General features: G+C 36.2%; 3 protein-coding genes and 1 long non-coding RNA gene across 6 annotated transcripts in view; 3 read left to right on the top strand and 1 right to left on the bottom strand.

Annotated features, from left to right (window-relative positions):
• The window catches only part of LOC120311843, a 7,141-nt gene extending 2,609 nt beyond the window's left edge, over positions 1-4,532 (top strand). Inside the window, exons 1-2 of the long non-coding RNA XR_005557739.1 lie at positions 1-386; positions 4,295-4,532. The exon at positions 1-386 is cut by the window's left edge and continues 2,609 nt beyond it. This is a non-coding gene — a long non-coding RNA (uncharacterized LOC120311843). The remainder of the gene's footprint in view (positions 387-4,294) is intronic.
• A 4,066-nt stretch (positions 4,533-8,598) lies between these two features.
• On the top strand, positions 8,599-34,055 carry COCH (cochlin). The gene is made up of 12 exons (XM_039351913.1): positions 8,599-9,580; positions 9,694-9,726; positions 9,924-9,968; positions 15,756-15,912; positions 21,291-21,424; positions 22,545-22,607; positions 23,171-23,215; positions 23,301-23,448; positions 28,307-28,410; positions 29,549-29,775; positions 30,522-31,038; positions 32,263-34,055. The coding sequence occupies exons 2-12, from the start codon at positions 9,702-9,704 to the stop codon at positions 32,436-32,438; spliced, it is 1,641 nt and encodes a 546-aa protein (XP_039207847.1). The 5' UTR covers positions 8,599-9,580; positions 9,694-9,701; the 3' UTR covers positions 32,439-34,055.
• A 10,966-nt stretch (positions 34,056-45,021) lies between these two features.
• On the bottom strand, positions 45,022-92,000 carry STRN3 (striatin 3). 2 transcript variants are annotated; one of them, XM_039351909.1, is made up of 18 exons: positions 91,388-92,000; positions 77,885-77,988; positions 76,674-76,747; positions 72,738-72,819; positions 72,199-72,378; positions 67,117-67,249; positions 66,556-66,697; positions 63,280-63,390; positions 56,599-56,739; positions 53,808-53,941; positions 51,412-51,587; positions 51,265-51,312; positions 50,869-50,990; positions 50,386-50,553; positions 49,800-49,940; positions 48,978-49,085; positions 46,784-46,870; positions 45,022-46,694 (listed from the first exon to the last, which is right to left on the bottom strand). In XM_039351909.1, exons 1-18 carry the CDS (start codon positions 91,718-91,720, stop codon positions 46,525-46,527), a joined length of 2,454 nt encoding a protein of 817 aa, XP_039207843.1. In that variant the 5' UTR covers positions 91,721-92,000; the 3' UTR covers positions 45,022-46,524. The 2 variants fall into 2 exon arrangements, with proteins under 2 accessions (XP_039207843.1, XP_039207844.1); XM_039351910.1 differs by lacking the exon at positions 63,280-63,390.
• AP4S1 (adaptor related protein complex 4 subunit sigma 1) lies at positions 89,244-121,244 on the top strand. 2 transcript variants are annotated; one of them, XM_039351911.1, is made up of 7 exons: positions 89,244-91,253; positions 99,994-100,088; positions 107,399-107,576; positions 110,300-110,386; positions 111,835-111,903; positions 113,665-113,676; positions 120,897-121,244. In XM_039351911.1, exons 3-7 carry the CDS (start codon positions 107,439-107,441, stop codon positions 121,023-121,025), a joined length of 435 nt encoding a protein of 144 aa, XP_039207845.1. In that variant the 5' UTR covers positions 89,244-91,253; positions 99,994-100,088; positions 107,399-107,438; the 3' UTR covers positions 121,026-121,244. The 2 variants fall into 2 exon arrangements, with proteins under 2 accessions (XP_039207845.1, XP_039207846.1); XM_039351912.1 differs by lacking the exon at positions 99,994-100,088 and having other exon boundaries at positions 89,245-91,253.
• Positions 121,245-122,224: the final 980 nt, after the last annotated feature.

Genomic DNA, 122,224 nt, shown 5'->3' with positions numbered 1-122,224 from the left:
TTTGTTTCCTTTTTGGCTTTTTTATTGTCATTTTTAAATTATATGTAGATTTTGCTTATCTCTATGTGCCTGTTGATGACTAATTTATCTGCATGCCATGCTTCCAGGAATTCTCTAGCATATTTGGACTTGGCGTGGTCTAGGATGCTGATAGTGTCTGCCTATGTCTTGTGAAATTAAAGCATTTCCATCATGTCTTCTAACTGCTGGTTGGTATTCATGGATGTGCTCTGCTAGTCTTCTGCCTGCTTGCCCTATATAGTGACTGTTAGTCCTTACACTGTTATTTCTTCCAGGGATGCTGGGACTTTTGGTTTACGTAGGATGTTTTGAAGACTTTAGTCCACTTTAAATAATATTCAGACAATCTGGAGAAGAAAAAAAAGGTATGATTATAGAACTAAAAATGAAATCTTAGAGTGATTGGAAGAACTAAGCATGTTGACTTTGAAAAGGAAGGCAAGAAAAAGGCAGAAAATGATAACACTGTTCAAATAGCTTAAAGGAAGTCAGCATCAAAACCTGTTCACTATCGTTTCAAAGGGCAAAGCACAGAATAATAGATTTACATTTCGGAACAGTGCATTTTTTTAAAAAAATGCTAGAAAAACCTTTCTTATAAGAGTAATTCAACAATGGAGCTAATTAGCTAGCAGGTTGTGTTCTTCCTACATTTCAACAGCAGGAAAAGGAAAAAGAAAATTGTCAAATAGACAAGATCAATTGTTATTCAAGCCTATGAGTCTAAAACTAAAAATATATTGTACAAACAGAAGATCAAGGAAGAAAAGCAGTGGTGATTAATAAGGTTAATTAAACACCTAAGGTCAATATATTGAATGAAACAGTTCCTAGATATAGGAATTGGATCCGGGGTTCAAGGCAGGCTGAAATGAACATAGTGTCTAGCAACCATGTTGGTTGTTGGTACTGCTTTGTAAAGTTCCCAGCACTACCTCTCCCAAATTCAGGCCATATTCATTGTGAAGCCATCTGTCACAGGGTTATTTTTTAAATACCCAATTAAGTGGGCTCCCCAAACTCTAGAGGGCCCACTACAACACCCCTTGGCCTTGTTTACCCAGCTTACCCAGACACCAGCAGACCCTTGAGTAGTAGTCCCAGTTTGATTCCACACCCTTCCTACGTCTATTGCTGCTTTGTTTTAGTATCAAGAGTAAGCTCCTCCAATTCTCCTCTTCCCTTAGGTTACTTCCAGTTACTTCCAGAGACAAACATTATTGCAAAATTTCCAATTCTAATGCTATAAAAATATTATGTCTTGTTTCAAATATTTAAAAAAAAGCCTTCTAAAGAATTATTTAAAACAGAATCAGATTGGCTATGAATAATGTATATAAATTGTTGAGAAGCTCTGATTACATTCCTGGAAAAAAAATCATTGGGTTGGGTCCAGCTTCTTTTCTACCCATGAAATCGTTATCTCTGTAGAGTTTGATCAGAACATCCTGGGTTGAGAAAGGAGAAGAGTAACTTTATTGTTATCCCATACTCTATAACCTGCTGTGGCATTTCCTCCACTGTTTCAGGTTGGCTCCATAAAATTTTACAAATTTAGGTCTACCTCCTGTGACCCAAGAAATAACAAGAAAATAATTCTCGGGTAACTGTTTATAGGAGGAACTGTTCAGAAAGGCTTTTTTAAAAAAGCGATATCAGTCTTCCTAAATAAAGTTTTTATTGTTTGGGTTCATTGTTTATTATAGCCAATGATTAATCAATGGCAGAAATAGGAATGTAAAGACACGAGACAAACACAAAACAACCCAAATAAAACATACAAGATATAATTGAATTAGAACTGTGAGGGCCACATAGGCTTCTTAAAAATATCATTTGACCACAATTAAATCAAATCAATAAAATCAAATTATTATCAGCTATTGTAAACCATGTAAAATAAGATATTGTTCCTAAACATTAAGAGTAGGTTACAAGTTGCATACATGATTTAAAAATGAATAAATTTAACTTTCATTGTAACTAAGAGAGCAAAATGGGACAACTGATGTTCTGGAAGGTGTTGAAGATTAGGTATGCCAAATATCAATTGCAAGCAAATTTTCATAAGTACGATTTTGAACTGATTGGCTAATATTGGTTCAGAAATCTGTCAAAAGAAATGAGAATGGATTCACACTGGTAGAGCCTTAAGGAGAGTAGAAATTAGGTGGTATGCAGATTCCTATAATAAGACGCAGTCTACATCAGGAGTCTTCAAACTTGGCCCTTTTATGACTTGTGGACCAACTCCCAGAATTGCTCAGCCAGTGTGTCTGGCTGAGGAATTCTGGGAGTTGAAGTCCACAAGTCATAAAAGGGCCAAGTTTGAAGACCCCTGGTCTACATCCTCAATTTCCTGAGAACCACAGGGGAAAAATATCCCAATTTCGGGATCTTGATATCTGCCTTCAGTAACAACTGAGGAAAGAACATCTAGCCCCATAGATGCTGTGATGTTTAGAACTCATCAGAAATTGGCAATAATTGAGTGAAGCTATTGGGAACCTTCCATAGTTTAAACCATCATAGGCCAAAACTGATATTATCTGAGTCAAGAATCTGTTTTGTGGTCTTACTAGCTCAATCAAAGACCAGTATTTTCAGGGCTTCCCACAAAAAGTCTTATAGTCATAAAGTTAGTCTCCAATGTTTGATTATTTCTCATTATTAAAGAAATCAGCACAGTAGTGTTTTTTCCCTCTTGTCTAAATTGTGTTGTTTTAAAATACATTCTTTGCTATTCAAACTATTCTAATTGTTGTTCAAAATCTAGTGTGATGTCCAACAAGCTGCAAAATACTTCAGTCTAATAATATTCAGATTATATTATGCCATTAGAAGGCAATGGTGTTGAACTTAATTCATATATAGTTTTAGCACTGTCAGACCACCAAAAATACTTTTTCTGGCTCACGCAGAAAATCCTTTTTTAATTTGTCATTTTGTTCTGACAATTCATCATCAGTTGGGAGTAACTCATAGTCACCCCACTGCAATTTTGTTTTCTTTAAGGCTCTACACAGTAAAATAATGGATTTCCTTTGTGCTGCAAATTTTTATTATTTAATTTGTAATAGCACTGCCATTTCTAACAGAGACAAATATACCAAATAAGGATAAAATGTTGTGTATTTGACAAGTGAGCCTTGACCTAAAATAAAGTTTGACACAATAATTTCTTCAGCCTTTAAAATGTTACCAGGCTATAGCTCTAACATAGCCATAACATAATCTCTCTGGAATTTTAAATGTATCAATTATTTTATTTTTGCAGGAACGAACTGGCATTGTTAAGTAACACTATGAGGAAATAGCCAAAAGTGTGTTTTGTGTTATTTTGGGCTACATTTTTTATAATACTGAAATCTCATTCCTTTTACTTTGCTGTAAACCAGATTCCCATCCTCATATGAAGTTTTAAATGCTATTTTTACATGTGAGGATGAAGTCAGTGGACATGATCCCATCCTGCATTACAAGGCAAAACATTTTTTAAAGGCATGCATTTCAGTTTTAAGCATAATACATTTGATAAATATACTGTTGCAGATTTTTAATTTGCATTTTATAAACTGACTCTGCATTGTAAAAGTATTATTATTACTATTATAACAGCCTTAAGCACTTCTTTACTTTCTCCAAAAAAATCAGTTCCCAAGTCTAACAAATTAAAAATAAAGAATAAATTTAAAAAGTCAATTATTTATTGGGTATTTTGTAAAGACAAAAAAGGTGTTAGCATTAAGAGAGATTTCACAGCCTTTGTTCAAGTTAGAATAGGACAATGGTGGCGAACCTATGGCACTGGTGCCAGAGGCGGCACTCAGAGCCCTCTCTGTGGGCACGGGTGCCGTCGCCCCAGTCCTAGACCTTCAGCTGGGTTTTATAAAACCTTTTCACTTTAGGCCTCTGCCACCGTGCAAAAAAAAAGTTCAGTCAATCAGTCAATTTCAACTTCTTGTGCGGGAAAAAAAGCTCTCTCAAAGTTGGAATTGATTGAACTTTTTAGTCCCACTCAATCTGCCGTTATTATCACAGCCACGCCCACCCAGTGGGCCACACCCACCCAATGGGCCACATCTAACCAATGGGCAACACCTACCCGGCACCCGACGATGCATAAGTGGGTTTTGGGTTGCAGTTTGGGCACTCCGTCTCTAAAAGGTTCGCCATCACTGGAATAGGATGTACACGTATGATATATCTTCTAAACATGAAGCATTTCTGCACAAATTAAAGTATACTGAATCTTCTCTTCATGTCACTCCAGCTTTGGCCTAAGAAATGAAATCCTGACACATCCTGAAATAAATATTGAGAGAAATTTGACTTTCTTCAAGCTGGGAATGGTTCATCATCTAAATCTAACAGGAACACCCATAATCATATTTAATTATTGTCTTCCTACTTTTCCAGAGAGAAAGAGAAGTCCTTCTTAAACTTATTCAATACTATGTTTACATTCAAAAATGTATCTGTTTCTTTTAAAAATAAATGTTTTTTTTAAAGAAAACGTTTCATCTTAATCCATCTATTTATTCAGGTGTGGAAACTGTGATAATTGAATTCCTTATGCCAAATAAAGAGCCACTCCAGCCACTTATATTCATTTTCGTGCAGATTTGTCTTGCAGCAAAGCCTTAGAATATTTTAAAATTCAGAAATATGCAGAGTTTTTAAATATCCCTTCCGTTTGGCAGTTTTTACTCTTCATACTTCAACCATAATATCACTCTTCTTTCTTCTGCCAATTCAAAAACTGATTTTTTTATTTTAAATAAAATCTGTGTATTAGGTAACAACTTTTTCCATTCATACCTCCTCATCCTTTCCTCTTTTTTCATTAGCTGGAATAAACAAGACCTATCTGTAAAATTAAAGGAAGAGCATACTCAGCTTAGTGGTAGGAGTGAGTAGTGCACTGTCATTTGCATCCTTACTGCAAAGAAATGTTCTTTTATACTGTATTTGTTATTTTTGAATTCATTCCCTTAAGCGATCAAGATTGTTTCTGAGGCTAATTCAGTCTTAAAAGATATTATCTATCTAGACAGATTTTGCACCAACTATAAGTTTGAAAGATACTGTTTCTGCCTCTTCATCTAAATCAAGCATTAAAATATAGAATATTTTAATATAAAATATTAACTATAGAAGCCAGGAATGAATCTTGTGGGACTTCACTCAAAATCCTATTCTGGTTTATACAGAACTGTTGCTGAGCATTATTTTAATACAATGCCCGAACCAGCTACATACCCACATAATTATTACATTTCTTAATTGTCATGCTACTTAATAAGATACTCAAACCAAAAGTGAAATAGATTTGTGCTGCTTTGAAAAAAGCCCAAAAAAGTCTTTTGCTTGAATATATAATGGTAAAGGGTTTTTTTTTTTCAATTCAGTCCAGAATAAGAGACTTGTGTAGTATCTTAAAGATTAATAGCTTTATTGTGAAATAAAAATTTTCTTCACAAGAACTAATGTGTTATCTTCATTTAACAAAGATACATACACCAAAAAATGTGAAAAGGAAATGATTAACAAATTTTATTTGATTTACAGCTCATTCAGTCTTGCCTCAGTTGCTAAATTATTTACAAGTTAATATTATAAAGTCAGATCAGTTCTGGACAACTTTTCATGGATGATTGGAAGACATTCTCTTTTGTTGTGTAGAATGCTCCAGTGTTTTAATGAATGGTTTTTAATCATTATGCATGCACATACAAATATTACATAGATTATATCCTTCAATAAACTAATACACACACTAATGCACTTTACACTGTATATTAAACTATCACCTTAAAACATAGCTCTTCACTATTAAAATGTCCACATTAAATAAATTCTAAAAATATAATGGACAACACTACATTTGATTTCTCCTGAAGTTAAAATTAGAGAAACAAATGGCTATTCAAAAGTTGCACATAAATACTTAAACATAAAGATTAAATTAATTAGCTGAACAATTGTAAAAATAGTGTAAGTGCATTGAATCGAATCATTTTCTAACAAGGAACTATTTGCAAAGTTGTACAAACTACAGACCATTTTCCTAACATTATAGTTGCTTTGTCAGTTGTAAAATAAGTGCTTCCCAGATGCTTGTTGAAATTATAGGTGCAAAATGTCATCCATGCAATTGCAAATATAAGTATTAGTCCAGATGTATTGTTTCCTAAAACAAATCTATGCCATATTTATCTACATAAGGAGTTAATCTAATTAGTAATTCTCATTGTAATGTAAAATCTTTATAACTGCTACTTAAATATCTGATCATTTAGAGTAGAAGGAATGTATGCAAATTCAGCTGGTGCCTAATCAAAAATACATAATGGAAAAATCAAACTGGTGCTCGCTGTAGATTTAGTATGAAAGTTTCAGCTGCTGGAAAATGAACCCAGGAAAGATTAGTTTATGTTACGATGTATCAAATTAATCATGCTTTTGCAAATATTTATGTCTTGCGTGGTGGTTTTTTTTTGAATCACCTTTTTATTCTTGTTAAAATATATTTGGAAATGGGACAAATAATTCACTTGTGATCTCTTCAATAAATTAATAACTGGAATCAATTTATCCCTTTCAATAAGGAGCATTTGATTTCAAATACAGTATTTTCACTAACTTTAGGAGACAAAAACAAAGAATAAATCTCATGGCATTATAATTAATAATAATAATAATAGTAAAGTTGGAAGGGACCTTGGAGGTCATCTAGTCCAACCCCCTGCTCAGGCAGGAAACCCTATACCCCAATTAAACATGATGTGCAAAGAAGAAGGAAATAATCTGATTACAGCTATATAATCTCACATCAGTATGAAAATATATAGTTGTTACTTATTTTGTTTTATTTTATATTGAGATAGAATGCTATAGATTGCCAGGTTCTTTCTAAAAAAAGAAAACCAAACCAGATGTGGACAATAGAAAGAAAGAAAGAAAGAAAGCTTTCAAAAAAAAATTTTTTTTGGAAAAGAAAAATGTGAGTGTATAATTTAATTAACTTGCATGATCCTGCTCATTTACCCTTTTAAAGTAATTTTTGATAAGATGTAACAGATTTTACTTATTAGGTATTGGGTTTGTTATAAAGATCATTGGAAACAGGCATATTGCCTAACTCATTGTGAGCAAAAATTCCACCATTGTACTGGTATGCCTTCTGTTCTATGTCATTATTGATGAATTTTGTTGTAAAGTATTAAAATGGTTTAGGTTTTGTTCCTATACTACAATGATATAGTAAAATTGAAGATTAAAGCATTTATAGTGATTATCACAATAAGATTCAGAATTCATTTTTTCTGCTAACCTTAGCTTTGTTGGCCATTAACAAAAAGCAAAACAATAAGATTATCCAAAGACAAACTAAATTATTTGTGGAGTCTTAATTAAATACCACAAAAAATGTTTGTATTCATTTACCATTTAGATTGAAAAAATAACTTAAGAATTAAACTAAATTATTGAAAGCATGAAGACATTTGATCAACACATATAAGTCAGAATATTTGTCAAGGAAATATTATAAAAAAAACTTGTTTCAAAATATCAGCAGTAATTATTAAAGCAGAGCCAAAATGTTTCCCAGATGGCAAAGCAAAGTAGTAGAAATAACTTCTTCAAATACTACATGTTAAAAATCAGCAAGGTTATATTCTGCAGTATTCTGTAAGCTGTGGTAACAAAACTGGTTATATCCAAAATTTTCCTTCTGTTTAAGACTGTTTAAAAGGGAGTTCTACTCCTCAGTTTTTATTTGCCTGACTTGAGTCTTCAAATCATCACAGTTAAATTGTTTGATTTATAACACTATTCCTCTCAAAAGGACTCAAAATGAGGCCAGTGCAAATAAATACAAGGTTACTGCAATTAAAATGTGTTCAATTGTTGTTGTTTTTTTAAAAAAAACTATATATCAGGTAATATAATAGCAATGCAAATTCCAGGACTAGAATCCACTCTCAAATTTCATATACAAAACATATTTTTAAAGGGAGAAAGTCCAAACTCAGAATGCATCACCAATAAAGTATCTTGAAAATTCACACCACAGACCATAAATAGGATCACAAGCAACCACATCAATCTTAAAATATGAGTCAAAAATATTGTCTCATAATAGAATCTTGACCTGGAGTATTATGAAGGCAAACAAAAAGCCTGAAATTGTACTTCTCAGTGGCAACTGTGTAGAAGAAAAAAATTCCTGTGGCATGTTTTCACTCAATCATGTCCAGTAAGGCATCAGGGCCAGTGACACTTTTCAAGCTTCTCATCTGATAAAAATAATGAAGTTGTGTGTGTGGGGGGGGGAATAGGAGGAGAAAGGACCATTAGGTATGTTCACTGCCTTGACTTATAAAAATAGTAACATTTGGAAAAAATAAAATAATAATAAAATAAAATAAAATAAATAAAATAAAGCAGTTTCTTTATTGCATTTACTATATTTAAAGTATTAGGATAGAGAAATTTTGAGGAGGGAAAGAGGGAAAAAGATGATTAGAGAGAAGGAAACATGAAGGAAGTTAAAATCAAGGGTGGCCATCAGAAGAATGCAAATATGAGAAGACATATGCTATATTCTGAATGACCTCAGAACAAAAATAGTTGAGACTTTGGTACTTAAAGTGTCCTGTTACAAGAACCAATGTAGTCCAGATACTACATTGTCCTGCTCTTTGCAGCTCTGTCCTATGAGCCTAGATAGGTCGATGATGCTAACTTCAGGCTTTGGCTATGATAATCAAAACGACATACAACAAAACTTCTGAAATGTAGCAGAGGTTGGGTCAGCTATAGGGACTACAAGTCTACAATTAAGACGGACCAATTCTCTAGCTCCATTTAGCGCGTCGCCAGTTCACGGAGAATTTACGGAGGGGCGAGATGGAGGGCGACCTTCATCGTTTATGCCTCCATCGCTCTCAAGGGCGCGGCAAATAAACGCGCAGCCCACGAGCAGCTCATCTCTCACCCTGATTTAATGGGACGGAAGGGGGGGGCGGGAAAGAGAAATGCGGGCTTTGTAGGGTAGGCTAGCCCCCCGGGCAACGAGCTAAGGCGATTAAGAGCACGGGAGCTGCGATGCACCTGTTGCAACTGCCCGCGCGGCTGCCTTCTCCCCAGAAACAGCGGCTGCAAGCTGCCAAAAGGCCCGAGTCCGGCGCACCCTGGTGTTTCCTTGGCGCCCTGCCTCCCTTCTGGGACAGCCGCCTTCTCAGCCCTCCCAGGCGGACCAGAGCCTGCCCAGCGTTGCTCATGCGCCCGGGCCGACATTTAAAAGCAAAGCGCGCGTAGTACAGGTTACAGGCGAATAGCCGCGCGGCTTCCACCCAGCTACCACCTGCGACCGCCTCTCTTCTCTCCTCTTCGCCGCGCCTTCGCACCCTCTCTCCCTGGTGCTTGTTTGAACGGGACCATATTTCCCCTCACGGTTCTGCAGCAGGGTGGGCCTCTTCCCAATTCTCTTCTGGGGAGTGTGAGCCCTGCCGACCGGGAGCCAGAAGAAATCCTAGCCCTCAGCTCAAAGGTATTGTGTCCCCCTCCGCGTCTCTTTCCACTCTGGGGAGGGCGGGCGAATGCCTCCCCAAGTTTACCCCCGGAGGTTGACCGTGCCCTGACGGCGCCCTTTCTCTCTTCTAGGTACTTCCATGGCGCCCGTCCTTCTCTTCTTAGGTGAGTACCCCGCTCTCTGTCCCCTACAGCGACGACTGGGGAGCAGCAAACAAACGCGCACCTTCAACGCGCGGTGAAATACCCGAGGGAGGGAGGTCGACGGCAAGCTCCCCTGTTTTCCGAGCAGCGTGCTTGGAGGTGCAGCCTGCCTGTTTCCGAGTGCTTCGTGTAAGCCCTTTCCCCGTCTTTGATTGCAGGCGTTTTCTTGGCGGCCCGGGTGGCGAAGGGAGCTGAACGTTCCGGTGAGTTCAGAAAGATCTTCATCGGTTACAGTTTTCCTTCTCCGTCGTCAGAATGGCAAAGTTCCTTTATGTCCCGTCTTCAGAAAATGTCCTTTGCCATTTGTTAAGAGTCCGAGAATCTCTTTCGACTCCGTGTTCAGTGTTTCTTTCTGCAGCTTAAGGTGGTTTGCTATTTAATCAATCCTCCTAGCGCCAGGATATTGTTTCCTTTTTCTTCAACGTAAAGAAACCATTTTTAAGCGTTAAATTACTGTACAAAAGGAAATGCAGGATTATTTCTCCTCCCCTCGCCAATGCATTATAAAATATCAAATAAGGGATTCTATTATTGCTTTAACCAAGATACAGCAATTAAAGAAAGTCATTTTTGCAATTTTATAGAAATAAAGTTAGATTAACATTATATGAGAACATTGTACAATTGCAGGTTTTTTATTATCAGTTTTTAAAAATCAGCATTAATGGAGAAAAAAATAGCCACATTTCCTATATTCTAAAATTTGAAATCAAAAGATACATAATACTTCAAAGGCAACTTTGGAATTCTGAATATTACCTGCTACCTGCTCCTTTCATAACTAGTTAAAGTAGAACAGAACTTTATGCTAATTTATTTTGAAAAGTTATTTTTCCAGCTAGAATATTTGTGAAATTAAAGCACAAAAGTTGATGGATGTATTATTATAGAAATTAAGTTAAACTTCAAAAAGTGGTACAGAAAAATGAAGCATAATACGTTACACATGTATCAACCTATTATTTCCATTATTAGGATTATATTAGCTTATTAAGCATTTCATTCAGTCTCTTTTTCATAATACAGATAGACATTTGGCATGCTTGTTATGAGTTGCAATTTTGGGGTCCATGTTTGAATCTTATCTCTCTTTGTGTTGTTTTTCAAATTGCTGTTTCTTCCTTTTGTTATTTCTTTTTTCCCAGTGTAGAGCTGATGAGCTTAGTTTTTTTTACTGTTATCCTGATTCAGGCTGAGAAGGTCTTTGCAAAGGGGTTTGTTTTGGTGCTAGAGATGGCTGGGTTTTTAATAATTTAAAAATTTTATTAAATTTATCAAAGAATAAAATACAAATGAAAATGAAAATAGACTTTTCTTTTAGGCTTAATGGACAAGGAACTTGAAAAAAATCTGGAACCTTCCTGTTATATATGTTGACGGCAGCAAGAATGCTTTATGGACAAAAATGGAAAGATATTCTAATTCTCACAGTAGATAAATGGCTGGAAAAACTGATGGAACTATCAGAGATGGTTAAATTAACTACTCTAATAAAAAAAAGAATACATCCAACTTGGTTTCTACGTGGAAACCATTTCTGGATTTTGTGTTTGAGATGGGGAAAAAATGAAAATTTGGCTTTGAGTTTTGCTGATAAGTTAGTTATAGAAATAGCTAGCATGTATTAAGTATGTAAAAGTAAAAAAGTTGAAACTGTAATATTTTATTTTGTGCTTAAAAAATCAGAAGTTTTTTCCCTTTACCCTACAAGATGAAAGTTGTAGGAAAATAAAGTCTGATTTTATAAGTGAAGAAAAGTATTCTGAGTTTTTTCATACAATTCTGAATTGTATGGAAGAATATAGCTTTATGTATTATTAATGAAGCAATTGGTTGTTAACTGTAAAGGAAACCAGCTTTATCAATTATAGTGTCTTGTATTTACAAATAGGTTTTTAAAATGTCATAGAAATACATGCAAATAATTACAATATAATCCTCTTTTATGATTTCATATTCATTCATATCATCCCCTCTATTATTGATTTGTGAATTGATGATTGGATTAAATATATACAATTGGTCCAGAATGTGATGTTGCACATAGTGTTGAGTGCCCCTGATTCACCCATGTTAGGCATCTTTAGGTTTGCCCTCTGTTGTATGAACTGCTGTCAGGCATGAAAGACAGGTCCATATGTGAAGGTTAAATTAAGCTGATTTATTGCTAAAAGTCTAGGCACAGGAATCTTATCAACTAATGGTCAACACCTGGTTAGAGTTAGATAAAGGTCAACAGCACTCAAGGAGCTTTGGAGTTTGTTCACTTTGTGGCTACATATGGATTCTAGTTTGATCTCTCTTTTCATTCACCCCTACGTTCTGTCATTCCTATAACTGTAATGGCTCCCACATTTTTTCCCAGATGGCATTCAAGGTGCTGGTTACAACCTTTAAATCTCTATATGGCATGGGATCAGGTTAATTGTGGGACTGTCTTTTCCTGAGAGTATCTAGACATGCTCCAGATCCCTTTCATTAAATATAGCTATTTGGTAACATATGACATATGCCTTTTCCATTGGTAGCCCATGTCCTGTAGAACACATCCAGTAGGCTTCTATCCTCTTAACCTTCAATATAGCTGGTTCTTCCTCCAAGTGCTGGGTTAGGATAAATTTGAAACCTAAAGATTATGGCTTTGGCTACATCAGAGGATAGGTTTTTACTATTATTGCTTTCTGTTTTTATTCTTTATGACTTCTCTAGGAATAATTTGTAAAACTACTGGCTGTTTACAGAGCTTGTAAATAAAATAGTTGAGATACAGTATCTGATAAGGTACAGAGTTATAAAATAGTTTAGATCGCACTGATTTTGATGTGTAGAAGAAGATCATTATAACAACTTGGAATGGGATAGGACACAGAACCAAACTGAAAGCAAAACTAGAACGTCAAATATATTTAAATATAATTTTCTGCCAGATTTAGATACATCAGCAGGTATCATAGAGTTTGGAATGAAAAATATTGTTCCTGGCTAGTTTGCACTGTATTGATTGATCATTAAAAAAATTCCCAAATCCATTTTCGAATTGAACAGGCATTCCAAAGAGTTAAATATAATGTTATATAATCACAAAAAACATATCTATTATCATTTAGCAGAATTAAACTAATATTTTACAAATGTCTTACAGAAAAAAATATAAACGACTGATCATTGTCTTAATATTGTCATGTAAATTCATTATGGAAGACATATGCATTCCACTTTTTATAATTGGAAATAAAATAGTAATAGATGTCTTTATCAATAAAAATAGTGGTGCATTTATATGGAAAAACATAACTTTAAAAGCATTGTATTTTGCAACTTTTTATTCAATATCCAAAAGAGTGAATTCATATTCCCAGTCATTCACTAATAATTATAGTGATTAATAATTATAATTTATTTCAACATAAATAGATCCTTAAGTCTTTTAAAAACATATAGTATAATTATGATAAAGTATTAAGATTTATGTGCTAAATTTCCTCTTGGTTGTCACAATTTGAATTGTCGTATGCTATTCTCCCCTCCATCATTACTGCATTTCAAAACTTTAATATTTTTTTTAACAACTAGGAGAGGAGCATACTCTTCTAACAAATACCAGATTCCTGAAGTGCATGGAACCGGACTGCAGTTTAAATGTTTCATTACTAACTGTAACCATTACAGTGAAAATCTTTAATTAAAAACAGAAAATCAACAGCTATACTCCAAAATAATAGAGGCATAACCAGTGCATGATACTTTTTAATCAGCCACACAGCATACGTTTAAAATAATTAAAAATATCTCATGCAACTAATGCTGAAATTACAACCAGAGACATCAACATAGATATTTGCCAACATATACAAAGGAACAGGTTTCCTTTGAAGCTGCTGTCTTCCTTAGAGAGGCTGTTTCTCTAGTGCAGGATGTACCAGACAAGGAATTTCGGAGAGTACTTGAGAATTAACTGACCCATTGCATTTTAGAAGACTGCAAACAGATGACAAATTAAAAAAATATCTAGCAAGAAGCCTGTCATAAAGACTGAAAATTCTTGTGAAAAAGAAGTCATTATGCATAGCTAAATGTCTATGGCAGTGTTTCTCAACCTTGACAATTTTAAGGCATGTGGACTTCAACTCCCAGAATTCCACAGCCAGCAATGTTGAAGTCCACATGCCTTAAAATTGTCAAGGTTGAGAAACAGCCAGCAATGTTGAAGTCCACATGCCTTAAAATTGTCAAGGTTGAGAAACACTGCCATAGACATTTAGCTATGCTGGCTGTGGAATTCTGGGAGTTGAAGTCCACATGCCTTAAAATTGTCAAGGTTGAGAAACACTGCCATAGACATTTAGCTATGCTGGCTGTGGAATTCTGGGAGTTGAAGTCCACATGCCTTAAAATTGTCAAGGTTGAGAAACACTGCCATAGACATTTAGCTATGCTGGCTGTGGAATTCTGGGAGTTGAAGTCCACATGCCTTAAAATTGTCAAGGTTGAGAAACACTGGTCTATGGCGATTCTCAGTCATCCAGGTCATGTTTGTCCCAAAAGTGCTTTTTCAAGAGGCAAGTGGACTTTCTTGTTTTTCTATGAAGATGTTTCACTTCTCATCTAAGAAGTGTTTTCAAAGAAAAACAAAGTCCAGTTGCCTCTTGAAAAAGCACCATTGGGACAAGAAGTCATTATGTTTTCTGAAGACTGAATTAATTGATTAATTATTTGAAGTCTGTCTCTCTGTCTCTCTCTGTGTATGTGCTTGCCCACCCCTTCAAGTCAGTGATGACTCTTACAGTTTTCTTGGCAAGACTTTAGAAGTGGCTTGTCATTGCCTACTTCCTAGGGCTGAGAAAATGACTGGCCCAAGGTCATGCAGCTGGTTTTGTGCCTAAGGTAGGACTAAAACTCACAGGTTTCTAGTCTGGTGCCTTTAACCGGTAACCAAACTGGCTGTCTATTTTAATGCAGTTAGGTTAAATACACAAATTAATCTCAAACTCAACTCTTATTTTTCAGAACTGGACAAATCCAAATTCAATTATATGATGATAGGAACCAATTTTGTATTGCCTTTCAAATATTCTACAAATCATGAATTGTAATTTGGTGTAATGATCATTTTTAGGGAGGTAAATTTAACAGTCATGAAAAGATGAAATAAATTATTTCTTTAAAAATGCAGATGAATAAATATTCATGGTCAATCTAAAAAGGTCATAATTTTAATTTCTTATGACAATGAGACCAAAAGTCCACTAGATGAATATTGTAGCTACATCTACTGTAGAAGGTTGAATAGCATTTTTGAATAAGATTTTTTTTTCTTTTCTGTTCAAGCAGTTTAGCATCTTGGAAGCATACAGTAAGGATGTCAAGATAGAAATTATAGTTATAGTGCTTGGGACCATACATGTTAAATATTTCTCCAAAGGAATACAACTGCTAATACCTATAAACAGTCCAATTTATAGAAAAACCCCACTGGTTCTTATAATTTCACCCAGATATTTAAAATTATTTCTACAGAATGATAGGATCATTTTTTTTTATTAAAGCTTGATGTTATTGCTTGAGGTGTAAGATACAGTGCATGTACTGCAAACTGTAAAATAGATAAAAGGGAATAGCATGTAGGATGAAAAAGAAGAAAAAGAGACTGGTCGGGACTAGCATATCACTGTAAGGCAGATACTTTTTAACTTACTGTTGTTAAGATTAAACGGAATTATTGGACAAATAATGTTTAAATTTATATTGGATGTATTAAGGTAATTTTATTCTCTGAGTCTTTATCTGAGCTCTAGATTGGGAAGTAAAAAAAACCAGCACATTGGAGCAGCAAGGTAGATTAGTCTATTACCTTTAGCGAAGAGGCGTTCATCATGCAGTGGATTCATTTGGAGTGATAGTAATGTAAAATATAATTATATGTGGATGTTTTTCATATAGTGTGCTGATATTTTCATGAAACTTTTTTATGTATTTTATCCACTCTGTAGCCCCCACTGTTATTACATGTTTTACAAGAGGATATGATCTTAGAAATGATCCAGCAGTTGTCATCTGTCCAGCAAATTGTCATATATGGCAGTTCTATGTCTATGGAAACGTTGAGTATGCCTCTGACTCTAGTATCTGTGGAGCTGCTATTCACAGGTAAGGTTTATTATTAGCCCTGCAGTAGAAATTATGAACGAATAGTAAGAATGATAGAAAATTAGGAATGAATGAAAGCACAGGAAGAATTAAAATAGGAAAAAATAATTAAATTAAATTAATTAAATTGAAGGAATTAAAACAGATCATGTAAGAAATAAAATGGAAATAATTAATTAAATAAAAATAAATTAGGAAGAATTAAAATAGATCTTGGACTGGTATCTGGATAGGAAATAAATGAGAATCCTTTATGTGTGATTGTAGCTTAACTTTGAATCCAAGACACTATAGCAATAAAGTAGTGAACGGATTTCTAAATTCAACCTATGCTTACATCTAATAAACAGTTTGAATTAAGCAAATGTTGTTAAACACAAAAGCTTCAGAAACTCCGTTTACTCTTTCCATCTACCCTCTAGTTCAGTGGCCCCCAGCCTTTTGGGCACAAGGGATCGATTCTGTGGAGATAGGTTTTTCTGAGGACCAGAAGGGGCGTCATTTCATGTGCTGCCTGCATCCTGCGAATGGGGTTTCACTTGCTTTCATGGCCCGGATTCTAGCATGCTGTGAACCGATAGTGGTCCATGGACAGGGGGTTGGGGAACCCTGCTCTAGTTGAAAGTCACATGGTATGTCTCTCCCAACCTCTCCCAACCACACTACTCTCTCACTCAGTGCCTGCTTTAATAATGCAACCAATAAGGTAATTATGCACTCCCATAACAGTATAAAACCCCACAACCCTCCCCTACAACCTCTGCTCTCACCAGAGTCCAGAAGGAGACAGCCCACTACCACTTTTCACCTCTTAAAGGATGTCTTATGCCACAAACATTTCTACCACTTATCATAATCCAAAACATCACAAGCATTTGAACTGTCCAATTCTTCTCTTATTCTTTCCAACAATCACCTTTATTTCTCCTGATCTCAAACCAAACAGGCTTCTCAATTCTTGTCTCCAATTCAGCAGCTTACATGTTTATGGGCTGTAGCATAAGTCATGTGATCTGCCATCAGTCACTATTCTTTTGAAGCTTTTGATTGTCACATTGATCCCTGTTGCTTGTGGTTTCTTTCTCTCATCCTTGTTGTCACTCCATTCTTCATTCTTCTTTCCCACTTCTTTTCTTTGTCTATATTCTTTAAAATTCATACAGTTTGTCTATTCTGAATACTCCCAATTTTTTAATTCAACACTTTCATTGTCACTTTCTCTATTTCTCTGCCCCCACCATCCATGATAGTATAGAAAAAATTGCCATAATATGGCCTGCAAAACCTTGTTTAATTTCCTCCCATGGCAATATCACTACATCCAGGACCTGTTGCTCAAAGGTGTTGCAAGAAGAGATATATCAGATCCATATTTAGCATTGTAAACTCAGTCCACCTTTGTTTTCTTAATCTCTCAGATCAGTGTGATGCAGATCTTACATTACATCATGTGTTCATTAGGTGAAAGTCATGTAAAACTTCATACCTGAAGGCATGAGATAATTTCTGATCTAAGAGGTTAAGAAAAGGAAGGTGGATACATTTTTCAAAAGATAAATTGGCTTGAAGAAAGAATGTACAAATATAAAAATAATAATTAAATTATTGGATTCTGGGCAGCCAACTTTTACAATCATGAAGCTCAAGCTATTTTTACATTATTTGGATATGATTCTCCATTGGGAAGCTCATTGGATTGATATAAATATCTCTAGATATAAGAGGAATATGAGAAATTATAGATATATAAGATAAGATAATCTTTATTGTCATTTTCTTTTATTGTGGGCACAATGGCATACATCAAAAATGAAATTTAGTTGCCCACTCTCAAAGTGAACACATACATGACACACACCTAAACATCCTATATACCTCATGTACAGACCCACACACCTACATATACATAACAAATAAATATTAAATAGTAATATAAGGGCAATAATGTTAGTCTACCATTAGAAATACTATGTTTTTGTAGGACAGAATAACATGCTATGTACAGAGAGCCATGGAGATGAGGAAAAGAGTCAGAACCCAAATATTATAAAAAGTATTATTAAAAACAAAAAGGGAAGAAGCATTCCTTAAGCTTTTGGAAATGACATAGTATTAGAAAGAGACTCCCTGACTTATGGGATATACAAAGGAGAGAGGAAAAGTAATAACACTTGCAAGATTCTGCTAATATAGTCTATCTCAGTAAAATTTAATTCTAATCTAATAGAGTTTGTTTTCTGGTCTAGACAACCTTGAAGAATTCACACTAAGTATCTTCTGAAAACAATGACTGGTTAGATCTTCTCCCTTCTACTAAGCTATGCTCAGGTTTGACTAGAAACTCATGCAGAGAAGCATCTAACACTCCTTATTCCCTAGGTCAGGGCTTTTCAACCCCTGGCATGTGTACCACTGATGGTATGTCAGGAAGGCTCTGAAGGAGGTAGCTGCAGGGGGGAGGGGAAGGCTCCAAAGGAGGTAGCTGCAGGGGGGAGGGGGAGGCTCTGAAGGAGGTAGCTGCAGGGGGGAGGGGAGGCTCCGAAGGAGGTAGCTTCAGGGGGGAGGGGGAGGCTCCGAAGGAGGTAGCTGCAGGGGGGAGGGGGAGGCTTTGAAGCTGCAGGGGGGAGTGGAGGCTCCGAAGGAGGTAGCTGCAGGGGGGAGGGGGAGGCTCCGAAGGAGGTAGCTGCAGGGGGGAGGGGGAGGCTCCGAAGGAGGTAGCTGCAGGGGGGAGGGGGAGGCTCCGAAGGAGGTAGCTGCAGGGGGGAGAAGGGAGGCTCCAAAGAAGGTAGCTGCAGGGCGGGAGGGGGAGGCTCCGAAGGAGGTAGCTTCAGGGGGCAGGGGGAGGCTCCAAAGGAGGTAGCTACAGGGAGGAGGGGGAAGCAGGATCCAGCCCCGTTTGGATCAGGAAGGCTCCAAAGGAGGTAATTCTAAAATCGATGGGCTGCTGCTGGGGAGGAGAATCAAAATAGGGCAAAACAAGAATAGTCCATCATGGTTTATTGATTGCCAAGTTTTCCTCGGGTTTTCCTGTCCCTTCCTGGGCTATTAAAATCACATTGGCAAGGTCTGTACCGAACATCTGGCTGTAAACTAGTCAACTGGATTTTAAACTAGCTCCTTGTGCTACATTCCTGAGGTAAGAGGACGTAGTAACAGAGAGCTGCAAAATTGATTCGTTATTTATTCTTGCTTTTAGTAGCAATAACTACGTTCTTTGATGACTTTGCTAGCAACCTGCGAGCTGTGAACTTTTCTTTCCCACTTGGAGAAAGAATTCAGAAGTGCTAGACTTATTTTTCCTGCTAATTACAGTATATTTTGTGGGTTTTTTAAGGAGCTGTGAGAAAAAGATGTGTCTGGAAATTAAAGGATGTATGGATTAAGTTGTGGGACAGGAAAGGGAAGTACATGGACTTATGCACTTCCAGTTGTTGACAGGTGTGCCACTAATATTTTGACTGGACACCTGCATGCTCTCAGGGCCCAAAGATTATCTTCATTCTTCATAGGGCAGTATTGTGGATTAACTAAATTTTTCTGGGTTCTGATTTTAAGGTGAGTATCCTGAGCTACAGAGGCCTTTGATCATCTTCTTAAATACATAATAATAAAATAATGAGAACTAAAGGCTCAAAGGGAAGGCAGATTAGAAAGAACAAGACCTTTTGAGGTCTTCAATTTCCTTCGTGCTAAGAGTTCCTTAATAAGGTTTGCTCTTCCTTTCTAACATCAATAAAGGTAGTTTTTCCAGAAAATATGTGAAGAGGTGTAATTATGTTTTCTTTTTGGCTGTGTTTTAATTTATATAATGTATGTTTAATTGAGGAGGGTTTGGAGAGGTAGAAGTGACCAATATGGAGGCTGCACCTTGCCCTCCAGATCTGCCTCCCCTGCAGATCTCTGGAGAGGAGGAGAGGGTGGCAGGGGAGCTGCATGAGGGAAGGCTGCTCCAACAAACCAGCATCCTTACCACGTACAATTGGAAACGGGAATTCCCTTTTGAGAAGAGCCAGCCTGCTGCTCCCCTGCTACCTCCTCTTGCTCTCCAGAGATCTGTCAAGGCAGAAGTTGGACTTGGAGGAAACATCTTCCTGCAAACTTTCTCCTTGGCACTTCCACACGCAGCATCCTCCTCCTCTGTCTCCTGCTTTACCAGGAAGGAGCACTGGACAGGGAAACACCAACGATGTCTGGGATTGGGAGAAAAACGTTTCCTTTGGAATGCTATGCGCACACACATTCAAATAACATTCCAAGCTTGGAGACTTTTATCCACATCTGAGCTAGCAAACTACCAATCGTGCCTGGGCTTGGGGAGAAGGCCCTCTCCTTTCTCTTTGGATAAAATCCCCGAACTTGGAATGTGGTATGCGCGCGTGTGCGCCTGCACTTGGCTGCTAGCAGTTTGGGGAGGCGGGGAGTTTGTGGGGCACTGAGTTGTCCCCACATTGAGTTAGCTGGTGCGACTTGTTCCGTTCCCACCCAACTGTCTCGAGTCAGCTGTGTCCAGTGAGGTGTCAAGCAAGCTATGCCCACCTACTGGGTGACTGGTGGTATTTGAATATTGCCATATGCTAAAAGCGGTACAATCTCTGAAAAGGTTGAAAAGCCCTGCCCTAGGCCAATGTCTCTGCAGAGTTCTACTTCCAGTGTGTATTTTGAATGAAACTTTTAGCTTAAGTGGATCAGATGAAATCAAACTCACAGTGACTTTTGCTCATTTCTCAGATAGTGGAAATTATTCAAGTGAGTCCATTTCTTTGTCCAGTTTTTGTATGTATGACATGTGTACTTTAAACAACTATTCATATTTTTAAAATGGAATTTTAAAATGTTGTGTGAACATAGTCTTTATGGGTGCAAGGACATAGTTTTTAAAATTATTAGGGTCACATAATTGTGAATTGTAACACATTATGATATCACTGGAGTTGGTATGTTGTACGTTTAGACCTTCCACAAGAGTTCAGAGTGTTCTTGTAATCCCTTCAAAATAGAAAGGTTGGCCTTGCCCACTGAAGGGGTAAACACTCAGCAGACTCTAGAGGTTACAAAAAAAGTGCTGGGGGAGCTACATGCAGACTAAGTACTACAACTTGCCCTTCTCTATTTTATGATTAAGCATGCTTAGGAACCTAGGCAACTGTCTCTTATTTCACAGTCTGTGACTAAGCAAGCCAAGGCTACAAGTACTTGCTGTTTTAACAATATCACAACAAACGTATTAGATGTCTTTTATCGTTGTATACCAGTGTAACATGTGACATGTTGATGTGGCAGTTGTTACTTTTAGCATGAACAAATGCAGAGTACTGCAAAGAGTAGTAGTTGTGTGCCCTTTAGCTGTACTTGCATTTGAAAATCTTATTTTGCTGCAGAGGTGTGATCACCAGATCAGGTGGGTCTGTAAGAGTGAAGATGTTACCAGGGCGTGGGAACTATTCTGCAATATATGCCAACGGAATCCAGTCCCAACTCTTCTCTAAATCAAGATCATCATTTTCAGTAGCTAGTAAGTGGATGATTTATTTTGTCAAAGGTTTTAGAAATTAACCCAGCATCTTGAGATAATAAATTTTGTATCTGAATCATTCTTGGTGTTAAAAGAACAAGAAACTCTTCCTTTTGGCTGCTTGGGATGAACCTGTGTTCAGAAGAGAAAAACTTTATTCCAGATATATATAACTGTATAGGTTTTGTCATATTTTTCTTATTGCCCTTTTATCAAAAAAGATTCAAACATAATTTGCTATTCCAGTCCCTTGATTAATTTGAATCTCTTTATATGACATCTTGAGACATGGAAATTACATAAAATACATTCTTAAAGCATCACAGATGTCTTAGTTGCAGAGACCTATCAGCTATAACTCGAATTTGGAGCATATAGTTCAATCGTATGTGTATCTTTTATTTTTTTAGGACTCAACTTTCCTAAAGTTGTGTGCTTGGCTCCCAATAGCTTAGAGCCAATTCATATTTGATCAAAGCAGAAATTGGAAGCTAAAATAAATTGTTTTTTTCTTTCTCACTTTCTAGACCCTTCAACTCTAGTGGAATGTTAGTTAAAGAATGTCCAAAAGAAAGGAAGGATGCCATGCTGGCTCCAATCTTCCTCTCCTTTCCCATGTCAAAAATAAGCTTCTGTGATGGGAAGTCTTTGGCTTTCTGTAGCTTTGTAGTCTCCCTGTGTGATGTAGTACTCTTTTACAAAATATTGTGCAAAAGGCTCTGTTCCTTTATAGAAGTTTAACTGTAATACAAAGGATGATGAGTATTTTGATGATTGTACTATGTTATTTTAAAGAGAAAGAAAGTACTTATGGGAAGTGGTGCTGAGATATGGAAAATATCACAGCATCATAAAGATGTGTAATAATAAATTTTAACTGCAGCTTTTCTACTATTTTGATTCTGGTAACAGCGTTTTTCAGCACGAGACTCTGAAGGATGAAGGAAGGGGATGCGGAGAACGAAGCAAATACTTTTTTGAGATTTAGCACAATTTTAGATTTCAACTTGCTTGTAATTTATTTTCCCAAGTAAAATTGAACTAATTCACAAACTCAACTTCTTTTACATCTTTTGAGAGTAGGGTAATAAATTTGTTTTATTTTTCAATGTGATAACAGGTGTTAAAAGTGAAGCCCTTGAAGCAGCTGGGCATCCTATTTCAACAGCACGGCCATTTGCAGGTAAAAAAAATCAATAAAGAATATGTCCTTTTCCACCAAAAGCTTCCAGGAAACAAGCAAGTTTGCATTTATTCTCTCATTTTTGTAAAGTATATTTAACAGTATGAAGATGATAGAATACATATAAAGTCCCAAAAGTGCTTTTGAAAAGGCAACTGGCCTGTCTTGAATCAGTTCTTAAAACTGAAGAACCTGCTTAGATGAGAAGCAAAACGTTTTCAAAGAAGGAAAATAACCAAGAAAGTCCAGTTGCCTTTTCAAAAGCACCTTTGGGACATCCATGACTTGGATGATTGAGAATCATCATAAACAATACATATACATATTTTCCCGATATGCAATAAATAAGGATGCATAGAATATCTTCAAGTTTACTTGATGACACATTAGTGCCTATATTGAAATATAGGAAATTAAATTATCCTTCTCTCTCTTTCTTTCTTTCTTTCTTTCCTTCTTTCTTTCTTTCTTTCTTTCTTTCTTTCTTTCTTTCTTTCTTTCTTTCTTTCTTTCTTTCTTTCTTTCTTCCTTTCCTTTCCTTTTCTTTTCTTTTCTTTTTTTAGGAAAACGACCTAAAAAACCTGTTCTGAAAAAGTCTGGAAACAAAGGTAAATTATTACCATATACCATGTAAAATAAATCTCTAAAATTATTGTGTCATTTTGTTAATAAACTATTTTGCATGTTTCATAGATTGTCAAGCTGACATTGCTTTCCTGATTGATGGAAGCTACAATATTGGGCAGCGTAGATTTAATTTGCAGAAAAACTTTATTGGGAAAGTGGCAATGACGCTGGGAATCGGAACTGAAGGCCCACATGTGGGAGTAATACAAGCCAGGTATGAGAAATAGGTTCTATTTGGTACATTACTCCTTCTTAATTGCAATGATTTCTAACATTATACTTAAAGTTGTAATTGACCATTTGGGCTAAATCTATGTCCAATGGAGAAATCAAAATCAAAGCATTCATGGTAGAAGCTTTTCTTGACTTTGGACATTCCCTATGTTTCCTATATTTCCCATTTTTCCTTAATCCAGAAGACTTAAATGCTTAAAAACTCAATTTTCCATAACTTCAAATTCCTCAAAATAGACATTGCTATTGTTGTGGCAAAGTCCAGAAAACTCTAATCTGGGTATCTAGCACATAACTGTTGGACATTCAACAAAACATTGTAGTCAAATGTTTCTGTTTAGCATTTCAAGCTTGCTGCTGATTCCTTCAGCTTTGTGAAACCTGCTTTGATCAAATCCTTGTTCCTTGAACGTCATAACAAGGAGTTGAAATGTAGCCACTTCAGTGCCCTGTTGATCCTAAATTTTAGCCTTGGGTGTGTAAGAATATGGTACTGGATGAATTTTAGGTTAAAATAACAAAACATAAGTCTTATTTGATGCAGTGTTTTCAAATGGAATTCAATGCTTTAGAGCAGTTCTCTTTAGCTTAAAAGTGTTTTAGTATATTTCTTACAATAGCATAAGATTTTTATTTGAGTATGAATCTGAGATCATCAGTGTGTATGTGTCTTCTTCGCCATTGACAAACAAGCTGAAAAATACATTTTAGATCAGTGGGAGATTTTAATTCATATTCCTATTTCTGGCCTGTGATGCAAGCTTCTAGGGTTATAATTGTCTTCCAAAATAATAGATTCTACTATACTCACTACCTATTAACAAAACAATGCTGGTTACTTTAGGAACAAATGAAAATAAGCACATTTTAAAATACATATAGAATAAAATGCCCAAAACATTTGGAAGACTTTAGCCTGCCTATTGACGTATTAGCCCATAAAACTTTTAAACACAAAAGTTATATTTGTTGACTACACTAGGACCACTAATGTTTCATCCAAGGGAATTAATAGAATCTAGGATCCAAAATAAGCAATTTTTTTTTAAAAAAAAACTTTTATAGAGAGCCAAGGAAAGTTTCATATTTTAAGGCGGTTAATAGTGGAAAATCACTAACAAGTGATTAAAGCAGAGCAAGAATTAAATTGAAAATAGCACTTCTTAAATTAGATGTGTTTTTGCTTGACACCTATCCAATGATTATGGTCAATTTGCAGTATTGTGGTGGCGAATATAAGAAAAATAGACTCAACAGGTGTTTGGCAAAAATTTATTCAAATAAATGAAATACTTTTCAATACTTAACTTAGCTCTGAGGTAACCACAAAGATTAAAAGGGAAAAATACATTTTTCAATTGACTACATCATGCACTTTTCTTGGCAATGTTAGGAATTGCAGTATGTTTATAACAAATTACGACAGGCAAGGTATCAGGCTTTCTTCTTCCACATTTTTAAATGTTAGCTCTTTTTCTTTCTTATTCCAACTTAATTTCCTATAGTAGAATTGTGTTTTCTAACCTTGAAAATTTCTTTAACAATATTCTCTACTCCTCACTTCATCTCTCTGCTGTTAGTCCTCCCTACGTATAGCTCAGTTAACACTTTCTTGATTCTTTTACTGCTTTACAACACCCATGACTTTTTATTATTTTTAGTACATTTCCTCTCTCTCTCTCTTAGTTTGTTTACAAAGATGGTCTGTTCAAGTCCTTGCACTTAGGAAATGGCCTGCCTTCTTGTAGACCAGGGGTGTCAAACTGCCGGCCTGGCTCTTGGGCTGGATGCATCATGCCAAAACTGCATCTACCCCAGCTCTGGCAATGGGGAAAAAGTCGCGATACGTCGTGTCACATGATGTTGCGAGTTTGACAGCCCTGTTGTAGACCATATGTTAAAATTCATTAGTCATGTTCTTATCATCTGGCATTAGAAAGACAATTTGAGAAATTGCTCCAAATATCACAACAGTATTTAAAGTTCTGTGTCTCTCATCAACAAGACAATTGGACTGTGTTGCTTCTTGTAGAATTTGTCTACAAAAAAAATCAACATATTCTTTCTTCAGTATGTCTCCTTTTCAGATGACTTGCAGCTTCCACCTATGTGTATTGCTCTCCTTGGACTTCCTGCATGTGGAGGCAAGCTGCTCCCTGAATTTTTTTTTTAAATAGCTAGATTTGGCAAAGGCTATACAGGGGTAAGAGAGATTGCTAAAAGTGATATGGTGTAGCTTTCTACAAAGCTTTTTCCTTCCACCCAACTCTTGAAGAAGTTCAGAAATTTATTAGCCTCGTACCAATAGTTAAGCAAATAAATCCAGTGAGTTTTACAATTGCCTGCATCAATAAAGATTCATTCTGTTTTCATTATTGTTTGTGCTGGAAACAGTTTATGAACTAAGATAACATATTTATTTATTTATTTATTTATGAGACTTATCTACCGCTTTAAGTGCAAGCACTCTCTAAGCGGTGTACACCAGTAAGCAATGTATATATATATTTACATTGCCCCCAACAATCTGGGTCCTCATTTTACCTACCTCGGAAGGATGGAAGGCTGAGTCAACCTTGAGCCGGTGAAATTTGAACCGCTGACCTGCTGAACACAGTCAGCTAAAGTGGCCTGCAAGGATTATGAAGCAGAGGCTATTCTGGGCTCTAAATGTAAAGGGAAACAGTCGGAGTACCTGAATCATTAGAAGGGCCATCCAGATTCAGAGCCACTATGGACAAACACAACAGATATACATACTCCACAATTTGTATGCCAATTTCATCTGCAATTTCTAAGGAAATCCTGTCCACACGATCTGCCATCTTTAGAAGGGTCTTGTATATCCCAGGAGGAGCAAATCTGAATTGCTGGCATGGAACTCAAGACAAAATTGATTAGGACACAACATGGGGAGGACAAGATGCATGAGCAACTAGAAACGGATGGAGAAACTCAATCTAGACAGTAGCAGAAAGAAGATGAGGAAGGGTATTTGTTCCTTGTATAGCTGCATTACAGAATTTTGTCTTGTAATCTTTGATACTGCTGCAAAGAAAAAAAAAAGCAGAAAACCTACAGTTTGTTCTATTACTCTGACCTGGAAATTCTTTGTGCACAGAGGAAGGAACAATGTGATTGATAGGAGAGATGGGATAGAAAGTAAGGGAGATAACCCCACCCTGTTACTCAGGCAAAGGAGCTGAAATCTTTTTTTAAAAAAAATTCTGGGAGACAATATAAATTTCAGACAAGTGCCTCCCCCATTTACTAAACTATAAGAAGAAAGAGAGGCAAAGCACAATTGCAAGATGTTATTGCTGGCAAAAAGTATAGTTCTTATTTTCCTATGGAGTTGATTCACTGCTCTGAGCTACCTGGTGGGTCTGATGGTAGTTTCCAACAGAAGAGAATAATTGCAGCTCGGGCTTGAACTGTGGGGTCCTTGATGCTCTCTGAACTTGATTGTTTTCTTGAAAATATTTCATTACCCAACTAGACAATATTAACAGTGCCCTGGTAATAAAACAACCAAGCTCAGAGAGCACTGACAATAGTTTATTTCCCCCTTGTTGAAGATGAAGCTCCATCTGAGGATTCCCTATGGTTGTTGGCAGTTTTAGTGGATCTCTCAAAAAACTGAAGAGCTATCAATAAATTTGGAGGTAGGGTAGGAGTCCTGATGGAAGATGAGGGGACTACAATATTTACAGTTTAACACTTTAAATCTTGATCTCAGAAAGTGGCTTGCAAACAAAAATGATTGCAATTAACCTATTTAGTAAATCTACGTAAATCTATATTAACTTTGTTATAGAATTCATTGGCCACTCTAATTAGCCATGGCTAGGTGGCATACAACTCCCTGGACTACAATCTTAGATTAAAGTTAGATTAAAAAAATCTAACTTTAAAAATAAAAAGGATACCTTGTAAGTCAGGTGGTGCTTGTTTATTGACTGTTTGCACTTAACAATAGTCATGGAAAAGTAACTTCATAACTAGTTCTCACTTTTACAACCTTTACAAGTTTGTAACACAAAGAAAAACAGAAGTAAAATCATAAGCACAGTTGTAATTTCCCATAGTGACTGCTTTACTTAACAACTGTGGCCAGTCCCGATTTGAGTCACTAAATGATGACTACCTGTAACCATATAAATCTAAAACGATAGGGGAGGGGGCAGGAAAGCAGACTTGCATTTGCAGAAAAATCTAGGAAGAAGTAAGTCAACAATTATGAACTATGCAACTATCTGAAGCAGAACAGATACTTTGGGGTAGTTATAATGCACTTGCTGCACCTGTCATGTGCTTCCTAAGCTTGCGTGTTAGCTGCATCACCCCTGGAAAATGTGCATTTGAGTTAAAGAAGTGTCAGCAAGGTAAACTTGATATCTCAGTATCTCAAACAGGTAATTCACATGTTAGCACTTAACATTTGTCTCCCATAAAATTTTACCTAACTTAAAAAAATAGAGTTTATACCCATTTTAGAAAGGAAATTTCCTCACACAACACTGGCATTTGTGACATGAGAGCTTTAGGTGTTTTCTATAAAAAGAGAAATTGATCTGGAAAGTGGAGAAACTATTATAGAAAATAAAGAAATAGAACAATCCATCCAAGGACGAATAGGTTAAGGCTCTATCGGTCAAAAGAACCTATACTTTAGGAAATATCACTACTCAGTCAGTCAGTCATTCCTAGACCGACTGAACAACAACAGCAAATGTTGAATCAAGTTGTTTTTTATATAAAAAGAATTGGGTTCTTAATTGTATTCACATCCTGATTATTGCATGCCACACATCTTTGTTCATGTGCTCTTTTCCTAGTGATTATCCAAAAACTGAATTTTATCTGAACAACTTCACCGCTTCAAAAGATGTTTTATTTGCAATAAAAGAAATAGCTTTCCAAGGAGGCAATTCCAATACAGGTAATTCTTGTCAATGCAGGTCAAATATAACAAATGTTTTATATTATTAGAATTCTTCTGTCGCTAACCTTTAACTGGGTGAAACAATGTATCATAGGGCAAACCTTTTCCAATCAAGGTACCATAAATGGGCTAACTTACAGACTGCATTCAAAGTCATGAACCTGTGATTCCTGTGGAATTGAAATTTGACATATTTCATAAAATGTTTTATGCGATAAAAATTATCATAAATCATGATACTATACAAAACATCATAAAACATTTCCTGTGATCAGCTCTTGATGTTTGATTGTGCTATACAGTTTAACATGGGTTACTTTCAAGGCAGATACATCTATGAATATCTCCGTAATTCTTTAGAATTTTTCCAGTATATTAAGCTAAGGGCGAAAGGCAAATGGATGGATGGATGGAAGGAAGGAAGGAAGAACAAAAGGAGAGAGAGAAGGAAGAATGCTAATGTTTACTGCCAGTTTCCCACAAGAAATTAAATAGGGAAGCTGACAGGAAGTAGGAAGTGGCTCTCACTCCCACTGATTTTTTTGCATTCCTGTGGTTATATTTTTTTCTGTTTAGGTAAGGAATTATCTCTGAAACAATGACCCAATGGGGTAGAGAGGTATGGATTAGTATGGATTACCTAACATTACATGTATTGAGAGTTCCATATAATGAATGGGTCTTTCCCCTTCTCTTTGTTCTTGCATACCCAACCCCAAATCTGTTCCCCAACTCAGCTAAATAGAATTTGAGAGTGAACAATAGTTATGGGGTGGGTGGGATGGTTATTTCTCTCAGTTTTATTGGTAGAAGACTTTCCTTAGTTGGAGGAATTAATTTATCATGTGTGAATGAAGATTTCATCTCATCTGAGTTGTTGACATATGTAATAAATGGCACTGAAATGACTATTAAATCATAGGAATGTTCTAAATAATGAAAATAATTTTATGTAACTTGCACCACCATAAAATAGAAATATCAGGTCTATTCATTATAGAAGGAAATTACCACAATTTATTTTCATGGTAATTGCTTAAATAACATCTTTCTTTTTAGACATTAAACAGATGTTTCCTGCCTTTTATTGTATCGAGAGTATATAGGCATTCTTTTTTTTCTCCCTCCCTATCAGGAAGAGCTTTGAAACATACAGCACAAAGATTTTTTTCTATTGAAAAAGGAGTACGCAAAGGCATTCCTAAAATCATTGTAGTTTTCTTAGATGGCTGGCCATCAGATAATTTGGAAGAAGCTGGTATATTGGCTAGAGAATTTGGTGTTAATGTATTCATTGTGTCAGTTGCAAAGCCTACATCTGAAGAACTGGGGATGATTGAAGAACTAAATTTTGTTGAAAAGGTAAGAAGAAAAATCTTTACATGTTTGCATTACTGTACAGTCAGAATAGCCATTTTTAGTTCTGATTAAATAGTACAATATCTTAATATGTAAATGGGCAACATCAGCAACAAATCACCTTCCTAGCTTTATAGCTTGCTACCGAGGGTAATAATGTATTTGATCTCACTAGAAGGCATAAAGTCAATTTTTTCACTCCTTCAGTATGGAGGTTTAAAAAAAAAAAACTGGGATTAAAATTGGAATTGGGCTTCTTCCATCCCTACCTTTACAAAATCTGAATTCTAAAACAAATGGCCTAAATCTGTACCATCAAAATTTAGTTATTTAGCTGATGAATTTCAACAGTATGTTCTGGAGGTGCTAGTCCAAACTGAACTTCATAGACATACTTATCATGTCTATTAAATTCTTGATGAGCTAAGATTTTTTTTTTACCTCCCCTGCAGACAGATCCTTAATAAATCAACAAGGATAAGCCAACACGATAATGCCAACTACATATTACCAAACTAAAGAACAATGAGTAAATGGGAGGGGGTGGGTGGGAGAAACTAAACAACACATCAATTCCCAAAAGGCTATGGAACAGCTGGCTCTTAAATGCTTCCTAAACGCAGGATGAGTATCATGCATACAAGCAAGTCTTTGTAGTGTTTACCAAAACAGTTTTAGTATTATACAAAAATCTGTTTTGCACATGTGCTAAATAAAACTCATGCCTTTTATTTTGCTTTTAAAAACAGGCAGTCTGTCAAAATAATGGATTCTTTTCTTACAACATACCCACTTGGTTTGGTACCACAAAACATGTGAAACAACTTGTTCAAAAACTCTGTGCGCATGAACAAATGTTATGCAGTAAGACTTGCTATAATTCCGTCAACATAGCTTTCCTCATAGATGGTTCTAGCAGTATTGGCGACAACAATTTCCACCTCATGCTTGGATTTATTAGTAATGTTGTCAAATCATTTGATATCACAGATATCGGTGCCAAAATTGCAGTTGTTCAGTTCACTTATAATCAGCGCACAGAGTTCAGCTTTACAGACTACAAAACAAAGGAAAAGGTTCTTTCAGGTGTTCAAGCAATCCGTTATATGAGTGGTGGTACTGCTACAGGAGAAGCTATTACTTATGTAACCAAAAATGTCTTTGCACCTGTGAGAGATGGAGCCAACAAAAATTTTCTGGTAATTTTGACTGATGGCCAGTCTTACGATGACATCCGAGGGCCTGCAACTGCTGCTCATAAAGCAGGTAAAACATTGCCTCCGTCAAAGAAATATTTATTCAAAACACCATACTTCAGATGTGAGACATACTTTGCTTGATTTTTTTTTAATAAATTGCATTTCTAGGGCCACCTGCCCACCAGTGATTCTGGGTTGTGCATCAGAATTAAAATAGAGAAAACAATACTTTAAAATGACAAATAGGTCATATTGGGGAGATTAAATAATCCATATTTATATATACACACCTACACATATAGAAAAACTGATATTTAATTACATCATGTTGATGAAATTCTTCAGGGATCTTTCATATAGTTTAATTACATGGTAGATATGAGAACAGCGGCTTTATAAATAGCTTGATTTCAGACTTTCTCTACAGTATTCCTGATTTCCCACAGTTCACTTATCCAGAGTAATGCCTCATGATATAAATGCATCTCAAGCACTTTATGATAAAATGTGAGTGTATCCTGTTGCTCCATTGCCAGTCAAACTAGAGGGTACAAATAGACAATGTTACCCTTATTCTTACTCTATTCACTGTGAGAGTGATTTCCAAACATGTTTTCCTGTTTGTGTCTAGAAAGACTGGAACAGAAAGGTGGGAGGACACGCCAGTAGAGGAATTGTCTTAAAGTGGGAGGAGTAGTAATCTGTACTTTGCAGTGAATATCTTGTAAAATGCATAGAATCTTATTCCAAACAGGATTTTCTTAAACTGGCTTAAGAGTCAAACTGGACAGTAGTTTAAAGGTGCAGGTGTGCAAGTTCCAAAGTAACTCCTTCCCAAATGTAAAGCATCTTAGAAATAATGAAGGAAAACAAGAGTCTTGTAGTTAAAGAATCCTTAAAGAGAACTTTAGAAAAATTGAAACAAAAATAGCAATAATTAAGATAAAAGTATTTAGTAAGGATGATGGGGATAGCTCATTTGAATTATAGCAACTGGAAAATCTCATGATTTGTATTGATGGAAACAATAAAGGAAAAGTGTTTTTTCTCCTGCTATTCGGCAAAATTTTGCAATCTTCTTGATAGAATCTACCATTCATTATCCTCTGTAATTCAAGTAGCACAATCCCTTAGCAATAGTCCTAAATCCAGTATTTTATTCATTAGCTCCCTATCTCAGATAATGCCATTTGTTCTGTTTGTATAAATATTAAGCATATGAAATCTTTTTCCACATGAACTTTAAGCAAACTCTCAACAATCTTCCTTTTTTTCTGAACGATTTTTAAAGGTATCAACATATTCTCTGTTGGCATTGCTTGGGCTCCACTGGAGGATTTAAAAGATATGGCATCTGAACCAAAGGAAACACATACTTTCTTCACAAAAGAATTTACTGGACTGGAGCAGGTTGTTCCTAATATCGTAAGAGCCATTTGCAGAGATTTTTTGGGCTTCAAACAGTGAAGACTGAAAAGACTGAAGGGGTTGATTCTAAGTACATCTGCAAAGCTAAAATCTCTAGAGTATAAGATGTTCTGTTATTCTAGCACACAAAGTTACTTGGTGGTGAACTGGCTTACAAAGGGCTTACTATTGCACTGCCTTTAGGCAAAGCTTCAATTAAAATCAGTGTATTTTTTTTTCCTGAGTAGAGAACCTGGCCAAAAGTACTATTTGATACTATTTGTAATATTCTTGTTCACTTTTCAAAGGTGGCCAAACTTATCTAATATTCATTTTATGTACAAAAAAATGCAGCTGCTCCTGGCACTCTTATATACTTTCTAAACCTCTTCCAAATTAAGGTAGAAATATTCAGTGCACTCTGTTAATTTATTTCTCCTTTTTGCTCTGCAATGATGTCCACTACATAAAAATAATATTTTGGTGAGTATGCAGAATAAACATCATAATATCTGTGCTATAGCCAGTATAGCATATACCCAGACAAATATCAGTATAAGTTTGACTAAAAATGAACTCCGTTGCAGTATAGTATTACATGGTTTCAAAGACTGCTTTTAAGTTTTAATTTTTTTTGTATCAAAGATTCCAGTGCTTTATATAAATTTTGATTTAAAAGACACCTTGATTATAACTACCTTGGAAATGTTTTTATGATGAATTATTTGCACATTTTTCAAACCATTTAAACACTGTTTTACTTATAAAATCTGTTTGAGCTTGCAGTTGACTTATCTCAGTTTAATTTAATGGTCTGAATTCAAATCCAAGTATTTTAAACTATGTGACATAACTATTCTGCTAAAACCAGTAACCTATATTTACAAAATTGTATGATTAGTATGACTTGCAAAGGAAAAAATTAAAAACAGTTAAGTACAAAAGGATAATATTTATCTGTCTAATAGTATTTAAAAATTTTAATTGTCAGTATCTTATATAGTGGTACCTCAGTATTCATTGTTAATTGGTTTCAGGAGGTGCCACAAGTATAAAAAACGAGTACCAAACAATTTTTTTCCCATAAGGAAAAATATAAATAAATTTAATGAGTTCCCAAACCAAGGACATGCACATTTTAAGGCAATATGTATAAACACAGGGTTGTATAACCTGAAAGTTAATATTTAAATTAAATAAAATAAAAACTTCACTTTACCTGTCCTGATGAGGAAAAAAACCTCAAAAATACACAAAATGACCACAGAAGCTAAGATAAGACTTCAAGGGCATGTGCAAAGGGCAAGGGTTACCATATGACTGATGTTTGACTTTTTGATGGGCTGGAAAGGGTAGCAAGTCATGAGGCAATCGACATTGATAACCTCTAGCTTGCATGAGTACCAAACAAATGTGTACTGGGACAAAATTTTCTTGTTAAAATACTGTGTCAAGTGCCAAATGAGTTTCAAAGCAGTTGTGTTCTGAAGTACCACTGTACTTAAAAATTCCTATTTTTTTTTGTATTACCCTAATTGATCTTTTGTTTACTAAAATTGTACTCATAGAGCTTTTAAAAATGGCATGTAAAATACACATTATTTATATGTTTTAGCTATTTCTTTTAAATGTATAAAGCAACTATAAGGAATGCAATTATTGATGTAAGGGCTGAATCATAACAATAAAACATAACAATATTACATTCCTTTCCTTTCTTTAAAACATTCAGTGCTACGAGAAGTACAGATAATTCTCCAAATATGAGCGTTTATTTAGTGAGATTTCTCAAAAACAAGGTTATTCAGAAAGGGTACTTACATTAGAAATTCAAAATTGCAATTAAAAAACTGGCCTCTGTAGCCATGTGACTTGGATTCAGTCTCAGCTGCTGCAGTGGCCATTTTAACTCTGTGACTTGCCTAGGCCAGTTCGGGACTGAGAAGTCAAAGGTGGGGGGGGGGGTTTGTGCCTGGTCACATGGCTAAACAAAATCCAGTGATTTTTGCAGCTGGCACAACCGGTTGCTTTTGTTTTCCTTGAGCTGCGTGGAAGATCTGCTTGCTGGGCTTGAGGACTACAGTACCGCAGAGAGCTAGAATTACTTCTGTAAGTATTTTAAAATATTATTTTTTGTTACTCTACAGTACTATATTGTATTGTTTGTAATCACTTTGGGAACTGCTCTGCTTTTTATTGTGTTTGTAAGTACAGTACTTGCAAGATTGTTTGCATTTGCCTGAAATTTATAGCATGCAGCTGCTGCTGCCTCCTCTCCCTAGCACAGACCCATCAGGGATTCTGCTGACCCCTTACTGGAAGAAAATCCCCCCTGCCCCATTTTGATTTTGTCTGGAGAGACTTGTGCTGATCAGGGGCAGTGTTTTTTTTTTAAAGGTTTTAAATTTAAATTTCCTCCAAAAGTTGTGGATGTCCCCTCACTGGAGACTTTTAAGAAGAGACTGGATAGGCATTAATCGGAAATACTGTACTTTCTTGTGAAAGCAGTGGGTTAGACTAGATGACTTCAAGGTCCCTTCCATCTCAGCTACTGTTGCAAGCCGACAATTCTGTAAACTCCACCCCCATCTCCCTCTGCATTCCTGCCTGGAGACGCTTAAGCTAAAACTAATTACTTTAGTGGCAATCAGAGAGTTTCCCATCCCACCCCACCCTACCCCCGAAGAAGCTTGAGCTGCCTACCAAACAAATGTTTGTTTTTTTAAAAAGCTTGCTGCCTGCTTCAGAGGCAATTTACAGTACTGTAATTTCTGAAACCTGAAACAGCTGATTGGCGGCCGGAAACAGCCTGCAGAGCGGCAGAAAAAGTCTCAGTTCAGGCAGCCATCAGAGGAAATAATAAGTCAAATCATTCATTTAACAACCCATTTAATTCAATTAATGAGTTTTGATTTTAAAATGTTGTAATATTAGAATATTACAACAGAGCTGGAAGAGACCTTGGAGGTCTTCTAGTCCAGCCCCCGCTTAAGCAGGAGAACCCATACCATTTTAGCCTCTTCTTTAAAATCTCTAGTGAAGGAGTGCCCACGATTTCACGGCATTAAAAAGGTTGAGAACCACTGCTCTAGGAAGAGTACAGAGAAGAGCAACAAAGATGATTAGGGGACTAGAGGCTAAAACATAAAGAATGGTTGCTGAAATTGGGTATGTCTAGATTAATGAAGAGAAGGATGAGAGGGGACATGATAGCAGTGTTCCAATATCTCAGGGGTTGCCACAAAGAAGAGGGAGTCAAGCTATTCTCCAAAGCACCTGAAGGTAGGACAAGAAGCAATGGATGGAAACTAACCAAGGAGACAAGCAACCTAGAACTAAGGAGAAATTTCCTGACAGAACAATTAATCGGTGGAACAACCTGCCTCCAGAAGCTGTGAATGCTCCAATAATGGAAGTTTTTAAGAGGAGACTGGACAGCCATTTGTCTGAAATGGTATAGGGCAGGTTGCTTTTTTATGACTCGTGGACTTCAACTCCCAGAATTCCTGATCCAGCATGGCTCAGCATGGAAATCTCTCCCTTTCTCCTCAGCATGGCTGGCTCAGGAATTCTGGGAGTTGAAATCCATGAGTCATAAAAGAGCCAAGGTTGCCTATCCCTGGTATAGGGTTTCTTGCCTGAGCAGAGGGTTGGACTAGATGATCTCCAAAGTCCCTTCCAACTTTTCATATTATTGTTATTATGTACCATTCCTGATTATTATGTCCACGTCCATGTAGTTGCCTGGACAATAATAGGGAAGTGGTTTGTGTTCCAGAATATTTTCCTTTTCCTAATGTAACCTATACTTCTGGGATTTTCTGGTAATTTTCTGTCTCGAATGATTGAATGAGACTTATGTACATGGTTCACTTTCTTTTTTAATGAGTTTACGAGCTTTTCCTTCTGAAAGGAAAAAAGGGATTCTCAAATTTTGTCTTATTAGTACCAATGTACTTCTTTCCACAATGTGGGTGATTTTGGTCAAGGAAAAGATGAAGAGACATTCTGTACAGAATGGCACAATACAATTCAACTAATTAAGTTTTGTTTTTATTCAAACAGTAAGAAACAAAAGCATCTCTTTCCCCATTTTAACCAAGTTTAAAGAGCCAAGTATATGTTTGGCAATTATATTAAATAAGTACATTTAATTTAACCATTACAGTCCAACAGGAAAATCTGTCAGAAACAATATTTGGTGTAAGGTAATTATGGAATTACTACCAAAAAATATTTTCCTATTGATTGGAGGGGGAGAGAATACAAATGAAGGGGTTTTTAAATATTTTATTAGTTTTCTAATTTTACAATTAAGTATTTAAAAAGGAACATGGTGGCTGGGTTAATCAATAGTTCAATAACATACATAAATCTTTAGTCCAGTGATTCTCAACCTTCCTAATGCCGCGACCCTTAATACAGTTCCTCATGTTGTGGTGACCCCCAACCATAAAATTATTTTCGTTGCTACTTCATAACTGTAATTTTGCTGTTATGAATCGTAATGTAAATATCTGATATGCAGGATGTATTTTCATTGTTACAAATTGAACATAATTAAATCATAGTGATTAATCACAAAAACAATATGTAATTATATATTGTGAAATATTTATTTCTAATTACAAATAAATGAAATTTTGTCTTGAAGCATGGTATAGCATGGTAACAGTCTTAATATAACAGTAAACTACATTGCTACATTTTGCGACAGTATGCGTAAAAAGCCAACGTCAGTGCGAAGGTTGAGATTGCTTCTTTCTCACCAGATCAGAAATTCTCGGGACAGTCTTTGCAAGAGCACAACGAAGATCATCTTCCACAACAAGTCTACTTCTGTATTTAGACTTGATAACCAACAAGCTGGAAAACCCTATTACACAAAGATATGTTGTTGGAAATGGAAGAAGAAGGCGCAACACAGTCTCAGACAGAACACAATATGACTGCAAACACTTGATCCAGAATTTTGTAACTGGCATTGTAGAGAAATCAGTTCTCGCTGCATCGCTATTAATAAGTTCAATGAACTCCTCTTGTGCTGTCTCAGGAACATTTTCAATGTTGACTGTGAATGGGCTTCTGGCAAGTGCAAATGGGGTGTCAGGTAGATTTGGAAAGTACGATGAAATTTCGTCTGCAAGCATGTACAAGTGTTCTTTCACAGAAATTATCATCGTAATCCTTTTGTCTGGTTCAATGTCATGTTCCTCAAAGAAAGCAGATAAGGTAGGCAACATGTAAATTTTATTTTCATCCAATTTTTTTTGCCACAGCTGAAGTTTCATTTGGAATGATCGGATCTTTTCAGACAAATCAAGGCACGTTGCATTTAGTGACAAATTTAACTCATTCAAGATGGCAAAGATGTCAACCAAGTAAGCTGTTTTCTGCAGTTCACTTTTATCACTGAAAAGTGCTTCAAACTGCGGTCTTGCTTTCTGATTAAAAGCGTTCTGAATTCATCACAAAGATCAAAAAACACGTTTTAAAACTTCCTCTTGACAACCATCTCACTTCAGTGTGAAATAGCATTGTTCAGCGCATCCAACTCGTTGCACAGTTGCGAAAACAGTCGACTGTTTAAACTGCTCGCCTTTACAAAATTGACATAACTTTTCATTACTTCTTGTAACTCTTGTGGCAGCATCTTTGTTGTTAATATTTGCCAATGAATCATACAGTGAGTTCCGATGACTTTTGGTGACTCATTCAGTACCAAACGTTGAAATCCAGATCTACATCCTAGCATAGCTGGAGCACCATCTGTGCAAACACCACAAACCTTTTCCCAAGAGATCTTATGCTCTTTCAGAAATGAACCAACTGTGTCAAATACATCACGTACAGTAGTTGTCGTTTCAAGAGGTTTGCAAAAAAGAAACTCAACTTTAAAGTCGCCATCATTAATATACCTCACGTAAACCAGTAACTGAACAGTTTGCAACGTCTGTAAATTCATCGAGCTGGATACTAAATATTGAAAGTGGAGCAGATTTAATTTCTTGGATTACCTGATCAAGAATATCAGCAGACATGTCATCTATTCTTCTGCGGACAGCGTCGTTAGATAAGGAAATTGCGCTCAATTTCGTAACAAATTCGTCTCCGATCATAACTTGAACAATGTCTTTGGCCACTGGCAACAGTAAATCCTCAGCAATGGTGTGAGGTTTCATAGCTCTGGCAATTCTGAGTGCTACCAAATATAAAGCTTCAACGGTTGCTACGTTTTGTTTGTGGTACTTGCCACCAGTGTCAAGTTGCTTCTAAAATAGTTGGTATCCCTGCCGGCAAAACTCGGATGCTTGCTATCAAAATGGTTTTAGTTTGTTTGGCTTCATAGATTCGGCTGATAGAACTTCACAACAAATAACACATTGCGGTTTCTCAATTCCTGCTGTAATTATTGAGGTAAAACCATACTGTAAAAAATCCTCACTATATTTTCTTAACGTTCTTCTCTACACGATCCATTGTCATGGGATGGTTTGCTAATGAAAATAATATATAACGATAGCTTTAATAATGCAAAAGATGATACATGGCATAGTTCAGTCAGTACAGTTCATTAAAGTTTCCTATGATTTACCATTCTTTGTGTTGTTTTTTTACATACCTGTTACTATCACAAGGGGGCAGTATTCACATCAACCACAGCTGAATATAAAAAGACCGATCAGCATCCAGATTAAGTTCCTATGGTTCAGATATATATATATATTTTGCAGTAGTTGATGATTTTACAGTACATTATCTTACATTTACCCAGTAATTATAATTCATGAAGTGTCATTTTACCTCCAATACTGCTGCTTTCAACACAGTAGCTGCTTTCTACATAGTAGCTGTTCTCTACACGTGTGACTGGTCCACATAAGTACATTATGGCGCCAACCCTGTCACATACACCTGTATTTGTATGGGGTGTATGTGATGGGGTCGGCGTGATGATGTCATCACGCCAGGTACTAGTATGTGGGCGTATCTGCATGTAGGCAGACCCGCCTGGAGACGGATAGAGGAGCGGTGTCTCAGTTCCTAAGACCATCGGTAATATGTGTTTTCCGATGGTCTTAGGTGACCCCTGTGAAAAGGTCGTTCGACCCCCAAAGGTGTCACGACCCACAGGTTGAGAACCGCTGCTTTAGTCCAAATCTCAAGTTACATCAAATATTTCCTCTCTTTTCCCTTTAATATCTACTATCTCATATTAGGCTAATACAGTTATTATTATCAACTAAATAAAAACATCATTATTACATTTATCAATAATTTTAGCTTATACATATCTTGTGCTTACATTCAATCCTTATATACAATCAGTGTCCTGTTATTGCTGTTTTCCCAAGTTTTAATTTCCTATCAATATTCAAATTAACATATTATAATTTCCAAGCTTTAGGTAACCAGTTTCCCTTATCTCAACTTTTTTCCCTTTTCATAACAAAATCTAATATTCTAAATACACATCTTATCTATTTGTATATAGTCTTGTTCTGTTTTCTAAAAGTTATCTATTTTCCACCATATTAATCCATCTAATTTAATAAAATTCTAATTTTTTTCAGTCTTACTCTGGCTTTTTTTCTCTGCCAACTAGCCTTCCATGTCAATGCTTTTAAATCATCAAATAGTTCTCACTCTATTATTATATATATTATTTGAAATTAAAAAAAAAACATTTAGTTGCAGTTTTTTTGGAAGAACTATCCCATTTGTATTCATTAGATCATCTCCCTATTATTCCAATTTCCCACGATTGTCCTGATAGGTTTATCTTCCATTCAATCTGTTGTTCTTCCTTCTCAAATTTCTTCTGATTTATATAGAAAGTCTTTTCCATTTTCAGTGTTGTCACTCCCTTTTCTGAATTTTCCGTTGGCTAGATTTGTTGGTCAATTAAGCCCTCTGTCTTATGTGTTTGGTTGTTCCACTTCTATTGTTTTTTGCCTTGTTAGTTATTTGGTTGTAGTCAAGATCTGGGTTTGTATATCTAAGCTGGCATCTTGTTCCTTTATGTTGTATCTTATCACAGGCTGAGAGAATGGTTTCGTGTATTGATTTCAACACGGGAAGGATTTTTTTTCTGATCTTCATCCATATTCTCTTAATAGTATATTAAGTTGAAGACTTTAGAATCAGACTTTAGAATTCTGACTTGAGAATCAGAATCACATAACTAGGTATGTGACATCTAATTCACATGTTATAGGTGGTCTTTATAGTGGAAGTTGTTTGTCAAGTAAGAATTTATAATCCATGGTATTCCATCATCTCGTGTAATAACAAATGCTTCTTCAAGCAGGTCAAATATATCACCCAGAAGTTCTCTTTGCAACTAAGTTTTTCACAGGTGGTATCTGTCAAGGTCAGAAAAGTTTTTCTGGAGTCTGGTCTTCAAACCAAGTCTCTTTTAGGCAATAACAAGTTGTAATACCATACTTCGCCACAGGATGTCACCAATGCCGTTTAAAGTTTCTTAAATCCAAAATATTTATGATAGTTTTTCAAGTTTTATTTCTTTTTTTAGATAAAAACAAACGTCTCCAGTAAGAATAGGAAAACTTTTAGTCCCCAAGTTTCAAAAGCATATAGATCCAATTAGATTAAAATTGTTCTTATAGTTGCTTTGATTCCCCTGGGTAGTTAGTTGCCACTTTTCTTGGAGGGTAGGGTAGAAATTCCCTTCCCTCTCTCCTCACGGGGGGAAAAATACTTTGGGCAGCTTTTACAGGAAAAAAAATACTTAAAGTCTTAAAGAGAAGATCAAATCTCACCCAGTTTCATCTACGCTTCTTTAAAGGTGCCTGATGGTGATTTTGACTCTGGCTGTCAGCAGCTTAGTGACGAGCCATATTGCTATGGCCGGTCTTCTCCCCTGCTCGTTTGCAAGGCTGGTCTGGATCAAATGGAAGGGCTGCAGCCTTCCCACGATCAAGTGGGAGTCCCTCCTTGCTTGTTGCCCCTACAGGGCGACTTTCGACTCTTTCCAGAGTCCCCCAGCAGGATGAATTCAGATGCAGAAGATGGAGCTCGCCTTCCTGCGTCCGCAGGTGCCGCAATGGCAAACCTGAAGTCCACAAATGAAGTTTTTTAAAAACCTAGCCAGAGCATGGTTTATCTTGAGCACAATAATCAAATATCGCAATGTTTAAATTTACTATATAAATTAAAAGCAACACAGTACAAATAATGCTGATTTTTGAAAACAAATTATACATATGAGATTAGATTACTGTGTTATGAGTAATCACTAAATTTTGCTTTAATTTCTGATCTAAAGGTTACAGTTTCCAAGTCTTGTTATGCATTTAACCATTGTGCCACTATTTCAAGAAACATCAGTATTTAACGTTTGTTTAAAAATATTGCTTTAGCATACAAAGAAAAAGGGAGAACAATCCAAAAAGAGCAAAAATATTTAATGCATATGAGCTTCATTTTTAAACACAGAATTAAAGCTTTATCCCATGGAATACTGATCCATCTTTCCATTATATCATTAACGAAGCAGTTCTGAACTAGAGCATTAAAACATATCAATCCAGGGTGGTACTATTTTTCACTGTAGAAAAATAATAATTTTTGCTATTCTCCAGATAATTAAATTCATTGTTATTCATATAATGATAAATTCCAAATATTCACAATTGGGTAATTATGAATATAATTCAAAATCACATTGTCTCTTTAAACCATGTCTTTCCCAAACCACTAAATATTCAATCAAAATGAGATAATAGGACAAGTAAATGTGCTTTCCATCATTTTACAGTTCCAGCATAACAAAATGTATGACCCATCCTTAAACATTCTGGATGGCCAATTAGCATGAAAAAGGTAAATTTTATCTTAAGATAACATATTTATCACTTTTTCAAATTCATGTTTGATTTTATTTAAATGTGGCATTCCAACTGTTTATTCCAAAGTTCTTGCAAATGCAACTATGCTTTAATTTCACAGCATATGGACCGACTTAACTATAATTTCAATGGGGAACCTGACCATCCTAGACCAAGCTAAGTCCAAAAATGCTAGGGAATTTCTAGAAGCCTAGCACTTGGACAAATTAGCTACCAAGACACATAGACATAAACAATATCTAGATACTATGCAAAAGAGACAATCAACAAGCTAAACAGGGAACAAAAACACCTCCCCACCAGCAATCATTCCTTTCATCCATGCAATGATGCTGACAGACTCTACTTACCAAGGAAAACAGGTGGGAATGGAATGTTGCAAGTACATTCTGGCTGAACAAGGTCAAGCTTTATGAACAAATGCATATCAAGCCAAAATTGAGGAGACAGTAACAAACAGTAAAATGTCATCTCTGCAAAGAAGCAGAGGAAACAATTAACAGTTAAACTCTACTTAGCTGCTGCAAGATCTCAGGCTGACTACAAACAACGGCATGACAAATTAGCAGCAACGGTGCATTGGAATATCTGCAATACCATTAGCTTGCAAGCAAGATACTGGTGAAATAAACAATAGACTAATAGATATTTTTGATATTTTTTAAGGAATGTGGGCTACCTTGGTACCAATAGAAAAGAATATTTGTAGCTCTGAATACAAAAAAACTCCAAAATACTTTTTTTGCTTCAAATGATCCCAGAAAAACAAAATAGATTTGCAATCTTTAGCTCAAAACCTCAACCCAGGGATAAATAAGGGGGGGAAAGTTAATATTTTTATAATTTGGTACCAAATATGTGAGGTGCATGATTGGCTTCCTTCTATTTATATGACAGCCTAACTCGCCAATACAAAGTAGTATTGAAAGAATTAAAGAACAGTATTAACAAAGAATAAAAACCTACAAAAAAGTATTAAGGATAAGCCCCAAAACAATAAGAATCTCTCAATGAGCATCTGATCTCAAGATTTCCAGGTCTTCAATTTTTTATAAAAGGCAGATCTGTTCTTATTAATATATTCCAAAGGGCAAGTGCTGTGGCAGAAAAAATATTTTTCTGAGGATCTGTAAGATAACATTCTGTAATTGAAGGAATTGGAATATATACTTCTCCGGGTTATGGAGAGGCAGTTCCACAAAATAAATCTGACTCCATATCATAGAGTGACCACCAGCATTTTGAATTCCACCTTTATTTATACTGGGAGCTAGTGCAACTCACGGAGCAAAAATGTAACACAGGTGTACTGAGATGCATTCATAATTCCCTGTGCTGCTGTATCTGGATCAGCTGCAGTTTCCAGATGGTCCAAGGGCAGCCCCATGCTGAGCACATTGCAGTAATCTAGTCAGAAGGTATCTGATAAATGAGTGACCTTGAACCAGGCCTCCTGATCCAGGAAAGGATGCAATCAATGCAACTGCCACCTGGTTTTTGAACAGGAGCTGTGAGTCAAGAAAGACCCCCAAACTGTCCACAGATTCTGTTTTGGGGTTGTGCAAACAGGTCTCATCAACGAAATGTTCAACAGGTTCCTAAAGTACAGATCTTAAAAGTTTGGAAAGCCTGGGTTTCTGAACTGAATAGAAACAGAAATCTACACAATATGGAGTTTCAATTTTCAGCTTCTATTCTAGCTTCAAAAAACATTTCAAATATATTTTCCATTAACAGTCCTGTTCTTGTTAAATGTTACAAGAAATGTTTAAAAACTGTAAATTATTTCTATGAAATAGACCTTGTAACAAGTTGCTTTGTTCTGAATATTTTTATTTACTTTCAACATTTTGTCACATCTGTAGCATATCTATCAGAATTTTCAATTTGAATTATTCTATCGCACATTGATTCATTACTAAAGATTTGAACTGTTTTGTCTTCAGAAAGTTGTTTCTATTTACATAGCACATTTTTTTTCTGAATCCTGCTATTTATAAAACTGTAAACCATGGTAAAGGTCTTTTAAAATGGTAATTAACACCACATAACTTTATTTCTGTTACTTTATCTTGCCTGTCAAAAATAAATTTAGCCAAACAACAGCTTTTGACTGATATTTTTGGCTCAAAAAACTTGAGAGGGGCTGCAAATTCAATGGATTGCCATTCCACTTGAAAGTCATTCTTATTACTGCAGTATACAAATCCATTCAAAATGCCATCTTTAATAATCTATGTTAAAATGAAATCTCTGTCAATTCTGTTAACTGTCAGAGTGGAAATTAACAGTTCTTTGGCCCAGGAGAGGCAGGGAATGAGAAAAAAAACTACTCACATATCTCCTGACATTAATTAGCAAGTCTACATATATTATCTATTCCCTATGACATATATTATCTATCCCTAAAGTAAAAAAAGACATTATATTTTCAATATTGTAGGTGATAAAGAACCAGCCCAAGATTCTTTAAGTCCACTTGATCAAAGGCAGCATTGTTGTTATGAATTAAAATACAAAATAAGTTACCTTGCCATTATATTGTCCACTTAAAAATACCAGGAATATATGTCTTGAAAGAATCCTTGTAAGGGAGGAGTGCTGTTCCAAATTATTGATAACATAATACAACTGCTTAAAAAAACCCAAAAGTTATTTCAACTATGTAAACAATACTTGTGCTATTTAAACATTCATTTCATAGTTCAGCTATTCAAAGAACAAAATGGCACACATAAATTTTGTTACACAAAATATAGCCAACAGTAATATACAGGTACACCATTTAGTATTTATTATATGCATTTTATATACATTATCTTTTTAAACAGCGGTACTTTTTGTTATGTTGTACAATCTTAAAAATTTGCTGATTCATAGTTCATAAAACAGAAAACTTACAAAACTCGCAAACTGATCAAAAAGATTTTTGTGGAAGACTAGAAAAAATACTTTATTGTCTTAATCATGCAGTTACATAAACAAAATCTTTAGTTACATTATAAACTGAAGCACATCTGAAAAAAACAAATCAAAAGCAGGAATAACAATTCAAAACACAGCCAATTTCTGACTCTTGATTCAACTACAATTTTGCATTCTATCTGAACTGCAAATAAAAACATTTTCACTCCAGAAGTTCTGAAACAACTTCTTGGAATCAACTTTAATCCAGACACGTAGCTGGAAAAAAAAAAAAGTTTGTCTGTAACTTAAAAACTATTACATGTCCCATTTTTAGTCTATTTTAGACTGTTCAAAGAGTGCCATAATAGATATACAGGGCCCATTAACATACTACATAAAAAGAATATAAAGTTCAACAAAAAGTGAAATAAATAATAGGCCATTAGCCAGATGGGTAAACCTTGATAAATAATCTCGTAAATACAGTAAGATGTACAAAATATCACATAGTGATAGGATGTCAAGATTAATTTTAAAAGTTCATTGGAAGGGCTGGACATGTTTAATTCCTCTGTGTTCCTTTTGCACACTTTTTTTTACAGTTCTTTAGGAAACCGGTAATGCAGTGATGATGAATTAATATCCTATTGAAAGGATGCAGCAGAGCTTTGTTAGGCAACAAAGGGAACCGTGTCATTACAGGGCAGCAGGCCAGCAAGATCTCTGGTTTAGGATACTATAATGCAGAAAAATGTCATCCATACAATCTTGAGCACTGTTATGACAGGCTAAATATATAAAAGACATATAAAAACTAGAATTTTATCGAAATATTTTGTGCAACTAATGCTAAATATTTTAAGTTAGTTCCTTTTTCTTTAAAGCAAAATAAAAGTTTAAAAGGGGATTCTGTGGCATTTGACCGATAAACAGAAAATACTAAGAGATGCAAAGAAAGCTACTCTTGGAGCTCACTCCCCCCCCACCTCACCCCCACAAGAGCACCACATTCCTAACCCTAAGGCAGCACACAGAGTCCAAAATAAACGTCTTTAATAAGATTTGATTCCACGTTCGTTTAAAGACACACCTAAGGAACAAATGCTCAGTTCGTATCCAGTCAAGGCTACAAATACTGGTTTGCTTTCCCCCCACCCCCTCAAAATACAGTAATTACAGTTAAATGAATCAGCCCAGTATTATTCATGTGATTGCAATCTGACCAATTTATACCTGCCCCAAACACAGTCTCTGCTGAGGCGGGTTACATGTAGTGTCATCAGTAACCTTTACAGTGATGGCAGTGATGCATTCCCTCTTTTTGTCCAGGCAAACCTGCTACAAAGGTGCAGGCTTGCTTTACTGTGTCACACAAATACTTTGGCAAGAGCATCGGCACCTGCACTTGCAATGTATGCTTTTGATGGGTGAAAAGCTACATCATAAATGGATTCATCCAGCTTTTTTCTATGGGCTGTTATTTCTTGCACACATGTTTTGCTGTCCAAGTTCCATAATCGAATAGAGCAGTCATGACCTGAATGAAGAGATAAACAGAAGTGTTATAAATGAAACACAATGCATTATTACAAAGTCTCTTGGCAATACAGGAGCTTGTTAACTTACTTCCAGACATCAAGTAGATTCCATTAGGATCCACAGCTAAGCTTGTGACAGCATCCAAATGAGCAACCATCGAATGGATCATTTTACCTAAATATTAACGTACATAATATATATGAAGAATAAAGATTTATACTTTGTTAAAGGGTAAAATAAATATGTGACTGGAAGAAAAAACAAGAGTGTGATACAAAATTTAAACAGAATTGACATGCAACAATGATAGTATCAAAAGAAAGATATTAAATTTGTAGTGAACTTAACAATTAGAAAAAACTGGCACAAGGTCTTTTGCTTCAGTGTTGACTGATAAACAATTCATTCTCTAAAAATGCTGGAAATTGGGAAAAGCAACAGAAATGACTTTGAAAAAACTACATGGCAACAACTTACAAAAGTATGTTTTTGTTTCTGTTGCTGCAGAGTTTCTTCAAGGTCATCTCAATGGCTGTCCAGAAATATAATAACTGGGATGGATAATTTTTTCTCATTTGGTGGCAATGCTGCAAAACCCAACAATTCTGGTAAATAATTACCAATTCAAACAAATTCTGAAAGTTGAATTCTCTTTTCAACAGACTGAAATATTATCAAACTTCATATTGCCACAAAGTATACCAAAGTGGAAGGTGTGGTTATAGTTGCTAGGATACACTGTTCTTTTCACTGGAAATTATGTACAATCCTTTCTGTAGAACAGTATGTTAGACTGCGGACGTACAGGCAGTCCTTGAACAGCTCATTTAATGACTGTTCAAAGTTACAATGGCACTGAAAAAAGTGACTGACCATTTTTCACACTTATAAGCATTGCAGCATCCCTCTGGCCATGTGATCTGGATGCTTGACAACTGACTCATATTTACGATGGGGTTTTGCGACTTTCTGACAAGCAGTGATCCACCTTAACAACCGTGTTACTAACTTAACAACTGCAGTGATTCACTTCACAACTATGGAAAGAAAGGTTGCAAAATGGACAAAACTCACTTAACAAATGTCTCACTTAGCAACAGAAAGTCTGGGCTCAACTGTGGCTGTAAGTTGAAAATTACCTATGTAATATGTTTACCATCTGAGTTGTGTAATGTCACCAAGAACCTTATATTTAAAAATAAAATCTCATATTGAATTCAACAGGGATACCATTTCTATATTATAATTTTACTACTATATAGGTGTAGATTGTACCTGAAGTTTGGGTTTCACCTAACATATGATTTTAAGATTTAAAATTTCTCTGTTAAATAGTGATAGAATATTTAGATGAAACAGAAATTGTAATTTCTCATTAACAATTTATTACGTTCTATTTTGATGCCAACATTAATCTGAAATTTTAAATTAACTTAAGATATTCTAATATAGAGAATCAAACAAGTTACTTTGAAATGCTTACTGAATTTTATAATACTTGTACATCTCTTTCCTATTTATATTTTTTCTTTCTTTTTTATTATGTTTTAAAATATTTAATTTATTATCTGAGAAGGCTAGAGAGCCTGCCAAATATATAAGAAAAAGAAAATAATTGTTTATTAGATTACTCTATGTAATTCAGCTCTTTTTTCAACAGAATCCAGCTAGATGTTTCTCAAGTCCAGAAGCATTAAAAACCATGCTTTATCCATTAGTTTGCCCTTGAATCTGCAGCATTTAAAGGAGAGTGTTAAAGCCCTGTTAATATAACATTTATCTTCTTTTGAAATGTACTAAGTTTTATTCTGATCCCTTATGAGTGCCAGGATGAAATACTTACTGGGTTGGTAAACCTGATTTCAAAATGTAATTATAGTCATTAACAGATTAATAGAAACAGGAAATAGGTCAGTAACTATTAGAAAACATTCTCTGATTCACACAAAAAGGCTTCAAAATTTAGATCCTAATGACTTCTTAATCCCTTTGAAAAATTCATCAAATAATACTTCTAACCTGAAGCTTAAGAAAACAAGCTGAGACCAACCATTACAGTCAGATGAACATGCTCTCTTCCAATCACTGTTATGATGAAAGAACAGATCAAAGAAAGAAAAGACAAAAAAGGTAAATAGAAATGTGGAGACTGGGGATTAGGAAAGAAAAGCAGAAGGAAAAACTGAATAATAAAGACAGGGCGAATATTCAAATAAGCCAAAATGCAAGAAAAAGATGAAATAGAAAACTTGGAAATCTCAAGAAAACTTTATTTCCTTACCCGTTTTATTGTCAAAAAACTTTATATGTCTATCTTCATGAGCTGTTATTGTTACAGGAAGCGTAGGATGACTTACTACTCTGTTAATGTGATTGCTTGATTGCAATCCTAGGAATGAAACACAGGCAATTATTATACTTTAAGTGTAAGGAATTAAGGAAGCATTAATATAGACAGCTTGTTTTAGTCTTATGTTTCAAAATCATTAAAACTATTACTATGTTATTAAATTAGCTAACTCTGCTAGGAAACTTCCAGTAAGGATACATGCAGAAATTTCCACAGAAGTTAAAAACTGCAATCTTTATTATGAGATAGAATAATGGCAAATTTCAAATTTGACCTTCTCCCCTGATTATTTGTTTCCTTTGAATACCAGAGAGTAGAAATTTCCATCCAATCTGTGGCAAAGCATTTAATTAGAAATGGCAAAACTTAGTCTGCAGCAAGCTGAAACCATACAACTTTTAATTTCTCTTCTTGTGTACAAATAAGGAGATATAAAAGCATCAGAGCTCAAGATAAACAATGATTCATTGCAGGGGTGTCAAACTGCTGGCCCGCGGGCCGGATACATCATGCTGAAACCGCACCCACTTCATTGCCAGCAATGGAGAAAAAGTCGCGATATGTTGCGACATGTCACGTGATGTTGCAAGTTTGACACCCCTGATTCATTGTATACATTGCAGTTCATTATCCTAAATGTTTAGAACTTGAACCATTTCAATTTGGTATGCAAAACAATTCTGCCAATTTGATGCAATATGCTTATAAGATTAAGTTCAAGCAAAGAAACTGAAACAAAAGAAACAAACTTACCAGAATCTGTTTGTGAGGACAGCATTACCAGTGACTGGGATGTTTCCAAATCATAGATGACAGTGTTGCCAGTGCTGAATGATGTCACCATATGGGCAGGATCACAGCCTATGAAGTCAACTGATGTGGGTATTCCATATTCTAAAGCATACAGGGGAAAAAACCCACACAGATTCTGTAAAAACTATTTATTTGTTACAGTCAAATTTTTACATTTCTTTATCCAGTGTTTTCTTAGAAGTATTAATTCATAACATAATAAATCTATCTGGAAAATAATTAAATCCTACCTACCTTTCTTTAAAACCAATTCCATTGATTGCTAGTATCTTTGCCATCCTAAAATAAATGGATAGGATACCATCTCTTCCCACACTATCTGGACCACTGTCCCAGATGTACCAAGAAGGCATCAATATATAGCCAAAGTATGTGGTAAAAAAACTTCTGTTAGAATGTTAGAATTATTACAATTATGTATTAAATTTTTGATTTCTATAATTACTATTAATCAACTTTTTAGTATTATTTGATTTACTCTTCTGAACGTTTTTTTAAAAAAAGTAAAGACCATCTTATAACTCACCTCTATTTCCATTGTAAGTGCAAATGCAGGATACTTTTTCAGGTGGATTCCACAACCTAATACTGCCATCTGCTGAACAAGATAGTAAGTGATTCTTTATACCACTATAAGCGAGATCCCAGACAGCATCTGTGTGAGCAATTAATGTGCCTGCTAGAACATTTGGCTCTGTAGAAAAATAAAAAAAGTTAATTTTTTTAAACATCTGAATATTTCTCAACTAGTATTAATTTAGCTCATGCTACAACTATTTTACTAAAACCACAACTGCCAAATTTAACACTGCTAATGACGTTAGTTCACACCTTAATTAACATGCTATATGAATCTCGACTGAGATCAGTCCAAAGATCATAGAAAATATTGTAATTTAAATTCATATGAGCAATCGTTCAGTTTATTATGCAACATATAAAGGTTATCTCAGAGAGGTTAATTATGTGACTGATACTTCACATCACAACATTTATAGATAAAGCTTACCATATGTATCATACGGGTCCACATTAGGGCTAGGCATATTCCACCACTGAATAGTTGCATCAATACCACCACTAAAACATTGTTCTCCGTTAGAACTAATTGCCAAGGATAACACAGGTCCACTATTTAAAAACAAAGGGACTACATTACTATGAATGAAACAACAATTACAATTTTAAATCTAGAAAGTTCAGATTATCAACATTTTTAGAACATAAACATATGACTTTGCTATTGAATCTATAAGTTGTATATAAGCCATATTTAATACTATGATTAAAAGTATTAAGTCCTTCCTCTTTTCCCATTTGTAAATAAGAATATCAAATCAACAATTTCTGATGTAGAACTTGGAGAAGCTTTTGTTAGGAATATTAAAATATTAAAAATACTTACATATGGGCTCTGAATGTGTAAATAGGTTCCACATCTAATGAGGCACTCCTAAAATAAAAATGTCAAAAAGCAATCTGTAAGCATTATCTTTAAGTATTTAAACTTCAGAACTTCCATGTCTTTTAACATATGTAAATATATACTTGCTTTTTGGCAGGTACTGTTTTTTGTAAGTTCCAAAGTTTTAGAGTATGATCCTCAGAGGCTGTAACCAGCACAGGCTCCACAGGATGGAAAGCTAATGCTCGCACTCCATCAAAATGGCTGCGCAATGTATATTTAGGATTCCATGTTTTTCTAAAAGCATCTTTGTTGGCTGGCAGCTAAAATAAAAATGAATAATGTTAACATAAGTAACAAAAGCATACAGCTATATAGGTAGTCCTCAATTGATTATTGTAATGGAGCCTGACTACTAGAGTTGTAAGTTGTGACAGTTCTAAAATGGGTTGATCATGTGACTAATGCAATTTTACAACTTTCTACCAGTTGTTAACTGAACGTTACAGCCATTAAGCAAACTAATGATTTGCCATGGGCACAGTTTTGCCAAAAACCAGAAATAAATGACATTTTTTTGGCAAAACTATCATAAAACATGGTGACATGGCCTTGGGATGCTACAAATACCAATACATTTGGCCATGTTGAGTGCTGAGGTTTGATAACATGTGTATTTGTGTGTGTGTGTGGGGGGGAATCTATAAGTAGCCCCACGATAGGTCTATCATAATTCGAATAGCTGCTAAATGACTGGTTATAAACCAAGGATTACCTGTTATGGCATATTGTTTGTTTCTGCTCAACTCTTATCTAGAAATGTCTGTATTGCATTTAAATACAGAGAAATTACTTGAAAATTTTATAAAAACTAAAACTTCAACACTTGTCATATTTCAAAATTACCAAAAGGTTTCCAGTGGTCAAAATATGGTTTCAACTCTTAACCAAGTTTCATATTTCCCCTCAGAATTGTATTAAAAAATCAATAAAAACTTAAAAAAAAAAGAATAATCCTAAATTGCATGGATTTCTACAAGAGAAGAAATTTTGTATGTTGGAGTAGTTGAGTCAAAACTGTGATCTTAACCTAAATAAAAATGTTATGGCAAAACACTTCCAAACCAATATCCTTGGAATGAGTACATTTAGTTCCTGCTAAATTAGGTACTACCAGTTGTTAAATCTAAATCTTCACATAATTTTCCCAATGAAGATAGTGAATGTTCATTCAATGCATTCCATAAATATGTGGTACAGTATATTTTTTTGTGTTGACTCTCCAACCAGAAATTATCAATTTACAGGATTTAGATGAATGTATATCATAATACTGCAACATTATTGATGGTTCTAAAGCAGTGTTTCTTAATAGTGGTAACTTCCAGGATGTGCATTTCCAACTCCTCGAATTCATGTAAATAGCCATGCTAGCTGTGATGTTCTGGGATTTGAAGTCCATATACCTGGAAATTGTCACAGATGGGAAACAGCATTCTGAACATTCCCAAAGTTCTTGGTTCAGTTAAAAGATATCAGGTGTTTTAAAGATCAAACTCGAGCCCATATAAAGAGAATTTATAATGTTTTAATAGAATTGGATTCTGAAACGGAGTTAGTTAAAGACTGTATGGTAAAATGGGCTCAAAATATTCAAGAGCCGATTCTATTGGATGCATGGGAGACAATTTGGGTTAGAAATGTAAAATTTACTCAAGCTCAAAATTTAAGAGAAAATTTTTATAAAATGTTTTATAGGTGGCATTTGGATCCTCAAAAGCTGTCCTGTATGTATCCTAATTTACAGCCCAAATGTTGGAGATGTGGAAGCTTAGATGCAACTTATTTTCATATTTGGTGGACTTGTAGAAATATAAAAGCTTTTTGGATTAAGATTTGGTGGAACATTCAAAAGATTTTTAAGAGAAAGATAAAGTTAACGCCACAATTATTTTTGTTAGGTGTTATTGTAGATTTTGATGTTGAAGAAATTAATTTGATGTTGAATCTTATAACAGCTGCAAGATTATTGGTGGGGCAATATTGGAAGAAAGATTCTTTGCCTACTATGGAAGAATGGATACTCAAGGTGTCTAATTTAGCAGAAATGGCAAAAATCTCCGCTTACTTGAAGGACTATTCACAAGAAAGATATATTTCAGTTTGGAGAAGATGGATAGATTATATTCAAAATAAATATGAGACTAAAAAGTATTATCTAGCTTATGAATAAATTTTAGATTATTATTAATAGTTTAATATGATTGAATTTATATTAGTTATAGTATTATGGTTTAATTATATTATTATTTTCGTTTTTAATTTGTTAATATTTATCTTGAAAAGGAGTTAAAGTATGTTATGGATTTGATTGTTAGTATAGTTGGATAATGTTAGTTAGATTATGATTGTTTATTTGTAACCCTGTAATCAGCTCTGGGAAGTGGGGGAGGGGTGGGAGGGATTTGGGATATATATTGTATAAAATCTTTAAAACTTTTAATAAAAAAAAAGATATCAGGTGTTAAACATGTTATACTTACATCATAACTGTAATCTGCATCATTTGCCACAGTCAAATCTGCAAGATCCCCAAGGCCTAGTACACTTAACAATACATCATCTGAACCCATAATAAACGACTTGCCCCCTCCAGATGGAAACGTTATAGGCTCAGCTATAAGAAACAAAACACCATTTATTAAGTGATGTAAATTAATATATGCGCTTAAAGACTTAACTAAGTATTATAAAAATATACCCAGCATAAATGCAGAATTTTTCTGCTTATCCGAATAGTTTTGCAATTTATAATTTAATAACTATTAACATAACATGAGATCACAAAGTGTTATGCAGAATTATTTCGATTATTATTACATAATATAAAACTATCAATTATTGCAGAAAGTCAAAGCCAATTTTAATTATTATACCTATTTGATGAAGGACTACACATAAGAAAGAATGCAACTGATTTGCTTCACCTTTTCAAAAGCATATTCTTTTCCTTTCTTGCAATGGACATATCCCCTCAACTCCCCTCTGCATCATCCTGCCCTCTCGCATCTCTTTAAAGAACTTGGAGGAGGAGGAAGGATGCAGAAGAGATTATGGGGATTATTTCCTCTTACACAATTGCTTTACAAAATAGTTTTCCCATTTCATTTTAATGAAGCAAATATTTTGCAACAATGACTCATGCCCTCATCACTATATATGTAGAGTATTACAATGCAGAGAGAGAGAGAAAGAAGAGACGCTTATGTGAAATGGGCAGCCATATAAATTAAGTAAATCAATAAATAAAAATACAGTGTTAACCAAAAAGCTCTTTATGGCTTGGCAGCAAGCTACCTAAAAGACCACATCTCCCTAACAGAAATTGGTCTAACCATTATGATTTTGCTGGAAAAAAATTAGGGAATTGTTCCCTAATTTTGGGAGGTCAAAGAGAAGTGATATTCATTAGTGTTATTGTTTGCTTGATAGAGACAGCCTTTCAGAATGGCTTCCCACTTGAAGTTAGATTTGTTCCTTCTGTTGCAATCTTCTGAAATATGTTGAAAGGTGTTTGAGTAATGGCAGCGCATTATTTTGGTATTCTATGCTTTATGGATTTTACTCCTTTTCTATTTTTTTTGCATTTTTGCTTTTTATTGGGGTTTTATTGTATTTGTAAGCCAATGAGAGTGTGTTAGATTGCAGAAGGTAAAAAATCCAATAAATTTTTAAACACATCATACAATATTGGAATAGTTATATTTTAACTATAAGCAGAATTCTTCTTCTAGGGGGAAGTAAGAAAGGAAATGTTCTTATTTTCTTCTCCTTTCACTACTCCAAAAACAAAGCTTTAAAAACTGTTTTATAGGAAAGTGCTACTCTCAGAAAGTAGCAGGTGGCCTTGGAAGCTGAAAAATCAACAAAAATCCAACTTCCTCCAGTAGGGAACATCCAGTGAATCTGTTAAATAAAGCACATCGCTTCTCCTCCCTAAAAAATAGTTTGAAAAAATGAATCACTTTTTCAAATGTAATTAATAAAGCAAAATGGTTTCAAACCATTGAAACTTTTCATATGGATTTTAAGGATGTTCTATATTTACATTTAGATATCAGGTTATTTATCTTAGAAATCTTTCAGGCACACGCTTCATCTTAAGTTCAATTAGTTTTCATTGCGATTATTGTTAGAGAAAAACATATATAAAGAATGATGTAGTTTTATTTATTTATAATGATGTAAAGACTATATTTCTTGGTATTGGAGAGCTCACTGAAATTACAAAACAAGAAAATGACCAAAAAATTCATGCATATGCAAAGAATATTGGAATTTTTTTTTAAAAAATCCCTTTCATTATTAGGATATACTTTGGTATTGACAAAGGAAGATAAAATTTATTTTTTATTTATTTAAAATAAACTTCAACATGGAATGTCTGAATTTTGCACTGTGATGAAGTCATACATCCATTCCTCTATGCATCATAAGCAGATCTATACAGCTACGTTGCATATCATAAAAGTGACCACATATCTCTTTGAATAGCTTAATAACTCAAACACTGTTAATCAGGAGAAAAGGTGGTTTGACAGCAGTTCTGTGCATATGTAGGGTAGATGTTTGACTGACACATTTGAGGCCACGATTCTGCAAAGTACATCTCTTGCTGACAATAAAGGATCCAGGATGAATAATAGTGACAGTGGACCAACAAACATAAAAAATGTTTACGTGAATGTCCATAGTTTGCTACATAAATCTAATATATCAAAGGTTATACATTGTAATCCATTTGTTCACTTGGAAATATTTGTGTTTTTTTAAGGAAATGTTCTATTTTGCTGGCGGGAATATTTAGAGCACAAATTGCACTAAATATTCAAAGTTGATGAATATGTAATTATGATTAGCACTTATTTACATATTCCAAAATCTATTAGCAACTGCTAAAAATCAATTATATTCTATATTGGTGCCGCCAGTTACTGTGAATGCAACTTTTGGGGGGGAAATCTTACACTAGAATGAATAAAACAGAAAGAAATCTCTCCTCACCAGAAAATTTATTTTATTCATTTCTTATAATTTGTTGCTCGCTATTGTTGTTTTATTAAGTTCATTTATTCTATGTATATATGCTTTTAAACTCAATTTTAAGTATCAATTTTCTATCATTCAAAACAAAAGTGGTAAATGTGAAGCGGTAGACTTTTCAGAACCAAGTTGCAAGCACATCTTAATATAGGCATCTGGTTCATGGGCTATAAATATGTGTTTTTTAAATCAAAATTTCTAAATACAAATAAATAGGTGAATTTGTTGTACCTTCCTCTGCTCTTGCACCTTCATGATCAGTCATTCTAGAAGAGGGTGGCCTAGATTGATTAATGACTCCTGAAGGGATGTGGGATAGCTCATCATCGCCCAGATCAGAGATCATGTCGTGCAGTTTTGTCCTGTTGACCCCTGTAAATTTAATGTCAGAAGCAAAGTTTCATTTTATTGCTCCCTCTTAAATTGATATCCATTTACACGCCCAGTTTGCTAATTAATATTGTTTTAATGTGATGTTGTTAAAATAAAGATGCTTTCATAAAACATATTTTGCATATTTGAAAAAGAATTAAAAATGAAGCTTCAAAAAAAAGAATCCAAACTGTTTTTTATTAAATCGCTGGTGTTCTGCTTACGGTAAAAGAGGAGAAACCTGAATGTCTGAACTCCTTATGAAAGGCCATAAGAATGTATTTACAACTCACCCCGAGCATTTTTATTAATTGTTAATACTAGACAGAAGTTTGATTACCAAAAGGAAAACAAAAATCAGGTGACTGGGAGGCAACAAACTGTCAACTTTCCCCCTTTTCTGGGTTTCTAAATAAAAAAAGTAATTTATAAATATCAAAGCACACTTATTGTTTAGAACATCATTAATAAACAAAAAGATGATCTGAAACTGTTAAAATGAGATGTAGCTTCAATGAAGGAATTAAAAAATACACAAGGTATTCTCTTATATAAAAATAAGATAGGAAATGCACTTAGCACATATTTTCTGGAATTCTTCCTTACTAATAGCTTCACTCTGAGACATATAAACAGGAAGGGAGGGGGGCTAATAAGGGAATCCATAACATTCCAAACTACTGTCCAACTACCTGTTTATAGAAATGCATTGGGGGAATTAATTAATTTTGGATTTTTTTTCTCTACAGCCCTGGGCCAGATCCAGCCCATTTTCAAACCTAATCTTTCTTTTGCTAGCTTTTGCCTTGATGCCAACTTTTGTTCCATTCTGTTTAATTTTTAGTAAATTATTCTGCTGGTAATAGTGCTGATCTACTTTACACAATTTCTTTCCAACATTCTGCTGGATTGGAAAAAAAATTAAAACTGAGATATGACATAGAATTTCAATTTCATCTATTTCCGCTGAGCAGATCGAGGTGGACAGCTATCTTATCTGTATTCAATCCTAAATCTATGTTTTGTAGCCCCAGATATCCCAGACTTACACCACAGAAATCAGAAAATGGCCAAAAATAGAAATGGAGAAAAACAAATGAAATGAGATCCATCTAGGTTTAAGAAATACAGATAGGGAAACAGGAGGAAAGCAATTCTCTGATACTATGAAACTACATTTGTTTTTTCCTGATGTTGAAAATACATTCAAGAAGCTTTACTCATCAAAACCACTAAAATCATTATGAACAAAAACATGCTCTCTTAGCATCTTTAGATTACAGTGAGCAATGAATAATTTATCAAATTACCCAAGATGTCCAAGCAACCTATCTGTATTTCTAACGCTTGCAGTATCCCAGGATCATGTGATCACCTTTTGCGACTTTCTGACAAGTGAAGTCTATGGAAAAGCCAGATTCACTTAGCAACCATGTTACTAACTTAACTGCAGTAATTCACTTAAGAACTGTGCAAGCAAGGCCATAAAATGGGGCAAAATCCTCTTAACAGCTGCCTTGCTTAGCAACAGAAATTTTGGGCTCAATTGTTGTCATAAATCGAGGACTACCTATACCAGGGGTGTCAAACTCAATTTCATTGAGGGCCGCATCAGCATTGCGGTTGCCCTTGGGGGGGCTGGGTGGGGTGTGGCCAGGGTGGGTGTGGATGGAGTGGGTGTGGCCTACTGGGTGGGTGTTATCAGCTCTACATCATTCGCATCAAGGGTGCCTGTGGGGGCCTGGGCAGCTCTGTGGGACAGAGTTGAGGATCTCTGGCAGAAAGGGGTGGGACCAGGGCAGAGCCCATCAAGCCGGATATGTGAAGTAGATGAGGGTCATTTGCTGGCCACTTCCAGGCGATGGTGCATTTCTTCATTCCTCACAAAGGGTGACACCTCCCCCAGCATGCACCCAGCGGATGGGACCGACGCAGCAGGGGCTGGTTCCTCACTGTTTCCAGACGGCCTTATGATGCTAAGACTGAATGCATTTCAGCATAGATGGCCACCACAAAATTGTACATTGGCTCCCCCCCAGGCCTTGTGTTTGACATGTCTGACCTATACAAATGAAACCCAGTTCTTTGCCGCTATCTCATCCTGAATGGGGACATGCTCTCAAAGTCCCAAACTGGTTTCTGGAGTTTGTAAGAATCTACATGTTCAGTCTAAGTCAGGGGTCCCCAACCCCCGGGCCACAGACCGGTACCGGGCCGTGCCATGCCAGAAACCAGGCCGCACAAACAAGCAAAGCCCCACCTGTGGGGTGCAGGAAGTACATGAAACCATACCCTCTCCGGTCTACAGATAAATTTCTCTCCACGGAACTGGTCCCTGGTGCCCAAAAGGTTGGGGACCTCTGGTCTAAGTCCTACCAGGATAGGGTTGCTTGGTAAATTTTGGGGCAATATCGTAACAAATACTTTCAGGGTTATACTCTCCTGAAAGGAATTGGTATATGAATCTGAGGTTCTCCTGGACTCATGGTTCCTACTATAAACAGTGGTAACTATAGGCAGAACTTTTCCCCAGCTTTAGCACATGCACCAGTTACAATCTTCTCTGCCTAAAATGCTCCAGCAATATTATCACCACCCATGTAGTCTACTACAATGCATTCTATGTGGTACACAATTGCTTTTAGAGCAAACCATCAAGTAAGAATAACACCTATTCTGAAATTGCTGCATTGACTGCCAATGCACATTCAGCTTGAATTTGAAGTCCTGATTATAACCCTTAAAAGTGCAATGTCAGGGATTGGCAATATCTGGACAAAATCAAATCTGCATCCAATCATTTATAGAGGCTCTATCTCAGGTCTGTCTTCTTCACAAGCTTTATGGGACATGGCCAGGTAGTAAACGTTCTTACTGTTTACTTCTATTTTATGCAACATTCTGCCCCATAAGTAAGGATGGTCCCTCTTCTAAAATTATTTCAAAAATTGCTTCAGAAAGGTCAGAACAGCATTCTTCCACAGGGCATTTGGCCCTTAGGTTAAGTTAATGGTGCTTTAAAGTACTAGATTTTTTTTACTGTTGATTTATATCAACAATAAAATATATATTTGAAGCTGCCCAGAGTCGTTGGATGTGAGATAGATGAAAATAAATTTGATAAATAAATATTATTTATAGAAATCTGGTCTCTTGAGTACCTGTACGTGACCTTGGGATATGAGGGAAAGAGATGCTGCCTAGGAAACAATCAAACAAGAGAGAAAGAGAGAGAACCTCCAATGGATTAATAGTCAGAGGAAGAAACTTAGGAAAAACCTACCCTAATTGATCAGGTGATTACAAGTAACGGTGGGAGTTTGAACTTTCAGATTTGCACGATTCTGTTAATGTAACCTTACAATAAAGTAGAATTAGCTTCTCTGGTCATGTTTCATGTCTAATTTATTCATGAAGGTGTAGAATGCTACTTGTAGACCATTAGGATTAAAGCAGGCTATAATTACTGTAAAAATATTGTTTTCAGTATTATCCTTCCGGCAATTATATTACTTACTTGGATGTTCCTCACTACCAAAAAATCCTTTTGGCTAAAAAATACATATAGTCTTTGACTTATGACTACAAAAGGAACTGACAAATTGTTAATTTGTTAAGTGGTGCAGTCATTGAGTGAGGCAACATGTGACCATATATGATTTTATTATCTTTTTGCTGCTGTTGTTAAACGACTCACCAGGATCGTTAAGTGAGATATCCCTGCCGGTTTCCCCATTGTGACCTTCTCTGCTGGCTTCCCCATTGAGTTTGCTTGTCAGAAGCCACCACAAATGGTGATCAAGTGATCCTGGAATGCTGCAACCGTCATAAATATGCAATGGCTGCCAAGCACCTGAATCACAATCACATGACCATGGGGATGCTGCAATGGTCGTAAATGTGGGCACCAGTCATAAATCATTTCAGCACTGTTGCAACTTTGAACTGTTGCTAAACAAATGGTTGTAAGTAGTAAGGGCTACCTATGATACATGGCACATACATACATATATATGTAGTTGAGATTATTTCAAGCACTAACATAAGTACTTATGATTTCTCCAGTACTTCCACCAATTGTCAAAATAAAGGAGCTGCTCTGCTTATATAATACTGTAATGAAAAACGCAAATAATGTTCACACTTTCTTCAGCTACATATAAAATAATCCTTTAATTTCTTGCTATTATTAGCAAGATTATGGACTTCAAAAAATAATAATCCTTTAGAATTTGCAATATTAAAACCTGTTATTCATTAGATCAATTCCATACTGCAATCTCAATAATCCTCTAACAGATGTTTGTATATGAGATAAAGGAAAAATAATATAATGGGTTAGAAACATTTCAGAAGAGGCAGAAAAGGCCCATTCAGAATAATGCAATTAGTACTGGGTTAAAAAGTAATGCAAATTATCATGCAAAATTTTAAAAAAATGAAGAACAACTTCCGAAGCACAATTTTTTAAACATTACTAAAAGGATGAAAATATTCTCTTTCATAGTCTTTTTGTGTGCTTCTTTTACATTTACATATCTGGAAGTAAATTCTACTGGTAGAATGTACATCTGAGATAGGTTTAGAATGTAAACTTCAGCCCTGCAAACTGAGTATATATTTACCATTTAAGTTCTTCGTACCTTAAACCTATTCTCTACTTCTTTTAAAGATTCTCTGTTAAGTAGCATTGTTTAACTTTTAAAACTTCGTTTAAACTCATGCTGCTCAGTCCATCCAAAACTATAGTAGCTACTTTCTAGGATGGGATAGAGCAGAAGATAAAATATTAAACTGATTATATGAGCAGAATTCTACTTACAAAACACTAGTGTAATTCAGAATTGGACACTGGGGCACTGTATCACATTGCCATAAGCAGATCACTGCAAACTAAAATCAAGAAGAGAGTAGCTACTAGCATGAAACAGCTTATGATTAACTTTTCTGTAGGTTGCAGCTCAACTATTGCAATGTCCTCTCTGTGAGGTTGCCCGGAGAATCTTAAGCTGGCCTGGAAGCCAATCAGTGATGATAGGCTTGCATTAGCAAGCCTATGTGATATGCTTGCTTCATGAGTGGCAGTGATTGCCAGTATGCTTCCAAGTACAATTGAAGATGTTGGTTATTATCTATAAAGCTCTACATCGCATAGGGCCATTATTTAAGGGGCCACCTATTTTCTGTGATTTTTGCCTGGATGCTACACACCAACAGAGGGGTATGCTCAGGTGCCCTCAATAAAGCAGTGTAATCTATTTTCTTTGCACAGCATCTCCTTAAAATCCCCACGGTTTCCCCCGATAGCATTACAGAAGGTCTCAAAGATGTGGTTGTTCTCCCAACCTGGAGGGAGCATGAATGGAACCTTTTGGTAGATGTGCTTCGTATATGTTGCATACTTTGGGGGCCTGGTTGTTTGGATTTTTCATTATTTCTTTTATTGTATTTTTATTTTCTTTGATTGCATTTTTACCTTGTTTTCCTTATATTGTATACTATTCGGTATATGTATATTATTATATTGCAAGCTTCCAGAGTTGGACAGCGCCAAGATAGAATCAAATATATAAACAAATAATAATGATAAGCCTTTTCATCTGACAAATAAGTGCTCTGCCATTGCTTGCTGTAGTATATTCTCTTCTATGAACTCTTCCTCTCTGGACTATAGTTTAAGAGTTATGTTCAGTGAAAGAGAGTGATGACATTTTATTAAATATGGTATAAATTAAGCTTTAAAATGATTTTCAGTCCAAAATTAAGAACTCATAAATAAATTTGTTAGCTAATAATAGGAATAACTCTTTCACCATTGACTAATATTTCTTTTAGAATTCCATACATTGAAGGGAAATTAAAGAAAACAAAGGATCAGAGTCCTTGTAGCAATACTGCAGATTAAGAGAAGCGATTCCTCTTGCTTTTACCAAATCAATTCAAATCAAATCCATCACTCTCCTCTCCAACAAATCTCTCCTATCACTTGATTTGTTTTCCAAACGAATGTCATCTACAAAATAAACCTGCATTCCATGCAATTTTTGCAGACAGCAATAGCAGTAAGAAATCTACAACTCTGATTTCTTGCACAACGTTAAAAGGTTAGGAAAGGAGGTAATTGATGATGACCACTGTCAGTACTATAAGATAACCTCAAACTTGTGGACTATGAAAAATATTCAATATTAATTTTCTTCTTTTCATAACTCCTAAAAAAACAAATACAATTTTAAATGTCTGGCAACTATAGTCAGAAGCAACATTATTAGCATTTGAAAGAAATTTCCAATCATTGCTGCCATTTTCCTGGACAACTCCAAAGCAAAACAACTTGTTCACCTTCTGACATTCCTCCCTCCAATGTAAGTGAAAATAATTTATCTTCAGAAATTATGATTTCCAGATTTATCAGACAGAAAGTTAAAGTTGGTTGCCCCCCAAATAGCAAAACTATAAAATGGAGGGGAAAGATGACAATATACATTGTTTTCCACAAGATGTCAGAAAATTGTTTCAAGATTCAGAATCTGCACTTACTCTTTACCCCTTTCTTCCCCTTTCGTTCCTTCTTGTACTGTTCCTTCAGTTTACTTATTAGTCCCTGGTCTACATCCCAAACCTCAGCAGTTGGGGACAGGTCATCTTTGTCTACATGCAACATATTATTAAAAGAAAAATAAATCAACAATTGGGAATGCAAACTATTTGTGAGTGTTACAGGTTAATCAATAAAAAAGTGTTATTCAAAAACATTCCAGTATTTTAAAGGTGCAGTTTCTTGTACCATTTGGTATAATGCTTCAAACTCATTTTATAGTAATTGGTCTAGAATAAAGAATTTGAATGTTTTTCATATTCAATTATATGAAATTAATTGATTAAAACTAATGTATGCAATTACTGCAACTTTAGTAAGACATTATTAACAAATTATTCAGGCAGACTTAAATAAGCAAATAAATTTATTTCATGCAATACCTTTTAGGAAGTGCAAACTGAATTCTAAAATCATGCATTTCCCCTCTATTCTTATTCTCCATGCAATGATATCTAGTAGCTCCAAAATAAATCCAGCAATAAAGACAATAGAAAGTTTTCTTCTATTAAGATTATTAAAATATTAATACCACATGGATAGTCTGGAATATTATAGGACGTCTTCAAACTTTATTTACTGAACTCTTCTTTTTATTTGCTACAATCCAACCAGCCATAGCAAATGGAGGATAGCAAGAGAATGATGGCTGAAACAGACTTGTGTAAATCCATAATCAATGCTTGAATGTTTCTCCCTTTAAGCCCAGAAAATTAATGTATTTTACTTGAAAGTCTCATTGGGAAAAGAATAAGAGTTTTGGATTTTCCTTGATTATTTTCAATACTGAAGCTAGCGTCAATAATTTTATTTTAAAATGAAGTACATTTCTACCTGCTAACAAGCATGAGCTAATGGAGAAGAATAAGATGAAAGCTTTAATATTGTCTTAGCTTACCTGGGACTAAGTTTACTGAACTCAGCACTGCTTACTTCTAACCACAATAAAATTAGAATACTACTAATAAAATATTTTGAAAAAGAAATTTCACAGCTAAGACTTTTTGAATGCAATGAATAAATGAGATGATTAAAATATTTCCTAAATGGTCAAGGCTTTATTCATGTTATGTCCTTATTAACAAGATGGTTCACACTTTCAAGTTAATAATTATTCTTGCATCCATTATGTTACTTCTAGAAAACTAAAACTTTCTTTGAGATAGAACTTCAAACAAAAAAGCATTATTGCCTCTTCACTGCTACTGCCTGCCTTCTAAGATAAATTAGAAATACACTCCTAATATTACTTAAGGAAAATATGACCTCAATTTCAAAATTCTTGTCTAATAACACTATGCTATACATGACATTACATGTACTTTTATATTCCCCTTTCCTTGACAGCTTAGTGGATTAAACTACTAACAACAAAAATCTACAAGAAGACAAAATACACAAACTTTTGAAATCAGTTATTTTCAACTTCTTAACCTTTTTTATGTATACTATTAATTATGGAATGAGAAAATTATTTAATCTATAAGTCACAACTTTGCAAATATAACTGAATGAGTCTCTACTCAATAGGTAAGAACTCTTTTCTAGTAAAAAAATATAAATTCACTGAAATCTTTCTTACCTATCTCTCATGAACCAGAAGGCCAATTTCATTAGCTAAGAGGAAGTTATCAACTTGTACAATTGTGAATAATAATAATAATAATATGAATATTAACTATGCTAATGTGTTGATTCATACATGCATAGAAGAAGTGGTGTGAAATAGTAACAAATTCAATGGTCTATATAAGGGAATTTAGTAGATAGAGAACTTCCCAACATCTTTAACTGTTGCAATTTCGAGCCTTTTCTTAATCAGATAGGGTACATCAAGAACATAAGAGTGGGGAAGTCCTCTTCCACTTATCCCTTAGATAAGTACTTTTCTGGATGTAATTCAAAGTATCCAACTTAAGTATAAAATGCTGTATCAGAAGAAAAGGCAGATCATTACTAAAATGGTATACCGTATTTTCTGGTGTATAAGATGACTTGGCATATAAGACAACCCCCGACTTTGGAGAAGATTTGCATGGTTAGAAAGTTGTCTTATATGCCAGAAAATACAGTATTTTCCGGTGTATAAGACGACCCCCGACTTTGGAGAAGATTTGCATGGTTTAGAAAGTCGTCTTATACACCGGAAAATACGGTACTTTAAAACATACATCTACATCTAACATCAATCCTACTTCCTGCTACTTTTCCCTCCATCTTACACTTTTACAGAGGATCCTGTACCCTGAACATCAGAAGTATGTTCTATATAGAACAAAAAGTTTAAATCCAATAAGTCTCTGCAATTTTTGTATTTCAAATTATATATTTCCTATCCTGTTTCAAGACATCCTCTGAATAATATCTAGAACTGGAATCTTAAAAATAAGTGAGTAAAATAATGTTAATATATTTGTTATTTTTGGTTGCGTTCTTGCCTCTTTTGAAAACAACTTGGAGGTTAATAAAAACATATAATATGGATTTGAAAAAAATAAAAATATAGCCATTTCCTGTTGCTTTACAAATACAGGAACCCACAATCCATTGCAGAAAAAGAAATTTACATTAAAAAGCATTTTTGCACACAACTGAGTCCACTGACAACACAGTAAAGCTTTGGAAAGGGCATAAAAACAGAACCTTGTGTTGTTAAAAAGTAATCAAATATTTAATTTTTCAATTGAATGCTAGGCAACTTTCTAAGTATTGCAAAAACAGTAAAGGATATTTTCGTTAGTGGTGATCTACAGAATGAGTACATTTGTTTAATTTAGAAAACACAATACCTTAGCAAGATCCATCAATTTCAGTGGAAATTCAAGGTAAGCATGCATTATTAATTTTTTCCTAAAAATTATTTTCCATGCTGACATGTAACATGTAATGCCCTATATTCTGTGCCAATTTGTATGCCTAAAATAACTGACTGCCAGTGTTATTAAGGAGTGCATCAAAAACACTGTCTTATTTAACTTTGTTTTAAACAGAACAATTCTAAGATATACAAAACAAACTGCTTAAAAATATCAAAATGATTTGATGAATGTATGATTTACTTCTGCAGGAAGAATAAAAAATAAAATGATAACCATCAAGCAAGATTTAAATGCCTAAAGTATCACATAGAAGAGAATACAAATTTAAACTAATATAACTGAAATATATATATATATTTCAAATTCTTTAGTTTTCCTACCGTTTTTTATGTTTCTTACCCCATTCTGTCCCATCCCCTGAACTCCGTGCTTCTCCTGCTCCCTCTCCATCTTCTGCTGTTACTAAGAAATCAAATTCTTTCAAAGCTTCTTCTGTGTCTGGATCATCAGTAAGGTCAGCTGCTAGTCCTTCATTTCCAATCTACAAGTCAGTTTTGACAGAAACACCATTAAAGATACTATCATTCATGGGGCAGTTTGATGTAATCTTCTCCTCCCCTTTCTCAGGATGGCCAAAAGATATGTTATTCTGTTTATTTTTTTTATCCATCATGCAGAAACAGTCCCATTAACATGACTATGGTAGGTGAAAATTATGCTGCACTAAAAAATTGGCAGCCAGACAGATATACTTAGAATTAAGTATTTATCAACACCATTTCTCCATTCATAATGCCTATGCAAAGTATTGATAACAAAAATACCAACAATATCAAGGTGCTCAATGTATCTATTTCATCAATGGCATTTTATTGTAATGGTTCTCTATACAAAAAGACAAAAAGGAATAACAGAATCTTTAAATTAACAGTAGTTAATAAAACTTTGGGGTCTTTTTACTTTGTGCTTTTTATTCATCCGATGTTTTTCTTTTCCTTCTGTAATATCTTCTATAATATCATTCTCTTCCTCTTCATCACTATCATCTGCATTTTCCAAAAAATTAAATGTTTCAAGAACATCACTGGGGTTCCTAACAAAAAGAAAATAGCGTACAATATCAGAAATAACTGTAGTCTAAAAGAAATCTCAATATACATTTTACTCAAATAGGCATAAATCATGGTCTAGAATCGATATGATATGGGTATCTGCTGAACTAAGAATGAACATACAAGAGATTGAGATAGAAACTAATGTATGGGCAGATCACAATCCGATAAAGATGACATGGAGAGAAACAAAGAAAAAATTAAGATGGACATTGAATCAATCTCTATTGAAAGAGAAAGAATGTATACAAAATGCAGCAAAGGAAATGGAATTTTTTTTTAAAGAAAATGAGAAAGAAGATATATCACTCCAAAACGTTTGGGACACAGCCAAAGCATATTTTAGAGGATTAGCCATAAGTTATATGGCGAAAAAAAACAAGAAAAAAAACCAAGAACAAATGAAGCTAAAGAAAGAATTGACGAAATTAGAATTAGAACTACAAAGAGACCCACAAAAGAAGACGCTTAAAAAACAAATAGATATTAAATTTAAATTTAATAGAAGCTGAAGAAATAACTCAACAAATCAAAAAAGCAAAACAAAACTTTTTTGAAAAGGCTAATAAGCTGGGTAGATGGTTATCCTATAAACTGAAAAAAGAGAGAAAAAACAGATAAATAAGCTGCAAGATATAGGAGGCAATTTACAATGTCAAAATGATAGCCCAAATGGGCTACCTGCAGAATTTTATAAAAGCCTACAACATATACTAAGCCCATTAATGCAAGAAGTATGTAATCAAATATTAGTAGAGGCCAAACTACCGAATACCGTAAATGCCGGCGTATAAGACGACTTCCGCGAGTGCTGAAATCGGCGCCACAGAAGGGAGTCGTCTTATACGCCGAGTCGTCTTATACGCCGGAAATACTGGTAGTTTCCGGCGTATAAGACGACGTTCTAGGAATGCGGCCCGGCTATAAAGACGGGGGTCGTCTTATACGCCGGGTCGCCTAATACGGCGGCATATACGGTACATGGACAGAAGGCAATACTACTTTAATACCAAAAGAAAATTCAGATTTGACTAAGATAAAGAATTATAGACCAATATGTTTATTAAATGTGGATTACAAAATTTTTGCTTCAATAATAGCAGAAAGACTAAAGAGATTTTTGATTGAATCCAAAATGGATTCTTACCAAAAAGACAAATAAAGAACAACCTAAGAATGATTTTAGATACTTTGGAATATTACGAAATGCATCCAGGGAAACAAATGGTATTAATTTTCTTAGATGCACAGAAAGTTTTTGATAATGCCAACTGGCAATTTATGGTACAACAATTAAACTATATGGACTTTGGAAAAAACTTTATAAATATAATCAAAACAATTTACCATAGATAAATGGCTAAAGTAATTGTAAATGGAGATTTTATATAGAATTTTAATATTAAAAAAGGTACAAGACAAGGGTGTCCATTATTATTTATTTTAACTCTGGAAGTGCTGCATAGAAATGTTAGACATGACCCAGAAATTAAAGGTATGGAGATAAAAGATAAAAAATATAAATTACAATATAAATTAGAAGACCCCTTGGAGACAAGTCCTAAATTATTGATAAAGATTGAAGAATTTGGAGAAGTAACAGTATTGAAAATAAAGAGATAAGACTAAAGTGATAATAAAAAATCTTACAGATAAACAAAAAAAACCAACTGTCAGAAAAAACAGATCTCCAGATAGTTAAGAAAGCTAAATACCTGGGGATATATTTAACAGCAAGGTGTGAGACATTAAAAGAAGATAATTATCTTAAACTATTAAAACAAATAAAATTAGATTTGGAAAGACAGAAAAAATTTACAATTACAATGTTGGTAAGAATAGCGATGGTGAAAATGAATATCTTACCAAAACTACTTTTCCTATTCCAAACAATACCTATAAAATTAGAGAATTTTTTTTATGAGTTAAATCAGGGGTCTGCAACCTTAAACACTCAAAGAGCCACTTGGACCCGTTTCCCAGAGAAAACACTGGGAGCCGCAAAACTTGTGCGCACACACACACGTGAACACAAGGGTAAGAGTAGCTTGATTGAAGAGTTTCATTAAAAAGAAATAGAGGCTGCTGTGCATGAGTTCTCTTTCTCTCTCTTTCCTCTCCCTCTCTCTCCCTCTCTTTTTCTCTCTCCCTGTCTCCCTCCCTCTCTCTCCCTTTTTTTCTCTCTCCCTCTGTCTCTTTCCTCTCTCTCTCCCTCCCCCGATCTTCTGCTTACCTGGCAAGTTGGCTTCAAACGATTCTCCAACAAGCTGACACAAATTATTTGGCTGGCTCTCTCCTGCCCTTCCTGCTTCCTGCAGAGACACAGCTAAGGGAGGAGCCCCGCCCAATAAGCTTTTCAGCTCATTGGAGAACAGGGTGAGGCCACTCCCTTTTTGAGAGAGAGAGAGAGAGAGAGAGAGAGAGAGAGAGAGAGAGAGAGAGAGAAAGTGCAAGTGCCTCTCTATGTCTCTGTCTCTCTGCAAATTTTAGAGGGGGATGGGAGCCGCAGGAGAAGGCTCAAAGAGCCACATGTGGCTCGGAGCCGCGGGTTGCCGACCCGTGAGTTAAATGCATTGATTTTGAAATTTATCTGGCAAGGGAAAAAGGCCAGAATAAGACTGAAATTGCTAACAGTCTGGGTTCTATACTATCAAGTATCTGCATTAACATGGTTAAAAGAGTGGATAACACTAGACACAAAAGACTACTATACCTAGAAGGACATGACCTACAACTTGGATGGCATGGTATTGGAAGAACAAAATCCATAAATACTTTCAAAATCAAGAAATTCCTTGCTTTTGATATGGGAAAAGATAAAAATGAAAATTTATACGAAAATACTAGGATGAATCTCTACAATGGAAGTATTGTGCACCCAAATTTAATCAACTATGAGAAACCGCTCTATGGCTCATGGACCTCGTCACGGGGCCCGGTCGGTTGATCCTTGCACCACTCATATCAGACGTACTTTCAGGTTCTAAGTTCCTACAGTTGATTACTTCTCTACTACTCCCGACTCCTAGACTGGGGAGGGGACGTTCCATATTGTCTTGCATCGAAGCAATTTGTGTGACGCTAGAACGATCATCTAATGGAGTCCCAAGCCTGGCCGCCTCTTTCCCCCGTGCTTACCGCACTACTCTCCGGGGACCCACAGCTATGTACATGTCTCTACCCACATCCCCCCCCGCAGCCCCCAACACGTCACACATCCGCGTGTGGGGTGAGCGATGACTTGTCTGTGCCGGCTCAGCATCTGAAGATCGTTCGACTCTCCTCTCCTTGGTATGCCCTGAGGAAGTAATCTCGATTGCCCATCCGAAGGAATGAATAATGAGATGGCACCCTACCATCCAGGGTGCCCCCGACTAGTAACAATCTTTGCGTGCACCCATTAGAAAATGAAGAACTCATAGATAATGATAACCTACCCTTAAGAAATCTGGACGGTCCGGACATTCCTCCTCTTCTATATCGTGTCCAATCCTTTGAACGGTGTAGGGCGCCCCCCCACCTTGGATATGAAGCAAGACTGCTCCCTTTGTAATGGCCTTAGTGCTCACGTTTCTGAAGATCTCCCTGCTGTGACCGGTTTGGGTGTCGGAACTCCCGGAGCAGATACTAACTGCAGCCACCCCATTGAGGGTGCGGTTACGCGCTCCCGTATGACAGCACGACAGAGGCAGGAGAGCGCAGGCGTGAAGACCGGACTCGATGCTTCCTCAGGGCATACCAAGGGGGGGAGAGTCGAACGATCTTCAGATGCTGAGCTGGCACAGACAAGTCATCGCTCACCCCACACGCAGATGTGTGACGTGTTGGGGGCTGTGGGGGGGGATGTGGGTAGAGACATGGACATAGCTGTGGGTCCCCGGAGAGTAGTGCAGCAAGCACGGGGGAAAGAGGCGGCCAGGCTTGGGACTCCATTAGATGATCGTTCTAGCGTCACACAAGTTGCTTCGATGCAAGACGATATGGAACGTCCCCTCCCCAGCCTAGGAGTCGGGAGTAGTAGAGAAGTAATCAACTGTAGGAACTTAGAACTTGAAAGTACGTCTGATATGAGTGGTGCAAGGATCAACCGACCGGGCCCCGTGACGAGGTCCATGAGCCAAATGCGGGCGCGGTTGCGCTCATAAGCAGCCTTCCCCACCCTCTGGCTTTTACACCCTGACGATGATGGCAGCAATACAGCCATCGAAAGCTCGGTTTTTAGTTATTAAATACTTGATTGCTTTTATTTCCTGGTGATCATCTTTTATCTTTTAAGTATGTATACACCCAGGAAACGACATTCCTCTGTTTTTAGTTTAATTCTTAATATATATATATACATACATACACACATACATACATACATATATATAAAAGAAATAGGTGTGATCTATTTTTGAACTAAATTACTTTACCTCAAGAGAAAAAAAACTTATTTCTAATTCATAAACTCCAAGGAAACTATATATCTGATTTTTTAAAGTTCTGATTGTAACCTTTTCATATTTAAATGTCATTGAAGATAAATAACTTGTATGAACCTTTTAATACACAAATTGTTAGTTGTCACGTAATGAAGATTTTCAGAAAATAAACAATTTTAACCATGAAGTAGTATGACTATTATGTAGTCATAATTATATGGCTATGATTAGAAGCATAGCAATAAATTATTTAATTTGTTCCTTCCTCAAGTTCATCAAATTTCCCTCAATTATGCAGGTGCAGAATTTATCTCAGATGAGATATAAGACTTTTGTGTTTTGTTTTTACAAAAATAGATATTTTTAATCAAGGACAACCAGTATAACTATTTTAATTTTGTGTACAAATATTTTTTTAAAAAAACCATACCACGCAAACAAATTAGTTATCAGATATATCTTTGAATGCAGTCACTCTTCCTAAACATTTATAGTACTTTGCCTACCTTTTCATATCTTGCCCCTTTTGTTTTGATGTGGGAGATTCTCCTCCATTAAGAATCTGTTCTAATTTTTTTGTCTCTACTGAGCCATTTGGTTCTGAATTGGAAAGTCCAAGTAAAGACCTCACCCTCTGTGATCGTACATCCAATATTGTATCCGTGTAACCTACTTCTTGAAGATATCTAAAAGATAAAAGAAAGTAGAATTATAGTCATGCATACCCACAATCATCAGTGAACCGCTAAGATGTTCTGTATGGCAATTTAAAATACAGCTATTCTTAGCATATTGTTTAAGAACATCCTAAAGCTCATAGCACTCCTTTTTGTTTCTAGGAAGTTTAATTCACATGAATTTTTAGGTAAATCTATTCCAAGAAAAAAATTCCTTACACTTATTTTAGATTAATTGGTAATTATTGAGTTCAAGCAAGTATTTACAATTACATCAGAACTTATGTAATTCAATGTACAATGTACATCACATATACTTATGCTTCAATGTACAATGACCTTCAAACCCAATATAAGATGATACTTACTGTCTTAGCAATTGTCTGCCTTGTTTCCAAGTTAGCTGACTATTATGAGGCACTGTAGGAACCTCTGTGTCTTTGGTTTCTTCTGCAACACAAACAATAATTGACAAATTATGTGCCATCAAGACATTAACTCTGGGTGATCAGAATAATAGAATAACAGAGTTGGAAGGGCCTTGGAGGTCTTCTAGACCAACCCCCTGTTGAAGCAGGAGACCCTATACCATTTCAGACAAATGGCTGTCCTGTCTCTTCTTAAAAGCCTGCAGTGATGGAGCACCTACAACTTCTGAAGGCAAGCCGTTTCACTGGTTAATTGTTCTCACTGTTAGAAAATTTCTGCTTAGTTCTAGGATGCTTCTCTCCTTGTTTAGTTTCCATCCATTGTTTCTTGTCTTGTCTTCTGGTGCATTGGAAAATAGGTTGAGCCTTTCTCCTTTATGGCTGCCCCTCAAATATTGGAACACTGCTTTCAAGTCACCCCAAGTTCTTCTTTTCATTAGACTAGACATATCCAATTCCTGCAACTATTCTTCATATGTTTCAATCTCCGGGCCCCTAATCACCTTTGTTGTTCTTCGCATTCTTTCCAGAGTCTCAACATCTTTTTTTATATTGTGGTGACCAAAACTAGATGTAGTATTCCACGTTTGGCCTTACTAAGGCTATATAAAGCTAAGGAATTTATAAAGTGGTATACAGATAGGTGTTCCATTTTCTTTTTACTGTCTTTTATTAAGGATTCCAGGTTTTGCATTACTCTGATTTACTGAATTTTTAAAATTCTAATTTACAAGCATATCCTAAAGACAGCAAATTAAATTGATTTTTAGCGTATTACTAGATGTTTAAAAGTGACGGAAAAGTTAAAAGGTACATGTAATCTTTATAATTCCAGATTATATATGGTATTCCAATTGAATGGAAAGCTATGTTTGCTGATGTATAAGTTGAACATCTTTTATATTTACATAGGATCAAAGAATGGAATGTTCTCTCAGCAACTGATAGTAACATAGACAAGGAAAAACATAGCCACCTGCCATATTTAATTTCTTAATCTGGGTGTCAACTTATATGATAAATGGCTTATACTGAAAAATACGAAAACTTGAACAAAAAAGAAAGTATGGAAGGAAAGAAACATAGAATATAAAAATTGGAAGCAATCTTGAAGAACATCCAGTTCCCCTGCCAATTGTAGAAATCTATTATAACATTTCTGATGGTTATTTAACCTTGGTTTAAATATTTACAATGGAAACTTCAACCTCCCAATGCAACTCTTGTGCCACTATTTTTTTTTACTTTAAGAAACATATTCTGATTTCCAATTGATTTTTTTTAAAATCCATTGATTCCTATAATGTCTTCTACAACAAGCCAAAATGTCTGTCCTGTATTCTACATGACAACTCTTTAAATACTTGAAGAGAATCATCATCTTTGTCCCATAATATTCTCTTCTTTAGTCTAAATAGGCCTACTGCATCAAATCTTTCTTCAAAAGTTTTCCTTCTAGACATTTACTTTTGTTTGCCCTCAGCTGGACGGGGTTTATTATGTCATTGCATTTCATTAAATGTGGTGATAGAAACAATATTCTAAAAGTGATCTGATCAATGCAAATATCGCAAATTGCCACTGCCAATCATAGAAAGGTATAAGTTTAATGTGTTGGGCTAAGAAAATATACTACCTAGAGCAGGGGTAGGCAACCCAAAACACTTAAAGAGCCACTTGGACCCGCAAAACCCTTTTGACATCTAAAATGAAGATAACACTGCATATATCCTTTTTTTACCTTTATTGTGTGTGTGTATTGTATATGTGTATTTATATGTGTGTGTATATACACACACACATGTATATAATCACACATATATACACACACACACACACACATATGTAGGTCTTTGGTTATTCGGGTTTTCTCCCGCGTCAAATTGGAAGTGTCTTGGCGACGTTTCGACGAAGTCCCATTCGTCATCTTCAGGCTGGTGCTTTCGGCTTCTTGCTTCTAGGAGCAAGAAGCCGAAAACACCAGCCTGAAGATGACGAATGGGACTTCGTCGAAACGTTGCCAAGACACTTCCAATTTGATGCGGGAGAAAACCCGAATAACCAAAGACCTACATACAAATACCGGCGAAAACCTCAGAAAACAAAAAAACACACACACACACACACACACACACACACACACACACACACACAATAAAGGTTAAAAAAGGATATATGCAGTGTTATCTTCATTTTAGATGTCAAAAGGGTCTCTCTCTCTCCATTCTGGGAGCAACTCAACAATTTCCAGAAGTCAATTGTCTGACCTGGATGCATTTTCATGTGTTCTAGATCAGTGGTTCTCAACCTTTCTAATGCCGCAACCCCATAATACAGTTCCCCATGTTGTGGTGACCCCCAACCACTTATACATCACTGGGTGCCAGGGGCGTGGCCAAAGAAAAGGGGGAAAAAATGGCGGACAGCTTTGTTTGGCGACCCCCGTGAAATGGTCGTTCGACCCCAAATGGGGTCCCGACCCACAGGTTGAGAACCACTGTTCTAGATGAAACAAGCTTATTGCAGAATATAAACAGAGTCAGAGTGATATAACACTGAAATGTGATGTTTGTTTCATTTAGCTCATAAACAAAGTAATCTACCATGTGATGTAGCAGTGTGAGAAAAAAGAAAAAAATCCCCTCTTTAGATTAATCTTTAACTGTAATATACAAATTATATTGGTATATAATTATGTGTATATACAGTTATTAATTATTGTACTTGGTGATCATTCTCATACCTCATTATGTAGAAATTCTAGCCCATTTTTGAAATACTCGAATTCAGTAACATCTGATAAATTTCAAATACAAACTGTTCATTTCATTTCTACAACAATATTTCTATGGGATTTAGGTAGATTTGATCTGACCAAATTCAGTTCTGAATTTCTTCTTCGTCCATTTTCTCATACACTTGCTTGTTAAGTTGGGAATATTATGTTGTTGCATAACTCATTTGAGCTTTACATTTAGATGACAAATTACCTGATATTCTGCTGTAGATTTTTTCTGAGCCAAAGCAGAATTCATGCTTCCTGCAATGTTAGCAAATTGTCTACATTCTGAAGTAAAAAAGCATCCCCAAACCATAGCATTACTCTTTTTTTGACAGGCAATATGAGATTCTTATCATGTTTGGTTTCCACCAGATATAATGACACAGATGTAACTCCAAAACTTCTACTTTGGAGTCATTTGTCCTATAAAATTCATTCAGATGTTTTGGAGAAAATTTGAATTGACCATCAATACTTTTCTTACTGACTAACAATTACTGCCTTGCTATTCCCTTATGCCACCATATAACCCAGCAACTATCCTATAATGGAATCATAACTGCCAACTTTAACCAATGCAAGAAAAGCTTACAGAATTGTGGCTGTTATTCTAGGATTTTTGTGGCTCCCTAGACAACATCTCTGGGTGGTGATTTTCAAAGTATACCCACTCCTTTCAAGATTTACTGTTGTCCCAATCTTCTCAATTTCAAGGTTATTTCTTTGGACTGGTAGAGCACTAGAGCTCTAGAAATGTTCTATAATTTTTCCCACACTTATGGGCTTTAACACTACTTTATGGAGATATCAAGAAACAGCACTTCTTTTATAAATATCTTTAAAAACAATGAAAAGTTGAAATTTGGACTGAATAACAAAAATAATGCTTTAAAAGCCAAAATTTCTGTTTTTTTCAGGCTAATAGTTTAATACTAAGAAAACTTGGAAAGATCACATAACTTTTGTAAATAAAATGAAACCCAATTATAATCACAATACAAAACAATAATGCTAACATTGATTGCAAAGATTTTGGTATAAAAGGTGGACAAAAGAATGTGAGGTAAATACAATAGTTATAAATAGATTTTTACCTGATTCAAAAGTTGGCATTTTCAAGTCACCTTGATTCAATTCTGTGCCATATTTTAGTTTATGGTATTTTGCCCTTGAAAGAAAAACGTAAGTAAATTGACCAATAAATTTTAGATTTGTATTTTCCTTACAACATTCATACAAAGATGTCTAAACAGTGAAGATTGCGCTTATGAACTGCCTTTCATCATCAGATAGACTTGGAAATATCAGTGTTTTAATTAGCAAGTCTCCTGTTCAATCACCTTTGTATACAGATGGCTAGTGTATTAAGCATATTTAAAAATTTTCTGCCTTCAAAAATCAAACAGAACCATACATACAACCACAAAATTACATTTTATATACTGACCAACATTAAAATAAAAACAATAAAAGTTACTGTTTACAAAAATAAATGTTTAGTCTTTAAATAACTGAGTTGATTTTGTCTTCTAAATTAAAAAAAATAAATAGGCATCAGCAATGGGTTTCAACAATGTAGAGTTTAACATACCGTATATGCCGCTGTATTAGGCGACCCGGCGTATAAGACGACCCCCGTCTTTATAGCCGGCCTGCATTCCTAGAACGTCGTCTTATACGCCGGAAACTACCAGTATTTCCGGCGTATAAGACGACTCGGCGTATAAGACGACCCCTGTCTTTGGCGCCGATTTCAGCGCTCGCAGAAGTCGTCTTATACGCCGGCATTTACGGTAAATCCAAATAATAGACTGTTGTATATTAGTTCTTGACATCAATACCTTCTAATTGTGTCTGGAAAGCAACTGATATAGCAATACATCTTATGGTTCTAATATCTTGCACCAATTAGTAGCCTAGCTACATTTTCCATCAACTGGAGCTTCAGAACATTTTGACTATTGGAACACATTGAAACAGACAATTTGGGATACACTTAAGGCAGGAAACCAACCAGTTCAGGAATAGCCAAAGCTAGCATATTAAATAAATATTAAATTCATTCTTGTCACAGCCTCCACCCTATAATTAAGGAATAGCTAATCTGCTATTTCAGATGGATTAGCCCTGAACCAAAATCTTGGACCAAGAGCACCTCCAAATTAACTGAATTTAGTTCCATATTACTCTTTTTCATTCACACCGATATTCAAATTCTACAATTTTCTTCAATTATCAATGCCATGTTAACTAATATGAAAACATTGTATGTAAACTTCTCAGTTGAGAAACATGGGATAGATACCTTTCTTGTTTTAATGCATATTCTAACATTTTTATTCTTCTTACTAAATCTTTCTTCAAGTTTTCTTGACCCTTTCTCTCGCCTTGCAAAAATGCTATCCGAGCCTGAAAATACAAAAATGGTAACATAATTAACTTTCATTTGATCATGTTTATCCAATATACCATATTTTAATTCTATGTTCTATGAATCTTCGGGGATATTCTCCACAAAAAGAAAATAATCTATAGATTGTATTTCTTTGTGATAAAATGTTTTGCCAACTAACTGAACTGTACCAAATCCATTTTTATTTTACAATAAACCTGTTCAGAAAAGCATTCAAAAACAAATATGTATTTCTAATTCATAAGTCAAGGAGAGAAATAAAGCAGGAACAATAAAATCCTCATAGAAAAACTCAGGGGAACTCTCTATGTCCCGGGTGTCAAACTCGTCGCGACACACACTACTTTTTTTGCATTTCCGGAGCTGGGGTGGGCGCAGCCTCTGTATGATGCAACAAGCCTGCAGGCCGGCAGCTTGACACCCCTGCTCTATGCTAAATAGCATTGAAATGCTTTATTCATCATTATATTATTTGTTAATCCTATGACTTTAAAGAACTGGAATCAGAAAGATTCCGGATATAAATAAAAGTACCACAGCTTTGCATAAATGCCACACTGTAATTATACAGAAAAGAATTTTAAAGCAGCACTGTTAGTATACTAATAGTCCCTATGGTGAGATTTCATTATCAATTGAGGTTTTAAGGAACATGTCCATCAATAAAATTTGCTAAGTTGCTTTGAACAGTGCAAAATATAATTGCAATTGCAACAATGGGGCATTTTCATCTATAATATCCCACAAAAAATCACTTGTGAAATCTGGAGATGGGTTGTTCAAGTGCTCTGTGTAGGTCTGGAAACAAATGTTTGTCTTCTAATTTAGACATAAATTCAGTTAAACATTTTTAATGAAATTTATATTACATAAGAACTATGGATTTGAAAACAACGCCATGCTTTTGAGCTTGAATATTTTCTTTAATGTTTTTGATTTTAGCATTCAGGTTCCCAGATGTCTGCTTATTTCTTTTAATCACTATAAATAGTAAAAGAAGATGACTTCTAAAATTATGCTACAGTACTGGACTTTCACTTGTGTAACTGAAATTTTCCTTAAAACCTCTTATAATTCTTATATACATTTCAATGTCTTCCACAGGAACCCTACTTTTTCAAGGAGATATCAGAACTAATTACAAGAGAACATGGGGGGGGGACAATTTTCCACCAATTTAATATTAAATTAATACAACAACATATTTTTAATTTATTTTATTAGATTCTGCCCCATTTCTTAGAGACATAAATGAGGCCTCCTCTCCACTTATGTTACCCCCACAACAGCATGCAATATAAATTAGGCTGAGAGAATGACTAGTCTAAAGTCATGCAGCAGATTCTATGATCCAGCAAGGGTTTAAATCTGGGCCTCCCCAATCTAAATCTAGCCACTATCTATACTTATCTACACTATTTCATTACCTAAAAATAGGTCAAGAGCAGAACAAAAATACCAGCAAAATCCACAGTTCTCTTCCCTTTAAAATTTATATTGATATTTGAGTAATAATAGTGAAAAAGTCACAGTGGAAATATACACTGAACTGCAAGTACATAAGGCAGAACTTATTTATTTCTTTACAATTCAAAAAATATATTACAATCAAAATACTAAAAACATTTTAAACCAATAAAAATAACAGAAACCATTAAATGTATTAAAATGTAGTACTATTAGTAATAAAAACTTAGCACTATTGACTTGCAGGCAAAGGTTCCTGCCAAGCTTCTTAAGCACACCCACATTGACTAGGCCCCTTTAGCCATGACCTTCTTCCTGCTAGGCCCCTACTGTGATCCCAGACAGACTCCTTACCAACAAGACCCATTTGTTCTCTTTTGTTGAAGGGAAGCAGCCGAAAATAACTTTTCTTTTTCATATTGCTCCTTCTCTCTTTTCAGGGAAGGGTGAAATTATTCCAGTTTATGATGGCAAGGATAGCTAAATCATGATTTTCAAATTAGGTTTATTGGAAGTAAAAGGCAGTATGCTTCAATATTACAAAGTAACCTCATAAATTGAAAAATAAGTCTGATAGACAATTCAATTCATTTGGAAACCAAATTTGGAATTATAGATTACAGTTCTGCATATAGACTCTTACTGCATCTGAAATGTTTTTCTTAAAATAAGTCTTTTAAAATATTAGATACTACTTGATTCGTCAACACTAGATCTGTTTTAGATTACATAGAAACTCTTATTAATTGTTCATTTTGCTACATTATCTTTTGATAGATGATCTGGCTGTATTCATTAAGTATTGAATACTGGCTTTCTTTTAACAATGGTTTTGAAATGTTAAATTGATATAACATCACTTTTATATGCAGCTTTAAAAACTTAAAAGCTTTAAAAAATCGCACTTCTATAGAGCTTGATAACCATTGGTTTTTAGTTTTTTCTCTTTCTCATTATTACGTTTTTAAAATCTATTTTAAAAAGAGGCAGTCTCACATCTTAGGTGGGTAAGATTGTAAAAGGATATAAGATTACATGTAAATATATACGGGAGGTTCTGTGTGCATGATTTTATGTTTTACATCTCTTCTCCTAAGATGTACATAATAGCTTTTGTACCATAGTAAACTGTGGGACATTGAGTGCAAGGCAGTGGTGGGATTCAAATATGTGAACAACCAGTTCTCTGTGTGGATGCTGCTTCCGGAAGTCCGTTCTGGGCCTGGGCAGCAAAAAATTAGCTACCGGTTCTGCTGAACTGATGCGAACTGGCTGAATCTCAGGGTCAGTCATTAGTCACTTTTTTAAGCTCTTAATTTTGAACAGTAATTAAACAAAGTTAGTCAAAGATTACCCATAAGGAAGGTATTTATATGAAAACAGCAACACATTTGAACATTTAAAGTAACTTACATCATCTTATCAACAGTGCCTAGCTTCTAATACACCATTTATCTTTATCATATTAGTAAACTTATTAATCACAAATTAATTTCAGTGTGAGATTATTACACTTAAAATGAAATTATTAATTCTAACATTCAAATTCATGTGTATTTCATCAGTTTAATTAAAAACACCGTTTAACATAAACATACACATTAAAGACAGTAAGAAGTTGTTGAATGATCTAGAATACTTACATTTGAAGACATTTTTCTTTTTCCAAAAACCCTTATTTCCTTAATTAGGGATATGGATCATGAGTTCAATAAACACTAGAGGGTGCTGCAGCACCATCTTGGATACTTTGAATATTTTGAAATATTCACAATAAGATATTGTGTCAAAGCTCTATAATATAATGTGTACATGAATGTGTAAATGATATTAAAAACTGTGAGGTTTATGAACTTCTTAATGAAAACCCAAGAAACATACCAGTAATGTACTGTATTTCATTATATTTTGTTATTGTATGTAAATCTTAATTTTGATTATATCTGCAGTTATTTATTACTTCCCATTTTTAATAAATGAAACTTTTTTCTACATTTCACTTTTAGCTAACTTTGTAAAATAAAACCCAACCCATCTCTGAATTTTGTTGCCTTTTGATGAAACTTTAATACATATATATGCACATATACATCTACACACATACACACACACACACACACAAACATACATGTTTAAAATGAAAGTACTTTGTGTAGCAATTAAAGACATCAAGCTAAAAACCAGGAAATTATGAATACTAATTCTGACTTGGGTACAAAGCCAACTGAATGACTTTGAGACAGTCACTCTCTCAGATATAGGAAGAATGCAATGGCAAACCAATTTTGAAGTGTCACCAAGAAAGTTGCAAGGACTTCTTTAGACAATCACCAGGAGTCAATACAAATGGAGGAAAAGTTTATTTAAAAAGTGTGTATGAATGCATAATATTTGCTAGAAGCCAAATTCTCTCCGGCCTCATCATCAAAAAGGGGGTAGGTCAGGGCAAAGAAATGCAAGTATATAAATACAGTTGGGTATTCCATTTCTTACCTGTTTTTTTAACTTTTCCTTCTCTCTTTTGTCTACCATTATCCCACTCCCCACCCCGCAATATTACCACTAAATTAATATTCCAATTGCTATAATAAAGGATTTGAGCGATTGATGAATTAATTACTTGAAATTAATTACTTATGTAGTCTCATAAAAATTAATTGATCCTCTGTTTGTACATACCACCAATTATCTTGCATGTAAACTAGTTTCACAAAGAAACTGTACACTCTGTAATTTTCCTCTCATCTTCCTCATTAATAAAAATGGCAGAAAAATGTGATGGGGGGGGGGAGATAGCTGCACTGGGGAGAAAAGGGAGAAAAAAAATCAATAAAGATGAGGTAGAGGGAAGAGGTTAACCGAATAGGGAAGAGACAGAAGTCTCGTTACTGTTTAACCATAGGCACATATCCAACCTAAGTAGCAGTTAATTTTTAAACATATGCTGTATATCTACTTTGTGTTCAGACGTTTTTTTGGGGTTTTTTTGCTTTCAACAGCTTCCATTCCTTTCAGTAACATAAGACAACTCTAGCACTACTCATAAATAATTATGCAGAAAGAAAATCTTGAGCAATGTATATGTACGTTCCTGTGCTGATGTAAAGGTACTAAAATAATGGGATACAAATTACTAAATAAAAAAACCCTGAATTTTGAACAATTTCCATAAATGTACTGTATATTGAACATAAACAGTGATACCCAACCTTTCTGACTTTGCGGACTGGCGACGGTGGCAAGGGAGAGGGGATGGTTCTGCCCAAACAGTGGGCCAGAGCACTCGCACAAGTGGAGCTGTGCACACTTGCACACTTACCCGCCACTCGCACAGCCAGTTCCAAACAGACTGTGGCCTGGTTCCAGGCAATGGCCTGAGTGTTGGGGATTCCTGAGTTAAATGGCATTATACCTGCATAAAATTCTGTCTTGCTACTTACTGAATGAACATTCAAATCTAATGAAAGCTAATTTTAAGTTCCAACCTAGCATGCTAAACTGAGGATTTACTGTTTATTGAAGATATCTGTGGGAGGTGTTACATAAAATGTATTAGTTAAAAGATTTTGTTAGTCCTTCCATCCAATTTTTAAAACAAAAACAATTATGCAGATTTACTCCGAAATAAATCTCAGGTTACTACAGAATTATAGCATTATTTAACACTCGGTATTAGCCAGAATCCTCACAATAGATTATTTAATAATATAAATGTTTATACAATATCAGTTTCCAACAATACCATTTTAACACTGCCCTGCTCAGGAGTTCAGTTACGTTCCTAAAATCAGTAGCTATCAATGTTTATGCTTCTTTCTTTAGATCAAGCTCAACTTGTGTTGTTTTAATGGTAACATGGAACTTGCTACTTCCTTCTTCTGAGTAGGTTTTAGATTTCTTAATTTAGCCTATAATCTAGGATCTCTTAACTGTCTCCAATTGTGATGGAAATGACTTATATGCAAAATAGAGTGGTCCATCTCTGCAATATTCTTTTCCCACCAACGCAGATCAAATGATGTTTTTGTGAAAATGGTGATAGTGGCATTGGCCTGAAACACAGAACAAAAGTATCATGAACTATTTCTAAATGATATAACTGGGGAAATACATGAACCATTCATGGAGAAAATCTGTATCTATCTATCTATCCATCCATCCCACCCACCTAAACTCTCATGTCTGTTGTAACCTTTAATTAGGTCAGCGGTTCTCAACCTGTGAGTCGCGACCCCATTTGGGGTCGAACAACCATTTCACGGGGTTGCCAAACAATGCAGTCCACCATTTTTTCCCCTTTTCCTTAGCTGTGCTACTCCCTTTTATTCTATTGGCTTTTGAAAGCCAATAGAATAGACTCTCTTGAATAGAATCTAATTCTATTGGCTTTTGAAAGCCAATAGGAATTGTCCAGGCTGTCTCTGCCCTGCTGAGCCTGCCAAAAGTCCCAGTCTGCAAACGGTGGTGCACGTTGTTTGCAGCGAAGGCGAGCTGTTTGGAAGTTTCTACCCCTCCCTCTGAGCAACTACTAAAAATGTAAGTAAAAGAGGGCCAGGGGTGGGAGGTGGGAGGCCAGCGGGCGCAGGGAGGGTTGCTGGCGTGCGTGGGGCCCGGCGGGTGCCTTACTTCCCTTAGGCTGGGCCAGCTGGTGGTCGGCCTGCTCTGTCTCTGCTGCTTGCCAGCTACATCTCAGCCAGCACAGGGGGCGGCACCACCCATGTGCGGCGCTCCCGGGCAGGGAAAGTCCTCGACTTACGACCGGTTGGGTAGTCCTCGACTAACAACCGGTTGGGGGGAGGGTCACGGCATTAAAAAGGTTGAGAACCACTGAATTAGGTGAAATGATGCATCATGGGGCAGTATCAAGGAGAGAGGGAAGGGGTGTGCAACAGGCATGATGTAGATCAGTCAGGGTGCAAATGGGTGCCCAAGATGTATAGCAAGGAATAGGGAGTGTGTGTGAAGATGCAATGCAGGCTGGGTAGAATGTAGAAGGGTGTGGGTCATGGAAGGGATGTAGAGCTGCAATGAGAGTTGTAGGGGGTGCACAAGTGTTGCACAGGTCAGGGAGGATGCAAAAGGTTGTGAGTGATTGCAGAAGGGACTGGGGAGGGTGAACCAGTAGGAGATTTACCTAAGCAACTTGCAAGCTTCCTTCCCAGCTTCTCTATTGATATTCTCCCTGAAAGCTTCCCACAAAGTTAGTGAGAAAGCCGGCAAAAAGTCGGAAATTGTTCCCACTCCCACTGCTTTTTTTGCTTGTCCTTCATCATTCTGTTGATATGTTTAGCTATATAAATATTTCTGAAATAGTGAAGCAGCTGAATGTCTTAATGGGACATGGGTTGTCTAGTATGCTTGATAAGAGCTGACAATAACTTGATGGCAAGTCATCAATCAATCACAATACCATTTCTTAAATACTTGAACTAGACTTTCTGCAGGAAAACAAAATGTTTTGGAGAAAAAAGCTCTACCTGCACAATCCCAGTGTAAACATCAGATAGCACACTGATTTCTTAGACCACTCATCTGTATAAGTGCCCCTAGAATGAAACCTCTAGGAGACAAAATAAAAACATACAACAACTTTATAAACCAGTATCTTCACGATAGAACCGAAATCTACCAAAACCAGTGACTGAGTACATGCAGCTGGGAAAGAGAGGAGGCAGCTCATACCATGGTTTAGGATATCAAGGCCAGTAACACCGTTTAAAGGAAAATGGTTTCATACTCCTATTTATTGGAATAAGTCACATATCATTTTTTTCTTTTTAATACAGTCAGCTAAAAAGCTATTTGTTATAACCAAAAATAATTAATATTGCCCGTATATAACAGATGCAAAATATAAGCAGACATAATATAATTTACACAGTGTTTTCATATACTGTTGCATCTAAGCCCTAACCCTTTTGATGAAATTAAACATGAAGATTGTATGTCCCATTTTGGTAAATCAATAGTGGATTCTATTAAACAATATGAAATGGTCAGAGAATATAATAAGAGTTGCTATTGGAGATGAAATAGCAGATAGTATTTGTATTTATAATAGTATTGGAAATCAAATAGGTTTGACCTTATCCTATTAAGTTGAACCCCAAGATTAATCATTAAACATTCTGAATACACGTACACACATACAAAAATATTATTATCTATATCTGCAGTACGGTATTCCTGACTTACAACGACAATTGAGCCCAAAATTTTGATCACATAACCATGGGAATGCTGCAACAGTCATAAGTGTGAAAAATGGTCAAAAATCACTTTTTTCAGTGTCACTGTAACTTTGAATGTTCACTAAATGAACTGTTGCAAGTCAAGGACTACCTCTATATTGACTCTATCAGGAATTATGAACTTTTGGGGCATGGGACGTGATCAAAAGAATACTAAAGACAAGCCTACAACTGATTTCCAGCAAAGGGTTGTTGTTTGTATTGTTTATCTATCATAAACTGCAAAGTTTCCAAGGATCTTCTTTCCTTTGGGGCGAGAGGAGTATGCTTATTAATTCTGAAGTTCATCCTTTAATACTGTTGTATGCATCTGTATCTTTTAATTAGTTTTCATAACTCACAAAAATAGAACATATATAAAAACTGTTTTCAAAAATGGAAACTGGAATTTCCATTCTTTTTTCAGTCAACATTTGTATAATGTTTAGCTCAAAAATATTAAAAAATGAATCAGCCATTTTCACACTAGGACAGTGGTGGTGAACCTATGGCACGGGTGCCAAAGGCGGCACTCAGAGCCCTCTCTGTAGGCACACACGCCATTGCCCCAGCCCTGCCACCTCCCGTGGCCAGTAGCCCCCCCCCCGGAGGAGAGGTGCCCTGGGTGCTGCCTGCGCGGAGTAGCACAGTCAAGGACATGGCAGCTGGGCAGCGGGGACAAGACTCCACCCTTGTGCCCCATCGTGTACAGATGATGCTGCAGGGTGCGGACAGAGGGCATGGCTGCCATAATGCTGCTGGGCTGCCTGGGCGATCTGCTGTGGTGGGCTGTGGAGGTGGTCCTGCAGCCAGGAGAGGCGGAAGTGGGGCAAGGTGGTTTTTGGGCACTCGGTCTCTAAAAGATTCACCATCACTGCACTAGGAGTTCAACAACTTCAATACTCCATTTCTGAAATATCACCATGAGCTTTTCCTGATATCAGCAAACTAAGTGGAACATATGCTAGATCTAATCTTATGCAATGGAAGTCTCCACCTTGTTAATTAATCAGTTTGAGAAAAGTTCCTCTTTCCAAATAGGGAGGTTGGGTGCTCCTTCCTGTTGTGAGGCTCTGCATCCTCACCATTTAGTTTTGAATGAAATGGATTGATAGATTTTTCTTCTTCAATTAAGACATTACAAAATTATTAGTTCAAAACATCGGAAAGCACCAGATTGTTTACCTTCACATTATATAATGTAGCAATGGCTGCAGGGAAGCACTGGATTGAAACTCTCTAATTCTATCTCTCACAACGTACCACAGATACACATAAATTATAATATTTCTATAATTTGATGACTTAATCTGCAGGTAGTCCTTGATTTACTATGGAAACTGGAACTGGAATTTCTATTGCTAAGTAATGAAGTTATAAAGCATGATATCACATGACTGCATCATTTAGTGATGGTAATCCCAGCACTCCTAGTTGCCATTGTTAACCAAATCCCACCAATCATTAGCCAAAGACTCAACTCAAACCTCAGTTCTTCCACTGCCTCCCCTTCAACTCTCCCAACCACCTATTCTCCCCCCACCTCTGCTCTTTTTGATGCCCTGCACCTTGCCTTGTGGAGCAAACCCAGAAATGTGCAGTTGTTTGTTACGTTGCTGTTCAAAGGCTTCCTAGAATGCCACAGTTCTGGGATTGCAAGACGCTCCTGAGACACAATCTGGCATGATGCCAGAGTTGCCCCACCCCAGCCCAATAGCACTGCATGAAGCTGCAACCCAGCAGCATGATGCCATGGCTTCCCCAGCCCAGCAGAGTGACAAAAAGCTACAGCCACTCCAGTCCAGACCAACAGTGTAAAGCCCCAGTTACCCCTGCCCAATAGTGCAAAGCCCCACCATTCCAGGAAGCTCTAGACATCTCAGCTCAGCAGTGCGGTGCAAAGATACAGCCAAGCCCAGCAATGCAGAGCCCCAACCATTCCATCCCATCTACACAGTGTAAAGCCCAGCTATCTTCGCTACCCTGCACTCCACAACCCTGCTACCCACTATCTCAGTTGACCTTGGTCAAGTTCTTGAATCTTTTGCTGACAAGGCATGCCTACCCTGGCTCTTTGTGAGGCAACTGTTGGCCATGTGAGGCCTTTTTTTCAGAGGTCTCATGAAGAAACTGCCAAATGCAATCTCAGGGAGAAGGCCTCAGGTGGCCACCAGTTGCCTTGCAAAAGGATGGATTTTATTCCATCCTATAATAAATTCTGCCAAGCAAGTAAAATCTTTAGGAATTTTTTAAAAGATTGTGCTTATTATAATAATGACATAATGTTGAAATGACTTGTAGATAATAGTGCTATTACTAGTCTGGTAAGCCACAAATAATGTAACAGCAGTCTTCACACAAGCATATGCAAAATGAAACTGGAGGAAGAAAAATCCTTAAAGAAGTGAAAACTATTCAACCAAAACAATATTTGGTTAAATAAAAAGATTACTATATAGCAAAGTAAGAACTTATTGTTTGGCTGCAAAAATATGTCTACATCAAAATCAAATCTGGAGGCTATAACAAATTTAAAAAAGCAAGATGATAAAAGCTAAATCTTGCTGTTATATAAAAAATAGAACTGGAAGCATGCTTCAATCTTGTAATATTAATGGTAAGAATGGGCTTAATCCTAACCTTCTGGTTACATCTGCTTGTAAAAATAGGGCTTGGCCAAGGTGCATTCCAGTAACAACGTGTTCTACTAAGTCAAAAAAGTTTAGCCAAGAGCCCCACCAGTCTGGCAAAAACATCCGATTATGAGATCAGCACCATCAGCATTACAGCAAGCTATGGCACTGATATTTTGGATCTTCAGCTGTACCAGTTCACAAAACATTAAAACTGCCATAAAAATTATGCTGCCATATTTTTTGTACAATTGCAACTAATTAGCAATAAATTTGGGGCTGGGGGGGGCAACTCATTTTTTCACCATATTGTATCTCTGAAACTCACAGAATTGTTAAGTCCTCTTGCATGGAAAATAACATTAAACAGCATGATTAATATAATACTATATAGAAGAGCATGATTCAGTACTCCATTTACAACAACTTCAACTCACTAGAACTGAAAATTCTATTTCTAGTTTTCAAATGATTAGGCCTGATAGCTGACAAAGAAGCAAGTTATTTCATTTCTGGACTTTGATTCAATTTACCTCACATAAAAAGTCTTATATTACTATTTTTATAAGTTAAAAAAGTTCTCTACTTCTCTTTGATCTAAGACAGTGGTTCTCAACCTTTTTAATGCCGCGACCCCCAACCGGTCGTAAGTCGAGGACTACTCAACCGGTCGTAAGTCGAGGACTACTCAACTGGTGCAGCACCGTTTGCAGAATGGGACTTTTGGCTGGCTCAGCAGGGCAGAGACAGCCTGGACAATTCCTATTGGCTTTTGAAAGCCAATAAAATTAGACTCTATTCAAGAGAGTCTATTCTATTGGCTTTCAAAAGCCAATAGAATAAAAGGGAGTAGCAGAGCTAAGGAAAAGGGGGAAAAAAAATGTCGGACTGTGTTGTTTGGCGACCCCTGTGAAATGGTCGTCCCGACCCACAGGTTGAAAACCACTGATCTAAGAGATACATGATCACCAAAGTACACAAAAAATGGAATTCTTTCTTAAATAACAAATCTGGGAGTCCTCCTGTTCTCATAACTTCTGCTTGAACAGCACATGGAGTTTGTCTTCATATAATTACATCTGGTGTACAGTGTCAATGATTTTGACCATTCATGAAGCAGCAGGCAATGACCAAGATTACTTATGCTCTTGTCACCTTGTGGCTGGATTTTTGAACTTCACTTTACATGGAGCTGCCCTTGAAGACCATACAGTAGCTTCAACTGGTTCAGCACATAGTAATCCAGTAGTTACAAGCATACCCAGATTTGTCCATGTGACACTATATTATTATTATGGCTGCCAGTATACTTTCAAGTGTGATTCAGGTGCTGACTGTCATATGAGCTTACATATCTCAGAACCTTGCTAGCTTTGCCCTAAGCTGAATTGGCTTGTCCAGTAGTAACTGGGCTGAGTCAGCTTGTTTAAATAGAATGGAGAAAAAAGGCCTGTTAAGGTCCCTTCTCTCAGAGAATACCACTTCGAGACCCTGTGATGAAATATTTTCAGTCATAGTCCCTTTTCCGTGAAATAACTCTTCCCTGGGTATCTTGAACACCCTTTCTTTGTCAGGCTTCTGAAAATAGCATTCAAGGACAATAAGTATTGACCTGAATGCTGAAGTTACAGGATATTTGCTGTTTAAATTATTATTATTTTTTTTAAATCTTGTTGTTGCTTGATGTAAATTGCTCAAAGCAATCTGGCACTGAGCTGCATGCAAGCTGTTGTAAATAAATAAAAGAAATCAGCCAAAAGAATTGTTCAGATTTATGCAGCATACCTCTGTAAGTGCTGTTGTATAAACTATTTGATTATGCTTTTTAGCAGCATTTATTTTGCAAAATTCAGCATTTGCTCTTGTAAGAATTCTGTAAGGTCAATAGCTATTATTTGCCCCCTTTCCCTTAAAATGAGAAATTGAAAGTAAAAGACTGCATAACCTTAAACAAGTCAGAACATACACCTTCCAAGAGTTGTATCTTCTATCTACATTGCAACATTTTATTTTGAGAACTAACCACATACCTCACATTTTTTTGCTTTTGACTCAGTATGTAGTAGTACCATTACTTACAATAATCGCTATCAATCATGACACATATCTAAATTTAACATGAGGATATGCTATTATTGAGCAAGTCTAATTACGTTGTTTATTTTGAAAGATACCTTTTAACGTTAATAAAATCTTTATATTTACGCACTTAACTGAAATGCCCAGTCATCTCACTAGAATGCAGTAAAACCAGGTTGGTATACAGTACACAATTCCCAATTTTGGTTCATTGATAAGTATGATTGTGTTTGCTACAATCACAATATACATAAGTAGCCTATATTTTTAAACACAGATCGCCGAAATAATGTAACGGGTGTAGAGGATTAAAGAGATAACCCTGTTAACGTCATCAATCACGGCGTGCCTTCATCTCCATCTCTTTTGGGGGTGTTTTGAGCTAAGAATGAAGGGACACATCTCCTATTTCTGAAAAGGAGCAGGGTAACATGCCGGAGCGTGTGCGTGATTTACATTCACAACATAGGACTGTCAATATACGTGTGACTGGATCGTTGCTTTTATATGACTCTTTTTCTTAGGCCGCGAAAACTCCCTGAGGTGTCCAGCCGGCTTCGACAGTCCTGCAGCTCTGGCAAAGGCAGGGACGGACCCAGCGCGAGAATAACTGTCAAGGCGCAGTCCCACGCCGGCAGAGCCAGGGTGTCATATCTACGACCGACCGGGCGAGGAGAAGACGGGAGTCCTCCTCTCCCAACTCTTTTGACAGGCCCGAGCCAGGCGGGCGCCATGCTAGAAACCAAAATGGCTGCCCCGGGGAAAGCAGCCCAACCCGAAGAGCACCGAGGGGGACGTGCCGAGTGACGCCCGCCGCACCGCGCCACGCCTCGCCGGACCCGCCACACGCAGGTACTTTCTCCTCCGCGCCCACCTTTCCCTGTATCGGCAAAGTCCCCGTCGTCGCCTTAAGACGGCCCCGGGCTCGACTCAGCCACTTTCTCAGTGTGTCCCTCTCGCCCGCCCGGAACCCGGCTTCATCCTACCTGAAGCTCGGCCCTTTCCACCTCCCAGTGAGCGCGCTCCATTTCGAAGCGGGCCCACTCGTGCTGGATGTAGTGCAGGATTCCCGGGATAGTGTAGTGCTGGGGCCGGGACAGCTCTGAACCGCTCCCGGGCCCCGCCGCTTCCTGAGCCGCCGCTGGACCTTGAGACTGCTGCTGGGACTGGAGACTCCCGCCGCCGCCGTTAGACCCTACGCAGCCCTGGTTGAGCAGCTGGGAATTAACGTTGCCTCCAATGGGCGGTAGTGGCTGCTGTTGAGGTCGAGGGTTAGCCCCCGCCATGATCCCCCCTCCGGCCCCGGGATGTTCGTCCATTGTCTGTTGAGGAGTCGTCCCCTCTTCCTCTTCCCGCCTAGTGTGTCCGGCCGAGTCCTCAGCGGTATTCTCGGGGAGGGGGAGTCTCCGGCCCAGGGAGGAAGTCCCAGCGGCGTAGAGGAGTACCCGGGTGTCAGAGTCCAGCTACACCCGAGCCGCCTCTATCGCGGTTGCCGCCGGCCGCCATTACAGCCTCCGCTCCATCATCCACCGGCCAGATTCACTCACCCACCCAAGGGGAGGGGGTACGCCGAGCATGCTGGGTAACAGCAAACGCCTTGCTCTGCCCCTCCGCCTCCGGCGCCACTGCCGCCTTACTCTGCGCATGCGCTCGCGTCTGAAAAGTCCTGGATGGGAGACGGGAGAGATTCCTGTGCATTTGGTGGCTTCTGTTTTATATTCTGTATTTCATTCTTTCACTCATTCACACTTGTTTTTTCTCGGATAGCACGATATTCAGGAGGAAAATCAGAGGGCTTCCGCTCTCTAAACCTTGCGCGCCGTATTCTTTAACTGCTGCTTGAGTTTTAATTGTCCAATGACTCTATGAGGTAGTGTATAGAAATCGCTTTTAAATGCACGTAGAGGAGTAGCAGAGGATTACTGTTAAGGAGATGCTCCGGTTTTTGTATTTAAAAAAATCCTAGACGTATTTAGTACTGATATGTTACTTTGATTTATAAGCCTTTCAAGAATCTTGGTTCAATAGTTATCTCCCAATACAGTATTGTAATTGGCAGCATTAAGAGTCATTGGTGTGTCCAAGGTCCCATTCATGGCAGAGATGAAATCTGAATTAGATTTTTTGTCATTTAGATTCATTGTCATATTCTTATATGGTACTGTTAAACTGGTGCAAAGTTGCTCAGTCCTGGTGAATTTAAACTTAACGGAAATTCAGCACTTAATGAATTCAACAACTAACTGGAACATTAGAAGAAATAAATTGAATTAAACTTTAGTTGTTAGTCTTTTAAGTATTTAAGACTGAAAATACTTGGGATGGTCTCTCTCAGCTCTAGAAGCCATGTGAACGGATCATTCACTTCTCAGCACAATATTTTGGGGTTTAGATAATTTACATGGTTGCCTATTTTATACTAGTAGCTCTGGATGGTTGATATAGTTCATTTTTAAAAAAATAAACCAATATAAAATGAAGCAAAATTCAATTAGAAATGATAATAATGATAATACAATAATCAAGGGACTCACAAGAATTCCCAGTACCAAAATGCACATATTGAACTTCATTAATATTCTAGCCCTAACATCTAAACCAGTGGTTCTCAACCTGTGGGTCGGGACCCCATTTGGGGTCGAATGACCATTTCACGGGGGTCATCAAACCATGCTGTCTGCCATTTTTTTCCCTTTTCCCTAGCTGTCCTACTCCCTCTTATTGGTGGCCACACCCACTTGGGGGTCACCACAACATGGGGAACTGTATCATGGGGTCACGGCATTAGAAAAGTTGAGAATCACTGATCTAAACGAAAAGTCAAGTCTTTACAGCCTTACAGAAGGCTAATAGTTTTGGGGCCATCTGTATTTTACACTGAAGGCTGTTGCAAAGGACAGGTGCAGCAACAGAGAAGCCATACCGGTTTTAAAAATGTGTCATTTGTTACAAAGAGAAGGGGAAAGTACTCGGTACGCTATCTTGAGATTCTGAAAAGAAAGGCAGGATACAAATCTAGAAACTGGAAAAGTGAGCTCTGGTTCTCCCCCAGACACAGAAGCCAGGTGGATGTCTGAGCCAGTCATTCGCTCTCAGTCCAACTACATACATACAGTTGTGAGGAAAATAGGGGGAGGGAGTATTATATATGTTGTCTTGAGTTGTACAAATAAAGCTGAGATAACAAAATCTCAGTAAATAAAGGTAATAGTCATTTGAATATGTTGTAAAAATGTTTTCCCCCTTTAGGATGAAATTTTCCTCATGGAGGAAATTATTTAAAAATGGCAGGAGAAGTTAAGAACAAAAGCACTTTTGGTAGAGGCATCTAATTCTGACTATATGTAATTCTTCCTTATCTCTGTGGGAAAGTAGAAGGAATAAAAGATTATTACCTGGCTTCAGAACGGAACTTACATTGCTGTTTTATAACAGCATAGGAGTCCTTTGTTTGCTTCATTGCACAGTGCCTCACTTCAGAAGGCAAGAACTGATTTCTCAGTATATAGTCTTCCACTGTAGCTGTTCATTCAGATCACTTGCTTTGTGTCACTGATGATGGATTGGGCCAGCAACAGATTCTTAGCATTGCAGTTTCATTCCTCATATGTCTACAGCTGACCAGCTTGGGTGGATGGGGAGGCTTCCTCACTCATCACACGCACAACACATATACCCAGCTCTAGGACATAAGCATGCTTTGATTTTGACACTGGAGTTATTATTATTATACTATCATCCCAAGTAGGACAGCAAATAGAAACTGGAGAATGAGCCTAGTATCAAATTACTGTGATGAATATGAAATTATATTAAGAGATGATAACTTATCTCTGGATAAATAGGTAGAAGTTTCTGGGCAATCTCTAGAGATCAGCTATGGAAAATCCATCATAATATTTAAAATAAAATTAGAGCTGTAGTGAAGAGCTTCTTTATCTTTTGTTAATCTATTCAGTCATCTTTGTAACCCATATATAAGCTGTAAGCTACATACAGGAACATTTTACAACTTCTGGCTGACTGCGACTGACAATAATAGATCTTTATCACTTTTTGCTGTTGTAGCTTCTTCTCATAGCCCTTCAGTAAAATCAAGCTTCCTCTGCCCCAAAGTCAAAATCAGGACCCCCATTTCTAAAGTTTCCCTTATTTATCTGAGCATGAATGCATCATTGATGCATTTAATTAAAGGCAAACTATCAAAAAATAAAAAACACTTTCCTAGTCTGTTTTTTTAAATAATTGTTAAAATTTTAAAAATCAGAAATCAAATATGAAAAAAACCAGAAATTATCAAAAACACTGGAATACAGCAGTTTGTTAAAGTGTTTCCTTGGTTCCAAGTGAAAGACTTCTAATCCTTTGTTAAATCAATATTGAGCTAAAACCTAGGAGAATCAAACCCTCTAGCTTTACTTTGCAGATTACAGTTTATGTTCTTTGTACAATCCAAAAATGAGATACTTTAAACCTCTAAGTAAGATGCTGCCCATAAGGATTTCCCGTTTCCTTCCCAAATCTGCCTCTCGGAGAGCTAATTCCTCAAAGCAAGGTCCCTTTGTCCTTCAATACATTTTGAAAAAGAGAGTTCTTCTATTCCCATGAGGGATTCTGGACACAAGTTTGGGAAAAATGCAGAGTTCAACTACTGTGGCATTGGGTGGCTGGGAGATAATCTGTCCTTTTGGTCTGATAGGGTTCTCCGTCTCTTCTTGGGACTCTTCAAAGAGGGTTAATGTTCCATACTATTGCTACTTCTATAGATTAATAATAGTTCTTAGAGCGTTCTTTTGTGATCTCGATTCCTTTTTATTCCCAAATGACTTGTTCTGTAATGGAAACATCACATAAACTAAATTAACATGAAAAAGTATGCCCTCATTAAATTATGTCACATAAAAGTAAACAAAAATTGTTCTCAAAATTTATTTATTTATTTATTTATTTATTTGACTTATATACCGCTTTAAGTGCAAGCACTCTCTAAGCGGTGTACACCAGTAAGCAATGTATATATATATATATATATATTTACATTGCCCCCAACAATCTGGGTCCTCATTTTACCTACCTCGGAAGGATGGAAGGCTGAGTCAACCTTGAGCCGGTGAGATTTGAACCGCTGACCTGCTGAACACAGTCAGCTAAAGTGGCCTGCAGTACTGCACTCTAACTGCTGCTGTTAATTATATTTTACATTCTTTGTTTATAAATGTATAAATTGCTTGGAAACAATGTACAAAAAAAATCTCTCTTTTGTATATAGTAAGCCATGCAATAATAGTAACAGACTATTTTTCTTTACAACTCTGTAATCCAGGGGTCCCCAAATTATTGGCCACCGGGCTGCATGTATGGCTGGCCGGTGCATGCGAGTGTTGTGGGTGTTCATGGTCCCACTTGTGTGAGCGTCACAAGTGTTTGTGGCCTCCCTTGAGCGAGCGTTGCAGGTGTTTGTGGCCCCACTCACGCGAGTGTCACAGACCTTCGCAGCCCCTCTTGTGTGAGCATCACCGCGAGCACCACGGGCGTTCGTGGCTCAACTCTCGTGAGTGCCACGGGCATTTGCAATCCCATTCATGCGAGCGTCGCTGTGAGCGTTGCAGGCATTCGCGACCCCACTTGTGTGAGCATCGTGGGCATTTGTGGCTCTACTTGCCCAAGCACTCCTGGCCTCACTCACGCAAGCAACAGGTGTTCGTGTGGTGCGCATACATGCATGCATGTGTTCCCCTCCCCACAAAATCATCCCTTTCCCTTCCCCGCTCCGGGCCACCAACCCCAAAAGTTTGGGGAACTCTGCTATAATCCCTTGCTTCGGGGTGGGATTTGGGCAACTGAATGGAGCTAGGGATGCTGCTGTGCATCTGGAAGTATGGTACAGTATATGGTACGGTACCAGCAGCAGCTTATCCTCAAGGCTCAATTTCATAAATACAGTTTCATATTAGGCCACTTGTGGAAGAGCCACTTCCTAACTACATGTTTTGTGGCATACAACTGCCAGACTATCTCCTCACCATAGAATTGTGACAAATGCACTGCCAGAAAGAAGCTGAATAGATCTCAGTGTTGGATAATTCCTATTTCTCATCCAGCCAGATTTTGGAAATACATTCACTTCATTTCACATAACGAAGCTTTCAGTATATGATGTGATGAGACGTTTTGTTTTCAGCCAGCTTCTGCAAAGCCCGATGCTAATTAGAGAGTGAATGACTGGCCCTAGGTGAGCCAGCTGGCTTCTGTGCCTAAGGGAGGATTAGAACCTGTGTCCCTTGCTTTAGTTCAGCGAATTAACCACTACACCACACTGGCTCTCAAAAGCAGTACTTCAACAAAGTACTAATTAAAACCGACAGAGCAGATTTCAAAGAAAGCAAGGAAGTACTTTCATAAGACATCATTAACTGGTCAGGTCCATTTCTATAGAATTTTGCAATAGTTATTAGCATCAATGGTCTTAAAAAGGATTAAGTAAAAAAATTAGAAGGCTAGATGTACTTGTTAATAACAAGAGAAATAACTGCAGTGTTGTATTTAACGACTATATACAATCTTAATTCAAAATGAAGATCTTAATTAGTGAGGTCTCTGTTATCCAGAGATGATGCTCTCAGAAGCTGATACTGTATAATGCAGTGGTTCTCAACCTTTTTAATGCCGCGACCCCCAACCTGTCGTAAGTCGACTACTCAACCGGTCGTAAGTCGAGGACTACTCAACTGGTGCAGCACTGTTTGCAGAATGGGACTTTTGGCAGGCTCAGCAGGGCAGAGACAGCCTGGACAATGCCTATTGGCTTTTGAAAGCCAATAGAATTAGACTCTATTCAAGAGAGTCTATTCTATTGGCTTTCAAAAGCCAATAGAATAAAAGGGAGTAGCACAGCTAAGGAAAAGGGGGAAAAAATAGCGGACTGCGTTGTTTGGCGACCCCCGTGAAATGGTTGTTCGACCCCAAATGGGATCCCGATCCACAGGTTGAGAACCAGTATAATGGTTGTCGGAAAGATAAGTATCCCATGCTCAGTTCTCATTGATTATTTTTAGTTTTCATATTCCTTTAACCAGTCTTTCTGCTGAAAACATATTTTAGAGGAAACATTTAGGATTAAGACTTAACCTCCCATTCATCATTACCCAAGATTGTAACAGCTTTCAATAAATATCAATCCTGCTAAATTTTTGAATGGGTGTAACTTTTTTTTTTAGTTTTAATGATAAAAGGGTTATGCCTGGATGCAATAGTATCTTTCATGAAAGAATGAAATTGGTAGACGTTTTAATTTCCATCTAATTCCTGCAAGTTGCAAATTTTCTTCTCCATCAATCATCATTGCAAACAACTTTTCTGATCATAAAAGAATAAAAAATTAGCGTCAATTTGTAGAATTAAATCCCTTGTTTCCATATAAACTAATTTTCATTATTACTTATTAGCATTATTATACATACTTCCAAATCTCTCAGAAATTACATTTTTTGGAGTTGGTAGCCGAATCAGTTACAAGATTATACTGTATCCTCTACATTTTCCTTGTAGAATCCAAAGTAATATATGTAAATTTCTTAGTATCCTTCCCATTAATGCATTGATTTTTTCCAGATTTACTTAGCTTTAAAAGATGACAGTTTCATGCATTCTCAGATCATTCTACTGGGTCTGTGAACTGTTCCATTCTCTGTTTATTTCTATTACTTTTGACACACACATTAATCTGATTTTCAATCATTGCAACATCTGATTCAACAGTGTTAAATATTCATGCATTGAAACTGGATCCTTTTCCAAACATCAGAAAAAAAACTTTTATGAAGTTTTTTTTATTTTCTTAAGTAATTAAAATATCTATTTCTTAAAATAATAATAATAATAATAATAATAACAATAATAATAATAATAATAATAAAGTTGGAAGGGACCTTGGAGGTCATCGAGTCCAACCCCCTGCTCAGGCAGGAAACCCTACACCATTTTGGACAAATGGCTGTCCAGTCTCTTCTTAAAAACTTCCAGTGTTGGAGCATTCACCACTTCTGGAGGCAGGTTGTTCCACTGATTAATTGTTCTAACTGTCAGGAAGTTTCTCCTTAGTTCTAGGTTGCTTATTTCCTTGATTAGTTTCCATCCGTTGCTTCTTGTCCTGCCTTCAGGCGCTTTGGAGAACAGCTTGACTCCCTCTTCTTTGTGGCAGCCCCTGAGATATTGGAACACTGCTATCATGTCACCCCTCGTCCTTCTTGTCCTTATAATCAAGTTGGGATTGGATCTTTAATCACTTTATAGCCCCAGTCTCCTTAATGACTGCTGGGTTGCATCAAAAGTAAGCTAATCACAATTCAGCCATTTTTCTGCTTACAATTAGACAAAAAGAAACTAATACAGTGGATAGCAGCACTTTACGTTAAATTAAAAATATGTCCAAATGTTGAACTAGCTTATCAGGCTTTGCCAATGATAAGGACTAGGGGAAATAGTTTAATGAAAAAAAAAGGGGTTTTCTGCTCTGAATTTTATGAGATGTTGGAAATTTTCAAATTATGAGTTCTCTCCCTCCCCTTAACATCTTTTAATTTTTCTGTATTTTAAAAGGGCATCTTGGAGATGTGGAAACAATTGTGGAGTTTTTATAGGTGCCCCAAGAACTTATAAGTTCATTTTGTTTTCAGTTTTCATCCCTATTTATTTCTCTAGAGGATTTTTTTTTCTAGGAGAAACTTCTTAAGACTTTTAAAGGTGTTAGTAGCACCTCCTCTTCTAAGAGACAGTTATGATTTTTTTCAGACACCCTGTCAGCCCTATTATTTACGGGAAGATTCTGTGATTTAATAGTAAAACCGCTGTTTTTTATGTCAAAGGTTCCAAGTTAATTTCTTGATATGTCCAAGTGTTGATAAATTCCAGCCCTGAAGATTTGTTTGCTATTTTAACATTTATATTGCTATTGATGGTCTGACACTTCTTAAGATAGTTTCCTATGATTCAATAAAATAATGTGAGGAAAGAAAAGGGTTGAGTAAATGATTGCTGGGCCACACTTGTCAAAATACCTTGTATGGATATGGATATGGATATGGATATGGATATGGATATGGATATGGATATGGATATATATATATATATATATATATATATATATATATATATATATATATATAATATTAACTATTAATCAGTTGTCATCTCTTCTATTATTTCAGATATATCAACCACTCTTAGCAATTTATCTTCTAAAGTTTCGATACAGTTGTGAATAGAAATAAGTGAATGTCATTATTAGGAATTCATTTATTACAATAACACATTTTTTTTAAAAAATGTACTTTTTAAAATATTATCAACAAACTGCCTTTTGCAGTTTCTTAAAATCACAGCTTCCCCTGAGGATTAATTAGTCAGAAGCTAATTAAAATTAAACAAACCTTTGTAGTATTTAAAACATTTTTTCTGTTTCTTTACAAATAGCTTTGTAATACTATCAGCTATTAATCAACCTCTTCTCTTGAAATGTCATATCAAAATCTATTAGCAAGTATTACAACCACTTCTTAATCTTTTAAGTGTTTGTTATTGTTGTTTTACTTAGGATGCCAGCTATATTGTCAGATTTGGAGAACAGAGGACTTCCTGTACTCACTGAATATCTGCTAAGAATACATTCAGAGAGACAGCTATTTTAATGTGAGTTGTTCCAATCTATCAGACCACATAAAATATGCCAGCAGACCAGCCTGCCTCTGTAGTTGGTCTCTACTCTGTCTCAGTAACAGGCCAGTGAGTGCTACTGTCCTAACAGTTTGCTTTATCATCATGCCTGGTACTCAGAGACTGCCTGAATAAGTCCCTCCAAGTTTGTTGGCAAGGTTTTTCAGTTTGCCATTGCCTCCTTCCTAGGGGTGAGAGAAAGTGATTTGCCTAAGGCAGCGGTGTCAAACTCGCAACGTCACATGACTTGTCACAACGAATTGTGTCTTTTTTGCCATTGCCAGCAATGGGGTGAGTGCGGTTTTGCTATGATGCATCTGGCCCGTGGGCCGGCAGTTTGACACCCCTGGCCTAAGGTCACCCAGCTGGGTTTGTGTCCAAAGCAGAACGGTTTCCTGGTTTCTACACCTTATACATTAACCATTATATCACAGTAGCTCTCCCTAACAGTTCATTGAAGGCAAATGAAGATACAACAATTGATAGGCTTCCTACCTAGTAGGAAAAATAACCATCAGTCACTAAAGGGATATGAGCCTAGGCCTGGGTGAAGGGTCATGTTTAGATATGTTGAAAGAAAAATCTTCATCAGGGTCCAGTCCAAGCTGGGAATAAACAAAATAAAGACTGCTTTAGAAAGAAGATTGTAGTTTATTGAAGAGCAGAACCACAAGACATGAGGCTCTGGAACAGCTGACCACATGTTGCTGGGAGTGGTGGGTTTTTATACCTTCTTGAGCTTTTGAGAAGTTTCCTGTTCCTGTGGCATGAACTTTGATCTGAGCTTTTGAGTGTGTCCTTTTTTGGTATTTTGATGGTGGTGGGTTAATCGTATTATGTCCTAAAGATCATGTCTTCAGAGTTTTAGTGGGGTATATAGATTTTAGGGGTCTTTGATTTTCTAATCTCATCAGCTTCTAGCTTCCTGGCTGTAACCTTCCTGAATAGGATTATCAAATATGCATTCCTACTGGGCTCTTCCTAGGGGGAGAGGGGCTGGGATTGGTTTCTGGGGGCTGGTTTCTGTCTTTTAAGATTTTCTTTCTCCATTACTATATTCCTTTGGGAAATATAATATTCTGCTTTTTTAATATTTCCTTCTCGGGGGGGGGCCTGACTTCCCACAGTTATATGGCAGGAATGGCAAGGTTAACCGTCTGATAGAACCTTTACAATTTAGTTTTGAGAGGCCCTGGCTATTTCTTTCTCTAGCAGTATCGAGACTGCTAAAGAAGGTGGTTAATATCTCATGGACTGTTAAAAAATGTTCTGGTCTATCGCTTTTTTAGTGTTGTGGTATATTGTTTTCTCTAGCAATTTACTCTTGCTCTAGCAATACCAGGTTCATTAAAAATTATAAAGTACAGATATCCTAGGGCTACCTGGTCTAACATAGCTTCACCAAGTTCACTAAAGAAAATAAGTAGGGAGATTCTGGTCTATTGTCTATTGTAAGGTTAGTCTTGCTGTTCTTCACTTGCTGTCATGTCATGGTATGCCATAATAGCAGTACAAAACAAAACAACTATGCAAGGAAGTTAATAGTGACCTGAGAGGAAGGGGCATGACCAGAGCAGACAAAACCAGCCAATAGGAGATGGGCATATTCTAGCCCTGCTACATCAGTACAGTTGTGTCTGAAGCATCACATCTGATGCAGATACAAGGCTTGTGTTAGGAGAAGGTAGAAAAACTTCCACATTGATTAGACAAAAAATATGTTACCTTTGATCATCTGTGAAGTATGGATGACAGGAAGAGCAAATCATTTAGACATGTGCATAACAGTAAGCAAGGCATTTTTTAAGCTGAAATTAATAGAACATTCAGATATCCCTAACCAGGTTCATAATTAAATTTTGCATTTAGAACAAAAACTATGCTTTCATGTGTAGATAAGAGCAACATTGTTAGTTTACACCAGGGGTAGTCAACCTTGGCTCTTTTATGACTCGTGGACTTCAACTCCCAGAATTCCTGAGCCAGCTAAGCTAAGCTCCACTACCCTAATACAGTTCTACATGAGTAGACATATATTACTCCTTTGGTCTCAGATCTTATTATTGTAGCTGCCAGTTATGCAGATCGATGTGTAAATATACTCACACAAAATTACAGGGACTTATCCAGGCAGTTCCCAGGAGTCAGTATTGATTTGAAGGCACACACACACACACACAGAAGAAATGTGTACTTCTTTTGCAACGTTACTACTCGATAGTTTGTCACAGTATTTTGTTTCTAGTTGTATCGCACTTGTGCTGTACATCATCAACATTTTTTATTCTAAATTTTCATGGGAGAGCATGTGTCCATAGGTTGTACACTACTTTTTGTTGACTAGTGGGAGTTACTTTCTTTATAACCCTTGGCATTAACCACAACAATTTACTGCATTTGATCAGAACAGATTGGAGTTATATCAAATTGTTGAAATAGAAAATTGTAATTCATTTCAAAGTAGAAGTTTCTCTGGTCAATTCCACTACAAGTCACTGGCATGCTGAAACTGATTTTACCTTATGCTAGTCAGATTTAATCCTGAAAACTTTTTGAAAAGTAGCACATTCCTGAGAAATAGATTGTATTTTTAATCCTTGATCTCTCTTTAAATGTAGAGATATATAGTTATATAGATAAGTACTGTTTTTTTTAGTCTCTGAAACTTGAAAAAATTCAAGCAGGTCTCTGCTTGCACAATGGGACTTCCTCTCCTTTACCCTTTACTTCCTTCAATAGTCTGCATACACCCAAAACCATTTCAGAAATTTCCCCAAACTTCTGGAGCAAATTTTGGATCTACTGGGGAAGTAATTTAAAAAAAACTATCATTTCCACTGCGGGAGGGCAAGTTGTACCATCAGAAATTAGGCTTTGAAATTTGCAGAACCTGTAAAGCCAGTTTGACAGGAAAAGGTTGTAGAACAGGAAAATTTGAGCATGTATTTATGTAGTTGAATATGTATTTATGTAGAATGGATAATTTTACAGTGCTATCCCCGGATCTTGGAAAATTTAGCTTCTCTATAGGAAACATACAACAGGATTCTTGGGGTGACTATGGGTGGATAATATCTTCCTGTGCAATAGAATCCATATTTATTTAAAGTGAATATTTTTTAATGTTAATTAACACTTGCTATATTCCCACATAGTTTACTAACAATCAGATAAAGGGTGCCAAAATGCCAGAATGAAAATATATTGGACTTACTCAAGATTCAATACTTGTAAGTAGTGTTCCACTTTTACAAATTGAGAGAGATTTTTAGCTTTCCTTTAAGCAATATTGATAGTTGAGAGATAGTTGGAGAAAAGGAAACAAATGTTCATACTTATAGGCAGAAGAGTATTTTCCACATGAAAGAGTATATGTCTAGAAAAACAACATTTTGAAATGGCTGTCCCAAGAATTACATTTTCTATACAAATCAAATTTTATTAATGTTATACACAGTATATTTCTATATATTTATGTCACTGAATAGACTTGTTGGATTCTTTTAGATAGCTGCTATTCTCAGAGATGGATGACAGGAAGACTATTTTATAAAAATACACAATATAAATTGACCCAATAGCTATAGTTTTAACAATACTACACTGTTTTCCAGTGCTGCTTCTGTACCAGTAAAATTAAGTGTTACAAAAAGCAGCTTGTAATATGGCAGAGACTTCAAAAATAGTAGAGTAGAAGAAGTCCTTTTTGTGACTAGGATCAGCCATTTAACACTTGGCCAGTTCATGCGTACATGCCCAAGGGTATGTTTCAATAAAGTCAGTGTAGCTTGCTTCTGAATAGATATGTAGGATTCTGCTGCTCATTTTTGGTGGCCCAGTATTGTAAGACGCTGAGAGATATAGAATTAGCTTAATTACCCTATGCAGCTAGAATAGTTAAAGAATATCTTAAAACCCAAAGCATGTTAGAATACATCTATTCAGGTCACTAGAATTTAAAGGCATTGAACATAGCATCTTACTTCTATGTGGAAACAAAAAGATTTGTTATTGAGTCAAAGAAAACACTATTAGGAGAAGAACTGTATTAATTTATGGTAGTCACAATTCTTTTTGAGACTAACAATTTTATTTAAGACAGTCAAAATTTAAGTACTATTTATTTATTACTGAATTAGGCATTTGAATTTAAACTTCTAGCCCAGAATTCTTTGGGTAATGTATAAATATATAGATAGCAAGAGTATCTTCAGAAGAATCTTGGGACTTAAGTTCAAATCACTTAAATTTGCCAAGATTGAGAAACATGGTTTCCTTAAGTTATAGCTTAAGGAAAGGAAGAGAGAGGCAATGCATAAGGTCGTTGGATAGGATGAAAGTAATTATTGGAATACTGTTTGAAGAGGTTATAACTAAAATAAAATGGTAAGGAATTATCCAAAAAGTCACCATGAGTTGACTTGATGATCCTTATTAACTATCCATTATAACTGTTTATAGCTGCTGATTAATGCAGTATTTTTTTTCATTGCTCTGCATTGGCTGATTCAAATATCTCTAAATGTTGATTAGAATAGGACTGTACCAGTCAGGCAGTCTGAGTTCTGGAGTGTTCATTCCTTACATACCAGAGATTGCTCATGATAAAATTACTTAGGTTGTGGTCAGCAGTGTAAACAATACATCTTATGGCTAACATCTTTAACCCTTGCTTAACAGATTTTCCAGTACAAAATTGGAGTTTTAAAATCAAGCTGGGTAAAGCAGCAAAAAATTATCCTTTGAAGTCCTTCTCCAGATAAACCTGCCAAAGGAATCAAAATGGATAACAGCAAGAAAAAATACATTCTCATTTGAGATGCTCAATTTATAGAAACATTAGAGAGAACTAACTTATATTTTTCTTTTACCAGAGCCAGGGTAAAAGAAAATTAACATCTAGTGTTTTGCATTGTGAATCTGTTTTTAATCTTAGTTTTATATACAATGTTTAGTTTTCAATAGTATGTGTTTTAATTGATTTGTGCAATATATTTTTCTTTATCTGGTAAGGGTCCTGATTCAAATTCTGCATGCTCCTGGTGATTAATTCCAGTTTAGTGTCAGAAACCTGATGTTGTGTCATCCTTTTCTTACCTTCAGTCTGAGCTGGGTGATGACTCCAACAGATAAGGCTCCCAGTAAATTAGACCTGGGAAAGCATGTTTCTTCTATTACTGCAAGGTAGAAATTGGGTAAAAGTTGCACTTAGAGGGATATTTTCAGGTCATTTCAAGAGCTGGCCTAAATTTTCTCCATGTCAGTCATGTTCTGAAAGCTAGTACAACTTTATATTCCAGAATCTCAAATGACTTATATGTGCGTTAGCTCAGTACTGCCCCTTTTTCATCATCTTTGGCATTAAAATGGTATAGTCCTAAACTGAATTTGGATTTGCTCATTGATGAATTTAAAGAACAAAAAAATATGGGACGATGCCATAGAATTGTCAAAAAATTACATCATAAATACAAACATCTTTTACTAGCAGGTAACATGTATAGTTATTCTTTGTACTCTTGCAACCACCTGAGCATCAGTTATAGTGACAGTTACTTTCCCAAACCTCCCATTAACCTAATCAAATAGTATGGTAGCAATAAAGGAGAGGCCTTCCAGGGAAGCCATGGTGACCTAAACATTCCTGCCAAAGTGGGACAGCAGTCATGATGATGGAGATCAGTGACCATATGCGAGATCCTGCCTGGAGAAATCTCTCTGGAGAAAGGAGAGGTTCTGAGATTGCCTGAATATATTCTGATCAGCAATTTACCATAAGTAGACTGTAGGAACCTGGTTTTTGCAGTCAGCTTATGAGTTGAATGGCTGGGAATTAAGGGATTCCATCTAAGCTCACACTTGTAATGCAACCTTTAGACACAAAAAACTTGATTGAGCTCCATTTCTTAATCACCTTTGGGATTGTTCTGCCCTGCTTTTGAAATATTAAGAACCTTCACAATGAAAAGTTTTTTATTATATTCACTGGATGTGTTTCCTTCTCCTTAGTGAAAAAAGTTTTAAATATGACTTTAATAAATAGCAAAAGAGAGTTTAGAACATTAATTCTGGAAGGTTGAAAATAGGCTAAAGGTCCAGTTGGTTTTGAAATAAAAAAAATGAAATTAATTATAAAAATCCTTCTTGTAGAAACTGTCAATGCTGGGTTCTTTGGGGAAAAAATGATAGAACGGGACTTTGAAAGTTGGGCACTAGAGGGAACTAGAAGAAATTAAAGACTACAATTAAAGAAGAATATTTCAATTGGACTTGTTAACAAAGAATGGAGTATGATTCCTTAACACTGGCTGCTTTAAAGGATATTTTTGAATAATGAATTCAGAAATTAATTTTAAGAATATCTAACACCATAGATGGTGTGTTAATGATGTCATGGAACACAGTCAAGCTATACTGAAATTGATTTGAATGTGTATTTAAATATGAGAAGTTTCATGAACAATATGAAAAAAGATAACATGCTGGACATACAAATTAAACTGGCCTGTGTTGTAATACTTAAAGATGACATATCAAATTAGAAAAGTGATTTGGATAACTGTTTTCACTGGATGTACAAAAGAGATCTGTTAAAGTTTTGAAGGATTCTCTGAGAAGGGACAAAGAAAAAATAAAAACAAATTATTTGGAGATTATTTGAAGGATAAAAAACTAAGATTGTTAAAAACTCAGGGAAGGATTATAGAGTTGACTTATTTGATCAAGTTTAAAAGAGATTGAAGTATATCTATAACCCTTAATGGACTTTTGCTGTTAAGAAATAAATGATACAGAGTTTGGATTTTGTTTATAGTTAAGACATGAGATATGGGAAGAAGAGAGCATTTGTTGTATTTTAACAGATGGTGATAACTTACTAAAATTGTTTATACATGATGAAGAGGAAGGTTGCTTCTTTATATAATTTTTTCTTTTCTTTTTTCTTTTACACATATACACATAGCCATATCTCTTTGCTGGAAATCCACTGAAGGAAAAAGGCTGCATGTTGGAAAATATCTGTTATAATTAATTTGCCAACCATGTATTTAAGAGATAATGTTATTTGAACCTAGCTTATCTAAAACTCCAGCTTTTCTAGGTCTTCACATGTCTTCTACTAGCTTGGAATACTTTGTGCAGCTTCCAAAACCTAATTACTTGGCCCTTACTGTAGTCTACGGACTGTAAAATTTTGTTCCTGATTCATTGTTTGTTCTTAATACGTTCATTCAGTTCATTTCTGACAGTGCTGATAATTCTGAGTTTCTGATTTCTCTTTCAAGCATTTTACCTTGTGAAGTTATTTATACCGAAGCACAAGCCATGATCAAATTTTTCCTGATGGTGAATAAACAAGGTCAAACCAGGCTTTCCCGCTATTATGAATACATGGACCTTCATAAACGGACAGTTCTGGAAGCTGAAGTAATCAAGCAGTGCCTTTCTCGTACAAAGGAGCAAGTATGTAACTATGACTTTTATGCATCTGATGAATTGGACCAGAGTTTCAAAATGTTATAAATGTTAATGTAGTTTTTATGGTGTCAGAATTTTTTATGTATTTTTTATTCTCTTTATCAGATGCTTAAAGGCCAAAATTCATGTAATTCTGCCAGATCTGCATAAAGAACTCTCTGACAAATTGAAAGATAAAAAGGACAAGTATAGAAAGTGGAAAGAGAGGCAAATAACTAAGTCAGAATATCAGCAAATAGCCCGAGCCTCCAAAGATGAAGTGAAGAAAGCCAAGGCTCAAAATGAACTAAGGCTTGCGACCAAAGTCAAAAATAACAAAAAAAGCTTCTTTCAACATGTAAAAAACAAGAAAAAAGTGAAGGAAATGATTGGTCCATTAGTGGGGGAAAATGGCAAGAAGGTGACAAGCAACAGGGAGAAAGCAGAACTATTTAACTCGTTTTTTGCATCTGTCTTTACACAAAGTGAAAAAACAGACCAACCTATCAAAAATAGTGCCATAAAAAACAGAATAAAACACAAGTTAAGATAGGCAAGAAAATGGTAAGTCAGCATCTGACTCTCAAGGAACTGGCAGATGTGATCTCAGAACCACTGAACTATATTTTGCAAAGATCCTGGAGCACAGGGGAACTACCAGAGGACTGGAAAAGAGCTGATGTAGTTCCCATCTTCAAAAAAGGGGAAAAAATGGACCCAGGAAATCACAGACTTATCAGCCTGACCTCAATACCTGGGAGGATCCTGGAAAAGATAATCAAACAACGAATCAGCGAACACCTAGAGGCAAACAAAGTCATTACTAAAAGCCAACACGGGTTTGTCAAAAATAGATCATGCCAGACAAATCTTATCGCATTCTTTGACTAAGTGACAAAATTAGTGGATCAGAGGAATGCTGTGGACATAATTTACTTGGACTTCAGTAAGGCATTTGATAAAGTAGATCACAACCTACTACTTGAGAAGATAGAAAAATGTGGGGTAGATAGCACCACCACCAGATGGATCTGTAACTGGCTGACCGGCCTTACTCAGCGTGTGGTCCTCAATGGAACCGCATCTACATGGAGGGAAGTGTATAGTGGGGTGCCCCAGGACTCTGTTCTGGGCCCAGTGCTCTTCAACATCTTCATCAACAATTTGAATGAGGTGATAGATGGGGAACTCATCAAATTTGCAGACGACACCAAGGTGGCAGGAATAGCCAACACTCCAGAAGACAGGCTTAAGATACAGAAGGATCTGGACAGACTTGAATACTGGGCGCTATCTAACAAAATGAAATTCAATGGTGAAAAAAGCAAGGTTCTACATTTAGGCAAGAAAAAGCAAATGCGCAGATATAGTATAGGGGGTACCTTGCTCAATAGTAGTAACTGAGAGGGACCTCGGAGTCCTAGTGGACAATCATCTAAATATGAGCCAGCAGTGTGCTGCAGCTGCCAAAAAAGCCAATACAGTGCTAGGCTGCATTAACAGGGGGATAGAATCAAGATCACGTGAAGTGTTAATACCACTTTACAATGCCTTGGTAAGGCCACACTTGGAATACTGCATCCAGTTTTGGTCACCGCGATGTAAAAAAGATGTTGATACTCTAGAAAGAGTACAGAGAAGAGCAACAAAGATGATTAGGGGACTGGAGGCTAAACCATATAAGGAACAGTTGCTGGAATTGGGTATGTCTAGTTTAATGAAGAGAAGGACAAGGGAGGACATGATAGCAGTGTTCCAATATCTCAGGGGCTGCCACAAAGAAGAGGGTATCAAGCTATTTTCCAAGGCGCCCGAAGGCAGGACAAGAAGCAACGGGTGGAAACTAATCAAGGAGAGAAGCAACCTAGAACCAAGGAAAAACTTCCTGACAGTTAGAACAATCAACCAGTGTAACAACCTGCCTCCAGAAGCGGTGAATGCTCCAACACTGGAGGTTTTTAAGAAGAGACTGGACAGCCATTTGTCCGAAATGGTATAGGGTTTCCTGCCTGAGCAGGGGGTTGGACTCGATGACCTCCAAGGTCCCTTCCAACTTCACTACTACTACTACTACTACTACTACTACTACTACTACTACTATTATCTATGGCTGGTTGACTTTATTTATACATACAAATGTGTAAAACACAACAATTAGTTAGGAAAATCAGAAATCATTCAATAACAAGCTATATACCTTTATATTATTTAGACCAGAGCACAAGCCATGATCAGATTATTCCTGATTTATGTCTTAGAGACATGTACAAAATATGATTGAATGATCCATTTAGACACAGATAAAAATAATTGTTATTAAATGACTCAGAAATTTGTATGTCTTTTGAATTTTAATTATTTTATTAAATGTGACAGAGTAGCGATCAACGTTTTGTTCATATTTATATAAGGAATGTGGATGTTTCTTTTTTACTGACATAATGCAGGAGGGGAACAATGCAACAGTCTTATTGCACCCTTTTTTCAGCATTTTTCTATACTCAAGTATGAATACAAGGTATGACTTATGATATATGATTTGATTCTAAGGATGACTGACTTCACTCATCACATTGAATAATTCTGCAGTTGATTTTATATTGGCATGTTGTGCAATTATATAGTCTTGTGATAAAATAAAAAAAATCGGACAAATTGTTGTTAATACATATCTACAAATCTAAGTATTTTATAACAATTTACATCTTTTACTTTCTGTTTCCCTTTAGTGCTCCTTTCTTGAGTATAAAGATTTTAAGTTGGTCTATAGACAGTATGCTGCACTTTTCATAGTAGTTGGAATCAATGAAACAGAGGTATGTTTTAACTTTTTAAATCTATAAATATAGATATATCCTGAAGACCCTTTTTACATCAAAAGATACTTGTTGATACTTCTTTGTCCTGATGTTCATACGTCATCCAATGCTTCTGGACAGACAACTTTGGGAGCTGGCCCCCAAGGAACACAAGGACGTGGTAGCAATGCTATGACATCATCAGAGGAATGAAATAGAAATATTTTGGCCTTTTTTATATATATTTGGTGAGATGTGCGGGTTTCAAAGGTGGCAAGCTCTGTGGTGATTTAATCTACTTATTTTCCCTGGTTTTGAGCTTCCCCCCAAACTGTACAGACAGTTTGTTGTGCTTTGCTAATAAAAATACACTGATACTGTAAGAGAAGGGGAACTACAAAAAAAAAAAAAAAAAAAAAAAAATAAGATAGCCAGTCTAAAGAAAGACTGAAATTGCTCTTTGCTTCAGAACTGTAGAAAGTTTTCAATCACAATGAAAATTGTATTTTTTAAGGTTTTTTTTAAATATGGATATTAGATGTAACACAGGATATTCTCAGTACCACTTCTCTTGCTCTCTATTTTCTATCATATCCTAGAATCAAAACTAGACACAAGTCCAAATTTTCACACTGTTATTTAATCTGAAGACTAAAAAGAAGACTATTATAAGCTACAAGAAATATTCCAGCAGATAGCAGTATTGGTCCCCTGGAACAAATTAAAAATTCTGTGGTACATTAAAGATCAAAAGGCTGGCATTAGTTTTTGTAATGATAATGATAGATTTAGCTAGATCTCTAAACTGAATGCTATGAATTCATATGACACACAAGCTAGCTTCTGAGAGTTGTAGTAGCCTTACATCACCATTTATTGGTTTGATTGGCTCTCATTTCTGTTAGCAGATCAATTATTCCGTATCTTCAGGCCCTCATGAAAATAGTCTACCTCTTCTTTCCCAGATACCGTTTTTACTGTACGTGCATCTGAAATGTGTTGTTCTCATTACTGTATAAATATATAGATGAATCCTGAGTAAAATAAAATGTATTTATGATAAGGAAAATCTTTGACAAAAACCCAAGGCTAGAAACAGGAATCATGAACTAAAACATCAATGCCAGTGTCAATGTACAGGGTGTAATCAATTTGCTCACAGTGTTCTCTGCAGTGAAATTCAGTGGTAGACTGGTATTCCATTTGCACAGTGTATCATTTTACTTTATTTTGCTAGTGCAGCAGATGCATAATTTAAGGGAGAATTGGGGCACTGTTTTCTTTTGACCACTGGGGAATCTCATTCAGGAGCGGCAATTGATGCACAGCCAATATCGAAGATGGGCAAAGCTTCTCATTTATAATTACTATATTACATCAGTATAGTAAGCTATTGTAAACAAAGAAAACTTATAGCACACCTGTCTATTGTTCCTTTTTAAAGTATATTTTGAACTTAATTTCAGAATGAGATGGCTGTATTTGAACTGATTCATAATTTTGTTGAGGTTTTGGACAAGTATTTCAGCAGAGTGGTAAGTATGAATTTAGCAAATGTAATTGTACTGTGAACAGTCAGCTTGAAAGCCAGGTAGTATTTCTGTGTATAGGCCATAAGACTAATGAAATATATGGAGAACAGTCATAAATATAGAAACGTTTTTAGGTTATGCATAGTGCACACTACCACTCGGCTGTCCAGCCTTATCATTAGATCATGACCTACAAAACATGAGTATGCTCTATCAGCTGTGCAGTGTATGTGCCTCAATTGCCATCCAAGCAAGCTTTTTCCATGATTCACTTTTGGAGAATACTGTTTATGCATAATGAAGTTTGTGCATGAGAAATGCCCTATACTTTAAGTAATGTTTAATGCATTACCTTAATGCTTTAAGTAATCAAAAATAATGTTAGGACATTATTAGGGAAAGTAATAGCTTTTCCATGTTAACATTTCTATGAATTTATTGGCCGATTAATTAACAGGTTTACGATTTCATAAAAGTGAGGATTTGGGTTCCATCCCCATATGCCCAAATCTCTCTAACCGTTAACAGATCTTTTAAATACAATTTTAACTCAGAAGTGGTATACTGGCTAGGAAATTCTGGGAGTTGAAGTCCACTTAGCTGCCAAGTTTGAGAAGCACTGAAATAGACTATGTAAAATATAGTCTATTCAACTTTTTATCCTTTCTGAGTTTAACAAACTGGGAGGCAAGACCAATTCCTGTAAATTGCTATCACTAATGTGATTGTAGTATTTTTAAGAGAACACTTTGTGGATTGTCTATTCTCTGCTAAATGATTTATAATCACAAAGTATGTAATAGTAGGGGAAGATTTTGAATGAAATTTGCAGATTTTCAAATTACTATAAGTGTATAAGGTATTTCCTTAAATGACTGCTGACTTTATAATAATGCATTTTGCGTATAATAATATTTGACATGCAAACTGACATGGGCAAAATATAATGTTGTTTTTAGCAGCTCACTTCTGCCGAACACATTAACAAATATAAACTTAAAGACATTAGCTTCTGAGTTCTGATAGAGGTACAACATCATTTGATTTAGAAAATAACCATTTGGGGTTGTAGAATGTTCACAATTAGGCAAATGGAAAATGAATGTGTTCAAAGCAGAACTTGGGAATAAAATCACCATTTCCTTAAGTCATCCCAAAGATGCTTTTGCACGAGGCAACTGGACTTTCTTGTTTTTCTTTGAAGACGTTACACTTCTCATCCAAACGTCTGTGAAGAAAAACAAAAAAGTCCAGTTGCCTTGTGCAAAAGCACTATGACCTGGATGACTGAGAATCTGCATAGACATTTCCTTAAGTCCCATCCACTTTTTCTTTCAGAATTTGATTTTCTCTTGCATCCATCATCTTCCTCATTATCCACTTATCCTCAAAAATCAGTTGCAATTGTTAAGTTGGGGAAACAGCATAACATGCCTTTGGGATCAATTATGCCCTCTGGGTTTAAACATAGTCAGCATTCTGAGATTCAACTTTTACTTGAATAATAAAAATAACTGTTCCATTCCATTGGAAGAAATGACAAGAGGTGAGCTTTAGAGGTCACCTGAAGTGGTAGCAGAAAAAAATGATAAAAAATGTCATGTTTATTTTTCTTGAAAAAGAGTTTCTGCTAGACTGAAAACTTTGAAGGAGTTTAGGAGTCCCTATGCTTGCAAAATAATATACAAATCATTTTTAGAAAAAAAATAGCAAAACCATAATAGCTCTGTCTTCTTGGTAATCTTTTTTAATTATTTTTTTCAGAGTGAATTAGATGTATCCTTTTTTATTCCACCAATCTGTTTATTCTTTTTTATGTTCTTGCTCTTCCTTGCCTATAGCACACTACTTGGTAAAAAGCTTTAACATATTGCACCAGAATATAAAATATGTGAGTGTTAAAATTGGGGTAACTTGATAAAGGTCACAGAGATTTTACACAAAAGAAAGGTGGTATGATTATAGATATTGGGATATTGATGCTTGATCCCTTCTTTTTAATCAACTGAGCATTAACCATTTTAGGAATTAGCTTGAAATCTACAAACTCCAAACCTGAATTTTGGGAGTAATATATAAAAATGTATGAAGTACAAAGCATAAAAAAGCAATAGAAAATCAGCACACTTTTGTATAAACTCTAGTTCAGTGTTTCTCAACCTTGACAATTTTAAGGCATGTGGACTTCAACTCCCAGAATTCTACAGCCAGCATTGCTGGCTGTGGAATTCTGGGAGTTGAAGTCCACATGCCTTAAAATTGTCAAGGTTGAGAAGCACTGTTCTAGTTAATGAAGGCTATTGTCAATTTAAGCTTTAAAAGTTACCAATGTTAAATAAAACTAGGAAAATAAGGAGGTTGCATGGTACCAAAATGATAGCAAGTGAACATCATGTGAACCCTTCCTTCTAATATGTTCCTTAAAAGTCTGCTCAAAGGTGGAACATCACCACTTAAAAGGCTTTATCTTTGTGCGACATTGGATTCTCATCATGGAGGACTCAGAATAGTGCCTAATATCTAGATCTCAAGAGAACATATACTTACTAGCGCAGTGGTTCTCAACCTGTGGGTCGGGACCCCATTTGGGGTCGAACGACCATTTCACGGGGGTCACCAAACAACACAGTCCGCCATTTTTTCCCCCTTTTCCTTAGCTGTGCTACTCCCTTTTATTCTATTGGCTTTTGAAAGCCAATAGAATAGACTCTCTTGAATAGAGTCTAATTCTATTGGCTTTCAAAAGCCAATAGGAATTGTCCAGGCTGTCTCTGCCCTGCTGAGCCCGCCAAAAGTCCCATTCTGCAAATGGTGCTGCACCAGTTGAGTAGTCCTCGACTTACGACCGGTTGAGTAGTCCTCGACTTATGACCGGTTGGGGGTCGTGGCATTAAAAAGGTTGAGAACCACTGTACTAGAGAATATATGTCACTCAGTGTTGAACTGTTGGGTTCTTGATGTTCTCTGAGCTTGATGGTTTTCCTGCAGACATTTTGTTATTAGGCTAGGTAATCAGTGCATGGGTGTGTGAAAAAACCAACAGGATTACAGTGATTGAGCTAGACAATATGAAGAACCCAATAACTAGAGCTCAACTTGTGAGCAAATAAATCTGGGAGAAGATAACATACACACATTTTATTGTGTGTGATACTTACTCTTATTCCTTTGAAGGAGTGTTTTTTTTCCGGGGCTTGGAGCTAGTTCCCACCTTTAGAAAGTTATTCCAGTTGAACTTGCCCCTAAAAGGGATTTATTTGTCTCCATTCCTTGAGTTTGATGAGCAGGAAAGGTTTCTTTTCTACCATGCCTTTAATAATATCATGCTGTGCTGATTTTTAAACTAACCCAGTTGTTTAAAATCCTTTGGGTGCTGCATTTTGAGAAATTGCATTTGTTGTTTAACCTTGTTATTTCTACTATCTTTTCATTATTTTAATTCTGAAGGACCAGAAAAGCATAGTGGACACTTTCTTAAATGGTAATAATAAAATAATTACAGTATTTGCATGATGACTAGTTCTCATATTCTAAAATATTCACCTAAACCAGGGATTGAAGAAAGACGAATCTGAATGTAGACATAAATCTCCAGGTGATTTGCAACACATTTTGGAAGGTTTCTTAATGTGTGATTGCTATTTTTGCAACATCAGCCAAATGATAAACCTTGCCCCTAAATTTCACCACTGAAATTAAAGGAACTGGGATAACGTAAGTGGAGTTTGCATAGAAACACCGTGCCTTTTTTTTCATTGACAGTGCAGTTGATAGATCTGGGAGTTCTCTCAAGATTGAATTCACCTCCAGTAGAACCCACACATACATCTCCCTCTTGGCAACCTTTGCCACCCAGGAGGGACATGGATCTAACAAGCAGGTGACCAGGATTACAGTTATAAGGACCTTGTCCACTTCTTCAGGCACAGGTTTAAACTTTTCTCAGATATCAGGGCAAGATTGTTCCCCAAGCATCTTCACAGGACCCACATTAAATCTGGCATATGTCAATGTCCCATGTAGCCTAGACAGGAATCACAACAAGATGAGCTAATTCTATTTTATTGTAAGGCTACTTTAACAGAATCTTGCAAATCTCTTGTCATCTCTTTTTATTTCTGATTAGTTATGCAGATCCTTTCTAAAATTCTTTCTTTGCCCAGTTACAGGCTCCTCCCTCTTTTCTCTGAGTGTTCCTTAGGTGCTATCTCTTTGTTACCAGGGCATGATCTAACCATGATAGAAGAGCTGCAGAGAGCTCCCCCAGCTCACTTTGTCATTGCTATGAAAGAAAACCTGGTCAGGTGTGTGACCGCTATCCCCTGTTGGGCTCTGGATGACCTGGGATAGGCCTAGGGCTGTCATGGTGGCTATGAACTCCTGATCTATCTCAGACCCCCTCACAAGAAGGCAGACTGAAATTTCCCAAACCATAAATATGGGAAATTCCACTGTAACTATATTGTCAACACTTTCTGCAACAGTTTTTCCCCAAAAGAGAAATTAGGTGAAAGTTGTTTAATACAACTGCAGGGCATACATCACCATTTCCTTCAAGGCAGAGGCCATTACCCTCTCCTTCAAAGAGTCATTAATCATCTCCCACATCTAGCCATATGCCCCTCAGTAGTTACAATGAGCCAAGCAGGACATGAAGCAAGATCAGAGATCCTGACATGGATTTTCCCCCTGCTGCCTGTATCTCTAGAAGCTCAAAAGAACCCCAAATTGTTTAAGTCATCTGGCAAGATTCGGCACAAGTAGCAACTGCTTTGTGAGTATTTTATCAGGTGGCCAAAGTGATCAGTCAAGCAAATCACCATGAGGAAACAGAGACACCTAAAGCTGGGACTGAAATAAAATTGCACATTTCTCTTGTCATGTCATAGCCAGCTTGGCGCCTTCTATCATTCCCTCCTTGGGTGGGAACTTGTTTCCTCATACAGGAAGGTTCCATTGCCCCTACTGACCTAGTTCCAAATGAAGCAGCCAACCTATCACATTCTCATGCACAGATAACGGTGGACAAGTAGCAGTCAGGAATCAGAATCCCATTTTCTCATCCATTCCACACATCCGCACACCAACTTGACAGCGCAAAATTCCTTAACTCATCAGTCCTCATCTGTGAGCCCTGTCCTTCCAAAAATCAGTTATTTCACATTTTCAACAATCTTTCTAAATGTTTGTAGCCAATTTTCCATACTGTCAGAAACTTTCATTTGCCATCAACTTCAGGTGGAGTCCAGTGGAATTCTGTTTTATTGCAGTTCCTCTGGAACCTATTTCTTGGCATCTCCACATAGCTGCTACTCTTCTGAAAGCTTCCAGTTTTCTCCATTTTCCTGGCCATATGATTAATAGGAACCAAGAAACAGATGATTCGTGGCCCTGGCAAACTCAGTTCCCATGTGACAGATCAGATAACCAACTTTACTGTCCTTCTCAGAAGATACTTTTCCAGTTTATTTAGATCATCCTGTCGTCTCCTTTGCCCATCATTCTTTCTATGCCCTCCTTCTCACTGCCACTTGCTGTCTCTTCCGTTGCACCCTATTCCTTCCAAAACCTGATTACATAGTGTTCCATCCTAGTCATTGATATGCCTGTAGTCTGTAAATACCAGTACTAGGATCACATAAATACTTTATAACTAAAAAAAACCCCAAATAGCACAATACAAAAATCTCCATGCAGCACACTTAACAACAGAGGTTACTGCAAATATTTTTTTGGGAAAAAGAAAAGACAAGACAAGAGCATGCATAGTAATTTAATTTCAACAATTAAATCAAAACATTTTTAGCTTTTTGAGTGGTTGATTTTGAGTAAGGAAATTATGCAACTTTCAGGCCTGTAGAATTTTTGAATAGGGGAGGTTTATTAGGAATTAGGCTTTATCTCTGCAGGTGGAAATACTGGCGTGCCCTGAAAGCATAACAGGATTATTCCAGGTTTGTACTTGGTTTGAAAACTTACCAGGGGATTCCAGGGTAATTTGATGTAATGGTTAAAACCCAGTTTAGAAACTAGGAGACAGAGAGTTCAATTCCTGCCTTAGGCATGAAACTAGCTGGGTGATATTGGGTCAGTCACTTTTCTTTTAAACCTCTAAAAAAACTTGCCAAGAAATTTGCAGGGATTTGTCCAAGCAGCAACCAGGAGTCAAAACTGATTTGAAGGCATAAAACAGGTTAACCAAAAAGTTGGAAAACATCTTAGGAAAAGGAAGTAGCAACTATTTTTACTTTTATTTAAAAAAAACCCCCAAACTTTCCAGTATAACAAAATGTAAAATAAGATAAAGTTTTGGTAAATTGCTGGGATATAACCCTTTTTCTCCATAGAATGGAATTAAAGAGTTCTTTGTTACATTAATATTTGACAAACTCACCGCTTTGTGCCTGAAAATGTTGGGAGAAAATTCTTTGGAATAATGCAACTGATTTAGGAAAGAAATATTTATTCAAAAAAATTATAAGAGCACTTCAAAGTCCTAATTTTTTATATAGCGGGAATGACTTGGAGGATGGTAGTTAAGCCTAATCTGAATTTCTGTAGTGTAAATTACTATTCTGCTCCAGCAAATTTGTATTTGAAATGAATTAAATGCTTGTGGAAAAAAACATTTCTTTTTGAAATTGAAACCTAAATATCTTGATTTTGTGATTGTGAGCTGTTCACTACAGTGCAATTCTGTACCTAGATAGCTGAAGTGAAACCTAGTGAACTTAATAGAGCTGATTTCTGAGCAACTATACACTGTTTACTTGCAATAAACATCTCACCGCACATTGCACAAAAGCTTGTTAGAGCATTTGAAGGGAAGAATTGGGTTAGAGTTAAAATATATATATGACTTATAGGTAAGAGAAGCAGATACATAAAGTAATCAGTAGCAAAAACCAAGCTTGCTACCCCCATAGTAGGCATCTAATATGTTTTGTTCAAGTGCAAACATTTCAGTGATGTTTGCTAAAGGAAGAACTATCCTTTCATGATTGAAATAACCATCCTGGTGACTGCACCAACTGTTACATTGTCAGATGAAGGCTTGTTTGATTGTATTGATATACAAGGAGATCAAGGTACACAAAATCAGAGGTATTAAATTGATATATAGACAAAGCACACTTGAAAAGTTCTTAACAGGGTTCCTTTCACATCACATCATTTAGATACAGACCTGAACACAATTTTAGATCAACCATACACTCATGGCAATGATTTGTGTTACCATGCTGAGTCCCGTTATAATAGGGAAGAATAGTAATTATTTCAGTTCTCAACATTTTATATAAAGTGGTATGTATTATTATCGAAGCCAGTTCCTATCCATTAAATACATGTCCCTGATGAAATTGATGCCAATCTCTTTTTGCTAGAAAAATGCTAATTTTAATTTCATTAAGTAAAATGGGGCAAAATAATCTTCTTTTAAACCCATATTATTAAGGAGAATGTGTGCAGCACCTGAATAAATAAATAGAAATAAAAAAGCCAGTTAGTTGCTCTAGTGTTTACTTAGAACAAGGTGAGCAAAAGTAGACTGAGAGAATTAAGAGGAAGTTATAGCCACTTGGTTGTCAAGAGCAGATGAAATACTTGCTGGTGAAATGAAGTTGTGGAATGCTGCTTAGCAGGGTGTGGTTAGCTCACATCATGATGGTATGATGAGGAAACCTCTTAGAGTTTCCTTCATATCAGCTTCCAGCTACCTCTCCAGATGCTTTTTCAAACTTTGAACAGTAAAATGGAATATACTGTATATATCACATCAATCCTAAAGCTTTATCATGTTTTGGAGACCTATCAAATGATCCTTCTGGTTTCCCACACCGCCCCCCCCCCAGGAAATGGTACCATTTATTAGATTTCTGACAGCTGAATTAGCAGTATTGAAATACCTGAATTATTTGTGTAAATAGCTTTTTATGACAAATAGCATTCTATGCCCACACAATACATTAAATAAACTCATTCACTAATTTTAAATAGAGATACAAAACTCTCCTTTCTAAATCAATTGTGCAGTTTTCATAATACAACTCAAGACTTGAAAGTCAAGAATGTTTGACTCTTAGTAGAATGCATGCATAATTAGGTACATAATTAAGACAATGTTTTCAATACGGAAGCCATCTTATTTATACTTGTCATCAAATTGCTTTAGTCCAATCTCAAGAGAGCGAGCCCTGAAAGCTGCTGTTCAAGAAAAGATAGGGGCCAAATATTAAAGAATTTTGAGTATATCTTTCAAATTATAGTTTCTCAGGATTGTTGGAGAAATGCCATAAGAATTAATTCAGAATAAAATTCAAGTTTATAATGTAGAAATTATTGTAGAAGACAGTAGCTAGCTGATGTAACATCACACATCACCTCCCTTGATAAAATATGTTTTAGGTTGAAGCACATTGATAATAAATTAAATACTTAAAAGAACCAAAGAAGAAGCTGTTATTATTTCTTACTGTTATGCAGATCAGATACTGAATAATATAATGCATACTGACTATTTTAAAAATATATCAGTTTGAAAGAAAAAATGGGAACAAGCACACATTAGATTTCTGAACACCAACATGGCCATCTCACTATTATTATTACAAAAATAATATATACTAGGATAATTTAAAGATTTAAAATGTTATTTTATAATGACTCCTTTGCATTAGATTTTGTAAAAATGAAATCAAGTATTTCTGAGTCTCAGGTCTGCAGTAGTAAGTGACATTTCAAATGTCTGCTTTTACTATTTCACGTTTCTAAGTCTCTCTTCATTCATTTACTCAGTTATAATTGCAAATTTCAAACTGAAATATAAATCATGGTGTCATAAATTTGGCATAGCTGTTTAAATATCTGATTAGAAAGTTAAATTAAGTTGTCCAAACTTGAAATAAATGCACTGATGAATATGGTATTTTGCAATTTAGTTCATACTTTTTGCTTGAAGGAGTAACACAAAACCTTAACTTGATATATAAATACAGATTATGTTCAAATTAGACAGAGTGCATATAATTTTGGATGAAATGGTTCTAAATGGTTGCATTGCAGAAACCAACAAAACCAGAATTCTTGCACCTCTTTTGGTTCTTGATAAAATGGCAGAAACCTAGAAGAAACAAGCCTGAAAATAATATTGTACATATTTGAAAATATTATTCAAATAAAAAGGATTGTTTTTGAGTTTTTTGGCAAATTATGAATAATTGTTTTCCGGCTAAGTGAATGTTTAGCTCTCATCACCTTCCTGTAAAATTACATTTTTTACTACTATGTCAAATGTTTTTGAAATTTGTAATCTGCTTGAGGAATTAAATTAATCTTTACATGTGTGTGTCTTTATTTATTGATCATTTAACTTGCCACAATCAAAAGCAGATTCTTGGTGACTTGCAACATAAAAAAACAATAAATATTGAAAATATAAATTTTGATAAAACAACAACAAAAACATATATTCCAAATAGCATCTGGCCTCAGCTCACAAACTGCCACCAGGAAATCTGTTTGCAAGAGTTCTGGAATGTGACTGAAATTGGGGCCAAACATATTTCCTGCAGGAGGCCACTCTTCAGACTGGCTCTTCATCCTCCCAAAAATGGGGGATGATCATCCACTTCTCAAAGAGGTTGGCCAAACTCAGTGGAAAGAGGAGATCCTGAAGAGAGCCCAGTGCTACCCCATAAAGAGCATCATAGTTTAAAACAGGACATGGCATTGCCAGCAAAATAGTGATACAGGACCATCAGCAAGCATCGAGGCTGCTGCATTTTGCACCAACTGATGTTTCTAGTGATCTTTAAAACCAGCCCCATGGAGGACACCTTGCATAGTAGTCTGTGTGCATGACGATGAGTCATAAACATTCACATCCTGCTGCCCTAAGACACGTGAGCAAAGTCCACCCTGACCATAGCTTTTATCTGCTGATCCAGCAGGAGCCTTGAGGCCAGGAGGACATCCAAGTTCAGGACCTGCTCCTTCAGGGGTAGTGCAATCCAGTCCAGAAACAATACTGAGGACAGAGGAACCTTGATGTATGCACAATATTTGTTTTAGTAGCATTCAATTCAAGCTTTCTCTCAACCAAATCCTAAGTTTCCAGGCTTTGGGACAGGATATTGACAGCACTTCTAGTGGGGCTTGGGGTTATGATGAGCAATTTCCAGATGAGTTCTCCCAATGGCTTCATAAACTATTAAATAATGGAGGAAAGAGCAGCACTCTGCAAGACAGCAGCCAATCTTCCTCCCCACCACTGATTGGAATTGGCTTAGAAGAAAAGAATGAAACCACTTAAAACAGTGCCCCT

Source organism: Crotalus tigris, unplaced genomic scaffold, assembly GCF_016545835.1.
Source record: "Crotalus tigris isolate CLP2741 ecotype Arizona unplaced genomic scaffold, ASM1654583v1 scf7180000018371.15429387391:27106975, whole genome shotgun sequence".
Classification (NCBI taxonomy): domain Eukaryota; kingdom Metazoa; phylum Chordata; class Lepidosauria; order Squamata; family Viperidae; genus Crotalus; species Crotalus tigris.
Note: the sequence above shows the minus strand (reverse complement) of the source record. Positions and strands in the feature narration are given on the sequence as shown.

Coding starts and splice junctions, on each gene's coding strand:
- STRN3 (XM_039351909.1), bottom strand. CDS start 91,720: ATGGACGAACATCCCGGGGCCGGAGGGGGGATCATGGCGGGGGCTAAC. Junction 76,748..77,884: donor TATGCATTAAAACAAGAAAG/GTATCTATCCCA, acceptor TTTTCTTTCAAG/GGCAAAATACCATAAACTAA. Junction 67,250..72,198: donor AAGGGGCAAGATATGAAAAG/GTAGGCAAAGTA, acceptor TCTTTTTGTTAG/GAACCCCAGTGATGTTCTTG.
- AP4S1 (XM_039351911.1), top strand. CDS start 107,439: ATGATCAAATTTTTCCTGATGGTGAATAAACAAGGTCAAACCAGGCTT. Junction 107,577..110,299: donor TTTCTCGTACAAAGGAGCAA/GTATGTAACTAT, acceptor GTTTCCCTTTAG/TGCTCCTTTCTTGAGTATAA. Junction 110,387..111,834: donor TTGGAATCAATGAAACAGAG/GTATGTTTTAAC, acceptor ACTTAATTTCAG/AATGAGATGGCTGTATTTGA.
- COCH (XM_039351913.1), top strand. CDS start 9,702: ATGGCGCCCGTCCTTCTCTTCTTAG. Junction 15,913..21,290: donor TGTGGAGCTGCTATTCACAG/GTAAGGTTTATT, acceptor ATTTTGCTGCAG/AGGTGTGATCACCAGATCAG. Junction 23,449..28,306: donor GTGGGAGTAATACAAGCCAG/GTATGAGAAATA, acceptor CTCTTTTCCTAG/TGATTATCCAAAAACTGAAT.